The sequence below is a fragment of the Muntiacus reevesi genome, chromosome 15, assembly GCF_963930625.1.
Source record: "Muntiacus reevesi chromosome 15, mMunRee1.1, whole genome shotgun sequence".
Classification (NCBI taxonomy): Eukaryota; Metazoa; Chordata; class Mammalia; order Artiodactyla; family Cervidae; genus Muntiacus; species Muntiacus reevesi.
This window is the reverse complement of record NC_089263.1, coordinates 55,161,890-55,302,683: the sequence shown is the minus strand read 5'-3', so window position 1 is coordinate 55,302,683 and position 140,794 is coordinate 55,161,890. Positions and strand designations below refer to the sequence as shown.

Here is a 140,794-nt window from a genome sequence, read left to right as displayed (position 1 = left end):
CAGTAGAGTCTCAAGAAGAAATCGATCCATGAACGAAATGTCCATTTACCTGCAGCAGTCACTACAGTTCTGAATGCACATGAACCCAGACACAAACAAGACCTACTTAACACAGTTTCTGGTTTGTTGCTAAGAAACCACAACTGCCTGGTATGCGTGTGACCACTCTGGTCTTGTGTCAACTCATTATGCCCACATAATTAGAGTGAACTTAGCAATGGAGAATGGAACGTGGGATTGTGTTTTTCTTCACCCCTACAGTTAGTCTATTATTGTACAGAGGCCTAAAGAATATTTTCCAGAACCAGGTGAAAGAACAGAGATGACAAGGAAGACTTGAGATCGTGTGAAGGGAAGGAGGAAGGAAATATGATTCTTCACCTGACAATCCACAAAGGCCTACCAGCCGTGTGGTACCCTTTCATTATCTATCTTTTTTCCTCTTTCAAGTACTGTGCTGCACACTGGCCAAGCATGGATACCTAGGCCTGGACACCATGGTGCAAGTGAACCAGAAGAGCGAGGAGCAATATTCCCACAGTGATGATCCAAGTGAGCTATCAGGGAAGCCCACAGTGATTATCGTCACCCCCTAAACCACTCCCCGAGTAGGAGAACAAAGACTGGTGTAAACATCGCTGCATCTTCTCCCCTGGGAGTGAGAGGGTCAAGGGAGCCCTGCCCCCACCAGCCAGCCTGTCCCAGATGGCTGAGCATCCTTCAGCCTGTAGATCGCTGCAGTTTCCCAGAATTCCACCGTCACGCCAGAACCCAGAAGCACATGACATGGTTTCTTTCTGGGCTTCGGGAGGAGGTTCCATAAATCACTTCTCTCAGGATAGCAGTCTCAAGATAATTCAAAATTATTCCTCCAGTCCCTTGGCTGGCTTTCAATTTCCTTACCCCACTTTACTGCACAGTCAATTTTTTAAGATCTGAGCGATGACACCTGGGAGACGGATAAGTTAGCAAACAGCTATTCAGTGTGGTGAGCAATGTGATCAAGGTAAACACACAGGGCTGCAGACCCCAAATAAGGAAACTATGCCTCAATGGGACAGGTATGTGTATCAGAGAAGAGGCCCCTGAACAGGTGACACTGGAGAACCCACAACTGTGGCTTCTCTACTTGAGGGCAGACTCTTGACCTCAGTCATTTTTGCATCTATCTTGTGCCTAGCACAGAACCTCACATTTGGTGGGTATGCCATAAACATGGACTTGTACTGTTAAGTTACTTAGAAATCTCAGATGACCCCTGGCCATCTCAGCCATTGGTCACATCTTTCTCTAGCTTGCTCATTCCTTGAGCCCTAGGGTAATTTCATTTATGTTTGCATAACTTTGATTGGAAGTTTTATAAAAAATGAACTCAAAGTCAGCTTCCAGGTTCGTACCATGTCTTAGAAGAGGATCTCTCCCACTGAGGGTCTAAGCAGAGTCTGGCAGACCAGGCCCATGCTAGCCATCAAAGTCTGAGGCTCCTCAGAGCAGGCCCTCCTATTCAGCACCGGCCAAGGATCCAGGCAAGTCAGGGGCAGATGGCAGGGCTGGCACCCACCGTCTCTGTTGTCCAACAACAGGGCTCTTCACCCTGCTGTGTGGGCACGTGCGTGTGCTAAGTCACCCAAGTCGTGTCTGACTCTTTGCGCCCCTATGGACGGTAGCCTGCCAGGCTCCTCTGTGCATGGGATTCTCCAGGCAAGAATCCTGGAGTAGGTTTCCACGCCCTCCTCCAGGGGATCTTCCTTACAAAGGGATCGGACCAGCATCTTTTATGGCTCCAGGATTGGCAGGTGGGTTCTTTACCACTAGCGCCACCTGTGTGGGCATACATGCTCTCATAGGTTTTGGTTGGGGGCAGTAGTTTTTCAGAAAAGTAAAACAAGTATCAGTTAAACTCATTTTCAGAAAGTGGAAAAAAAAAAAAAAAAAAAACACATCTAGTTCATATGTTAGCTATAGTTTGAATGACAGCCTTTTAAAAAACATACCCAATTCTAGAGGAAAAACTTAGACAAGGACTGTGCTTAAAAGCCACTTGTCATCACTGTTATTCACTAACTTCTGTTGCTGTATTACATGCATTATTCCAAGTCCTGTCCGTGGGGGGGAAACTGTGTACCTTGGATTTTAATCTTCCCTAATCACGGCTTTCATGGTGTCACTTTTCTCTTCAAGAACTTGAACTAATGCCCAAGTCCCACTGAAGCCAGTCCAAAGTCTCAGCCCCCATATTCTCTATTGTGAAGTCCTTCCATACTTCAGCCCCTGCTCTCACCAGGCTGACTGCCTCTGCTTGTGCTGGAAACCACCCTCCCCCTCTTGCCTTCCTACACTTATTTATACTGTTCCCCCACCATGAAGACTCTCTGCCTTTTCTCCAGTAATGGTAATCCACCTTGTCCTTCAAAGGTCAGTTTATGCCTGCTTTCTTTCTAGAATGATCCCAGATAATTAAAAAAACAACAAAACAAAATATTAATTTTTTTGACTGTCTGGAGTCTTAGTTGTGGCACAGGGGATCTTTCGTTACCACACACAGACTCTCTAGGTGTGGCTTGCAGAATCTTAGTTCCCTGTTGTTGCCCAGTTGGATCCAACTCTTTGGGACCCCATAGACAGCAGCACACCAGGCCTCCCTCTCCCTCACCATCCCCTGGAGTTTGCCCAAGTTCATGTTCGTTGCATCAGGGATGCTGTCCAGCCATCTCATCCTCGGATGCCCTCATCTCCTTAGTTCCCTGACTAGGGATGAAATCCATGTCCCCGCCCCCCACCATTGCAAGGCAGACTCTTAACCACTGGACCACGAGAGAAGTCCCAAACCCAGATATTCTCAGCTCTTCTCTCCTCCTCAATCTGGATACTCCCCTCATTTATGCACATGGTTCTGTCAGTTTTCTACACTTCCATGTATTTTGTGTTTCTGTTTCAGAGATAGATGGCAACATAGTCTGATTGGAAGCTCATTGGATTTGAAATTGAACCTCAGTTGTGTCACCTATTAGCTGTGTGGCCTTGGGCAACTTACTAACCCTCTCTGGGCCTAGTCTCCCCATCTGCTAAAAAAGGACAATAATAACTGCTTTGCAAGATTGTGGTGATTTTAAGAGGAAATGGGCAGAAACGTATCTGGCACACAGGAAGCTTCATAATGATGGCTACTGTTGGCATCATTGATCTTCAAGGCCTCCTTCTTCTGGCCTAGCTTTCTCAGAGGGTGTGAATAAAGAGAGCTGGATGTCTGTGGCAGGGCAGGAAGGCAGTGACTTCTTCCTGATGCCAGTCTTGCCTGAACATGCAAACCCTCCTACCTACTCCTCCCCTCCCTCCCTCCACACACAAAATGCCACTCCCCATTGTTGGCCTGTGAGATAAACTGTGCCTGTTGATCCAGGAGTGCTTGGTCCTCTTTTGTTCCTTGATCTGGGCATTTCAACATAAATATGTCCTCTTCAAGCTGCTCTACCCTGTGGGACCAGCTCTAATCCACCTCCTCCCTCATCTCTTCAATCAAAAGTTGCCAGGAATGCCCCTGGATCCTCATCTTGCTTTGTGTGTCTTTGGCTCATTGCCCTGCAGGATCAAATGAGTTAATCTATGAGAAGCCCTTGAAATAGTTCCTGGTGCAAAACGAGCTCTAAGGAAATCTTGGCAATTCTTACTATTACGCTGGTCTTCCATCACCGACTCTGCTGAATACAGTCAGTCCTTCTGTCCATGAGCCTCTCCAGACTCAGGCTCTGTCCATGGAGACTGATGCCCAAGGATGCAGGACTTGGACCCTTGACTCTAGCTTCCCTATGGGCTCAGCTAATGCGGAACCCTGAGGAGGAGGAGGGGGAAGGGAGGGGAGTGTTGTCAGGGAATTGTTTTTTCCCAGTGCCTTCCCAGAGGCTACAAAATGCTCCTCTCCATCATCCCCCGACCAAATACTCTGATGTTACTAGTCCCAAAGTACTGCATGGTTCCTTATTAAATTCTTCTGAAATTACCCAAATTAACTATGTCATTTGTTCCTTGACAGTCCCCTGTTTGAGACCCTGGTGGCTCAGACAGTAAAGAATCTGCCTGCAATGTGGGAGACCCAATGTGGTTCAATCCCTGTGTTGGGAATCTGCCTGCAATGTGGGAGACCCAGTGTGGTTCAATCCCTGCGTTGGGAAGATCCCCTGGAGGAGGGCATGGCAACCCACTCCAGGATTCTTGTCTGGAGAATCCCAGGGACAGAGGAGCCTGGTGGGCTTACAGTCCTTCAGGTCGCAGAGTCGGACACGACTGAGCGACTAAGCACGCTTTCTAAATCTTGCATACCTTACACTGTTTGGTTTAGTAGAATAACACAGGCTGGGCAGGCTCCCTGAGGTTCTTCTGAATTTTGTTTTAAAAGATGATTTGAAGAAAAAAATACATATGTATATATATACACAAAATCATTATGAGGATAAGCTTAAGAATTGATACTCATTTTAAAGACTTAACCTTGAGACTCCCTGAAAGTATGTCAGGAACCCATGGGATTTGGAGTTCCCTTGAGAATGTGGCGCTTTTGAGGATGGTTGAGGAGATGCTGAGGAGACACCCAGAGAAGACCATGCCTGGGGCACGGGTACCCGTGGCAGAGTCCTTGGGAAGGGGTATCTTCTGTCCCCTCCTCAGAGCCACAGTGCCCCTCAGAGACCAGAGGTGCCACCCTGGCCAACTGCACCGGCAGAGGAAGCTGTGATCAACACCAGGGGTCTCTGGACAGCGGAGCCAGGGTGTGTCGGAGGGAGCCCCACGGTAGGCAGTCAGCCTGCCCTAGACCTCGACAAAGGCAATGCCAGGCCAGACTCGACTTATTTTTTAATAAATAAAGAAACAAAAGCTTCCTTGATAGCTCAGCTGGTAAAGAATCCGCCTGAAGTGCAGTTCAATTCCTGAGCCGGGAAGATCCGCTGGAGAAGAGATAGACTACCCACTCCAGTATTCTTGGGCTTCCCTGGTGGCTCAGCTGGTAAAAAAAAAAATCCGAGTGCAATGTGGGAAACCTGGGTTTGATCCCTGGGTTGGGAAGATCCCCTGGAGAAGGGGATGGCTACCCACTCTAGTATCCTGGCCTGGAGAATTCCATGGACTGTAGGGTCACAAAGAGGTTGACACGACTGAGCAACTTTCACTTTCAAAGAAACAAAACGTTTCTTGAACCTCATTGTCATATTACTGTTTAGTCACTAAGTCGTCTGACTCTTTTGCAACTCCATGGACTGCAGCCTGCCAGACTCCTCTGTCCATGAGATTTTCCAGGCAAGAATACTGGAGTGGGTTGCCATTTCCTCCTCCAGGAGATCTTCCCAGCCCAGGGATTGAATCCTCATCTCCTGCATTGGCAGGCAGATTCTTTACCACTGAGTCATCTGGGAAGCCCTGTTATAGGAGAGACTAATTGTCACCCCTCTTATCTTGTAGGAGAGGCTTGTGACCAGGGCCACCCAGAAGAAAGACTTTAATTCCTAGAATCCTTTGTTGATAGGTGTGAGCAGAATTTCCACGTTCTGCCCTTAAGGAAAGGGGCATGATGGTAGGAGGTTGTTCTCACTCAGCTCTGTGCAGCCTCGGGGACTTTGACTTTAGATATTGCCTTCATCTGCAGGATCTGAGTTGGCACTGGAAGGCACTGAGTCTGCCTTCCAGTGGCTGCCAGGGACTTGGGATGGGGTATGAAGGTCTCTGGAAAGAGATAGCAGATGAGAATTTATTGGGGTAATGGATCTGTAGTGCATCTTCATTATAGTGGGAGTTACATGAACCTATACATGTGTCAAAATTCATAGAACTATACACTAAAAGAGGAGAAAAGTCAATTTTTCCACATAACCTAAAGAATAAAATTAATGCACACATGTACATATGTATATGTGTATGGTGGTTTAGTTGTTAAGTCATGTCCAGCTGTTTCGGATCCCATGGTCTAGCCCACCAAGCTCCTATGTCCGTGGGATTTCCCAGGCAAGAATATTAAAGTGGGTTGCTATTTCCTTCTCTAGGGTGTCTTCCTGATCCAGGGATCAAACCCTGGTCTCCTGCATTGCAGACTGATTCTTTACTGATTGAGCCACCAGGGACTATACATGTGTGTATATACACACATCTAATGTTTGGTTGTGTGCCTGAAAAGGTATCCAAGAACAGGTCTACTCTATTTGTGATCCATAGACCAGTCACCCACAATTCCTATTAGAAGCCATGGTGAGATAGGACCTCATGATAGAGGATAATTCAACTACTTTGCTAAGTACACGTTTTAGGCTGTTGCTGAGTTTTCTTTTTCACAAGAAGACTTTCCCGGTGGAGTTAATAGCGTGTTGATTTACGTTATGGTGCAAACTCCTTTTGTGGAAGCCGGTGGGCCTTTTGAGCATAACTGCTGTGGAAATTGTAGCTATAATAATATTCATGTTATTTACATAAGAATGTTACAACAATGGTCACTGAAGGCAGAGACCACGACATTGATCTCTGGTGATTAGCACCAGGCATGGGACCTGGCTGGCAGACAGTCAAATCAGGTTTGTTAGAGGAGATGAGGACTTGTGCTAACAGTTCATCCACTCATTCAACTGAGGGGCCAACAAATAAAGTCTAATGCAAGGCATATTGAAATGCCTTCTGAATAGCAGCCCAAGAAGAGAGTCCTGCACAAGGATTAAAAGGGGTGACAACCTGTTGGAATGTGTCTCTCCCTGATGCCCAAGATTTTGCCTTTTTTTCATGTATACCCCCAGAACGAGTCCTTCTCTCCCAGTCTCTAAAGTCTGCTGCCCTGCCGTTTTTTAGATAATTTATTTTTAAAAATAATTTGTTTATTTTATTTTTTGATTGCACTGGGTCTTCGTTGTGGTGCACGGGCTTCTTTTTGTGGTGGCTTCTCTTGTTGCAGAGCATGGGCCCTAGGCACGTGGGCTTCAGAAGTTGTGGTGTACGAGTTTAGTCACTCCATGGCATGTGGAATCTTCCTGGACCAGGAATTGAACTCACTCACTCGATTGATGAACTGAGTCCCCTGCATTAGCAGGCTGATTCTTATCCACTGTCCGCCCAGGGCTTCCCAGGTGGTACCAGTGGTAAAGAACCTGCCTGCCAATGCAGGAGACATAAGAGACACGGACTCGATCCCTGGGTTGGGAAGACCCCCCGGAGAGGGGCATGGCAACCCATTCCAGTATTCTTGCCTGGAAAATCCCATGGACAGAGGAGCCTGGCAGACTACAGTCCATGGGGCTGCAAAGAATCAGAAATGGCTAAAGCCACTTAGCATGTACCACCAGGGAAGTCCTGTCACATATTTTAATCCGGAGCCCCTTGTCCTGCTTAAGAAAAGCCACACAAGAGGATTCCCTGATGGTCCAATGGTTAGGACTCTCCGCTTCCACTGCAGGGGGCATAGGTTTATCCCTGGTTGGGGAATTCAGATTCTGTAAGCTTTGTGGCACAGCCAAAAAAAAAAAGTCACACAAGATCTGGTCCATGGAAAGGCAAAGAGGTGAAACAGAGGGAAATACTTGAGACTAAAATTGAGAATCACTCTGTCCCCCCTGCACTGTCCATAACAGAGTGATCTCAGGCAGGCGTCCCTGTCTATGGGCTTCTGACTCCCCAGCTGACCAGTGGATGGGCTGGGCTCTCAGACCCTTTCACCTTCACCCTTCCAACTGCAACATTCACAGAGTCACTGAGGCTGAAGTCATCACTCATCAGCTGGACCCTTTTTGTCCTTCTTTTTCTGCCCAAGATCTGCATCTCTGGGTATGTTGGTCCTTTGCTAAAGGCCAGCGATCTTTACCATGGAGAAAAGCATGGTTCCCTCCTGACAGCAAGTCCAGAAGTTGAATGCCTGGCCCCAAGCTTCCGACCCTTCTTGAGTTCTCTGGGTGCCCCTGGCACAGTTCACAGCACCCCAGCAAAGAAGTCCACCATCTCTGCCATCACAGACCTTCTGGCGGATTGTAGCGGCCTCTATTATTTCAATGTATAATTTATATGTCCCATTTCCACTGCCAAGGACAGCCTACGAAGCACACTTGATCCCACACAGGAAACTGGGAACTCTGCCCTCTGAGATACGTGTGTTCTCCACCCACGACCACGCGCAACTTTCCCAAGTCTTTCACTTTACTGGGGCGCCTCACTAGGCCAGGAACAGTGAGACCTGGGAGTAATAGGACAATAGCCACAATTTCAAGGCTGATCTTAGAGACGGGGGCATGGGTGACATCAAACGCATATGATGTGTTTGTAGCAGCCGCAGGACTGTACCCAGCAGGCTGGGATTCACAGCTGCACACAGTCAGATCTTAGTAGACAAGCAGCGTGGCCAACCTGGCATCAGGTCTCTAATCAGAAGCCTGGGTTCCAATTTTGATGCTGCTGGCTACGCAGGAGGCCTCAGAAACATCATGCCAAGTCTCTGGACTTGAGCCTCCTCATGTTTAAAATATAAATGCACTAACTCCTGCCCTCCCAGCCCTGCCAGGTTGCAGCAAGAATCAAGAGGAATAATATCTGATTTGCTTTGTTGGAGACAGTGAAAAACATGTAAACCTAGACAAATAGGTAAGGTTTTTAAAACTTCTATAGCAAAACTGCTAAATTTTTGATATAGTAACCACATATGTTGCCGTTTAAAACAAGGGAGATGTTATGTAAATTGCACAGTTATCTCTGCCAACACATACGTATCAACTTGCTTAAATAAAAAGATCTTCTGTGCTTTAAGAAAGAAAAAAAAAGGAGAGAGGAATAATACACATAGACGTTCTTTGTAAAGCACTGTACTCTGGACCTCCCTGGTGGTTCAGACTGTAAAGAATCTGCCTGCAATGCAGGAGACCCGGGTTTTGATCCCTGGGTCAGGAAGATTGCCTGGAGGAGGGCACAGCAACCCACTCTGATATTCTTGCCTGGAAAATCCCATGGACAGAGGAACTTGGTGGACTGCAGTCCATGGGGTCACAAAGAGTCGGACATGACTGAATGACTAAGCTACTCAAAGTGCGGTCCACGGTCTGGCAGCGTCAGCACCAAGTGGGAGCTTGTTAGAAATGCAGGTTCCCAGCTCGCTCTCTGGGCTTCCCTGGTGGCTCAGCTGGTAAAGAATCTGCCTGCAATGTGTGACCCCTGGGTTCTATCCCTGGGTTGGGAAGATCGTCTGGAGAAGGGAATGGCTACCCACTCCAGTATTCTGGCCTGAGCAACTTTCACTTTCACAGGTCCCTATCCAGGCCTGCTGAATTGGAATCTTTTATCCACTACCCCCACGAGGTGATCTTTGTGAGAAGCTCTGTGATAAGCAAACCTAAGTGTGGTGTGAGGGCAGGAACATGCAGGGTGGAGCCTCCTACCTCTCTTAAGTTCAAGTTCAGTTCTCCCACTGCCTGCCTTAGTGGCCTTGGGAAAGCTTTTAGAGGCTTGTTTCCTCAACTAGAAAACAGTATCTTGTTACTTTCTCTTTCCTGGTGGGGTGAAAAGAAAGGAAGGGGTGCCCAGAGCGGGAGCTGGGAACCTGCATTTCTAACAAGCTCCCACGTAGTACTGATGCTGCCAGACCACGGACCACACTTTGAGTAGCCAGAGGATGTGTCTGAGCTTAATCACTCAGTCATGTCTGACTCTTTGTGACCCCATGGACTGCAGTCCGCCAAGCTCCTCTGTCCATGGGATTTTCCAGGCAAGAATATCAGGGTGGGTTGCTGTGCCCTCCTCCAGGCAATCTTCCTGACCCAGGAATCAATAGCCAGATATAGTCAGATGAGAAGTGGAGAAATAGGGAAGATAAAATGATGAAGAAGAGCAGGAAACAGGCCAGTGCTTCCTTCTGCCTGCCCTGTGTCCCCTCCATCCCTCTCTTCCCCAGCCTCCAAAACCTATTGACCAAAGGCAGCTGAAGAGTGAGCAGCTCCTCTTCTGTTGGCAGAGAGCCCAAGTGACAACCAACGCAGATGGAAAGAGAAGGCGTGAAATTGGGGGCTCTGAGGGTCCCTGGTTCTTCCAGGAGAGCTGGTGGGTTGTTCCCAGAGCCTGTTCCCAGACCACAGAGCATCCCAGGGATGGTACCCGGAGAGCTAAAACTGAGGTCAACAAGGGGATGGGAAGAACCACAGAGCAGCCTCATCCTCTGGGTTGCAGGTTGTCTTGGAGACCTTGCCTGCACATGTAATGAGTGACATTACACTGGATTTTCTGTTAAGCAAGCTTCTGGATATAACCTGAAGGTGAGGGGACTTGACCTGTGTTCATAATTTTCCAGTGATGCTGGGAAATAGACTGCATCACACTCTACAAAATTCCATTCAAGTAATTACCCAGGAAGAGGTATTATAATTGCACAGATAGAAGTGCTCTGTTCTGTGGGTTCAAAAATACTGGCTTTACAGGGCTGTGGTGAGCATTAAATGAGATAACGTGTGGACTGCTCTTGGCGTACGGCTTTTGATTAATCTTTTCCCTTCAATCTTACAGATGAATTGAAAGCTTTGGTCTGACCCAGAGGTCTCGTCCTTGGCCTCAGCCCTGGCAGCTGCATCCTAATGAATCTGCTAATCGACGTTTCTAATTCATGGTGATGGAGCCCCCAGCCCTGATCCTAAAAGCCCTGGCTCATGGCTGATAGATTATATTTGTTTGTTTGTTTTTCTGAAAAAGCTCTTCTATTTTTTTTTCAAGTACCACAGGCAGCCTGGCCCTCTGTACTTTCTGCAGCTAAAAATGATCTCCTGAGGAAATCAAGTTAAAGAAATGCTTGCAGACAATAGTTTTAAATGCTCCTGGGTGCACATTTAAAACCCAGAGAATTTACAAGCCAACGTGTGGGATAAATAGTACAGACTGAGGACTGACCAGGTGTGACAGATAGATTTACTGGCCCCAGATCTTCACCCCTCCCTATATCTACACGCCTACCATGGCCTCATTTTGGGCAGGGTAATTCTACACTCTCGGATTTTCAGCTTGATTGTGTTTCTTGCTTTGGCCAATGGAATGGAAGAGAAGTGACAGCCTGCTGATTCCAAGCCGAGGCCTTAAGAAGCTTTGTAGGCTTCTGCTGTCACCATAGAAAGAACTTCCCCTAGGCAGCTGCTTCCCCATCAAGCTGGGCTCCAGGATGAACCCACTTGGATCAGAGCTACCCCAACTGCCCACAGACCATCAGGGAAAGTCAAAGCTGCTGCAATTGTCACAGCTTGAAGCAGTTATCTGGTCAACCCCAGCCTAGAATAACAGTACTGCCCCAGCCTTTGTGCAGAGCCAAGGGGGGAAAAAATTGATTGTTGTTTTAAGCCAATATGTTTGGCGATAGTTTATTTTTTTCCCAATTATTTTTATTAGTTGGAGGCTAACTACTTAACAATATTGTAGTGGTTTTTGCCATACATTGACATGAATCAGCCATGGATTTACATGTGTTCCCCATCCTGAACCCCCCTCCCACCTCCCTCCCCATCCCATCCCTCTGGGTCATCCCAGTGCAACAGCCCCGAGCATTTGTCTCATGCATCCAACCTGGTGTATAGAACAGACTTTTGGACTCTAGGGGGGAAGGTGAGGGTGGGATGATCTGAGAGAACAGCATCGAAACATGTACATTATCAAGTGTGAAACAGATCACCAGCCCAGGTTGGATGGGGATAGTTTATTATGCGGCATTCTTGTGACCATAGCAAACCTATACACCATGTGATGAAGCCAGGAAAATAAAGTGGGATGAAAAGAAATACAGAGGGATAAAAAGAGAGCAGGAAAGAGGGGAAAGTTGAGTGTTCCTTACACTGTGTTAGCTCATTCTGAAGATGGAGCTGGCCTCCTGGGTGTCCTCAGCTCCAAGCACACATAGTGATAATGCACTTTGGTGCCACAGCACCCGGTTGTACTAGATGTTCATAATCCTGGGAACCTAAGACAAGCCCGGAAGAAGTGGAGTTCACAGGAGGGCAGGGAAGCAACTGCAGAGCTAGGAACACCCAGGACCTAGGACCAACAAGGCCCGTATTTGCATTCAAGATGAGAGAAGATGGGGAATCAGAAGTTACATCTTGTTGAGACTCAAGCACAACTTTGGAAGGCAGGACAGTCAGAGGGTTAGCCTTGGGCTGAGGCAGGTGAGGGAGACCCAGACTGAGCTTGTTTCCTGTGTCGGGGGTGGGGTGGGCAAGGACAAGGCAGATGCCTGGCTTTAGGAGGCAGGATCCTGAGGGTTGGAAGGAGTCTAATGGGTAGACAGGGTGTATTAATCAGGGTTCCAGAGTACCAGAACCAGCTGGGTAGATAGATAGACAGATACAGACACAGAGTGGTGGTGGTGGTTTAGTCATTAAGTTTTTTCTAACTCTGTGACCCCATGGACTTCTCTGTCCATGGGATTTCCCAGGCAAGAACACTGGAGTGGGTTGCCATTTCCTTCTCCAGGGGATCTTCTCAACTCAGGGATTGAACCTGCATCTCCTCCTGCACTGGCAGACGTATTCCTCACCGCTGAGCCATCTGGGAAGGCCAGTATAAATATAGTAGTCCCTATTATTCCATAGGATATACTTATACTACACAATTTCTAGCTGTTTATCTGCCATGATCTTAGTTTTTTGAATGCTGAGTTTTAAGTCAGCCTTTTCACTCTCCTCTTTCACTTTCATCAAGAGGCTCTTTAGTTCCTCTTTGCTGTCAGCCATTGTCTTATCTTATTCAGTTGCTTAGTCATGTCTGACTCTTTGCAACCCACACGAAGCCTCTCTGCCCTTCACCATCTCGTGGAGCTTGTTCAAACTCATGTCCATTGAGTTGGTGATGCCATCCAACCATCTCATCCTCTGTCATCCCCTTCTCCTCCTGCCTTCAATCTTTCCCAGCATCTGGGTCTTTCCAAATGAGTCAGTTCTTCACATCAGGTGGCCAAAGTACTAGAACTTCAGTTTCAGCAACAGTCCTTCCAACGAAGATTCAGGAAGAATTGACTGGTATGATCTCTTTGCCGTCCAAGGGATTCTCAAGAGTCTTCTACAACACCACAGTTCAAAACCATCAATTCTTTGGCACTCAGCCTTCTTTATGGTCCAACTCTCACATCCATACATGACTACTGGAAAAACCATAGCTTTGACTAGATAGACCTTTGTTGGCAAAGTAACGTCTTTTCTTTTTAATACACTGTCTGTTTGTCATAGCTTTTCTTCCAAGAAGGTGGTGTCATCTGCATATCTGAGGTTGTTGATATTTCTCCCAGCAATCTTGATTTCTACTTGTGCTTCATCCAGTCTGGCATTTCACTTGATGTACTCTGCATAGAAGTTAAACAAGCAGGGTGACAATATACAACCTTGATGCACTCCTTTCCTGATTTGGAACCAGTCTGTTGGCCCATGTCTGGTTCTAACTGCTGCTTCTTGATCTGCATACAGATTTCTCAGGAGGCAGGTCAGGTGGTCTGGTATTCCCATCTCTTTCAGAAATTTCCAGTTTGTTGTGATCCACACAGTCAAGGGCTTTGGTGCAGTCAATGAAGAAGAAGTAGATGTTTTTCTGGAATTCTCTTGCTTTTTCTATGATCCAATGGATGTTGGCAATTTGACCTGTGGTTCCTCTTTCTTTTCTAAATCCAACTTGTACATCTGGAAGTTCTCAGTTCACATATTGAGGGGAGAGTTCCCCCCAAAATATATCCCACAGAATAGAGTCCCTTCATACATGAGCATGTGTAAAGTGTCTCATCCTGATACCATCTCATGCCTGTCAGAATGTCTGTTACTAAAAAGACAAGACGGACTTCCCTGGTGTTCCAGTGGTTAGGACTCTGTGCTCCCAGTGCAGGGGCATGGGTTCAGTCCCTGGTTGGGTAACTGGCATCCTACATGCATGTGGCATGGCCAAAAAACAAACAAACAAATGACAAGAAATAACAAATTTTGGCAAGGATGCAGAGAAGGATCCCATATGCACTGCTGATGAGAATATAAATTGGTGTAGTCATTCTGGAAAAGTGTGAAAATTCCTCAAAAATTCAGAGTAGAACCATATGATCTAGCTATCTCACTTCTGGGTATTCATCCAAACACAAAAACTCTAATTTGAAGTAATACATGCACCCCTATGTTCACTGCAGCATGATTTACAATAGCAAAGATATGGAAGTAACCTAAGTGTCCATTAAGGGATGAATGGTTGAAGAGACACGTGTGTGTTCATGTGTGTTCAGTCGCTCAGTCGTGTCCAACTCTTTGTGACCCCCAGGACTGTAGCCCACCAGGCTTCTCTGTCTATAGGATTTCCCAGGCAAGAATACTGGAGTGGGTTGCCCCTTTCTCCTCCAGGGGATCTTCCTGATTGAAACTGTGTCTCCTGCATCTCCATTGGCAGGCAGGTTCTTTACCACTAATGCCACCTGGGAAGCCAAAGAAGACATGGTGTCTATATATACAATAGAATACTGCTCAGGTACAAAAAGATGAAGTCTTGCCATTTGCAACAATTTGGATGGATCTTGAGGGTCTTATGCTAAGTGAAATAAATCAAACTGAGAAAGAGTAATACCATATGATTTTACTCATGTGAATGATAAAAAAGTCAACCAACCAACCAAACAACCAAGTGAAAAAACCAAATCAAAGAAAAACAGATCCATATGTCCAGAGACCAAATAGCGGTTCTCAGAAGGGAGGGAGGGGAGGGTGAAATTGGGATCAACTGTACAGTGATGGATGGAAACTGAGTTTTTGTGGTGAGCATGCTGTAAGACATATAGAAGTAGAAATACAATATTGTTCTCATGAAACATATAATGTTAAAACCAGTATCACTTTGGTAAAATAAAATAAAAAAGCATCTCACCCTAAGGAGTGGCTTCTGTTTTATTTTGTACAACAGAGTACAGTGGAACTCCTTCGGTCAAAGCTAGTTCTCGATGTGTATAAAGATCATCTGGCAGAACTGGTAGAAAGGAGTTTCATAATTTTTTCCAGAGAGCATGGAAGTGCTGGACATCAGGTAATAAGACTTTTAAAGCATCATGGTAAGTTGTTTTGTAGTGAGATTACAAACACTTGAAGAAGAACGGTTCCAATATTGTGCAAACAAGGACTTGTGGCTTGGGATTAATTTTCCAGCAACAGCATCTTTAATAGATTGAAAAAGTGGGAAAAGGGGGCATCACTGAATATTCAGGATCACCTCCATGGTTTTGCACCTGCTCCTCAGGGACAGGCTCTTGACTGAGGCTCTGTTAATATCTCTTTGAGGATAAACAATGTTTGACATGTAGGAAATGTAAATAAATATTTGCTGAGTGAATAAATAAACCCCACCTTGATAGAGACTACATTAGCTTTACTTTGAAGCCATGAGAGTTTGTCCCATAGACCGACAGGCACTCTGACTCATACTCTAGGATGGCAAGAAACAGACCAAGGCAACTCTAAAGCACGCTAGTTCCCTCCTGTGCAAAAGAGATGGAGGTGCATCATCCCAGGGGGAACACGGACCTGGCCCCGCTGAGCATCAGGGGGCAAGACTAACTCTGGGGGAGGAAAGCTCTTCTCCAGAGGCCTGCAGCCCAGGTCTGGTGACCTGCAGGCTGGATCTGCCCAAGGCTGGGATGACCAGGATGTGGTTGTTGTTCTGGAGGCTGATGCTGGCTCAATGGAAGACTCTCCAGAGACTTCACTTGTCTTCAAAATTCAGAAGATCTGGCCTTCTTGGAGCCCCATCCCACAGGGCAGCAGCTCGAATCTGACCCTCCCTTAGCACAGAATGGCAGCTTTCTGGGCGGCCCTGTCTGCTCCAGCCTCTGTTGTCATTTATCACAGCATTTGGACTGCAGTTTTTCTTGCATTAAAACACTGTTTCAGGCTTCCTCGCTGGCTCAGCGGTGGAGAACCCACCTGCCAATGCAGGAGACATGGGTTCGATCCCTGGCCTGGAAAGATTCCACATGCCTCGGAGCAACTAAGCCCGTGTGACCCAACTACTGAGCCCAAGCTCTTGAGGCCGGGGACTTAAGCTTGCACACCCCAGAGCCCGTGTCCCCAGTGGGAGAGGCCTCCTCACTGAGAAACTCAAGCACCGAAATGAAGAGTAGTCCCCCTCTCTCCAAAACTAGAGAAAAGCCCTCACGGCAACAAAGAACCAGCACAGCCAAAAATAAATAAACAAATAAATAAAATTATATTAAAAAAGACACTGCTTCTCAGTACAGAGAAAGGATTTATACTGTGAATTCGAGGAAGATTCCCAGTTGTTTAAAACGCAAAGACCTGGGGGAGGAATGGGTCCCTGATTTGTCTCCCTCACTGCAGGCCTCCCCTCCCCCATGTCCCACAGTTTTCTTTGTCTATTGAGAGAGATCGGGGCAGGGTGATGGGTCCCTTCTCCCAAGCAGGAGGAGACCAGACCCAGCCCACCTTTCAGTTCCCAGTCTCCTGGGAGAAGAGAGGTGGAAATTCTTACAAGAGAATAAATCAAACAGGCAAAGACCTGAGGATGTCAAGAAGCCAGTACCCAAGCCCAGCCTATCTGAGACCCCATTCTTCCTACAAATGCATCCCAATTGCTGCCAAGGACCCAGACCTGCACCCTCCAGGAAGTGTTAGCCAACTGCCCTGGGATGCTTTTGCAGTTTCAGGATCTTGAATGGATCCTCCCAGGCTCTGAAATGAACACCAATGTTTGATTACACATAACCTTTAAAAAGTGTACTAGAATCACATGCTCAGTTGCTAAGTCATGTCCGATTCTTTGCGACCCCATGAAGTGTAGCCTGCCAGGCTCCTCTGTCCATGGGATTTCCCAGCCAAGAATACTGGAGTGGGTTGTCATTTTCTCCTCCAGGGGATCTTCCCAATCCTGGGATCTAGCCCTAGTCTTCCATACTTAAGCCCCTCTGATCGTTTCCTGTCTAACTCAGAGCAGGAGTCAAAGTCTTTTCAAATGCCCACAAGGTGCTGGGCCACCTCCACACACAGACACGCAGCCTCCCCCACCCCACGCTCCCGCCACCACTCTGACCTCATCAACGTCCTCACTCACTCCCCTCACCATACTCGCTTCCCTGCTATTCTTCAAACACCTCCTACCCCAGGACCTTTGCACTTACTGTTCTCTCTCTGAGAGAGATGAGAGCACATTTTTTTTTGTTCATGCTTTTCCCCCAAGTTCTATAGCAATACTTGACGCATACGAATGGTCAATCGTTATTTGCTGAATGACTAAACAAATGAGAGAATGATTGAGTAGCAGTTAGAAACCAGCACCTGGAGGGATGTGGTAGGATTTTAGGTAGCTTAGGACCTAGGGAAGCATAGATAAAAAGGTCTAGGAGCATCTTAGAGCTTGAAAGCTGGATGCAGCTAGACTTCAGTGGGGTCTAAAGTTGTGAACACAGAGGGGCCTCTCTCCATCCTCATTCCGGCTTCTTTCTGTACATTTGCCCTGTTTCTCCTTATCAAGGGACCAGCTTTCTCTCCTACTCAGTCCACATGGAGATGGCAAAGAAGAACCGAGGAAGCAGCTACCCTACAACTTTCATGTCCTTTATTATACACCTAGTTACTCAATTAGTGTCTCTGGGTCACTTTCTTTGCAAATTTCCAGGGTAAGATCCCTGGTTGGTCCAGATTTGCCAAGTGCCCAGCCCTGATCCAATCAATGTGATCTGGGAAGTGAGGTCATGTTCACGAACATGCATCCCAGGAGCCCACCCTGTGAATGAGAAAGAAGCAACATTTAATGCAGTGACCGACAGTCAGGGAGACATCCAAGAAAAGAAGGCACTGGAAAACCTCTTGCATAGAGAGATCTCTCCTTGCCGAATACAAAAGTTTGCTCCAAGAAAGGAAACTAACCTTGCAGCTTTTCCAGTTTATGATTCAGGACAAGTTTGATCCAGCCCACGAAATGAATCTCCATCTCAAGTTGGATGCTGAATGTGCGGTTCCCCGCTCACCGGCAGCTATGCTTCGGTTTAGGGTGCTGCCACAAGAGGGCGCACAAAGCAGGGAATCTAATTCTCCCCAAGGCTGGTCCTCGGAACTCCACGGCCGCAGACCCAAACGGGTTAGCTGTAGTCAGTCCGCAAGGCTGGCAGAGACTCGGAATTCTTGGCCTGGTGCCCGGCGCTGCCACGTGTCCTGAAGCATGACACCTCCCAGGCAAATTTAGTCACTTTATTATGACTTGGAGGATTGGCTCAACCTCAATGGAATTTGCAGAAGAGCTGTGGCAGGCGGCCTCAGCTGGAGGCAGCCCTAAGGACTGTATATCGTTGTCATTAGTCGCTCAGTCGTGTCGGACTCTTTGTGACCCCGTGGACTGTAGCCCACCAGGCTCCGCTGTCTACCTAATTCTCCAGGCAAGAATACTGGAGTGGGTTGCCATTCCCTTCTCCAAAGGAACTTCCTGACCCAGGGATCGAGCTCACATTTCCAGCACTGCTAAGCAGATTGTTTTACTGCCGAGCCACGAAGGAAGCCAAGACCAGGCTGGCAAAGTGGCAAAGTTCTGAACCTGAAATCATCGACAGAGGTTAGTGAGAGGAAAAGAGGAGGCTTTCATTTTTACCACCTTGCATATTTAATGATGTTTAAAAGTTCAATGAACATGGACTGCTCTTATAATTCACTTGTTACTATACATCTTTCTTTTCACATGGGGCTATTCTGAATAAAGTTGTTTTGGCCTCTGTGTACCAGTCCAGAAGTGTGACATATATCTTCATTTCTCTTGAGCAAAAGCCTGGGAGAGGAATTAATGGATCACACTGAATCTATAGGTCCATTTGTAGAGGATCGACAGCTTAAAATCCAGTCTTCCAACCCATGAATATGGTTTACCTTTCCATTTTTCAGGTTCCCTTTCATTTCTCTCAGCAATGTTTTCCAGTTTCACTGTACACATCATGCATATATTTTGATAATGTATTCCTAAGTATTTTATGGTTTTGATGATATTGCATGTGTCATTTGGAAGATGCTTTGGTGCCATGTCACTTTTACTTTAGGTGGCAGTACTTATAAATACAATTGATTTTTGCAATATTTTAAGTTCACTTGGTCCTAGCAGTTTTTTGCGGATTCCTTAGGACTCGCTACATAAACGATCATATTGTACGTGAAAACGTTTTTTACTTTTTCCTTTCCCATCTTCATGCCTTACTTCCTCCTCCCCCTCCCCCTTTTCTTCACTCCACTGGTTAGGATGTCCAGGGAATTACCAAACAGAGGTGGTGAGAGTGGGCATCCTGCCTCCTCCCAACAGAAAGGGGAATGCACCCAATATAGCAGGATTAAGAATGACGGGTTTGTTGCTGATTTTTTTCCATAGAAAATATTTGTAAGATTGTAAAAGTTTCTTTTTATTTCTAAATTGTTTAGAATTTTTAATCAAAGCATCTACTAGATAAGAATATGATTATTTTTTCCTCTATTTCTGTACATGTGGGAAGTTACTTAACTCATTTTCAAATATTGGGCTAGTCTTATTTGCCAGGTTAAATTTCACTACTTCATGACAATGTCTCTTTTATATATTGGTAGATTTAATTTGCTAATGTTTTGTTCAAGTTACTTGCATCTAAGTTTTAAGGGATATTGGCCTATAGTTTTCTTTTTCTGCAATGCTTTTGTTAAATTTTGATAATGAGGTTATATTGACTTCATAAAGTGAGCTATGGAAAATTTCTCTTTTCCATTTTCTAAAAAAGTTTGTATAAACTTGATAGTTTTCTCTCTTTAAATATCTGATAGACTTCATCAGTGAAGCTATCTGGGCTTGGAATTTTTTCTGGGAATAATTTAAATTACATATTAAATTCATTCAGTATAGAGAGAGTTTCCCCCTACCCCTGTAGCTCAAACGGTAAAGAATCTGCCTGCAATGCAGGAGACCAGGGTTCAATCCCCGGGTCAGGAAAATCCTCTGGAGAAGTGAATGGCAAGCCACTCCAGTATTCTTGCCTGGAGAATCCCATGGACAGAGGAAGCTGGCGGGCTTGTCTTTGGGGTTGCAAAGAGTCGGACACAACTGAGCGACTAACACACACACTCACACACAGAGTCTTCCAGGTTTTCTATCTCTTCTTAAGTCAGTTTGTTAATTTCCCAAGGAACGTGTCCATTTATTTATATTATCAAATGTACAGACATAAAGTTGGTTATAGTTCCTTCTTATCCTTTCACTGTGATAGCTATCCTTTCATTCTTTATGATGGTAGTTTTTGTTTTCTCTCATTTTTTTCTTGATCAAAGAAGACTCTGGATCAATTTTTTTTTTAATGTTTTACTATAAAAAGGTTGGGTTTGTGCATTTTTTCCCCTATTGTTTGCTTCTGTTTCATTAGTTTCTGTTATATGTCTTTCCTTCTACTTACTTTAGGTTTAATTTGCTCCTCTTAATTTGGAAACTTAGATAATTTATTTTAAATCTTTTTTCTAATATGAACATTTTAAACTGTACAAAAAATATTTCTATGTACTAATTAATTGCATCCCACAAATTTTAATGTTTTATCTAATCAACTAAAAATATTTTCTAATTTCATTTGTGACTTTTTAATCTGCCCTGTGAATTACTTAGAATTATGCTGTTCTCTTCCATATATTTGAGATATTTCTAAGTATCTTATTGTTACTGAGTACTAACAACACTTTTGTGGTCAGATAATGTGCTCTGTAGGTTTCACAGTCTTTTGAAATTTACTGATTTGCTTTATGGCCCAGCATATGGTCTATCTTATATAATTTTAAACTTTAAGGTTTCCTTATAAAATTGGCTTTAAATAGAATATTTTTCATCTTTATAATCACAAGATGAAATCTCTTGCCAAAGTATACCATCAAAATTGGTATTATAACTCAAACGGCACATATACCATATTCTTATGCATAAGTTAAATGTCAAATATGCACAAATTATTAAGTGAATGCCTGAAATATTAATATCATTGGTTTCATTAACTTTATTCCATTTTAAAATAGTTATAAGCATTCCAGGTTTTTTAACCGTCTTAAATGTTAGTTTTTAACTGGGATGGTACTGCCACCTAGGGGACATCTTGGGAAATTGTTGGCATGTTTTTTGTGTGTAGCTAGACGGGTCCAGCAGCAGCAGCGATGGGTCCCTAAGAGTCTGAAACGACTGAGCGACTTCACTTTCACTTTTCACTTTGATGCATTGGAGAAGGAAATGGCAACCCACTCCAGTGTTCTTGCCCGGAGAATCCCAGAGACGGGGAGCCTGGTGGGTGGCCGTCTGTGGGGTCGCACAGAGTCGGACACGACTGAAGTGACTTGGCAGCAGCAGCAGCAGATGGCGTTACCTATCCATTTCAAGACAGTAGAGATCATTACAAAGTATTTTTTTAAGTGTTTACAAAAGATACATAGCGCTGGATTAATGCTTCCTTTTGAAAATCATTTATTTATTTTTTGTTCTGGTTGCACTGCATCTTCACTGCTCCATGGACTTTCTCTAGTGCAGCAAGTGGGGGCTGCTCTTCATTACACTGTGCAGGCTTCTTCGAGTGGCTTCTCTAGTTGCAGAGCATGGACTTTAGGTGCGCGGGCTTCAGTACTTGCAGCTCACGGGCTCAGTAGCTGTGGCTCAAGCGTTCTAGAATGTGGGCTCGGTAACCGTGGTGCACAGGCTTAGTTGTTCCGTGACACGTGGCATTTCCCCAGACCAAGGATTGAACTTGTGTCTCCTGCATTGGTGGGTGGATTCTTATCCACTGTACCACCAGGGAAGTCCTCTCACCTGTTTTAATCCAGAGCCCCCTGTCCTGCTTAAGAAAAGTCACACAAAAGGATTCCCTTGTGGTCCGATGGTTTGGACTCTGCCTTCCACTGCAGAGGGCGTGAGTTCAATCCCTGGTCTGGGGATTCAGATTCTGTAAGCCTTGTGGCACAGCCAAAAAAAAAAAGGTCACACAAGATCTGGCCTATGAAAAGGCAAAGAGGTGAAACGCAGGGAAAATTTTGAGACTAAAATTGAGACACCATTTCCCTGGCCCCCCTGGCACTGTCCACAACAAGCAGAGTGACCTCAGGCAGGCGCCCCTGTCTATGGGCTTCTGTCTCCCCAGCTGACCAGTGGATGGGCTGGGCTCTCAGAGTTTCTCACCCTCACCCCTCCAACCACAGCATTCAGAGAGTCACTGAGGCTGAAGTCATCACTCACCAGTTGGACCCTTTTTGTCCTTCTTTTCCTGCCCAAGATCTGCATCTCTGGGTATGTTGGTCCTTTGCTAAAGGCCAGCAAGCTTTGATCATAGAGAAAAGCATGGTTCATCCTCCTGACAGCAAATCCAGAAGTTGAATGCCTGGCTCCAACTTTGCCTCCCTTTGTGAGTTCTCTGGGTGCCCTCAGCACAGTTGGTAAGAAATAAGGGTCCTTCTTAAGCAAGAAGTGGTTGGGGTCCAAAATGGTTGCATGGTTACCAGGAGAGACCTTGAGATCACAAGGTAGGAGCTGGCGCTAGCAGATACCATTTTGAGAATGGCTGGTAGTGTCCTTGAGTTTGACATACTTCAGAAAATTCAAGTTCTCAGTGATGCAGGAATGTGACTGAAACCACATCCACAGTCACATACACATGACCTTGCTATCTAGTGAAGGAATCTTGTCTTGCATTGATGTCATGGGAAGGGGGAAGGCATGTATCCTTATCTTCAAAATGAACATTCTAAACAACCTGGGAAATGGATTCTTTTTGTTATGGTACTTAAAGCAGACACACCACAGGTATTTGACAGGTCATAAGACAAGTCATTCTAGCTATCATAATGTTCAAGCCAAATCACATATAAGCCAAAATGATTTCCCCATACCACAATATGTGAAAATGTCTACTGTCAACATCAACAGTTATAAGTTGATAGCATGTACTTTTGACACGCTATGATGAGAATGGCAATTTACCTCTGTGACCTTCCTCCACGAGACTTCTATCTAATCATGGGGGGAAATTTCAGACAAATCCCAGTGAGGGAACATTCTCCAAAATACCTGACCAGTACTGCTCAAAACCATTAAGGTCAACAAAAGCAAGGAAAGCATGAGAAACTGTCACAGCAGAGAAATACCTAAGTAGGCATGAAGACTAAGTGTCATGTGATATCCCGAACTGGATCCTGGAACAGAAGGATGTTAGGTTAAAAATAAGAAAATCTGAATAAAGTATGATTTTGGTAATAACATGCCAACATTGGTTCATTCATTGTAACATGTGTATCCTACTAATATATTAATAATAGGGGGAACTGGTTGCAGGATATATATGAACTCTCTGCACTATCTTTGCAATTTTTTCTTTGAAAATAAAATTTATTTTAAAATATGTAGTCCTTAGAGTGGTAAAGAACCCGCCTGCCAGTGCGGAGAAGTAAGAGACGTGAGTGTGATTCCTCGGTGGGGAAGATCCCCTGGAGGAGGGTACAGCAACCCACTCCAGTATTCTTGCCTGGAGAATCCCATGGACAGAGGAACCCCACAGGTTATAGTCCTTAGGGTCGCAAAGAGTTGGACACAATCGAATCAACTTAGCATGCACTCACGCATACAAAGACAACGACAAAATTTTACCCAGCAATATGGAAAAACAGTAAGTAGAAAGACATCATTTTCCTGGATAAAAAAATTGCTTTCATAAAAATATTTCTCCCTGAATATTTATTTTTAAAATCAGCTCAATTTCCATCAAAATAGCAAAAAAATTTCTGAAATTGAAAAAGATATTTGTAAATTTCATCTGAAGAACTAATTAGTAGGAAGAATCAGAAGTGTTTTAAACCTAAGTGAAAATGGTCACAGATATGAAATCAAATATTATATTTATAAGCATTAAAACGGTGTTATATTGTTGCCAGAAGAGATCCTCATTAGGACAGAATAGAATATTCCAAAACAGGTACACTGGTTTATACACAAGTATATGTATTGTGAATATAAGGTTAAAATTTTAAATCAAAGAGGAAATGGAAGATGATTTAACAAATGATGTTGGAATATAATAAATGATGTTTATATCTGAGCTCATCAGCTAAGACATACATATATACGTAAAACTCCCTATATGTACAAACTAAATTCCAGATGAATTAAAAAGTGAAGCCACAGAAGAACCCCCACTCCCACTCCCTCAAAATACAGTGATGATGTATCTGACAGCTAGCAGGAACAACTATTTTTTTAGATGTACAAAGAAAAAAATAATAAATTAAAGTATTGGCATATTCACATAAATATTAAAAACTTTTCTGTGTTTAAAAAAGTCCCCCTACCCCCTTGAAAAAAAAAAAGACAATGATGAAATGGAAACAAAACTTTGCAACATCTATAAGAAAGAATTAAGATATTTAAATATAAATAAATTCCTATATCTGTAATGAAAAAATGTAACATGTCCATGGAAGAAACACCCAAGAATACCAGACCTTATTCACAAATAAGACAGTATAAGCCTAGTAGTTTAGCCTGGGGTTTCCCTGATGGTTTAATGGTTAAGAATCCTCCTGCCAATGCAGGGGACATGGGTTTGATCCCTGATCCTGGAAGATCCCACATGCCACAGAGCAACTAAGCCCATGGGCCACAAGGACTGAGCCCACACGCCCTAGAGCCTGTGCTCTGCAACGAGAGAGGCCCTTGCAGTGAGAAGCCTGTCCCCTGCAACTAGAGAAAGCCCTCAGGCAGCAAGGAAGACCAGCGCAGCCAAAAATAAACTAATTGATTAATTTTTAAAAATAATTTAGCCTGATCAGCAGTAAAAAATAAATTTAAATTAAAATGTTGTCATTTTTCTTTTCTTTTTTTTTTTCAGTGTTACAGCTCTATTTTATTTAGATGATAGCAGGAAAATCCATCTTCGAGGTGTGAGGGCACTTCGATCCAAAGACAGGAAGAGAAGAGCGCCCCATCGTGCAGGAAAGAGAGAGAAAGAGCGTATGCACACGTAGGAGAGAGAGAGAAAGAGCATACTGGGAGAGAGGGAGAGGGAGAGAGAGAGAGGGAGCGAGCCCTTACGCACGCGTGGGAGACAGAGAGGGAGGGTGGGGGGGGAGAGAGAGAGAGAGAGAGAGAGAGAGCGCGAACCCTTTGGCTCCTCTTTTTATATGTCTTTTTCTTCCCCGGGCCTGTCCTATGCAAATTGGGCTTAAGCAGGAGCGCTGTTCTACCTGAAGTCCTCACTCTGGTCCTCGACCTTCCTTTGACCTTCCTCTGTTCTATTTTCACGGGCTTTTCCCTTCCTTGTCTTTTAGCCACAGCCATTTTGGACTCCTTTTCCCTCTTCTAACTACCTAACATTCCCCCCTCAAGAGATGGGAGGCCCAATTCTTTGGAAATAGGGGCATCGAGGTCTCTCTGGCTACTTCCTGCTGAACTGGGACGGCGAGGGGTATTGGGCCTCCCCCTCTTGCTAGTCTCAGGCCTCGGAGTCCTTATAGCGGAGTTCATCTAAGGGTGAGTGATATTCTCCGTGGTTGGCTGTAGTTTTCTATCTTTGCTGAACTGGCACTGTATGTTGTAGCTTGACAGGTGTATTGAGTGTCCTCTTCTGTTTTCTTCCACAGCTTGACTCGTGAGTAGTGAATCCAGGAGTCATGTCCTGGCACCTTGACTACTGGTGGCAGAGGCTTAGCCTCTATGATCTCAAAATGGGAGACTACTGCATATCCGGCTCTTCTTTTTCCATCCAAGACAAAGCTGCTTCCGTCAGTGTACCAGATTTCCTCAGGATTGGTCAGAGGATCTTCTGACAATCCCTCTCAGGGTTTTGTCCAGTGGTCCAAGATTCTTAGACAGGAGTGAAAGGGGAGAGAGCCCTCGGGGGTAGGCAGGAGGGTGGCTGGGTTAAGAACCTCACAAGGGGATATAGTGAGGCCTGGATTTTCCATCAGTATTACTTGATATCTGAGGATTCTCAGATTTTTTTTTAATCTTTCATCAGAAAAGTTTTTTTTTTAAATGACAAAGCTAATTGTTGGTTAGAAGTAGAGAAAAATAGATCCCCTCCCATACTTAGAGGGAGTATAAACTGAAGCAATACTTTTGGAATGTAACCTAACAAGAAAGTATCAAGTGCCACAAGAAATGTATAGTTTCTGACCAAGACAATATTTGAGCACCATGACATAAGCACTTCAGGATAAGCTACAGAGCAAAAATTTAAACCCTTAACGATGGTGTGGGGCAGGGCTGATGCATCGAACTATAGTTTACCCCCAGGACAGAATGTCTGATGACAAGTGAAAAATCACACTGAAATTATTAAAAAAAAAAAAAAAGTCAAATGCGAAGGGACAGAAAACACATCAGGGGCTTGGGGTCAGGGAGAAGTCAATTGCAAATGACCATGAGAGAACTGGGGACAAGGGGGTTTGGTGATGAAAACGTTCTGTATCTGAGCTCGTGGTTGCACAACTGTATAGGTTTGTCCAAACTCATAGAAATATTGAGTCTGGGGGTTTCCCTGGCAGTCTAGTGGTTAAGACTCCGCCCTTCCACTGCAGGAGTCTCAGGGTCCATCCTTGGTCAGGGATCTTAATCCTGGCATGTCTCATGCAACATATTGCCCCCCCCCCAAATTGAGTTTTACTCCATGTAAATTATACCTCAATAAATATAACTTTAAAAAAATCCACTTGAAGAATATCAAACAACTTGTGTCCCTCAGACGTATCTTTTTGTGACCCCACAGGCTGTAGCCCACCAGGCTCCTCTGTCCATGGGGATTTTCCAGGCAAGGATACTGGAGTGGGTTACTATGCCCTCCTCCAAGGGATCTTCCCAACCCAGGCATGGAACTCAGGTCTCCGGCATTGCAGGCGGATTCTTTACCCTCTGAACTACCAGGGAAGTCCATGAACACTTGAGTGGGTAGCCTATCGCTTCTCCAGGAGATCTTCCCCATCCAGGAATCAAACCGAGGTCTCATGCATTGCTGGCGGATTCTTTACTAGCTGAGCTACCAGGGAAGTCCATTAAACAGCTTGGGAAATATAAACGGTAGATTTAATAAGTAATTTGCAAAGTAGCATGCAAGTGTGATTGGAACTTGGAAGTGAGGTTACACGTTCTGAGAGTGATGGAGATTGGGGTGGTCTTGGCGAGACAGACTGGAAGGAAATGCACTAAGATCTACCAGTATCTCCGTCTGGAAGTGAAATTAAATTTTTCTCTTTGCGTTCTGTGTGGGGGTTTTTTTGTTGTTTGTTTGTTTGTTTGTTTGCCGCGAATAACGCTTCTGTCAGGGGGCAAAATGTTACACTTGGAACCCCGGTCCACTTGCAACGTCTTTCGGGTGCTTGAAGGTTCTTTTCCCTTTGGTGGAGCCACCAAATAAGAGAGAAACCCATTCGGGCGGGGGGCAGGGGGCAACCGCCGGTGGGTAGAAGAGAGCCGGAGAGCGGCGGGTGAAGAGAAGGACCAGTGGGCTGAAGGCGGGGGGCGGGCGAGTAAGACTCGGGCGTAGGGATGGGAAGCGGGTGGGGGCGGGCGAGCTGGCTAGCAGAATGTGTTATCCTGCGTCTAATTGGGGCAGAGATGCTGCGAGGGGCCGGCCGCGTCCCTATTGGTTCTTGGGACAATCACAGCACCTCCTTGAGCTTAATCATTTCCTGAGCTCAGCTGCAGCGAAGAGGGCGTCACCATGATAAGTGAGTTTCTCCTTCCCAGCCGGCGGGCGTCCTGGGCAGGGGGCGGCCCTCCCAGACCCCAACCCACCAAGGGCCAGAGGACTCGCTTCTTTCTCTCAATACTTCAACCAACTCTCTCTCTCTCCTCTCTCTCTCAAGAACGAGCGGCGGCCGCTGCGATCGGAGGAGGTGACTTGCCTGCATCCCTGCATCCCCGAATCGCCAGGCCTTCACCTGGTCCCGGTCCGGGGATGGATGGGAGGCCTTAGAGAGGGGGCGCCCCCTCCTCTCCTGGAGCCGCTGGGGTGATTCTTAGGGACCAAGAGCGGTACACCCTAGGAAGAGGACCCCACGATCCCCCACGTAGCTGCTCCTCTAGTCCTTATATGTAAAGAGTTTGTAGAGAAGATTTCATTTGGAAGGGTATTTGCTGCTAAAAACAGCAGTGGTTTATTGGTTTATTTCACCCCCACACTGACACATACACACACACACACACACACACCCTGAAGCCCTCACTCACACACACACACACACAAACACACACACACACACACCTGAAGCCCAGGGAGGGGTGGTGACACACACACACGATGAGTGGACACACACACACACACACACACACCTGAAGCCCAGAGAGGGTGGACACACACACACACACACCTGAAGCCCAGGGAGGGTGGACACACACACACACACACACACACACACACACCTGAAGCCCAGGGAGGGTGGACACACACACACACACACACACACACACACACACACCTGAAGCCCAGGGAGGGTGGACACACACACACACACACACCCCCCTGAAGCCCAGGGAGGGTGGACACACACACACACACACACACACACACACCCCTGAAGCCCAGGGAGGGTGGACACACACACACACACACACACACACACACACACACACACACACACACACACACACACCCCTGAAGCCCAGGGAGGGTGGACACACACACACACACACACACCCCTGAAGCCCAGGGAGGGTGCGCGCGCGCACACACACACACACACACACACACACACACACCCCTGAAGCCCAGGGAGGGTGGACACACACACACACACACACACACACACACACACACACACACCCCTGAAGCCCAGGGAGGGTGCGCGCGCACACACACACACACACACACACACCCCTGAAGCCCAGGGAGGGTGCGCGCACACACACACACACACACACACACACACACCTGAAGCCCAGGGAGGGTGGACACACACACACACACACCCAGGGAGGGGTGGTGACTCCTCGTTGTCACACGGCAAGTTAGAGATTCAGATAGGTGCCTCCCCTAAACAACTGTCCCTAACTGGCTCCACAACTCCCTTCCCACACGTTTTTCTGTACCTTCGGACCCTTCTCCAAGCGGCTGTCTCCCGTCTTCGAGCAGACAGCCCCCAGAAACTGCCAAGGACTCCTAAGGAGGAGTCCACTCCCCTGAGCCCATGCCCCCGACCCCAAAGCTCCTCTCTCCCTGCAGCCCTGGCCGTGGCGGCTGTTCCCGCGGTGCTGGGCGCCGTGGGCTTCACCGGGGCTGGAATCGCCGCCTCCTCCGTCGCGGCCAAGATGATGTCAGCGGCCGCCGTGGCCAATGGGGGCGGAGTTGCCGCCGGCAGCCTGGTGGCCACTCTCCAGTCCGTGGGTAAGGGTCCGGGCCGGACGCGGGGCGCGGGGAACAGAGGGGAGGAGGGTCCGACCAGCCCTAGAGTCGGCCCCGAGGCTAAGCCTGAGGCAGGGCTGGTCCCTCCCCTCCAGTTTCGCGGTCCTCAATGTCCCTGGTTCTTCGTCTCTCCCTCACTGTTCTCCCTGAGTCCTGGGTGAGCCTTGCAGGCAGGATGGAGTGGAGGGCTGAGGGGGTCCTGGAAAAGAGAAGAAGGGAAGGAGCCCAGGGTTTGTGAGAGCTGGGCTCTGGGTCTTTGTTGTTGAGTCGCTCAGTCGTGTCTGACTCTTTTCAGACCCCATGGACTCTAGCCCACCAGGCTCCTCTGTCCATGGGATCTTTCAGGCAAGAATACCAGAGTGGGTTGCCATCTCCTCCAGTGGATCTTCCCACCAAGAATCGAACCCGCATCTCCTGCCTTGGCAGGTTCTTTGCCACGGAGCCTGACACCTGACCCCTGAGTGGCCTAGGCAGGTCCCCTCCCCTCTCAGTAGGACCTGTCGCTCTTGGGGTCTGTGGCTGACTCTCTCTCTTCATCCCCTTCTCTGGCTCTTTCAGCGGCCTCTAGCTCCCTCTGCCCAAAGCAGAGCCCTGGGGGATTCAGGACCTAGAGGAGGCATCCACGTGGGATCTCTGGGCCTCAGGCCTTCTGAGGGGGTCCCAGTCACTCACCACTGGACCCTTCCTGCGCTCACCCTCTGTCTCTCCCACAGGGGCAGCTGGACTCTCCACATCATCCAACATCCTTCTGGGCTCTGTTGGATCAGTTTTTGGGGCTCTGCTTGGAGGGGCAAAAAGGGCACCTCCTTCCCCTCCTCCAGGTGGATCCAGAGCTGAAGGGGAGCAGCCAGGAGAAAATGTACCCCAAGTCGAGCCTCCAAAACCCCTGCTCAGGCCAGAGAAGCATGAGAAATAAAGATCATCTGCAGATGTACCTCCCTGTCTTTGCTCCTTGGAGCCCTGGGGGGTTGTGAGCTGTGAACCGGAAGTTTCGATTTCTCCCCATTCTCCCAACCTGATGGGCTTCCCAGGTGACTCAGTGGTAAAGAATCCACCTGCCAATGCAGGAGATGTGAGTGCAGTCCCTGGGTCAGGAAGACCCCCTGGAGAAAGGAGATGGCAACCCACTCCAGTATTCTTGCCTGGGAAACCCCATGAACAGAGGAACCTGGTCGGCTACAGTCCATGGGGTTGCAGAGTCAGACATGACTTAGCAACTGAACCACTACACTCCCAACCTGTCTTCTGGTGGGGGGCAGAGGGGGGTGGCTGACTGATCAAGCACAGTATCACTTGGCAGGAGGCTCTCACTGGCCCCCATCTTACAGAGCATGGGCTGTATAACCCAGGGCCATTCATGGGCCATCAGCAGGTCTCAGTTTACCACTCGCTCAATAATGCTGAGTGCTTACTTACTCAGTCATGTCCAACTCTTCACAACTGCCTGGACTATAGCCCACCAGGCCCATCTGTCTATGGGATTTCCCAAGCAAGAATATTGGAGTGGGTTGCCATTTCCTCCTCCAGGGGATCTTCCTGACCCAGGGATCAAACCCACGTCTCCTGTGTCTCCTGAATTGGTAGGTGGATTCTTTACCACTGAGCCATCTAGGAGGCCACACTCAATGATGGGATTGACAGAGGTTCCTAGGGAGGCAGAGATGAGGGGTATCCAGGATGCATGTGGAGCCACTGACCCCAGATCCCTCTGCCCTTGCTCATTAATGGACACCAGACATCCACAGGTGGTCAGGACGCCGGCCTTTCTCAGAATGCTGTGGGGAGGCTGGCAAGCAGACCACCAGGACAAGGACAGTATATGTGCCAAGTGTTACAGCGGGCACCTCGAGAGGAAGAGATGGGGTCAGGAGTGGTCCCTACGCTTTGTGTCTGGAAAATTGGAAGGGAACTGGCATTTACCAGTTCCTCCCCTGGCAACAAGAGTTCTTGGTCTCCTCTGAGACTCCATTCCCATCCAGAGTGAGCTCTCACTTCCTTCCAGAGAGGCCTCATTCTCTGGAGTCTTTTTAAAGGAGGAGATCATCGGTTCTAAAACTGCTGCTCCTGACCCTGTGAAGAAGGAGGGGCTGCTTAGGACACAGGAAGCTAGAGAGAGTGTTACTCCCCCCGACAATAAGAAAGAGCCTGAAAACCTGCAAAAGCATAACTTTCCTTGAACCCCTGAAAGAGCTGAAGAGGCAGGGCCACCAGATGGGCCTGAATTCTCGGGGAGATCAGGTTCCTCCAAGGAGAGCCCTGGAGACCACCCTGGGCAGAGCACAGGAGGGAGCTGGGGCCAGTGCAGGGGGGTGCAAGTTCAGCTGGAAGCCTTAGCTATCCTCAAGGGCAAGGGTAGGCTACCATGAGTGCAGGGGGCCCTGGGGAGTTCCAGTCCCAAGGATGGATGCTTCAGGCCAACCTGAAGGTTCTTCTCCCAGCGACCCACTGGGCACTCCCAAGAAAGACGAGGCAGGAGAAAACCCAGGGAAAATGTCCCTCATTGAGGCAAGACTGGCAGAGGGGAGCTGCAGCCCCACCCCCTAGGGAACAAAAGCCTTATTCTGCTAGGGCAAGGAGAGTAAACGGTAGTCCGCAGAGCACAGGTGAAGATCATTGTAGACGAGAAAGAAAAAGAAAAAAACACCTTTCCCCCTGAAGTTGGGGTGCTAACCTTTCTGGACTCGGATGGTAAGGCTCTGCCCACCACTGGGGCAGCAGGGGGAGGGGAAGGGTATCCAAAAACCAGCACCCCCAAGTCCAGGTCCACAGCGGCTGCAAAGACTGAGACCCCCCCTGGGGCCACAGAGAACCCCTCGGCCCTGACCACCAGGCTAGCAAAGGACAAGCAACACCGCGGGAAGGCCAGGGAACCCAGATGTAAAGCTGCTGGATCACAGACGGCAGCCATAGGAACAACACTCCAAACCCCCAGCTGAACTCCTGATCAGATCGACCTCCCGCGCGCAGGGCACGCGTGCCCGGTTGTGCCAGACTGTGCCGGGGTCTGCCCGGCACAGGGGGCGAATCCGTGTCTTCTGCATTGGCAGGCGGATTCTTTATCACTGAGCCACCTGGGAAGCCCACTCCTCGCCCCGCCCCCTTGCCGGCCGGGCACCTCGTGCAGCCCAGCATAAATCCCGTTCACCTCTGTTTCCACTGGGCTAGAGCAACAGATCCTGTGGGAGCTTTGCCCAGGTCTCCCCAACACTGGCTCCCAGTGCCTGCCCGCTGCTCCCCCATGCCAGGCCCTGCCCCTGGGGGTGACAAGGCAGGCTGGAGGTGTCAGGTGTTTGTCTCCCCCCACCCCCAGAATAGCCCCCAGCCAGGAACGGGTTTTAGTTTGGGGGGATAACTCCCCACCTCTAGAGGTCACATACCAGCACATACCAGCTAAACATCTTCAAGAGTTAAACAATCTTGGTTATTCTTTAGCTGTACTATTAACACTAACAAATACTTGTAGCTAGACTTGCCCTTCACAAAGTTAAACAAAGCTAATTACTCTCTGACTTCATACAGGTTGTATTCTGCACCTGGCATTCTTCTCTCCCACAGTCTTGCAGCATCTGCATTTCAAGGGGAAAAAAAAAAAGGGTCAGGAGACGATAAGTTTAGGAACACCAGACCCAGTTCCTCAATTGCCTAAATGCTGTGGCTATTTCCAAACCTTGCAAAAGGAAAAAGAATGATGATAGAAAACCTCTCCCTATTCCCAGCGAGGGGGCGCACAGTCCTTGAGGCCCTAGCCAACTGTGTTTCCCTTTTGCTCCTCAAAAATAAATAAATAAATAAAGCTGCTCTTTTCTTTTTCCTCCAAACTCTATCTCCATATTTCCATTCCGCATCGGTAGACAGGGAGCCACTCTGCACAAAACCACGGGTCAGGCCCTTGAGGGCGATCACGCAAGCCAGCGGACAGTCCCTAATTCTGTAGTTTGTCAGGGAAAGCCTGGCACAATTTCAGTTTCCCTTTCCTTTTCGGTTTCCTTTTCTGCTGGAAGATCCCTGTTTCCAAAGTCACTCAAGAGAGTCTGGCGGAGGCTGGCTGGACAAGGGTTGTAATCATTTAAGTGTATCCCTCCCCAACCTCAGGTCTCTTCATCAATTTGAAATTATTTGAGTCATTATGAAAGCTATTTTATCTCCCTGAACACAAGCTGATTGCTTGAGCAGGCAGCTGGGACAGAGCTGATGGGCAGCGAGCCAGGTAAAGGCTCCAGATCTCCTGGAAATAACGCACCAAGAAAGTGTGAGTTATGGGAAGAAGCCCGTCTTCAATAGCAGCCGGAGTCAGGGACTTGGGGTCATGTCTTACAGATTCTTTGAACAACGTCTGTAAAAACAGGGGCGGAAGTGTGACCTTTCTTGGAATAGTGTGTGGATTTTATGTGATGCTTCACGCGCAATGTCTTAACCAGAGTAAATATATTTTTATTGTTGTTTACTTTTTTTATAATTATTGACATTTTTATTCTTAAAACATCAAAAATACTATCAAATAACTTTTTTCTTTTTTTCCCATTTATTTTTATTAGTTGGAGGCTAATTACTTTACAATACTGTAGTGGTTTTTACCATACATTGACATGAATCAGCCATGGGTTTACATGTGTTCCCCATCCTGATCCCCCCTCCCACCTCCCTCCCCATCCCATCCCTCTGGGTCTTCCCAGTGCACCAGCCCTGAGCACTTGTCTCATGCATCCCACCTGGGCTGGTGATCTGTTTCACCCTTGATAGTATACTTGTTTCAATGCTATTCTCTCAGAACATCCCACCCTCGCCTTCTCCCACAGAGTCCCAAAATCTGTTCTGTACATCTGTGTCTCTTTTTCTGTTTTGCATATAGGGTTATCGTTACCATCTTTTGAAATTCCATATATATGCGTTAAAATACTGTATTGGTCTTTATCTTTCTGGCTTACTTCACTCTGTATAATGGGCTCCAGTTTCATCCATCTCATTAGAACTGATTCAAATGAATTCTTTTTAATGGCTGAGTAATATTCCATTGTGTATATGTACCACAGCTTCCTTATGCTGCTGCTGTTGTCCCAGTGCTTTTAGAATTGCTCTGGGGGTAAGAGACACCGAATTTGATCTCTGAGTCAGAAGATCCCCTGGAGGAGGAAATAGCAACCCACCCCAGTATTCTTGCCTGGAGAATCCCATGATCAGAGGAGCCTGGCAAGCTACAGTTCATTAGGGTCACAGAGAGTCAGATACGACTTAGCATGCATGCGTGAACATGGGGGTGGTTAGGGTGCTCCAGGGGTGTCTCGGAAGTTGCTGTGGGGACTCAGGAGGACAGAGGGTGGGGCTCCAAGGAAACAGAAGCCCTTTCCTCCCTCCCCCAGTGCAGATTCTATGGACGTCTTGGCACTCCAGTCCATATCCTCCCTGGGCCTGCTACCGTCCCCCCACCTCCCTTTTCCACAGTCTCAGACCAGCCATGGGGCCCCTTTGGTCCCTCGATTCTCTCAGGGGGAGGGTGAGCCAGTGGTGAAGCTGTGATTCTGTCAAAGAACGAGTGCCCCAGGGCTGGGGGCAAAGAGGAAAGAGGGCCAGAGATGCCAGGGTTGGGGGAGGGATTTACATCCTCTTCCCTTTCATGTCAGATTTCCCACGTGTCCCGGTGGTAAAGAATCTGTCTGCAATGCAGGAGACATAAGAGACACAGGTTTGATCCCTGGGTTGGGAAGATCCCCTGGAGGAGGGCATGGCAACCCACTCCAGTATTCTTGCCTGGAGAATCCCATGGACAGAGGAGCCTGTCGGGCTGCAGTCCACGGGGTGCAAAGAGTTGGGCGACTGAGCACAAACCCTTTCATGTCTGAGCCTCCACAGATGTCACATCATTGCAATAACAACAGAAATGAAGTTTCTTTCCTCTTCTGAGAACACGGGAAGTAAGGGGAACAGGGAGCAGGCTAGAGGAGAAACATAAACAGGTCTGAAAGCGTTAATCAGCCCCACTTTTAACAGTTACTAATCTGTAGTGTCTGACTCAATTTGTCCTTCAGAAAGCTAACCTATCACCCCGACACTATGTAAACCCAGGGTCCCCAAATCTCTGGGATCTAATGCCTGATGATCTGAGGTGGAGCTGATGTAACAATAATAGAAATAAAGTACACAATAAATGTAGTGCACTTGAATCATCCCCAAACTATCACCCACCCCATCGGCCCATGGAAAGATTGTCCTCCATGTAAACCGTCCCTGGTGCCATAAAGGTTGGGGACAGTTGATGTAAGTTAGATCCTGCACTTGGTATTTGCTCTCTTTGCACTTTCTTATAGCAAATCACCCCTTATAGCTGTTTGCATTTCAGAAAAAAGGTCACAGGTCAATAACCCAGAGATAAATGGATCTAATTACTGGGCTGCCTGACACCAGCTGTAACTGTTTTGAAATAGTTCAGGAAGAACAATGCAAGACATTCATTACTTTGAGCCAATCGTTTACCCTAAAACCACAAGACCCAGGCTACATCAGTTCGGTTCAGTTCAGTCGCTCAGTTGTGTCCAGCTCTTTGCAACTCCATGGACTGCAGCACGCCAGGCCTCCCTGTCCATCACCAACTCCCGGAGTTTATTCACACTCATGGCCATTGAGTCGGTGATGTCATCCAACCATCTCATCCTCTGTCGTCCCCTTCTCCAGCCTTCAATCTTTCCCAGCATCAGTGTCTTTTCAAATGAGTCAGTTCTTCGCATGAGGTGGCCAAAGTATTGGAGTTTCAGCTTCAGCATCAGTCCTTCCAATGAATATTCAAGGTTCGTTTCCTTTAGGATGGACTGGTTGGATCTCCTTGCAGTCCAAGGGACTCTCAAGAGTCTTCTCCAACACCACAGCTCAAAAGCATCAATTCTTCGGCGCTCAGCTTTCTTTATACATAACTTCTTTAAATTTAAATTCTACATAACTTCTTTAAGTTCCCCTAGGAGGAGGACACAGTTCTTGAGGCGATAGCCTGCTGTGTTCTCCCCTTGCCTGGTAGAGGAATAAAGCCATCTTTCAATTTCCTCCAAACTCTATCTCCATTTTTTTTTTTAATTGGGATATAACTGATTAACAATGTTGTGATGGTTTCAGGTGAGCAGGGAAAGGACTCAGCCGTGTATCCATTCTCCCCCAAACCCCCCTCCCATCCAGGCTTCCAGATAACCTTGAGCAGCGTTCCATGTGCTATACAGAAGGTCTTTGTTGGTTATCCATTTTAAATATAGCAGTGTGTACATGTCCATCCCAAGCTCCCTAACTATCCTTTTCCCTCAACCTTTCCTGCTGGCAACCATGTTTGTTCTCTGAGTCTCTTTGTGTTTTGTAAATAAATTCATTTGTATATTTTCTTTACAGTTTGCACATATAAGGGATGTCACATGATATTTCTCCTTCTCCATCTGATTTCACTTCAGTATGACAATCTGTAGGTCCATCCATGTTGCTGAAAGTGACATCATTTCATAATTTTTAATGGCTGAGTATATATGTACCACATCTTCTTTATCCAGTCCTCTGTCAATGGACACTTAGGTTGCGTCCATGTCTTGGCTTTTAAACAGTGCTGCAACGAACACTGAGGTCAATGTGTCCTTTTGGATCACGTTTTTCTGTCTATTCCGCATCAGTGGACAAGGAGTCAGGAATTTGGCAACACCATGACAAGCTTTGCCACAGGAGTTGCTCTCGTCAACTTGGAGACCATATGAGGTCTGGATGAAACTTTCAACAGGCATCTCCTTCCAGATACCAGAACATGAGCAGTTTCTTTTCTCGGGCTGGTCAGATTCTCAAGAAGAATCTTCCTCCCTCAGTTTTGGATGTTGTAGGATAGCTACAGCATTCTCAGTTCCTGTCAACGAGGAAGACTAAGAGTCTCAGCCCTTGTATGGAGACTCTCTCATTCTAGTTTGAAGTTCCCGGTGCCTCCTGGCCCAAGGGCCCCCACCTCACCAAAACTAAACTTCCAGGAGTCTGCCAGAGGGGACTCCCTGGGGGCCTGCCTGCTTCCTAAATAGACTTCCAGCCAGCCCTCTTGCTGCCAGTCCGTCTTATTGTCTACCTGCAGTAGCACACACCACTTTGATGTCCAAGGCTCTGGGGGTCCTAAGGACAAAGTTGCTTCTTTTCCCCTTTATCTACTGCCACCTTAAGATTCAACTTTCTTGGGACTGCCAAGTGGAGTCCCATGTTCGTGTGACTTCTACCTTCTAAATTATGTTACTGTCATCTTCTGTCCCAGTCTCTTTGTCGATATGGGTTTAAGCCTTTCTTTAGTCCTTTCCTGTTGTTTTAGTGGGATTTTGAGAAGGAACAGAAAAAAGTAATTATCTTTATTGGATTGATTTCTCTATTACTTGTAATCAAAAGATTTCCCTGTGTTCATGAGAATATATGTTTGCTTATTGTAAAAGAAGCCCTCTTGACTTAAACAAGAGAGGTTTCTTTCTCTATTACTCAGTCATATAAGAGTCTCAGCTGGACTGGTGGTTCAGCTCAGGGAGGCCCAGGCTCCTGCAGTCTTGTTGCTCTGCCTTCCTTAAAATACTGCTGTCACCTGCAGGGTGGAGGATGGTCACCCCCCTGACCACAGCAGAGCCCGCGGGAAGAGGCCAAGGGGCAAGGCGGAGCCCCCCACTCCCCTTAAGGGCATGCCCAGAAAGCTGCATACATTTCCACTCACTTCCCACTGGCCAGACCCAGTCCTGTGAGCACTTCACTGCAAGAGGACTGAGAATGCAGTCCTTGCCTGGGAATCATATACCAGCCAAAGATCAGGGCTCTGATTTTTGCCAGAAGGAAAGAGTAGTCCTCTGCCATGTTGATGAAGACAGGAAGCCATCCTAGCTAGATTCCCACAGTGGGAATTTGCCCTGCCTCCTCATGCCCTCCTGAAACTGCACAACTCAGACGGGACTCAAATCCAGCCAAAACCCAGGTTGGGACTTGAATCCACTGTCTTTTAATTAAGATCACACACCTGGTCTCAGGACTTAAGGAAGCTCGGGTTTAGCACAGAAGGAATTCAGCAAGAGGCAAAGTGATAGGTAACAATGGATTTATTTAGAGAGATACACGTTCTATAGACAGAATACGAGCTCTCTCAGAAGGCAAGAGGCTGTGAAATATTGGGTGGTTAAATTATTTTTTAATTTTACTTATTTGTGACTGTGCTGGGTCTTCAATGCTGTTCTGGGGCTTTCTCTAGTTGCTGTGAGCAGGAGCTACTCTGCTTGGTGGGAACTGAGATCCTGTCGGGTTGCTGATGGCTCCTAGGAGAGAGTGTTCAGGGGTGCCGGGCTTGTGATAGGGTCACAGCCATATTGAAAACCCTTCAGCATTTCTCCAAAACCCTCCAGATGGAATTCAAGCTCCCCTTCCCCAATATGCCTACTATGGCCTGAATGTTTGTATCCCCCTGAGAAATGGAGCATTTCCTGCCATATCAATAAACAAGGATGTCACAGTCACCAGCGATTCCAGTCCTCCAGGGCAGCTAGGAAGGAGAAGGACGCCTGCTCCATCTGGCAGCATTAGGCTGCAGCCCCTCCCTACAGTGAGCACTGAGGAACTCAGGATGTGAAAAGCACAGGATACTGGCCCCAGATAGCTCAGATGCATATGAAAGAAATGATTTCAGTGAGCCCAGACTCTAGCATCTTCCCATACCTTGAAAAGCCCCATGCACAGAAAAGCACTAAATTTCTTAACCTGAGATATCTAGTTTCCTTTCATTCACAACAATACTTTTGATGTTCAGACTACCTGCCCTCTGATACAAACTTCTATGAGCTGACTCCTCCCCTCACCTTCTCGGGGCAGTTCTCTCAGGGTTACTTGAGATGCTGGGCTTGAAGTCCTAAAAATTCCCACCAAATAAAACCCAACTCTCAACTTTTAGGTTGTGACTTTTTTAAGCTGGCAGTGTTCTTATAAAAGAGGTCATAGAGCACTCTTCTGCCCCTGCCATCATGTGAGGACCCAGGGAAAAGTCAGTCACCTGGGAACCTAAATCTGCTGTAGCCTAGATCTCTGATTTCCCAGCCTCTAGTACTATGAGAAATAAAACTTCTGTTGTTTATAAGCTGCCCACTTTATAGTATTTTTGTTACAGCAGCCTGAAAGGACTCAGACGGTACTGTCCTGTGCCTTCTTTCTGGGCATGCCCAGAGCCCTGGGCTGGCCTCTGGTGTCATCAGAAGCCAACATCAATGGAGGTCCATCCACCCAGCCAACTAGGAGTGCTGCCTCGCGAAGGTCAAATTCCCTAGCACCAAGCCCAGTGCCTCTCCTACAGCACGTGCTCAAAGCTTTTGTGGAAAGGAGGACTGAATCAACCCCTAAGTGAATTTTCTGGTGTTTTGGGATGGAACCCATCCTGATGATAAGGAGTTTCTAAAAGGCCTTACCCTGGGGTGAGGAGGATAATTAGGGACCAAGGCCCTGAAGTGGAAAGATCAGTGCAGCTGTGCTAAGTCACTTCCATTGTAAATGACTCTTTGTAACCCTATGGACTGTAGCCTGACAGGCTTCTCTGTCCATGGAATTTCCCAGCAAGAATACTGGAGTGGGTTGCCATTTCCTCCTCCAGGGGAATCTTCCCAACCCAGGGTTTGAACCCGCATCTCTTATATCTCCTGCATTGCCAGGTGAGTTCTTTGCTGCTAGCGCCATGAGTTGGGAAATCAGGCCTCCCTGACAAACTAGGTTTCCTTTCTAAGTATTGGGGGGAAAAAGCCAAGGCATTGGACTTTGACTTCGGAAGGAAGCAGTGACATCCTGAGACCCTTCCTTTTGAGCCTGAGGCTGGCCACTTAGGAAACAGCCATGGGTAGGGTGCCTGCAAATGAAGCTCCAGAGAGGAAGCTCCCTTCCATTCCATTCCTGACTTTGCATAGGCACTGTGCCCAACACTCACCCTAGCTGAGACCTTTGAGTTTATTCAAATGATCACCCTATATAGAGAAGCGTAAATGCAGACCCAGAGTGGAGGTGACTCCCCTGGGGTCACACACAGCCCTAAGCCAGGCAGGGGGAGCCTCCAGTCTTCACATTTAGACTCAGTCCAGCTCTGGGCACCCCAACACCATGTCACTCTAAGAGTGGTGAGCCTTCCCCCCACCTGACTTCAGGCCAACAAGAAGGAAGGGACCCAGAGGCGTGGCAAAACTCGCTTTTTTTTTTTTTCACAACTCGTTTTTATTTCTCATTTTCCTCTGGGGGTGCAGTGTTTGGCACTTTTCACCCCAAGACTGGATCCCTCACTGCATCAGGCTGGCAGGCAGGGCCCCACCTGGTCCTCTTCTCTGCCGAGGGAGCAACAGGGAACTGTTACAGGCCCACCAGTTTGGACACGAGGGTGGACCCAGCGAAGCCCAGCAGGAGTTTGGATGACATGCAGAGTCCACTTGCTCCTGGGGGAGAAGCAGAGGGTGAGTAGAGTGGGGTGGGCAGGCTAGGGGGCGTCAGGCCCAGAGATCCCACCCAGAACCTTCTTCTGCTTCCCCAGTCCCCAGGGATCTCTGTTTGTGGGAGTGCTGCTGCAGGCAGGTACGCAAAGGCATGAACTCCGGTGATGAAATCAAGAGCCGGGAGCTGCCTCCCTCTCCAGGGAAGAAAGCTGAACCCCAGGTGGGACAGAGATGCCCCAGCTAACCCAGAAAATCTGCTTTGGGCAGAGTCAGCCTGATCCCAGCACAGCTACAGGCCAGAGCATCTTCCCTCCTTCCTATATCTGCTTCAGAGAAACCCAGAGAGAGAGTGGGGGGGACCACGGAGGCAATACCAGGGGACAGGCAGACTGGGGCTCACTGGGGCTGAGGTCAGGGCCAGAGGCGCTGAGGCTCTGTCCTTCCCCCTCAGCCCTACGAACAAGCCCCGCCGGGGACACTTACCCACAGACTGGAGGGTGGCCACCAGGCTGCCGGCGGCCACTCCGCCCCCATTGGCAATGGCAGATACTGACATCATCTTGGCTGCTAGGGAGGAGGCGGTGATTCCTGCGCTGGTGAAGCCCACCGCGCCCAGTACCGCGGGAATAGCCGCCACGGTGGAAGCTGTACCGGGAGAGGACCTAGGGTGAGGGGGATGGATGTCCCCCTCCAAACACACTCATGGCATCAAGCTTGGGGGCTTTGGGAGGTCTGCAGAAGGTTAAGTCTGGGCTTGGGAGAGACTCCAGCATGGCCAGCAGTCAGGAGTCCAGGGAAGCCCCAGCTGATGGGGAAAGCGGAGGGAAGGGCTGTGGGGTCACCGGGGGACATGGTGCTGGCTCTGAGCAGGACCTTCCTTGGGAAAGGCCTCAGTTTCTGCCTTAGTAAGATGCTGGAACTGGGGAGGGGGAGGGGGACATTTGCAAGCTTCCTTTGCTGAGGAAATGTTTAAGCACATTTTACCGAGGGCCCAGCATAAAGCAAGGAACACATCCTGAGCCCCACTTGAATCCCAGCTCTGGGCCTCCACAGCATCACTGCAGAGCCCTTGGAAGCCAGAGCCATTGGGCTTCTCCTCAGTGCATCTCACGTGTCCAAACCATGCACACGTGTCGTCTACATAATCCTCACGGTACCCCTGAAAGAGCAGTCTTGGCCTGTTTTTCACAAGGAAAGCTGAGCTCAGAGGATTTCAAAGCCACATCCAAGGTCACACGGTGAAGGGTCTGCAAGAAACCTGGGCCCCTGTTGGGGCTGCCTCCACACGAGTTTCCAAAGAAACTCCTCATTTCTCATCCCATCGCCTCCTCCCCCACCATGGACAGGAGGCCGGGGGCAGGCTGGGGCAGGTACAGGGCCAGTTGATCCCCAAGTCCCAGGGCTTGGGGACAGACAAGGGCGAGTTTGGCCCAGCAGAGACTCACCTCCGCCCACCACAGCTACAGCAGCCTTGGCTGGAAACCAAAAGAACATTCTGTGAGTGGACCTACACTGGCCACCACCCCTCCACTCCCGGAGCCCACGGTCAACCTATAGGGAGGGGGCTGCCCCAGCCTGGGAGACACAGGAAGGAAGGAGCCTGCCTGCTTCACCCAGAGAAGTGGGATTTCCTAAGAAGGGGCTCTCTGGGCCCTGACGTTAGTTCATCTGAAAAAGGGTCAGTATTTTATGAGTATGGAGTGAAAATGTTAGTCACTCAATTGTGTCCGACTCTTTGCAACCCCATGGACTGTAGCCTGCCAAGCTCCTCTGGCCATGGAAATCTCCAGGCAAGAATAATGGAGTTGGTAGCCATTCCCTACTCCAGGGGATTTTCTGATGCAGGAATTGAACCCAGTTCTCCTGCATTGCAAGCAGATTCGTTACCAACTGAACCACCAGGGAAGTCTGTGAGTGTGGAAGTCAGAGGTATTATATGACCTTCTCCTATCTATCATCCAGAGAAATTTCTTCAGACAGCAGTAGATCCTCACACAGAGAGACATGTTTAATTTTGCAGGACTTCACTAGAATCTGGGCAAACATTGTTGAATGCTTGAGTGCTACTTGAGAACAGTGCTGGAACGCCTTGAATGCTCCTGATTCTTCAAGACCACACCTGTTGCCTCCTCCTCTGAAAGGCTGCCCCAGTCTCTCTCAATCAGAACCATCCTTGCTTCCCTGTGGCTGGAGCCATTCACAGCACAGGACCATGGTTCCCTGAAACTGAGAGTTCCTGGAACTCCCTGGCAGAGGTCTTAGTCTGTGGCAGCCATAGAAGCCAAGACTGCAATCTTTGGGGCCAGTGGGGACCAAGAGTTCTAAAAACAGCAAGGTGTGTGGGAGTGGGCTCAGCCAGCCTCCCAAGAAGAGAGTTTTGGGACTGCAGTTAAGGAAGTAAAGAGGGTATGAAAATCAAGCCCTAAGTGACCAGTAGGGCTTCCCTGGTGACTCAGTGGTAAGGAATCTGCCTGCCAATGCAGGAGATGTGGGTTTGATCCCTGGGTTGGGAAGATACCCTGGAGAAGGAAATGGCAACCCACTGCCATATTCTTGCCTGGAAAATCCCATGGACAAAGGAGCTTGGTGGGCTCCAGGCCATGGGGTTGCAAAAGAGTCGGATGTGATTGAGCAATTAAACAACAACGAAGTGACCAGTGAGCCACCTGGCTGGGGTGGCTGGAGGGAGACTCAAGAATCAAGAGCCGATTAGAGTGTTTGAGGCTCAGTGTTACTGTTTGGGAGGAGAGAGCATGACAAGCTGGCCGGCAGCCTGGTGTGCCTGGGCCCCGAAGCACAGACAGTCCAGGGGAGAGGGTGCTGTGTCTCTGATGGCCTGTCTGCTGGGCTCACCCATTGGTCACCCTTGGGGAGAGGGGCCTGGCCCTTCTGGGCTTTTCAGAACCTACCCTGCCCCGAGGCTTCCTCCCAGGCCTGGGTCCCTGCATTTCTGTTCTACTTCCTGTCCCAGGCTCAGATGCAGCCGTTCACCCCACCTCCCAGCCCAGGGCCCTCGGACAACGGTTCCTTCACTTGTAAATAAGAGGCCATACCATCTTCCTCTGGGATTGTTATGAGAATTAAATGAATTGACAAATGTCAAGTGCTAAGCTTAGGATATCACACAGCATTTGGTAAAATGTAGCTGTTCTGATTATTTTGTCTTATGAATTGCTTCTCATTCGCTGAGTTCTCTTATTTCTGATCATGAAGAAGGATTACCAGTTGTGGCCAAGGTCCTAACTTTCTTGTCCCACTTCCGTGCTGAGTGGAAGTCCAAGGAGTGGTATGTATCACCCAGGGTTAGTTACCTCCTATTGGCAAAGTGCTCAGGGCCACAGCAGGGGATCCGAGCAGGAAGGAGCCTTTCAGCGTCCCCACCAGGGATCCTAGGGTAGACGTGGCCCCCGCCAGGGCAGCACTGGATGGCATAGTGAGCCCTGAGAAAGAACAGAGGGTTAATGCACAGGAGTCAGAGGTCAGAGGTCAGGCAGTCCTGTCCCACCCCCACTTCCATCTTGTACTATTTGCATTGGCAGAGGTGGAGCGACCCCTGGGGGTCCAACCCAGGGCACAGAAAGGTGAATGATGGTGGCTGCCCTTGGGAGCACTTTATGTAGCAATTGGAAGCAAGGGATACAGGCTCACCTATCAACCCTGATGGATCTCAAAAACAAAGTTCTCAGGGCGGGGTGGGGGCAATAGCAATAAAATGAGATATTTCACACACTCTTCTATACATAAATTAAAATGCATGCTAACAAAAAAGACAACACCTATTTTGCAAAAATGTAGATGAAAAACAGATGCACGTTCAACATATTAGAAAGGTTGATTTGGGGAGAGGGAATTGCAGGCAAAAGGCAAGATATAAAGTGAGACGAATTAAATAAAGTAAAAGATGGGGCTTGCAAGAAGGAAATGGACCTGAATTGAAGAATTGTATTCAAAATTCAGAATTGTGCTCTGGATTTGAAATCTAGCAGGACAAACTTACAAAAGGCTGGCTGGTCACTTGGGCAAAAACATAAAGGGGTTGAATTCTAGGGGTGTATCCCTGGGGAAATGAGAGCCAGAGAATGGGTCCCAGCCACAGGGTCCCTTAGTCCAGACGGGAGAGGCAAGGGACCCAGATCCCCTGTACAACCTCTCCACTTCCCGCATGTCCCCCATGTCAGAGTCCTGCCTCCCTCTGACCCTTCTCAGAGAGGAAGCCAGGGCATATACCCAAGGGGAAGGACAGGGGAGGGAGACGGGCTGAGGGTGATGCCACTCTCCCCACCCAAGCCTCCTAGGGCAGGACCCTGTGCGCTGCCTGGAGCCCCCACACCCGGCCCCCCACCAGTCCCTACCAGGAACACTCACCCAGGGAAGGAAGTCCTGCCAAGATGCTGCTGGAGGCCGCCTCACCCACTTTGGCCAGGCTCCCTGCAGACAGTATCTTAGAAGCCAGCTTAGAGGCTAAGAGGGCAGCCTTGGTGAATTCCATGGGACCAAAACTGACCAGCACCAAACCTGCCGAAAGAGTGGAGCCTGGGTGGGGGATAGGGACACCAGAACTAGGGACAGACCCACCGCCCTGAAAAATCTCAAGGGGCTCCAGCGGGTAGAGAGGCTGCTCTGAGCTTGTGGAGAACGCAGGCTTGGGAAGGGCCCAAAGATACGGTGTTGGGGTGACAGAGTGAGGGGAAGGCAGGTGGGGAAGGGGGAAGGAGATTTTACTTCCTGAGGTGGTCTGCTTCCCTCCTCCCAAAACTCACGTTTCTAGAACGCCCTTAAATCTCCATGGAGCCGTTTAAAAGGTGCCAGAATTAGGAAATCAGAACCAATCACGTTTTTAAGGCATGTGCCACGGGTCAAGTTGGTCGGGTTCTTGTTCTCATGCCCTCTCCTCACTAACTCAACGAGAAGAATGAGATTATCATCCCCATTTTATGATGAAGAAACCCCGGCACAGGGCTGGTAAGTGACTCATCCAAGGTCACAGAGCTTTGCTTGGCAAAGTGCCCGGCAACTGATACAGCTCTGCTGCCGCTAAGTTGCTTCAGTCGTGTCCGACTCTGTGCGACCCCATAGACGGCAGCCCACCAGGCTCCCCTGGCCCTGGGATTCTCCAGGCAAGAACACTGGAGTGGGTTGCCATTTCCTCCTCCAAAGCGTGAAAGTGAGGTCGCTCAGCCGTGTTTGGCTCTTTGCGACACCATGGACTGCAGCCTACCAGGCTCCTCCGTCCGTGGGATTTTCCAGGCACGAGTACTGGAGTGGGTTGCCATTGCCTCCTCCAGATACAGGTCTAGGGGCTTCCAAAGCATGGGCTTGGAATGGCTCTGATTTGCTTCCTCCTATTGTTTGTCTCTTCACCTGCCCATCTCGCCCCCACCCGGTCTCAAGACTTGAGGGTCTCTCGGGCACGGACGAGGCTCACTGCTCCCAGAGTCTCAGAGCCCAGGGATGCGTGGAGGTTTAAGTCCCTTCCCTCTGGAGACCCAGCTTCTCTGACTGCAGCCGCCCAGATGAGACACATGAGACAGTTCTCCCAGTGGATCCACAGGGGTCCCCCTACTGTCGCCGAGCCCGCCAGCTCCCCGAGGGCGGGGGCCACAGGAGGCAGCAGCCCCTGCCCACCCCCACCCCCACCCCCCGTCTTACCCGGCGGAGCAGACTTTCTGAAGACGTGAACCTGCCCTGGTTATCTCGAGCGTGGCTGTGCTCAGGGAAGATCTGAAGCAGGCTGTTCACAGCAGCTTCGCAGAGGGAGGAACAGCTCCCTTAACAACAGCCAATGAGATAGCTTTCATTTTCTCGGGATAACGAAAGTCACGCCCAGTTTTCTCCTCTCTTGGTAAGCCCATAGAACCCACTGGATGCTTCCCGGACACCCCTCCCCCATGTCCTCTGCTTTAGCTCTTCTCCGAAGTTCGTTCGGAGATAATAGTAGCTGATGCTAATTTCCTGAATTTTTCAAACGCTAAAACCACCACCAAATGGAAGAAATTAACCACTGGATGATCCTGAGCTCGTAGCCCCTAGACTTACTGGTGCCTAAGGGTTGATCCCCGTCAGTGAATCAGAGAATTGTGCAGGAGCTGATCATATACCCTGGCCACCCCTCCCTCACCTGGCCTTTAAAAATACTTTACTGAACCATTCAGGGAGTTTAGGTTTCGGGGGCACAAGCCACTCACTCTCCTTGTGCTGCCCTGCCATATACCTTTCTCTGCTTCAAACTCCAAAGTTTGGGTTTGTTTGGCCTCTCTCTGCCTGGGGAGCCTGAACTTGCTTTTCAGAACACCTTCCCCACAGGACCAACTGTTATTACAGAGATCAACTTTCTAACCACTTCCTGCTCTCAAGGTCTTACCAAGTGCCATTTAACTTCTCTGCTGCCTTTACTGCAAATTGTTAAAAGAGTTGCAGACGATTGCTCTCCTCTTTTTCACCTTACTCTTAAAATTTAAATATATAATATGTAATATTATAGAACATGAAATATTTTCAGGCATCCAGAAAAGCTATAGATAATAAAAACAAACACTTCTTCAGCCCTCCCTGAGCTCAGGACTTCCAATGTTACAGATACCATTTACGTGACCTGAGAACCCCTTCTCATGTTCCTCCTTTCTCTGCCTTCTCACAGATAGTCACCCTTGAGAATTTAGGGTTGATTAGTCCCAGGCAAGGGACTTCCCAGGTGGCACAAGTGATAAAGAATTCGACTGCCAATGCAAGAGATGCAAGACACACAGGTTTCATTCCTGGGTTGCGAAGATCCCCTGGAGGAGGAAATGGCAACCTGCTCTAGCCTGGAAGATTCCATGAACAGAGGAGCCTGGGGGGCTACAGTCCATGGGGTCAAAGAGTCGGACACTGAGCACACACGCATGGATTCCCAGGTATGGATTTATCTTTTTAACACATATAAATATTAAATGTGTACTTTTCTTGGAATTGATTGAGCATTCATTGCTGTTTCAACTGGGGTTCAGAGACAGGGAACGTGTCAATCACGTGCCAAGAAACTTGACCTTGTAACCTCTGCTGGAACACTATGCTAAGAAACCAGAAAACTAGTTTTCAAAGAAGTAGAATAATGAGTTAGGGAGTTGAGATTGGAGAGGAAAGGGAGGAGAGAGAGAGAACTAGAGAGGCTTGGTGGACAGTGTTTTCCCCCAAGCCCCAAGGGTGACAGGAGAGCAAGTGGTTCCCCGGCTGGACCTCAGGGGGACTCCCTTGGAAAGCTTGACGAGAATCCCTTGGAATTTGAGGGAAGCAACAACACGTGTCTCTCTTGGGTCTACAAAGGCTAAAGGCAGGAAACTGATGCGCAGGCCTTCCTGAGAATGGAAGGGGACTACTCTGAAGGTGGGTAGGTGGGGGGGAGCTGCCCCCTTAGAGCTCCTTATAATTTCCGGTGGACCAAACGTGGAACCAGGCAGGCAGAGCTGGAAGAGAACTGTCATCAGCACTGCCCAGAGGTGGAGGGGAACCCAGGATGGGTGCACTGCTGGAGGAAAGTGGTGGAGAACAGAGGCGGAGCTATCCAGTCCGGGGAAGCTTTCCCTTGTCAAGGACCTTGTGGGTAAGGGAACCCAGCTGACAGCAGGGTCCAAGAGCCTACAAAGAGCTGGGAGTTTGAAAGTCTCCCACCAGAGGGTGCCAAAGACAGACCGACACAGCATCAGCAGAGTGCTCCTGCAAAGGGACACTTATTCTGGGCCCAGCACTGTGATCGCAGGGATTAAGCATTTTAATCCTCCCAACCACCCCATGAAGAGACACAGCTGCTGCTGCTGCTGCTAAGTCGCGTCAGTCGTGTCCGACTCTGTGCGACCCCATAGACGGCAGCCCACCAGGCTCCCCCGTCCCTGGGATTCTCCAGGCAAGAACACTGGAGTGGGTTGCCATTTCCTTCTCCAATGCATGAAAGTGAAAAGTGAAAGTGAAGTCGCTCAGTCGTGTCCGACTCTCAGCCACCCCACAGACTGCAGCCTACCAGGCTCCCCCGTCCCTGGGACTCTCCAGGCAGGAGTACTGGAGTGGGGTGCCATGGCCTTCTCCATGAAGAGATACTGCTGTCCCCATTTCACAGACGAGCTGATGAGTCTGTACCGACTTTGCATGGGGCCCTCTCACTTTGTTCCTTACCTGAGTTCTCTGGACCCTTTTGCGTTCCCCGCCTCCTGCCCCAGCTGCATCCATTTCTTCCCAGGTCTCCACACCTGGGTGAGCACCCGCTTGGCTGAGTCTTCTGAAGACGGCTCGTGCCCCATCGCCTCTCCAAGCCTCCGTGTGACCCTCAGGAACATGGTTTCCTCAAACAGCTGAACTCCATCAGTCCAGGCTCTCCTCCACTGCCCGCTCGCTGTGGACGATCAGCCCTGGAGGGATCCAACAGTCCCAGGTCTCAAAGGTCCTTACACTGCCCACCCCAGGGGCTCCAAGAAGAACCAAAAAAAGGCTTAGGCGTGCTCCAGGCCCCCATCAAAACTCCACAAGGACGGAGGTCTCTGTCTCGTTAAGCATGTATCACAGCACTCAGCACCAGTGGGCACTCGGCACATATTGGTTGAAGGAATTCCTTTTAAAGCATCTTTTCCAATGAATCCCAAGCCCTCCCATAGACAGACTGGATATGGGTACTAAGGGCTGATAGTCACAGAATTGTTAGCCCAAAGGGGCAGGGCCAGCAGCTCTCTCAGAAATGGGGGTCCCTGTCTCCCACTGTTTTCAGCTTTCAAGTGTCCGTTGAGATTCTTCCAAAGTAGGAAAGTGTTTTATTATTTTTTAAGATCCAGCTACACAAGTATTAGTAAAATAGATAAAGGCTAAATATTATATGGTATATGATTATCATGGAGTGCCAAGCAGTAGCTAAAAATAATAGGAAAGACCTGTAGAACAGGAAAAGGCCAGCTACACAACAATATGTGTGAGTCAAAACAAAACTCTATCAATAAAAAAGCATATAAGAGGATTACATTAAATGTTTTCTCTGATGTTGTCTATCTCTATAGCTCTATCTCACGTCCATCTACTTATCTATCTATCCTCCATCAAGAGAAGTTGCTTTATATTTACTTTAAAAAAAATTTTTTTTGGCCACACCTTGCTGCAAGCAGGATCTGTTCCCTAACCAGGGAATGAACCTGCTCCCTCTGCAGTGGAACAGGGAGAATTAACCCCTGGAACACCAGGGAAGTCCCAGAAGTCACTTTAAAAGGACATTGAAGGTACTTATCAATTGCAGCAGCACTTATTTCTGGAAACAAGAGTCAGGAGCAGCAATAATTCGAGAGGATGGTTGTCAGATCCAAATAAACTTTAGCCTAGTCTGCAGTCATTTAGAGTATTAAGAGCAGAATGCATTTATTAATGAATAATATTTCTCAGGTGTGAAGTTATTATTAGAAGGAACATATTACTAGGTGAATTTTTACTAGGTAATTTTTAATAGACCTTATTTCCTAGAGGAGTTTTAGGTTCTGAACAAAACTGAGGTTCCTAACAGAGGTTTCTCCTATATCCCCTGCCCCCGGCCACCTGCACAGCCTCCCCTGTTATCAACATCCTGCAACTTTGATAATTCACTTGTAGCAAAATGTCAGTTTTCATTAGCAAGTAATGCAACCCCATTTTGTAAAATTAGAAGTAAAAAGACAAGGGGGTGTTGGGAGGCACTGGGACGTTGAGATCGACACATACACACTATTAATGTTACAGGGAAGAATAAAATCTTGTATCTGCTTCTTTAACTTCTGCTTCCCATTGCTTCTGTTCACTGAAAGGATAGTGTCCATACTTCATGTTCTGCCTCGGGGAACCCTGCTCTTCTGCCTGAACGTGAAACCTAAGTGCCTTTGGTCTGGAAGACAACATGACCCTGTCCACCTGTGAATGAATAGCTGCAAGAAAGAAGAAATTAACATGTCCCCTCCCTAAAGCTGATCATTCCAGGAGATATTTGCAAGATTAATAGCCTTTCTATTTTACACCCTCACCTTGCCCCCCTCCTCTATGTTCTGTAAAAGAAACTGGCATCCAGACCCATTTGATGATTATTTTGAGACATTAGTCTGCCATTTTCTCGGTCTGTTAGCTTTCAGAATAAAGTTGTATTCCTTGCCTCCACACCTCATCTCCAATTTATTGACCTGTCCTGGGTAAGCAAAGCAAGCTCGGACTAGGTAACACTGATACTATGTATAAAATAGATAACTAATGGAAACCGACTGTATAGCACAGCGAACTCTACTTAATGCTCTGTGGTGACCTAAACGGGAAGGAAGTCCGAAAGGAAGGAGATTTATATATATTTATCGCTGAAACTATCGCCGACTCAATGGACATGAGTTTGAGCAGGCTCCCGGAATTGGTGATGGACGGGGAAGCCTGGCGTGCTGCAGTTGATGGGGTTGCAAAGAGTTGGACATGACTGAGCCACTGAACTGAGAAACTAACTCAACATTATAAAACAACCACACTCCAATTAAGATTGATTAAAAATAAACATAAACATAGAAAGGCAGATTTCTGCTGATGGCCTACCTTCCAATCCATAATGCTCTTCCCTATTCACTGAAGAGGAAGGGAGTATTTAAAAAGACAGAGAAAGACACAGCAAGCCTGGTTAGGAGGTGATCCAGCTTTCCCACAAGGACCAGCCCTTTAACAGAGGACAAACCTCGTCTTGTCTGTAGGGCATAGTCACTGTCCTTGGCCACACAAGTGTCCTGTGTCCCTGTTCTCTTTGAAACAAGAACTTACTTCTCTTTCAGGTACTGGAGTCCCTGCCCTGACCCTGGACTTGTCAGAGGCCTGAGCACTCCTGCCAGCCTCCAAACGTGATCCCAGAATGAGTGAAACCAATCATCATCATATCCCATCCTTTGGGCTAAAGTAACTGGTTTAGGAATAAAGAGATGACTCTGTTTAGGATACTTACAGGAACATTTACCGGAGATACTTGGGAAGGAAATCTTACTTATCAGCAGAAGGTTCATGAAAAAATACCTTTTAGGGGGAAGACCAGAATAAAGAAGCAGATACCCTCCAGAGCATGCAAACAGGCCTCTACTAAACCAGGAGTATGGCCGCCAAAGGATGGAGCTGATACCCCAGAAAGCAGATGTGACCCAGCAGGACTCCATGGGGCCTCCCTGGGACAGACCCCACCCCTGTAGTTTTTACTGTAGCTCCTCTCCGACTGCTTCCCTGGCGGCTCAGTGGTGAATAATCCACCTCCCAATGCAGGAGATGCTGGTTCGACCCCTGAGTCAAGAAGATCCCCTGAAGAAGGAAGTGGCAACCCCCTCCAGTATTCTTGCCTGGGAAATCCCATGGACAGAGGAGTCTGGCAGGCTACAGTCCATCCAAAGAATTGGACATGGTTTAGCGACCAAATAACAACAAATTTCTTCTCTGAAGTACACAATAGTATCTCATGCATATTTCCTGAGGTTTTCAGCTGCTAAAATCCACCACCAAATGGAAGAGATTAATTACTTGATGGCCATGAGCATGTAGCCCATAGACCTACTGGCACCTAAAGATTGATAATGTTAACTGGCCTATTACCTCTCCATAAACCAATCAGAGAACTGTACAAGAGCTAATCACATGCTTAGGGATGCCTTCCCTCACTTGGCTTTTAAAACTGCTTTGCTGAAACCCTATGGGGAGTTTGGGGTTTTGGGGGGCATGAGCCACCCATTCCCCTTGCATGGCCCTGCCATAATCCCCAAACTCCGTTTTGGCTTGTTTAAGCTCATTGTGCCTTGGGCACACAATCTTGCATTGGGTAACACAGAGAGGAGGGATAGGAAAAAACAGCCGCTTGGATTCAGTGTTGATCTGCTAAATCACACTTTGCCTAAAGTCAAATGACCTTTTTATTATTCAGTTCAACAAGCCAGTAAAGTCTCTTGAACTCTGAGCCAGTTATAACCAAGATTCTATTACTTATAACTACATAAGCCTTAAATAAACTAACTCCTACTCCAAACAGTCTTCCTAGATAACTACAATTCCAATTAATGTCTGCCTTCTCTGTCCTCCATGTGATAAAGCTTGAATCTCTCAATGGATTACACACATTGTTTCATGTTATCGGTTAGTTATTGGTGGGTAACAAATGCCCCCACCCTCAAATATTTATTTAGCTCATGATTCACTGAGCTGAATAGTAGATTAGGCATGTGGTTTTCCTGGTCTCAACTGGGCTCCCTCCTATACCTGCAGTCAGCAGTGGGCTGGCTTTGTGCATCTTAGCTGGACTCATTCCTTGTCTGGAAAAAAAAGGGCTGACTCCTCCATTAGGTCTCTGTGTTGGCTTTCCTCCAGGCCAGCCCAGGTTCAGGGAGGGATAATAAATTCCAGCTCTCAGTGAGATGAGCTATACTGAATTCCACACTGAAAGGGCACTGAACCATGGTCATTTCTGTCATTGACCACAGGTCCCTTAATGCCATTATATCTGTGCTTTCCTCAGACTGCCCACCAACACTGCACTTGTATGGAGTCTAAGCTCACATTATTTGCCACATGATGGGTCAATAAATTGAGAGACAGGTTGTTGGGGCAATGAAAAGAGACTTTATTCAGAACCAACAGACTGAGAAGATGGCAGTCAAGTGTCCCCCAAAAATCATCTTCCCCGAGTTAGAATTCAGGCTTCTTTTATTCTAAAAGGAGAGGTGATGTGGCTATAGTTGCAATCTTCTTGGTGCCTTTGTTCTTGGTACTATTCCCATAGGTCTGGTTACAATATTCCTATAAACCTCCAACGAAATGAATGTTATTCTCTGTTCTGCAGCTTTTAAAAGAAGTGTTCTACCATTAAGAGTCAGAGCCTGGAGAGTGGGCTGTCCTGTGTATTTCAGGCTACAGGAAACATTCTTTTACAAAGGTGCAAGTCGGCATGACTAAGCAAAGGCAACAGAGTACAGAAGTTAGAGCTAAAGAAACAGACCCAATGTGGAGTCAAGTTTGTTCAATGCTACACACACTGCGCAGAGAGGGATCCCGCAAATCTACTGCAGCGATAGGATACTGGGATGGAGCCCTTGAGGCCAGCTAGAAGCTGCAGGAGTGAGCTGAGGCAGCATCGTAAGGAGACAGCCAGGTGGAGAAGGAGCAGGAGGGAAGACAGGTGTGAAGGCCAGAGTGGGGACTTGGGCTGGAGTCCTGGAGCCAAGAGGTTGGGATCAGAGACTCATGTTTACGTGGAAGCAGGTCTTCCAGAACCTATTGTCGGTTATCCACATGGGCAGGGAGGTTGCAGGTGCCAAGTTAACACACACGGAGCCTGGCACTGGATCCAGGGCCAGGCACCCAGTGGGTCTTAGGAAGTGAGTGTTCTGCACTGACCAGCCTCTTGGGAGGCCCATGGTGGGGAGACCTGTCTGTCCTTGCAGGTTCTGGGCGGTTTCACTTGGGGCCAGTGAATTGAGCTCTAGACAACAGAGACAGCTCCCCGGAGAAATGCAGATTCTCTTCCCACCTGAAGCGCTCCAAAGGCCGCCAGGCCAGGCAGACAGTGTTATTGATGAGTCATGAAACAGCCAGACCCAGAGTCTTAGGTGGGGAGGGGAGAGGATCAGTACTACCTGAGGATAAAGGGCTTGGTAACTGAGGGTCAGTGGCTCAAACTGACCCCAGGGCCAAGCCGTGAGCTCCTCGGGCTGAGGTCTTTGAAGACATGTGGCCCAAGTTCCCATCTGAAGAGCAACAAACTGAGGCTCAAAGAGGAGACAATCTTCGCAGGGTCAAAACTGAGTGGCAGGACTGGGACCAGGCGCGGCTTCCTGTTCTGGATTGGTGCTCATTCTTACGGAGTTTCTGCCTCACACCCAACGCCTAAGGGCTCGGCAGGTGCCCTGCACCCTGCCTGGTGAACAAGAACACAGCACGGACTCTTATTGAAGGTCACTACATCTCATCTTTATTCCTTATGATTCTTTGAAGAATTTGGGGAGGCAGGGGACTTGTCATTTGGGAGACTGACATCCTGATGCCCTGGAGGGTCACCTCCAGAATGGGAGCACCTTTCCGTTTCAGTACTGGGTCCTCCTGGAGGAGCTGGAGGAATTCCACAGCAAGGCCCCCAGAAGTGCCCCAGCAGATCCCAGGAGGATGTTGGATGGAGTGGAGAGTCCAGTTGCCCCTGGGGGAGAGGAGAAGGTTAGAGCGCAAGAGGACAGGCGGGCCCAGCAGCCCCTGGCAAGACTGTGGGTGTCAGAGACCCCAGGACTGACTGGAGGCCCTAGACCCCGACATCCCACCCCTGTTTCCTCCTCTACTTCTGAGACCCCGGGATATCTGTTAGGGGAGGGGCTGCTGCACATGACCGCCCAAAGAGGAGACATGAACTCTGATGGTCAGTCCATCAGCGACAGGACAGACCCTCTGAGAAATGACAAGCTGCCCCTCCCTCCACTGCACTCGGCTGGGCCTAGGGAGGAGTGGGCACCTAACCAGGTTTTGTAGGGTTGATGAGGAATGCAGGCCTCCTGAGAGACACACCCCTCGTCCCGCCAGCCCACACCCAACCGAAAGAGAGAACAGTGGCCAGGTCACAAAGGACCAGGGGGACACTGAGGACCACGAAGCTGGAAGAAGCCTGTTTGCTTCTTTAGCATCTGGATCAATCTTAGGCTGATTTGTTACCCCTCCCCCACTTCCTCCTGGGGAGACACTTACCCTTGGACTGGAGATTGGAGACCAGGCTGCCAGAGGGAACTCTGCCCCCATTGGCTCTGGCAGTTGATGACATCATATTGGCCGCGAAGGAGGAGCGGGAGATTCCTGTTTTGGTGAAGCCCATGGTGTCCAGCAACTCAGGCACAGCCCTCACGGCCATGACTGTAAGGGCAGAGACATTCAGGGCTAGCTGCGGTGGGCAGGCTCCCCAGACCTCCCTGACACCTTCCTGGGGGGTTGAGGTGAGGGGTTCTCTTCACTCTCCTCAGACCACAGGGCCAGAGGCCAGGGAAGGCTGTAGGTATAGACAAAACTGGATGGACGCCCACCCTGACATCCCATCCTCCTCCAAGAACCTGGAACCCAGGCCTGCTCGTGACTCTGCTTGCCTGTGACCCTGGAAGCTTCAGCAGTCCTCCCTGGGTTTTAGTTCGCCCTTTATGAAATAAAGTTGAAACAAGCAGGGGTCTTCAAATGCCCCCTTTTGGTGGGAAACTGGTGTCTTTCATGCAAGCTCAGGCCCACAGTATGAGGACAGAACTGCTCTTCTGAAAAGGTGCCGGGTGGAAGCTTCTGACCTCTGCCCTGAGGCCAACGGTGAGCATCCCCCCAGGGTCCTTACAGCTCCAGACGGTGCAGGCATAGAAACTTCTGCAACCAGGAACCTTCTGTGTCTGCACCATCCACACAGTGGACACATGTGGCCACTGAGCACTTGAGACTGTGGCTGGTGTGACAGAAATGTTTCATTTTCTTTAATTTTGGCCACCATGTGGGAGGACCCTGGATGACTAGAGGGTTGTAGGCAGAGCAGTTCTGAGGAATCCACACAACTCAGCTCACACATTCCTTACAGTCATTTGGAAGGGCCCCTGGCACTGCTTTCTGGGGAGCAGTCATGGGTTCAGACAGATCTACCAACTTGCCTGGATCCCACAGTTTGCACTTGGGAGAAGCTGAGATTGGAAGTGGGTGTTATGAATGGGTTTCCTTCAGTTCCTTCTTAGCTAGGCCCTTGTTATCCCAAGAATTCTACCTCTGTTCCCTGTCCACCCCACCCCTACCCACCCAGGTCTTGGGGCTGAAGGCAATCTTGGACTTGGTCAAGGATGGGTGCTCCCAGGAGCCCAGGGACAGGGGCAGATGGGGCCTTGAGCTTCTTCCCAAAGAGACTCACCTCCTCCAACCACAGCAGCCGCAGTCATGCCTGGAGACAGAAAGAACCCCTGAGTGCCCAGCACTGGCCTTCCCCTGGGTCTCTGCTGCTGTCCCAGCGGGAAGGGTTCCCTGGAGTTGAGATCACAGGAGACAGCAGCCCTGGGTGGCTCTCTCTCCTTTTACAGAGAAGTCTGATTTTCCAGGAATCAGAGGAGGATGGACAAGAGTCCAGAGCTCTGTGATGCTCCAGATAGGGAGAGGAATCTGCCTTGAAAAGGTTTCATGCTGCTCTTTGAACTTAACACATTTTGGTATCATTTTTTAAAAAAAAATCAAGAAAAGAATGCTACATTTTTGCAATGGAACAAATTTGACTGTTCTGTCTGTTCATCTTCCAGACACCCTATGCCCATCCCAGGCTACAGCTGGAGTGGAAGCCCCCCATCCTCCAGGGCTCAGCCTACCTGTGACTTTCTGCAAGAAGCACCCCTTATTCCCCCATTAAAAGGTACCATGCTTCCTCTGCATGTTCTGCCTTGTGGCTGGAGCCCCTGACCACACTTGACAGGGCACGCCTGGACCACACTGAGTTAGTTACTCAGAGTGCTTGGGTCTGGCAGAGACTAGGGATTTTGGACAGCTGGGATAGTTCCAGAGATTTCAGGATCTGCGAGAGTGAGCTCAGATAGCTCCCCATGAAAAAGAGTCTTGGTCCCAGGCAAGGGAGAGAAGTTGCAAAAGCAGTCTCCATCCCTCAGTCATTTCTGGAAGGTTGTAGCTCCTAGCTCACCAGCATCTCTCTCCATCAGGACCCCTGACCTGTCTTGAGGGTTTCCATTTCTGCACAGACAATGTTTTCAACAAACCGATCTTACAGTTCTCACCTCCTCACTTCCAGGGATCTTGACTCCTATGCCACGCACACCCAAGGTCATACCCGAGGCCAGGGGTTCCCAACCCTGATACTCGTCCTTGGCCGGTTAGGAGCCCAGTCACGCAGCAGGGGCTGAGTGGCAGGTGAGCCACCAAAGCTTCATCTGTATTTACAGCCGCTCCCCCTCACTAGTTTTAACGCATGAGCTCTACCTCCTGTCAGATCAGCGGCAGCATTAGATTCTCACAGGAGCTCGAACCCTACCGTGAACTGTGCTTGTGATGGATTGATGTTGCCTACTCCTTATGAGAGTCTAATGCCTGATGCTCTGACTTGCAGCTGAGGTGGTGATGGTAGGACTGGGGAGAGGCTGCAAATACAGATGATCACTAACAGAAAGGTTTGACTGTACAGGGACCATAATAAATGAATAGCTTGCAGATTCATATCAAAACCCTACTAATGAGTGGCAAGTGACAATTAAGCTGCATCTGGTGGCAGGCTCTAAGTCAGAATCCGACGCTTATTTTAGTCCCCACATGTCCCACTCACTATTTTATTTACCACTTCCGTCCTTGCCTCTTTCCTGCACTGTGCACTTGTCTTAGTCACAGTTTTGGTAAGCCCACAAGCTAACCCTTGACAAAATAAGTAAAAAAATAAAATAAAATAAAAAGCAAACATTGCTGAAGGGTTTCTTTGAAAATGGAGAAAGACCCAATGATGAGACTGAAAGAGACTCTAAGATGGCCAGTGAAGAGAAAGCTACATTTAAAAGAAAATACCAAGAGTGCTATTTAAAGTACAAGCTCATTGCAGCAGGTGATTCACATTCTCCAAGCCTGCTTTGTATAATATGTGGCAAACAGCTACTCAATGAAGTTTTGAAACCTTTAAAACTGCTTTGCCACATGGAGACCAAGCACCTTGCATTAAAAGACAAGCCTTTGGTGATTTTCAAAATAAAAAATAAATGTGAACATGAAGAACAGAAGCAATTATCGAATGCCTTCACTTTATCAAATGTATGTGCACTGAGAACATCATTCTTAGTGGTTAACCACATTGCTAAGTCTAAGACACTGTTTACTGTTGGTGAAGAGCTGATCCTGCCTATTGCTCAGGTCATTTGTCATGAACTTTTAGGAGATTCTGAAGTTCAAAATCTGGCATGTGTTCCTCTTTCTACTAGCACCATAACTAGATGAACTGATGAAACAGCAGACATATTGAGGCCAATTGTTAGAAAGGATTAATTGTGGTATGCAATCCAGGTTGGTGAATCTACCAATGTTGACCACAAGGCAACTTTACTTGTTTTTGTGCAATATATTTTTCAGGAGGATGTGCACAAGGATGTGTTATGTGCACTTTTCTTGCCAACCAACACTACAGTCGCAAAACTATTCAAGTCTCTGAATGACCAATATCAGGAAACCTGAACTGATCATTTTGTGTTGGTACGTGCATGGATGGAGTGGCTGCCATGACTGGATGGTATTCTGGTTTTCACTATACTGGTCCAAGTGGTCACCTCTGAATGTGAGTCTACACACTGTCATCCATGGACAAATGCTGGCCAGCTGAAAAATGTCACCTGAACTTAACGTTTTGCAGAAAGTGATGAAAATTATCAACCACATTAAAGTACGTGCTCTTAACTCACGTCTGTTCATGCAGCTCTGTGAGGAAATGGATGCAGAGCACAAACGTCTTCTCTTATACACAGAAATGACACAGCTCTCTAAAGGTAGATCACTGGCCAGCAGTTTTCAGTTGTGAGAGCTGCTTCCAGAGATTTCTTTTAGAAAAACAGTCACCACTGGCAGCATATTTCATATTTCAGAAAGTGTCAAAAAACATCCTTACTTGTGTGACATAGTCAACTTGCTCAATGAATTCAGTCTGACACTTCAGGGGAGAATGACAACTGTTCAAGTCACCAGGTAAAGTGGTTGTATTTAGAGCCAAACTGGAATTATGCAGGCGATGAATGAACACTGGGAATTTTGACATGTTTCAAATATTAGCAGAGATTTGGAAAGAGACTCAATCAGGGTCATCTTTCTCCCAACTGGTGCATGATCCACTTATTTCAGCTTTCAAAAGAGTTTGAGCTTTACTTCTCAACTGCAAAAGATCCCTGAACTGGGAAGGAATGGATCCCTGACCCATTTGTAAATAAGCCAGGTAAATCGACTTTGTGCCTGCTAGAAGAGGATCAACTTCTTGAGATCACAAATAACAGTGGCCTTGAAAGTATGTGTGAGATGACTTCAAATCTCCATATAGTCTAGATTAAAATCAAGGCAGAATAGCTTGAGATTGCCACAAAAGCACTGAAAAGCCTGCTTCTGTTTCTCACATCCTGTCTTTGTGAAGCAGGGTTTTCCGCAGTAACAGTAACCAAAGGGAGCTGACAGGGGAGACTAGACATAAGTAAGACACTTCGGGTGTCATCGTCTCCTGTCACCCTCAGATAGGACCATCTAGCTGCAGGAAAACATGCTCAGGGCTCCCACTGATTCTGCATTATGGTGAGTTGTATAATTATTTCACCATATATCACAATCCAATAATAATATAAATAAAGTGCACGATAAATACAATGCGCTTAAATGATCCCCAAACCATCCTCCCCTTCCCTGTCCGTGAAAAAAGTACCTTCCCTGAAATGGGTTCTAGCACCAAAAAGGTTGGGGATTAGTGCCCTAGCCCATGCTCACCTCTATGGGAACAACTACCCATGTGTGCTAGTTCAATCTCAGTTAATTCCAATGAAATAAAACTCAAAACTCAGTTCCTGAATTGCATGGACCACTTCTCAAGTGCTCAATAGTTGCATCTGGCTAGTGGTGGTCCACCATACTGGATCACACAGAGAACTCGCTTACCATCACAGAAAGCGTTACAGGAGATTGCTGCCCTAGACCAGGTCACCAGCGAAAAATCCCTCTATGATCAATGACCAGCGCTCCCGTGGAGACTCTCACCTCCTCCTTTTACAGATTCTGACTCTAACACAGTCTTCAACATTTCATCAAACACAATGAGAGTTTTCAATCTCTGTCTAGGCACACCTCGGCCATACTGTCGATCGGGTTACAGATCACCAAAGTAAAGGAAATATCATGTGAACTTTTTGGTTTTCATTGCATATAAAAGTTATGTCTATATATAAGCTTTATTTATGTATAATTAGACTATACCCTAGTCTGCCAAGGGTGTAATAGCCTTGTGTCTAAAAAGACAATGTGCACATCTTAATTTAAAAATACTTCATTGCTAAAAATGTGAACCTCCACCTGCCAACTCTAAGTTGCTACAAATCTTCAACTTATAACAGCGCATGCCCATGTTAGTTTCCTGAGGCTGCAGTAAGGAATGACCACGAACTGTGCTAATTCTCTCCTGTTTTCTCCCAGTCAGAGATCCAGGATCAAGGCGTAGACAGAGCCAGGGTTTCTCTGAAGGCTCTAGGGGAGGATCCTTCCTTATCTCTCTAGCATCGTTGTCTAGCTGTTGGTGACCATCTCTGGCTTGTGGCTGCATCTCTCCAATCTGCTTCTGGCTCTACCACTGCCATCCTAGCCACCATCACCTCTTGCTGTCCAAGACCAGGAATGGGGACAGTACAGAGGATGTTGGCTGCTGGGTGCAGGGAAGAAGAATGAAGGTGTTAAACCCCCTCCTTGCCCCCTGTGGCCCATGTTAAAGTCCACCTGTTCCATGAGCATGAGGGGGTCCCTGCATGACCAGGCTTCTGCTTCTATCCTAGGACATCAATAGAAGCCACCTCCCTGCCTCCTGATATTCAGCCTTTTGCCTGCCAAATCCAGGCACCTTTTTAAGGACTCTGCCATCCAACACATCTTCCAGAACCTGCCCTGAGCACACGTTCCCAGTCTTCCTCGGCCACCTTCACCTACAGACTCTCAAGGGTGAATTAGTTGTGCTCCTGCTGCCACAGAATTCCCCACAAGGCAGTATGGTTCTCTGAAATCTCTGCTGGATTTTGAGCTCTTTCAGGTCAAGGGCCAAGCCTCATTCACTGCTGCCTTTTCCTGTGCCAGGCACAGGCTTGGGATCAAGGAGGGTCCGAAGGAGGAGCCTTTCAGAGAAAGAAGTACTAATCCAAAGTGCACCTTTGGGTATCCTAAGTCATGCTATGGTCTGAATGTTTGTGTCCCCAGTAAATGATATATTGGAACCTAATGCCCAATATGATGATGTTAGGAGGTGGCCCTATGGGAGCTGATTAAGACTTGCAGGCAGAGCCCTCCTGGTTGAGATCAATTTCCTTATAAAAGAGATCCAAGAGAGTTCCTCTTTTCCTCCCAACACGGGAGGTTAATGCGAAAAGATGGTTGTTCTAGGACGTGAGCTTATCACACACAGAGTCCACTGGTGCCTAAATCATGATTCCCCAGACTCTAGAACTGTGGAAAATAAGTTTCTGTTCTTTTTTAAAGCCATCCAATTTACAGCATTTTCTTATAGCAGCCCTAATTCACTAATATAGGGCACAATCAACAGAGTGAAAAGGCAACCTACAGAATGGTAGAAAATATTGGCAAAACATGTATCTGTTTAGAGGTTCATATTCAGGATATAGTATAAACAATTCCTCCAACAACAGAAAACTTGATTTAAAATAATTTGATTTAAAAACGGGCAAATGTGCAGCACAACTGGAGGAAGCCCACAGGTAGCAATGAAGACGCAGCACAGCCAAAAAAATAAAGAAAAATATGGGCAAAGAATCAGAACAGACATTTCCCTAAAGACAGACAAATGGCCAACAAGAATAGAAAAATATACTTAATATCGGTAACCATTAGGAAATTCAAAGCAAAACTGCAACGAGACATCAGTCCACACCCATCAGGAAAGCCACTATATTAAAAAAAAACAGAAACGGAAAATAACAAGTGTTGATTAGGATGTGGAGAAACTGGAGCACTTGTGCACTGTTGGCAGGAATGTAAAATGGTGCAGCAAACATGGAAAACAGTGTGACAGTTCCTGAAAAAATTAAAAATAGAAAACCATATAACCCAGCAATCCCATTTCTGGATGTAGATCCAAAGAAATTGAAAACAGAGTCTTGAAGAGATATTTGCACCCCACGATCATAGCAGCAGTGATCACAGTTGCCAAGAGGAAGAAGCAAACTAAGTGTCGATCAGTGAGTGAATGGATCTTTACCACTTGGTATAGACACCCGAGAAGATATCATTCAACTTTAAATAGGAACTTCTGACGTATGAGGAACCTTGGAACCTTATGCTAACTAAAATAAACATGTCAGAAAATAACAGATGCTGTATGATTCCACTCACATAGAAATTAGATTAGATTAGTTGCGCAAAGAGACAGACGGAACTGTGGTTGCCAGGAAGTGGCAGGAGGAAAACAGTAGTTAATGTTTAATTGAGTTTCAGTGTGAGGAGATGGAAAGAGTTCTGAAGATCGGAGGCACAGTAACACGAATATGGTTAACACTGTTCAAGAGCCGACTCACTGGAAAAGACCCTGATGCTGTGAAAGATTGAGGGCAGGAGGAGAAGGGGGTGACAGAGGATGAGATGGCTGGATGGCATCACCAACCCAATGGACATGAGTTTGAGCAAACTCCGGGAGATAGTAAAGGACAGTGAAGCCTTGCATGCTGCAGTCCATGGGATTGCAGAGTCAGACACGACTTAGTGACTGAACAACAAAAAACAACAATTCAGTGTATGCTAACAAACGGTTGTGTTAGTCACTCAGTCCAGTTCACTCTTTCTGACTGCATGAATCGTAGCCCGACAGGCTCCTCTGCCCATGGAATTCTCCAGGCAGGAATACTGGAGTGGGCAGCCACTTCCTTCTTCAGGGGATCTTCCCAACCCATGGATCGAACCCAGGTCTCCCACATTGCAGACAGATTATTTGACATATGAGCCACCAGGGAAGCCCAGTTGTTTTGGTAAATTTCATGCTATGTGTATTCTGAAACGACTTTAAAAAAGACTCTGTGACTTTTGCTGCTGTGGCCCTAGGCTGGCCCCACATTAGAGGTGACGCTGCTCTCGGAGGGTGTGTTCTGGGAGGACATTAGTGACCAGGCCCTGGGGCATCAAGGGAGGAGCGCAAATGGGGAAATGAAACTTACCTGCCTTGGTTGCCGTGGGGTAACAGGGCAGGCACGGGCAGTGAACTTCAGCCGGGAAAGCGTCATGCCCGAGCCTGCGCCAGGTGGCTGTCAGGCATCTAACCTGAGCAGCACCTCTGCCCCATCTATTGGAGGTGACCTGCTTCTGAGAGGCCCGTAAGAGTGACCTCATCCTACCCTTATGCTTACAAACAAACCTATGAAGGCCCAGAGAGGGCAAGTGACTGGCCCTGGGTCACTCAGCAAGACAGAGGCAGAGTTAAATCCTGAAGTATAGTTCCTCTGATTCTAGAGCATCATTTATTCATCTCCTGTATACACTGTAGCTTTTTTCTGACAGTGTGTTGGAGAGATTCCATCAGGAAGACTGTCCTAACACTGACAATTTAGCAGGTTGAGCTGAGAAATGGTTGTGGGATGAGGATCCGTATGTAGACTGGTGCTCGGAGACCCGTTACCTGCATAATGGTAGAAATTGCTGTCTTCCGACTGGGGTGGATCTCTAGGGTAGGAGCCAAAGCCATCTGCACCCTGATGTGGCCTCTGTGGTGGCTTCCAAAGAGAAGAGCCATCAGAGGCCTGATTGCTTGCCTGGGAAGGTTCTTCTTCCTCTGGAAGAAAGAAATAATGGGGGAGCACACAGCGGGGCAGGCAGCTGTGGGACCAGACCCCACACAGCACCCTCCACCCTTTCCTGAAGTTCCCAGGATCTCTGATGCAGGGAGGGGACCTCAGAGGAAGCTGAGGTGTCAAGGGTGCTTGGAGGTGAACCAGGGAGAAGACAGAGAGAGGGAGGCCCAGCACAGTGGAGAGCTGGGGTCCTGACTGCACAGAGCAGGAGGCTGAGGACCAGGGGGAAGAGACTTGATGGGCCCAGAGCACCTGGTGGCAGCACCAGGCCAGAACCCAGATCCCCTCTGCCCACGTCCAGGAACCCCAAGCTCTGGGCCACCCCACCCTCGGGAGCTTTCCCAAGGGCACTCACCTTCCGACAGCAATTCTCGCAGGAGGTGGCCCAATGCACCGCCTTCCCAGCTCTCTATGGCTTTAGCTGACATCCTGGAGGCAGTGTGGGAACACTAGTTGTGGAGCCAAGGACACCGCTGTCTTTCTGAGAAACAGAGTGTGGAGTTAAAACTGCTCTGCCTGATTCAGGGCTTCCCTGATAGCTCAGTTGGTAAAGAATCTGCCTGCAACGCAGGAGACCTGGGTTCCATTCCTAGGTTAGGAAGATCCCCTGGAGAAGAGAAAGGTTAGCCACTCCAGATTGTTGGCCTGGAGAATTCCATGGACTGTATAGTCCATGGGAAGAATCACAAAGAATCAGACATGACTGAATGACTTTCAGGGGGACATCTGTCTGCCGTTTCAGCCCTGCCCTCTGTCCCACTGAAGCCTGAGTCACTTCTAGCCCACCCCCTAATCTGCTCAGACCACAGTTTTGAAGTTAATAATGACTTTGCTTGGCTCCCTGATCTCCAGAGTCCTGGCCACCTCTAATACCCCATCTCTGTCCCCTGCTCACTGCCCACCTGGTTGAAGTCTCAGGGCTTCACAGTAACCCAGGTCATGACAAGACCAGAGGTTCGCAACATCTTATAGTAAAGGTGGGCTCAAGCCCCCTCCCCGCACTCCGCTCTGGTCACAGGGACAGCAGTCTTGATGGAAGTGGAGAGGGAGGCTGAGAGTGGAGGCGCTTTGCTCCCTCCCCTCCCCATCTCCCAGGCCCCCACTTACCCTGCTTAGTAATTGTTGGGGATCGAAGCGTAGTGTGTGAAGCCCTGCACATAGTGAGGCTGTTGAGAACTCCAGCCGGCTAAATAGTCCCTCCCTGGGTGACGTCTGACCCCAAGAGTCCAAGGAGGAGGTGAGTCACCCTCATCCCAGACTTGGTGCCAGGGAGACCTCACCTTTGCGTGCTAATGGGAGGACGAGGGCGGGCCTTTTGCAGGAGCATGGCTTTCCCTCTCAGGTTCCCCTTCTTGGAATCTTTATAAAACTCACCTGCAATTCTTGTCAACTTTCTTTTCCCTGCCCTCCACGATGTGCAGGTTTACAGTACAAAACATTTTCCCTTGGCTGACAATTGGCACAGAGCTGTAATCTCATATCTGTAATAACTGATGCGGGTTGATGGTCAAGAGCACCATCTCTGACCAGTGCCTGGGGAGGAATCCTTAGTTGCAACTAAGAGAGTGAATTCTCGTTGATGTGCCTTAGTTTGCTGACACAGTGGCATTCACAGAATTGTGGTATTACTACATTTACTTCTTTTTGTCCCTTGAAGTATTAGTTGCTCTGTCATGCCGACTCTGTGATCCCAGACTGTAGCCCGCCAGGCTCCTCAGTCCTTGGGGATTCTCCAGGTAAGATTACTGGAGTGGGTTGCCATGCCCTCCTCCAACGGATCTTCCCGACCCAGGGATTGAACCCAGGTCTCCTGCATTACAGGCATATTCTTTACCACCTGAGGCACCAGGGAAGCCCTTCTGTCCCTTATCCCTGATAGAATAAATCTTATGAATAGCATACATTTGTCTGTCTTCTCCTGAGTCTAGAGCTCAATAAATGTTTTGAAAGGTAGAACAAAGAAGAAGAGGAAAGTGAGAATGTCAGTGTGAAGCTGGGTCAGGGAACAAGGGGCAGAAAATGGGGGAAAGTGCAGAATCAGTGTTGGAAGAGGCCTCTGCTTGGGACAGGCTTGAGTGTCCTGGGAATGGAGGCCTTGTCCCTCCTGCAAGGTGAGGACAGGAGGGACCAGGGCCAGGGCCCTGTCTTTCCCCCACCCCCACCTCTGCTTAAGCTTTGGGACAACAAAGCCAAACATTTCAGCGAAAGCTGCTCCAGTTTCGGTAAGCCACTGCGGGACGCTGCCCATGGGGCCAAGAGCAGAGAGGCTGCAGGAGCCTCTCCTTGGCATCACTTGGTATTGACTCTACTTTCCTGGCAGAACTCAGGACACAAGGAACATCCCCCACCTGGAGAAGCAGGCTGATTGGTTTCTCTGAAATTCCTGTCACTAGAAGATAGCTAGACAGACAGCCTATGAAACAGAAAAGACTGATATCATCCGACCACCGGTCACATTAAAAACACCATCCATCCCTGCCTCTTTGACCTAATGGCTGTGGTGGTCACTCTGGGTCACGGTCTGGGACCCGGTTCCATCTGGGACGCCGGAGGAGCTTGAGAACTGCCTGGGTTCTGGATGCCTGGCTCCTTCATGATGATACCTGGACAAGGCTTGGGGCCCAGGCCCTGAGGGCACCGCCAGCTGAGATCTGCCTCCTCAGCCAGGTCTGGGCACTGGGAGGACCCCGATTGGGTGCATGACCTGGGCAGGGTAACCCACCCCCTCATGAACCCTCTCCTCTTAGGCAGGGCCTGAGCCTTGGAGGGCAAAAGTTGCACCTTGAAACCTTGCCCTGCCTGCTTCCTTGGCAGGACAGAGAATAATCTTTGTTTGGTGGAGATTTAAAGGAGCACAGTGCCCTGACTGGGACCTGACCTCCAGAACAAGGGATCTGACGTCAGGAAGGTTACAGTAACTAACCACGCCCCTCCCTCATTTTTCCTAGGAAAGGGCTTTACTGAAAGCTTCCAGATTTCTGGATTTTTAAGCCATGAGCCACCTGTCTCCTTCCTGGCCCTGCAAAAAACAGTCCTCTGCACCAAACTGATGTTTTGATATTGTTTGGCCCCACTGTTTGTTGGGCACACAGACATACATTCAGTTCATGACCTCTTCCTTGGGTTCTACAATTTGCCAAAAGGCTTACAGAACTTAGGAAAGCACTTTCCTTACTATTACTGATACACTGCAAAGAGTATTAAAAGATGCAAGTCAACAGTTAGATGGAAAGATACCTACGATGAGGTTGGAGCACAAGAGTTGTGGTCCCTTGGGCACAGGAGTTGTGGTTCTTGGTCCACAGGAGTTGTGGAGTCTGGGGTGCATCACCCTCCCAGAGTGCCAATGTGTTATTGTTTACCAATTGGCAAGTTCTCAGAGCTCCATATTTTAGGAATGTTTATGCAGGATCCATCGTGTAGGTGTGATGGAATATTAGCTTCATCTTTATCCCTCTCTTAGCCATGCAGGATTGGAGGATGGGGTTGATAATTACTTGGTCTTTCTGGTGACCAGCCCCCATCCAGGAGCCCAGCTAGAATCACCCCCACTAGAACAAAGGATGTTTTTGTCACTCACTCGGGAAACTCCAAGGAATATAGGAATTCTGTGTAAGATGTACCTATCACTAGGAAAGTACAAGGTTTTAGGGGTTCTGTGTTAGGGATTAGGGTCAAAGACCAATATATATATATATATACTTTTTTTTCCTTTTTATTTCACATCATCATAATATTCCATATTATTTCAAATCACATTCTGCTAAAAGAAAATGCCAAAATTATTTCTCTTTAAGAAAGAATATCAAATTAATTATTTTAGTAATCAGAATTAGATGCAGGTTAAATATTTTGTGATAAGAATATATGAGTGATGTAGTTTCTTTACTTGTTAAGCATTGAAATAATGATGGATTTAAAGGAAGTTGCCAAATTCATGCAGACATTCTGGGGATCCTTCACTCAATTAACTCCATTGCTTATATATTATGTAATGATAGTATAAGCTAAAAGCTAGGGAACTGACATTGGTAGAAAGTGTGTTTATAATGCTATGTCATTTTACTACATGTGTAACCACTATTGCCTCAAGCTACAGAACTATTTCATCACCACAAAGATCTCCCTTTAGTGACCCACACACTGAACCTCTAACTATCTCTCTGGCCCAACTTTCCTTATCCCTTGAAACCACTAATCTGTTTTATATCTCTATGATTACGTCATTTTAAGAATGTTAAATGATGTTTTGTGATGGGCTTTTTTAATTCAACATAATGCAGTTTAGATCCACTGAAGTTGTGTGTATCAATAATTCGTTCCTTTCTATTGTTGAGTAGTATTCCATGATATAGATCCATAGGGTTTTTTCCCCCAGTTTTATTGAGACATAATTGATATATACCACTGTGTAAGTTATACTGTGCAATGTGATTTAGTACATGTATATATTGCGAAAAGATTACTGTACACTGCCATTTGTTTAGCCATTCACCTATCTTGGTTGTTGCCGGTTTTCAGCTACTAAAAGTAAATCTGCTATGAACTACCAACAAATGGCACCTGACCAGGTCAGTACTCTTTGCAACTTTTGGTACCAGGTACAACTACAAAAGTGGAGGTGAAGAGCCTGTTCTCAGCTAGGGTCAACTGCTTACTCATTCATTCATTCAACAAGTATCTATGACTCACAAAGTCAGTCAGGCACTGATCAGGCATTTTGGGGGGATGCCAAGATAAATCTGATGGGATTTCCTGAGGAGTTTGCAGTCTAGGAGGAAGACAAGAAAAATAAATCTCTTTCTCTAATACACAGTTGCAAGTGCTATTCAGCACAGCAAAAGCTCTGGGAATCCTGAAGAAGCAGATGTTGAGATAAATTCTTAGCCTGAATTATACTTTATTCAACTGTGGTTACATGTTTGAAACAACATTCTGCAAGGAAATGATTTCAAATTTCAAGCCAATTCAATCTCAATGCTTTCATACTTTGAACTACGTATTGAGCTAAGGGTCACAAAGCTGATTTTGAGACAACTTCCTTGCCAGGTCTAAGATTCTCCAGGCAACCTACTTTGAAGAGTGAGGAAATTTGGCAGCTGTTGTTTTCTTCTCAGTTTGAAACCAACTCAGAAAGAATCCCATTTCAACATTGTATCCATAATAATCAGGAAAGTTTTATTATGAAAAAATTATGCATAAATAAAAACAACACTTAGTCTGATATCAGAATTTCCACCTCATGTGTCATTCATAACTTCTCCCATTTCCCCAGCTTAGATCCGATTCAGGCTCCCACATGGAGAGGTTTCAGAAGGGGAAGGGAGATAGAATCTGCTCCTCACCTCTCCGCTACTTCTTCCCCAGATGACTGCTTTTGGCAACATCAGGGTCAACTGAATGGAGCCATGAGAGATAAAGGTGCAAAAAGCTATTTTACTTTAGGTGGTACAGTATGCAGATGTCCCTTGATTGTCCAATAGACCTGTCTCTGTCATGGAAGACATCCAAACAAAAGCTGCCCTTTTTTCTCTGAAGATATTTTTTTGATGGTTAATTTTATGCATCAGTTTGGCTGGGCCACCATGCCCAGATATTTTGTCACACATTATTCTATACAGTTTTGCGAAGGTTTTTTTTAGATGAGATTAACATTTAATATCTAGACAGCATATTAAAATGCAGAGACATCGGTTTGCTGATAAAGGGCTGAATAATCAAAGTGATGGTTTTTCCAGTAGTCATGGATGGATGTGAGAGTTGGACCATAAAGCAAGCTGAGCTCTGAAGAATTGATGCCTCCAAACTGTGGTGCTAGAGAAGACTCTAGAGAGTACCTTGGACAGCAAGGAGATCAAAACAGTCGCTCTTAAAGGAAATCAATCTCGAATATTCATTGGAAGGATTGATGCTGAAGCTCCAATACTTTGGCCACCTGAGCTCATTGGAAAAGACCCTGAAGTTGGGAAAGATAGAGGGCAGGAGGAGAAGAGGACAACAGAGGATGAGCTGGTTGGATGTCATCACTGACTCAATGGACATGAGTTTGAGCAAACTCTGGGAGATAGTGAAGGACAGGGAAACCTGGCGTGCTGCAGTCCATGGGGTCACAAAGGGTTGGACACAACTTAGTGACTGAACACCACCACCAAACATCTGAGAAATATTTTTATTATTATTACTGTTAAAATTTTGGGGTGTGTGTTGGGAGCTGTTATGGGAGGTCCCGCCCGTGACGAGGTCATGAAAAAAATACCGGGCAGGCAAGGCCGTCCGGGACCCCATCCATAATGAGGTAACGAGGAAAATACCTGACAGGCAAGGCCGTCTAGGATAAGGGACCCTCCAGGTTGGCCTCAGCCTCTACCCCACCCTGTATCTTCCCCCCTTTTCTGCTGTTATTCTTGTTTGCCCTGCTGCGGATTCTTGTGTTGCCTGCCGAGAGTTCTCCTGCTCCTCTTTCACTGAATGAGGACCAACTTAAAAGCTAATTAATAAATCTCCTGGACGCTGGTACCCTATGAAGGGGCCAGGGATGAAGGAAATGCTTCAATTCAAACCCTTTTGCTGGCATTCTGGCTTGTTTGATAAATGTATGCTGTCATTGCACGAAATGCTCATGATTGTTCTAAACATCCTAAGCACAGTACGGTAACAAAAGAAACTATTAAGCATAGGCCCCTTCGCGGGGTGAGAAAAGCTCCACAAATATTATAGCCACATATACGCCTAATAGAAAATAGTTTAGATAGAGATTAGCTGGTGACTTCTTGCAGGTAATTAACTTTTGGACTAAGAGCCTGTTTTGTGCCATATCTGCTGTTTTTGCAATCCTTTGCATTTCCGTTCTGTAAAAATGTAATCCTATCTAGTTCCCTTGGAGATGACAGCTAATAGAAAGAAAATAGATTAACCACAAAAAAGACAGGGTCGGTTACTGAAGTTGCTTCAAGTTGCACCAGGTGCAAACCATAAACTGTCAACAGGCCTGAAAGCCAAAAGGTATTATACATAGAGATTAACCATTAAAAAGGCCCTAATGGGCACAGAGCCCTTTGGGGGGTGAGGAAGCCCTATTAGAAAATACAAAAAATATTGTTTTAAAAGTGGTTATTAGATCAACGTTTGATTGATGTTAATGTGCTGAGGTTGTGCAGTGGACACTATTGTTAATATAGCTAAAGATATAGTAAAATAAGAGTTTAGCCCTAGTGTAAAAACAATAAGATAATTGTTAATTTTAACCAAGAGCGCTAAACAGGGGCTGCCTCACCAGAGCCACAGAGTCTTTGTGTGTTAAACTTTTTAGATAAATTTAGCTGAGAATTTCTGCAAAAAGACTGACTTTTATGTTAACAGCATTGTATTTCTATTATGTTACAACTTGCTGTACCATGAGACTGCCACTTTTCTGTTTTCTGCTAACCTCAAGGCCAGAAGATAATGTACAAAAAAATCTATGGGAAAAGACTCTCATAAACAAAAAATATACAGAGCACACCTGGTTTCGTGAAGGACAAGCTGATGAAATGTTAAACTAAGTCTGTATGCTTATCTGCCCCTTAGAAATGTACCGACTTAGAGTATAAAGGCTACGGTGGAAAATAAAGCAACGGCCAGACTCTGCTGCATATTCCTGGTCTGGTCTCTTTCTTTCTCTCTCTCTCTCTCTCCCTAGCAGACTTGGCCTTATCAAAGCCGGTCCTACGTGTCTCTCTCTCGCCGACGCCGTTCATCTTGAGGGTTCCCCTGGATCCTGCTGGGGCTGGACCCCGGCAGGTGTGCTGGGTCTTCATCACAGTGCACAGGCTTGGTTGTTGCTCCACGGCATGTGGGATATTAGTTCCCCAACCAGGGATTGAACTCACATCCTTTGCATTGGAAAAGATTCTTAACTACTGGACCACCAGGGAAGTCCCAGATGAGATTAACATTTAAATCCGTGGACTTTGAGCAAAGTAGATTCCCTTCCACTGTGTGGGTGGGCCCCATCCAAGCAGTTGAAGGCCTTAACAGAACAAAAACTGACTTTCCCTGAGCAAGCAGGGATTCTTCAAGCTAACTGCTTTAGGATGCTTTCCCTGAGTCTTCAGCCTGCAGGACTACCTCAGCAGATCTTGGATTCACTGTTTCCACAATCACTCTGACTTAATTCCTTAAAACAAACCTCTCTCTAATAGCATCGAAACATATGTGAAACAGATCATCAGTCCAGGTTCGATGCATGAGACAGGGTGCTCAGGGCTGGTGCACTGGGATGACCCTGAGGGATGGGATGGGGAGGGAGGGGAGAGGGGGATTCGGGATGGGGAACACATGTATACCCATGGCTGATTCATGTCAGTGTTTGGCAAAAACCACTACAATATTGTAAAGTAATTAGCCTCCAATTAAAATAAATACATTTTTAAAAATGAAAAAAAAACTACTTATTCCTGCTTTTCTAAACAATTTCTTAAAAGATTAAACCTTTTATTGAAAAGGACAATATTGTCTGTTCCCATCATGAAGAAAAATAATTAATACTGGTTTGTTTTATGCTGAGAAATAAATATTTACTATGCTACTTTCCTTTCTAAAACTGTCCACACGACCTTCAACCATTGTAAAATCAAAACATCTTATTAAATAAAACTTTAAACATATATAAAATAATATAGGAGGGAATAAAATTTGATTGGCTTTAAAAAAACAAACAAACCCCTCTCTATATATGGTATTCTGTTGATTCTGTTTCTCCGGAGAAAGTGAAAAATGAAAGTGTTAGTCGCTCGTTCATGTCTGACTCTTTGCAACCCCATGGGCTTTAGCTCATCAGGCTCCTCTGTCCTGGACCTGTCCTCCTCTGTCCATCAGGCAAGAACACTGGAGCGGGTTGCCATTTCCTTCTTTACAGCATCTTCACAACCCAGGGATCAAATCCAGGTCTCCAGCATGGTAGGGAGATTCTTTACCATCTGAGCCACCAGGGGGAACCCTGACTAATACAGATGCTTTGTTAGTTTTTGGAGGCCTCCACTGAGAATCTCTATGTATCTTTCGGACCCCATAAGACAGCCCCCAAGTCCCACCTCTGGGACCTACTTGTAGCCTCTTTCTGGTGAGGTCCCTTTTCCCACCAACCGGCCAAGGTTTGTCAAGGTTCTGTCACGACAGCCCTGCAACCCTCCCGAGGTGTGTAGCTGGCCCAGAGGAGGCAGGAAACTGTCCTACTGTGGAAGGACAGGCAGCCTTCCTCCTCACTCTGCCGTCAGGGACAGCTCCAGTCTCTTGTCATCACATCCCCCTCAGGCACCACTTGGACACAGACTCTAGGGGATACACTGGCAAGCGCCCGCGAGAAATGAGTTAAGCTGTGTCCCATGGTGGCGCTGTGGTGGGGGGGAGGCTCACTTGACCCGAGCTTGGTGAAATCCTTCGTTGAACCTTTAGGACTTCCCAAGGCGACCAGAGATAGACAGTCTATGGGAAAAGTTTCCCAAATGGTCCGGGGATCCCCACATAGAAAAAATGATTACCTACTGTGGAGCTGATTTCTCTGCATAAAACAAAAGACCCAGTTTAGCTTGATGACAGGAAGCAGGCCCACCTTCCCCAACCATCAGTGAGCAATAGGCGGAGGCATGAAAACCTGAGGAGAACAGAACCGCCAATACAGACTGGATGAGTTGTAAAATGTTAGTCGGTCAGTCCTGTCCGACTCTGCGACCCTACGGACTGCAGCTCGCCAGGCTCCTGTCCATGGAATTCTCCGGGCAAGAATACTATAATGGTTGAGTGGTCAGTTAAAGGCTAAAACGTTTGCGAGGTTCCAGGCGCACAGCCGTACGTAACACAGTGCGCTGAAACTAAAGCAAGACAAGAAAACTTACATTCCCGTCCGGAGCTAGCACCGAAGTCCCCAGGAGGAAGCAGGGCAGACGTCACCTGTTGCGCTAGCTCCCTAAGCCCTGGAGGAGGAGGACCTGCAGGCGCCTACAGTCAGCCGTGCCGCAGCGAATCAAGTGCGGTGTCTAGAGTGGGGGCGGGACTTCCTTCGCTGCCTGCGTGCAAGCCCCGCCCCGGAACTGCGGCGGACGCTGCCGCGGCACGCCGGTGCTGCGTGTTTGCAGGCGTTTGGTGGGCGTCTGAGGGGGCCGCGGCAGGGTAGCCTCACGGTGAGTGCCGGGGCCGGAGCGGGCCTGGGGGCGGGCTCTCACCGCGGGCTCCTCCAGGCCCTCGGGTCCTCGCGACCAGAGACGGGTGGCCGCCGGCCCTGTCAAGTGCCCTGGCCGACCCTGCGCTGGGGGCCTCCTCTAGGGCCTCGGAACCAGCCGAGCCGACGTCAGGGCTCGGCTGGTTCGGCTTCTCCGCTTGGTGCGCCTGTTGGAGCCTGAGACGAGGCGCCGGCGGCGGGCCAGGCCCCAGAAGGAGGGACCCCGCCGCTTACCCCACGTGTCACACTCCGCGTCCTCGCCCCGCTAGTGCCTGCCCCTCACGCCTCCCGCGGGTTGTTGAGGGGTGTCTGTGACCGCGGCGTCGCGGATGCGGGGCGGGGGTGGACCTTCACTGCGCGCTGGCGTGCTTTGCCCACCGGGCGCGATGCTAAGTGGTTCTGAACGTGCGTCACCTTTTCGTCTTTGCGTGCCAATCCAAGGAGCCGCAGCTCCCCATCATCCCCATTTTCCAGACGAGGAACTGAGGCTCGTGGTGATTAATAACGGCCAGCCCAGACCCAGAGCTGACCAGTGGCGCGTCAAGATTTGAACCTAGGTCTCGCTTTGTTTTCCACGGAAGCTATGATTTTTCTCTGCCTTTCTGAAAAAGGGAGAACGTGGATCAAGTTCCTGTCAAACGAGTTGTGCATCAATGATTTTTAAATTACTTAAAATGTAATGATTAAAGCTGGTTGGGTTTTAAGTCACTTGGCAACAGCCAGAGTGGTGACGCAGGCATTTGACCTCTTGGGGTAAGATTTGAGCGGGAAGAAAGCTTTGTGCTTTCAGTAGAGCCGGCCCCCTCACGCATCCTCCAGCGACCCCCTCCTAGATTCTTATTCTGGCTTCAGAATGGCTTGGGCATGGTAGGCTTCACCCTCCACGCTTTAGGTGTTTACTTGTTGCATAGAACATTTTGTGATTTAGCAGATAAATCCCTCCCACCTTTTTAAAATATGATAACTCTGAGGTTCAGAGAGGGTTGAGCAGGACCTGCCAAGGGCACCCAGGCAGTAGGTATTGGGTCTGAAATCCAAACCATATTTAGCTCGTCTGTCTTTGCTACGCCTCCTGTGTCCTCTCTATTGTAGGCCTAGCTGCATGCTCTTGGGTACATTTCTTCCCTTCTGTGAGCTTCTCCAGCTGGCAGCATCGACGTTAGAGCCATTTTTGTGTCCTTACTTTTTTGTAAGACCTGATAGCTGCTTAGGAAATGTTTGTTGCCTCAGAATCCTTTGCTTCTCAGTTGCCAATCTAATGGAACATTTCTTTCCTTTTCAGCAACCATGAAGTTGAAAGAGAAAAAATCAAGCCCGAAGCCAATAAACTCTGGCAGATTTCAGAAGAAGGGGATCAAAGTTGTGGGACAATGGAAGGAGGTGAAGATAGACCCAAATATGTTTGCGGATGGACAGATGGATGACTTGGTGTGCTTTGAGGAACTGACAGATTATCGGTTGGTCTCCCCTGCCAAGAGTTCCTCCAGCCTCTTCTTGAAGGAAGAGCCAAAGAAGAGAAAGGCACAGGCTGTTTCAGAAGGAGAGGAGGAAGGAGAGCCTAGCTCCTCAAAGAAAAAGATGAAGTTGAAGAAGAGTAAAGATGTGGAAACTGAAGGAATCAGTGCCCAGAAAGCGTTTGAGGTCAAAGATACTGAGCCAGTGCCCCAGGGAGAGGGCACAATTTGTCCTGATCCAGAGGTAGGGGAGATGGCATCAAAAAGCCCGGCCCAGACTGTACCAAAAAAGAGGAAAAAGAAAGGGAAAAAAAAGTCAGCACCTTCCCAGGGTACTTCTCCAAAGGTGCCCAAAAAAGCAAAGACGTGGATGCCTGAAACACATGATCACAAAGCAGATGTATCGGCTTGGAAGGATCTGTTTGTACCCAAGCCGGTTCTCCGAGCTCTCAGCTTTCTAGGCTTCTCTGCCCCCACACCAATCCAAGCGCTGACCTTGGCACCCGCCATTCGTGACAAACTGGACGTCCTTGGGGCTGCTGAGACAGGTGAGGGCCTTCTTATATGGCCAGGGCGAGAATGCTGTGGAACTTTGGCGACTAATAGGCTGGATGGTTGGGAGCCTGGGGAATGTTGGGAGCATGACCACAAAAGCACTGTTGCATGAAGACTTTAAGAAGTCAGCTAGCTCTTTGTTTTTTTTGTTTTTTTTTGTTTTTTTTTTTGCCTTTTTTTTTAAATTTATTTTTCAGTGGGTTTTGTCATACATTGATGTGAATCAGCCATAGAGTTACACGAATTCCCCATCCCGGTCTCCCATCCCACCTCCCTCTCCACCCGATTCCTCTGGATCTTCCCAGCCCAACAGGCCCGAGCACTTGACTCATGCCTCCCACCTGGGCTGGTGGTCTGTTTCACCACAGATAATATACATGCTGTTCTTTCGAAACATCCCACCCTCCCCTTCTCCCACAGAGTTCAAAAGTCTGTTCTGTACTTCTGCGTCTCTTCTTCTGCCCTGCATATAGGGCCATTGTTACCATCTTTCTAAATTCCGTATATATGTGTTAGTATACTGTAATGTTCTTTATCTTTCTGGCTCACCTCACTCTGTATAATGGGCTCCAGTTTCATCCATCTCATTAGAACTGATTCAAATGAATTCTTTTTAACGGCTGAGTAATATTCCATGGTGTATATGTACCACAGCTTCCTTATCCATTCATCTGCTGATGGGCATCTAGATTGCTTCCATGTCCTGGCTATTATAAACAGTGCTGCAATGAACATTGGGGTGCACGTGTCTCTTTCAGATCTGGATTCTTCAGTGTGTATGCCCAGAAGTGGTATTGCTGGGTCATATGGTAGTTCTATTTCCAGTTTTTTAAGAAATCTCCACACTGTTTTCCATAGTGGCTGTACTAGTTTGCATTCCCACCAACAGTGTAAGAGGGTTCCCTTTTCTCCACACCCTCTCCAGCATGTATTGCTTGTAGACTTTTGGATAGCAGCCATCCTGACTGGCGTGTAATGGTACCTCATTGTGGTTTTGATTTGCATTTCTCTGATAATGAGTGATATGGAGCATCTTTTCATGTGTTTGTTAGCCATCTGTATGTCTTCTTTGTAGCTCTTTGTTTTGAAATAGGTCACTTCCTGATTGGTACCGTATGCAGGTCACTTTATTTCTCTCAGCCGTGTAGACTGTATTATCAAATGGAGATAGGTAAATTCAGTACCTACATCTTTTGCTGTGTGCTGTACTTAGTTGTTCAGTTCTGTCCGACTCTTTGCAATCCCATGGACTGTAACCCTCTAGGCTCCTCTGTCCATGGGATTCTTCAGACAAGAATACTAGAGCACGTAGCCCTTCCCTTCTCCAGGGAATCTTCCCAACCCAGGGATTGAACCTGGATCTCCTGTATTGCAGGTGAATTCTTTACCACTGAGCCACAAGGGAAGCCCTTTTTGCTATGTGAGTTAAGTGTAAATGCTTACTAAATTTATACATTTACATAATAGTAAACTGCTAACAAAAAACAATAGTAAACTAAAATTTATGCAGTACACTGTAAGTAATCTGTGAAAGTCACTCAGTCATGTCCTACTCTTTGCAACCCCATGGACTATATACAGTCCATGGAATTCTCCAGGCCACAATACTGGAGTGGGTAGCCTTTCCCTTCTCCAAGGGATCTTCCCAACCCAGGTCTCCCTCATTGTAGGCGGATTCTTTACCAGCTGAGCCACCAGGGAAGCCCAAGTGATCTGTAAATGGTAGTTTTTTTCAATTCTTGAGCCTTTTCTGCATGACTTGGGGGTAAAGTGGGACTAAGATCAGCCCTCTGGAGAGGTAGATCTTCATTAGTATAAAGAAGTGTCTAATTCTCAAGAGTTGTCCACAGATAAAAAGGGCTGCATTGGGAGTTGGTGGGTTTATTGGCATTGGAAGGTTTTGAGTGTGTGATAACCATTGGGTAGATTTGTAGGCAAATTTGGGCAGGAGGTGACTGTTGGAACTAGGCATTGTTTAAAGATCCCTCATACCCTGGGCCATCTACGGCTTTGTGAAGCAATGATTGGTTGACACGCCGAGAAACTAAACTGCTGATGGGGGTAAGGAGCAAACAGACCTGAAACTGTTAGTCCAACTTGACCAACAGTAACCATTAGAAATACATATGTTGTGCAAGCCACATGTGTAATTTAAAATTCCCTAGGAGCCATATTAAAAAAGGTTTTTTAAAAAAGTGAAGATTAAATTTAACAATATATTTAACCATTACATTTCAGAATTAATGTAAAATTATTAATTAGATATTTTATATTCTAATTTTTATACTATTTTCAAAATCTGATGTGGATTTTGAACTTGCCACCCATCTCAGTTTAGAGCAGTCGCATTTTAAGTGCTTGATAGCTGTATGTGGCTCAGTTCAGTTCAGTCGCTCAGGCTTGTCCAACTCTTTGCGACCCCATGAATCGCAGCACGCCAAGCCTCCCTGTCCATCACCAACTCCCGGAGTTTACTCAAACTCATGTCTGTTGAATCAGTGATGCCAGCCAGTCATCTCATTCTTTGTCGTCCCCTTCTCCTTCTGCCCCCAATCCCTCCCAGCATCAGGGTCTTTTCCTACGAGTCAACTCTTTGCATGAGGTGGCCAAAGTATTGGAGTTTCAGCTTCAGCATCAGTCCTTTCAATGAACACCCAGGACTGATCACCTTTAGGATGGACTAGCTGGATCTCCTTGCAGTCCAAGGGACTCTCAAGAGTCTTCTCCAACACCACAGTTCAAAAGCATCAATTCTTCTGCACTCAGCTTTCTTTACAGTCCCACTCTCACATCCATACATGACCTCTGGAAAAACTATAGCCTTGACTAGACAAACTTTGTTGGCAAAGTAATGTTTCTGCTTTTTAATATGTTATCTAGGTTGTTCATAACTTTCCTTCCAAGGAGTAAGCATCTTTTAATTTCATGGCTGCAGTCACCATGTGTAGTGATTTTGGAACCCCAAAAAATAAAGTCTGACACTGTTTCCTCTGTTTCCCCATCTGTTTCCCATGAGGTGATGGGACTGGATCCCATGATCTTAGTTTTCTGAATGTTGAGCTTTAAGCCAACTTTTTCACTCTCCTCTTTCATTTTCATCAAGAGGCTTTTTAGTTCCTCTTCACTTTCTGCCATAAGGGTGGTGTTGTCTGCATATCTGAGGTTATTGATATTTCTCCCGGCAATCTTGATTCCAGCTTGTGCTTCATCCAGCCCAGCGTTTCTCATGGTGTACTCTGCATAGAAGTTAAATAAGCAGGGTGACAATATACAGCCTTGATGTATTCCTTTTCCTATTTGGAACCAGTCTGTTGTTCCATGTCCAGTTCTAACTGTTGCTTCCTGACCTGCACATAGGTTTCTCAAGAGGCAGGTCAGGTGTCTGATATGCCCGTCTCTTTCAGAATTTTCCACAGTTTATTGTGATCCACATAGTCAAAGGCTTTGGCATAGTCAGTAAAACAGAAATAGATGTTTTTCTGGAACTCTATTGCTTTTTCGATGATCCAGCGAATGTGGGCAATTTGATCTCTGGTTCCTTTGCCTTTTCTAAAACCAGCTTGAACATCTGGAAGTTCATGGTTCACGTATTGCTAAAGCCTGGCTTGGAGAATTTTGAGCATTACTTTACTAGCGTGTGAGATGAGTGCAATTGTATGTGGCTAGTGGCTACTATATTTTATGGCATAGAACTGTAACCAAAGTGGGGTGGCTGCTCGCTCCTCAAAAGCCAGTGAAGAGGCCAAGTTTGTGGAAAGAAAAGTTTGCTTTATTTTGGATACCAGCAATGGGGAGCAGGGGAAGACTTCTGTCCAAAGACTGGCTCTCCCCCTGCCACCCCATGACAACCAGTGGGCAAGAACTTTTATAGACAGAGGGAGGGGACTTCATGCAGACACAGCACAGTCAGCTCGGACAGACATCTTGAACTTGGTCGTGGTAGTCTGACCAGCTTCATTTTGACTAAGTACAGTTAATTTCACAGGAGTTTGAGTAAACTCTGGGAGTTGGTGATGGACAGGGAGGCCTGGCATGCTGCGATTCATGGGGTCGCAAGGAGTCGGACACGACTGAGCGACTGAACTGAACTGAACTGACTGAATTTCAGCTCCAAGGTCTGTTTGTTTCCATTTTCTTGAGGCCAGTTCTCAGAAATGTGGCAGCTTATGGACTTCCTGGTGGCTCAGTGTGTAAAGAATCCATCTGCCAATGGAGGAGATGCGGGTATGATCCCTAGTTTGGGAAGATACCCTGGAAAAGAAATAGCAATCTACTTCCAATATTTTTGCTTGGGAAATCCCATGGACTGAGGAGCCTATGAGGCTGCAGTTCAAGGGGTCACAGAAGTAGGTCACTTAGTGACTTAAGAACAATGTCATGGCTACAGTCTGGTCATCATGCAGTTAACTTCTTTCATGGAGTGGGAGTTCTGTATCTATAAGATACACAGCTCACAGCATGTGGCTCAGAACCTTATCTGTAGCCCTTGAGAAGGAATTAAAGGTCCCTATGTTTATTGACTAAACTATTAATATAATTTAGTCTTGTGGACTGCTTTCCTTTTTTTCTGCATTTTCTCACTTCTCTCATTAAACTTATTGTTTGGCTAAAGTTTTTCCACAGACAAAAAGCAGGCAGAGGATATGGTGGGGGAGGACTGTTGGGTCCTTCTCTGTTTCAGAACTAGACCATCTAGACACTTTGCACCTTAGATTTCTGGAAGAGTGGTCAGGAAACTTGAGGTGAGGTCCTGTGTAAAAGTCAGAAAGATGGAAGAGGGAGGAAGCCCCAGGAAGGGGGAATGAAGGTAATAGCGTTAAAACATTTCTTTAAAATACATCGTGCAGTGTGTTACATGCATTATACTGATGAAAGTTCTCACAGCCACTCTGAGATAGATGCCATTATTATTCCCATGTTACTGAAGAGAAAACAGCCTCACTGAGGATAGACAGTGTCCCTAAAACTGCCCCACTGAAAGCGGTAGTGCTCGGATTCTAGACCAGATCTATGTGCTGTTCAGCTCTGCTGCAGGACTTGGGTGTGTGCAGAGAGGCCTGGGGAGGCAGAGGCCGGGTGTGAGCCACTGTGGCTAGAGACTGGCGTTTGGGTTTATACCGCACGCAGATCCTCAGGCTGTTTCTCTCAAGTGCTGTGGATCCACAGGTCGAAGTCTCAGAGACAGACTGCTGCTAATGCAAGTAATGAACTTATCCATCACCCCCAAAAGATGTTTAGGCCCGTTAATAATCCCGCCTTCCCTGGTCACCTCCTTGTCCATCACCAGATAACCTCTAATAGTCTTTTTATCACTATAGATTAGTTTGCATTTTCCAGAATTTTAAAATGGATCCTACAAATATGTATTTTGGGGAGGGAGACTCTCTGTGCTTTAACCTGGCATACTTTGCAATTCAACCATGTTATTGCAAATACTAGCGGTTCATTTCTTTCTATTAATAAGTGGCATTCCTCTGAATGGATATAGTGCAGTTTGTTTATCTGTGTTGATGGGTGGTTCTGGTCTTTCTAGTTTTTGGCATTTACAAGTAAAACTACCATAAGTATTGGCATATCAGTCTTTGTGTAACTGTATGCTTTGTTTCGTTGGCTGAATACCTAGATGTGGAATGGCTAGGTCTCAGGGTAAATGTAACTTTTTAGGAGTTTTCCAAAGTGATTGTACCATTTTACATAATCACCAACTTATGAGTTCGAATTGGTCCATGACCTTGCCGGTCCTTAGAGTGGTCAGTCTTTAATTTAATTTAGATTTAAAAATTTCTAATGTTTCCTTGTGGTTTTAGTTGGTATTTCTGAAGTGACTAGTTAAGCAGCATCTTGTCGTGTGCTTAATTGTCATCCATGTCATCATCTTTGGTGACACCTGTTCTTTTGCCCTGTGTTTTAATTGGGTTGTGGTTTTATTATTGAATTCATTATATATTCTAGATACATCTCCTTTATCAGATAGATGATGTGCATTTTTCTCCCCCAGTTTGTGCCTTATCTTCTAGTTCCCTTCTGAAGAACAGGAGTTATTATTTTGGTGAAGTTTAAATGATCTTTTACAGATCTGCTTTCCCGAGAATCCTTTGCCTAACACAAGATCACAAAGATTTTCTCCTACATTTTCTTGTGGTGGTGTTATTAGTTTAGTTTTAGGTTCTGTGTTTCGGTCTGATCCTTCCTGGGTTAACTTTTGTGGTGAGAGATATGGATCAAAGATTTGGTTTTGTTTTGCATATGGATATCTAATTACTCCAGCATTCTTTGTTGAAAAACTACTCTTTCCCCACTAAATTGCCTTCACATCTTTGAAAATCGGTGATGATATAGGTGTGGGTTTGTTTTTGGAGTCTTCTCTTTTCCACTGACCATTTGTCTATCTTTACTGTTTTCCCAGCACCTCTCGGTGTTGGCTAGAGTAGCTTTAGTGTAAGTCTTACAGTCAGGTAGTGTAAGTCCTCCAACTTTGTTCTTTTTAAACGTTGTTTTGGCTATTCTGGTGACTGCAGCCATGAAATTAAGCGGCGCTTGCTCCTTAGAAGGAAACTATGACCAACCTAGACAGCATATTAAAAAACAGAGACATTACTTTGCCAACAAAGGTCCATCTAGTCAAAGCTATGGTTTTTCCAGTAGTCATGTATGGATGTGAGAGTTGGACTATAAAGAAAACTGAGCGCTAAAGAATTGATGGTTTTGAACTGTGGTGTTGCAGAAGACTCTTGAGAGTCCCTTGGGCTGCAAGGAGATCAAACCAGTGAATCCTCAAGGAAATCAGTCCTGAATATTCATTGGAAAGACTAATGCTAAAGCTGAAGCTTCAATACTTTGGCTACCTGATGTGAAGAACTGACTCAGTGGAAAAGACCCTGATGCTGGGAAAGACTGAAGGCAGGAAGAGAAAGGGATTGACAGAGGGTGAGATGGTTGGATGGTATCACTGACTCAATGGACATGAGTTTGAGTAAGCTCCTGAAGTTGGTGGTGGACAGGGAAGCCTATCGTGCTGCAGTCCGTGGAGTCGCAAAGAGTCAGACATGACTGAGCGACTGAACTGAACTGAGGCCCTTTGCATTTCAATATGAGTTTTAAAGTCAGCTTTTCAGTTTCTTCAAAAAAGCCAGCTAGTATTCTGATTAGGATTGCGTTGGTTATAGAGCCAACTGAGGATGTGACATTTAGACAGTCTAGAGTCTTCCAGTCCGTGAATGCGGTATAACTGCATTTTTTTAGGTCTTTGCTTTCTCTTAGTGGTGTTTGTAGCTTTCAGTGTATATACTTCTACTAGCTTTATCCTTAACTGTTTCAGAGTTTAGATGCTTTCGTAAATAGTAATTTAAAATTTCCTATTTCTGTTGCTGATAAATAGAAGTATGGGTTTGTTTATGTTGATCTTGTATCCTGCAACTTGGTACGATTAACTGGCTTCCTGAAGATTACATAGGATTTTCTACAAAGGTGATTATGTCATCTGGTCTGGATGCCTTTTGTTTACTTTTTTCTTATCACACTGGCTAAAACTCCATTGCTTTGTCCCTGATTTGGGGGAAAATGTTCAGTATTGCTTTGTCCCTGATTTGGGGGAAAATGTTCAGTGTTTCATCATTAAATATGATGTTAGTAGGTTTATCATATTTAGCTTCTATCAGGTTGAGAAAGTTCTCATCTGTTACTAGTTTGCAGAAAGATTCTTATCAGGAATGGTGGTGGTTTTTTTTTTAAATGCCTTTTCTGCATATATGGGATGCATGCTTTTTTCATTTTCAATTTGTTGATGATGATAAACTGAATTTAGTTGCAGTATATTATTCCGTTTATACCTTGTTGGATTTGATTTGCTAAAATTTTGTTAATGATTTTTAAATTTCTATTTCTATTTATAGTTTTTTTGTAATGTCTTTGGTTTTGAAATCAGAGTAATACTGGGCTCAGAGTGACTTGAAGTACTCTCTTCAGTTTTCTGAAGGAGTGTGTGGTAGAGTTGGCACTTTTCTGCCTGAAATATGCGATAGAGTCATCTCAGAAAACGGGCAGCTCTGAGGAGCAAGGTGCTAGGAGCAAGGACTCAGCTCGTTTTACTCTGAAAAACCATCTGTGAGTTTTTGATGCCTGGGATAAAAGCTTCATAAAGAGATCACTTATTTGCTTCTACTTGGGGCATTATAGTTTTGGAACCACTTTAAATTCTCAGCCTGAGGTTTTTTGTCTCGTTTTGTTTTTTGACCACATAGATGGGCTCCATATATGCTCAGAGGCTAGTTTGAAAATGTTCAAGCATAGACAAAAGCTTTAAAGTTTCTTAGAAAACTAAGAAAACTTTCTTTCACTTACCTCCTTCCTCACCAAAGAAACATTTTGGGAACGTATTACACAGATTTCCATTTTTTACCCTTCAATTTTATGTTCCTCCAGAACAGCAACAAAACACAGGTACCCATAACTCGCGTGTCTCTTTAGGTTTCATTGTTTGGACACTTGTCTTTAGTTACTGTTGACCTCAGCTCTGAGTGCCGTCTGTCAGACTTTCCCTCAGATTCCTAATTGCATGGCTGTCCTCTGGTTGCAGTGCGGTTGGCATACCTGTGTGGGGTGGAAGGAGCTTTGCATTGGTCAGGGTGGCGCTTGGCTATTTCAGGCCCCTTATTCCGAGTAAAGAATAGAACCCAGGCAAGAGAATGTACCTCTGTTGATTCACACTGTTTTTGTTTGTTTTTTGTTCTGCTTTTCAGGAAGTGGGAAAACTCTTGCCTTTGCCATTCCACTGATTCACACAGTGCTGCAGTGGCAGGTGAAGAAGAAGCCTGCCCCAGCTCCAAGGAGCACAGGAGCGCCGCCTGGGGAGACCGGTAGTGAGCCTGGAGCTGAGAATGGATCCCCAGGCAGGGCTGGCGCTTTGCCTGATGAGATTGGAATTGAGGGGGAAGCACTTTCCAGTGAGGTTGGAGCGAAGACTGGAACACTACCCAGCCAGGCAGGAACCAAGACTGGAGCTGCCCCCTCAGAACAGGGGCTGCTCTCCTGTGACGACGATGTTGATGCTGGTGAAGGACCTTCTTCCCTGATCAGGGAGAAGCCCATCCCCGAACAGGAAGAAAACCAGGTGGAAAAGCACGATGAAGAGCAGACTGGAAAGTTAAAACAAGAATTGGGTGGCAGCATTGCACCGCCGAAGCGTCCTCTGCTTGGACTGGTTCTGACTCCCACTCGAGAGCTCGCCGTTCAGGTCAAACAACACGTCGATGCTGTGGCCAAGTTTACAAGTGAGGTTTAATTCCATTGAATAAATGTTCCCTGAAAGGATCCCAGTTGCGGAGGTGGCAGAGGTGAATGAGCTATACCTCCTGCCCTCTAGAAGGAATTTGATTTGCCAGAGAATTAAGCCTGACAGAAAACTGTTTGAGTGACACATTCTTAATTCTCCCAAGGATAACACATAGCTAACGCTGTTCTGGCTGCATAAGCAATTAGTTAACTCACTGAATACAGTGGATACGTGGGACAGGGTTTGGCAAACCGCTATTTAGGGGGTGGTTTGTTTATTTTTCTTTTCTGGTACATAAAGTACTGCCACACCTACGTATTTACACATTGTCTGTGGCCACGTTTGCACCACCATGAAGAGTGGAATAGAGGTGGTAGTTGGGACAGAGACCGTTTAGCCCACACGCAGGGCCACAGCTGTTGACTCTTCAGAAAGTGTGCTGACTTCTGCCTTAGGGCATTAGCACTTAATTTTCTCAGGGAATTCCTTGGGAAAGGCTGCATAGTGGGGGCTTCCATTTTAGAGTAAAAGGAACGGTTCTTTACCGAGCTGTTACTGTGTATATGAGGCACCTGACTAAGCACTTTGCCTGCATGAGCCTTTTTGTTCCTCCCACACTGGATACCTTGAGAAGTCCTCCTGTAGAGAGGAGAAGAGAGCACTAGCATTAGAGGAGATTCAGATGGATCCGGATTGAGGGGAACGGGCAGGAATTCCCCAGGAGAAGTGTCACAGCTGCTGGTTCCGTCTTTCCCAGCGCTGCAGTGTGCCATTGGTCTGTTTCTCCAGAACCTCAGATGTCACCATGCCTGGGTTCAAATGCAGCCGTACGGTTGTGGGTCAGGGGAAAGAGTAGGGGAAAATGAGGTTAGGGAAGTAGGCTGGGCCTAGATCATAGCAGACCGGGTAAGCCCTGCAGTAACGGCATCAGCAGCCCAGGCCAGCTCTTAGCACTCCCCTGGAGAAGGGAGCTGTGCCACTGACTGGCAGCCTTTGCTAATCTGGGGGCACCTGTGTCCACGGTGGAAGAAATAAGCCATCAGACTAACACTGCCCCTCGTGTTGTGTGAACCACAGGCATTAAAACCGCTATTCTGGTTGGTGGAATGTCTACGCAGAAACAGCAGAGGATGCTGAACCGCCAGCCTGAGATTGTCATCGCCACTCCAGGCCGGCTGTGGGAGCTAGTTAAAGAAAAACACCCCCATTTGAGCAACCTCCGGCAGCTCAGGTGAGAGTTCCCTCCTTTCCCCCACCCCCTGTTCTGCAGTGGGCCTGAGGTGACCTGGCACAGCGCCTCCTTCCTGCCACAGGGTGCCGTCGTGGGTACTAGCCAGACTTGGCCTTGAGAAGACCAGGCATGGTTGAGGGCCCTGGTGGAGGTGGTGAAAGTGGTGTTTGTCTTGGGGGGTGGGGGGTCCTGGTAGCGTATACTGTGGTGACTCCTTCCCTGCTCCTAGCCGAGTGATGACGGGGCTGTCTGGATCCGCAGGTGCCTGGTGATCGATGAGGCTGACCGGATGGTTGAGAAAGGCCACTTTGCTGAGCTCTCACAGCTGCTGGAGGTGCTCAGTGATTCCCAGTACAGCCCAAAGAGGCAGACCCTTGTTTTCTCCGCCACACTGACCCTGGTACATCAGGCTCCTGCCCGCATCCTTCACAAGAAGCACGCTAAGAAAATCGACAAAACTGCCAAACTTGACCTCCTCGTGCAGAAGATTGGCATGAGGGGTAAGCCCAAGGTCATTGACCTCACAAGAAAGGAGGCCACGGTAGAGACGCTGACAGAGACCAAGATCCATTGTGAGACTGATGAGAAAGACTTGTATCTGTACTACTTCCTGATGCAGTATCCAGGCCGCACCTTAGTGTTCGCCAACAGTATCTCCTGCATCAAGCGCCTCTCCGGGCTCCTCAAAGTCCTGGACATCATGCCGCTGACCCTGCATGCCTGCATGCACCAGAAGCAGAGGCTCAGAAACCTGGAGCAGTTTGCCCATCTGGAGGAGTAAGTCAGGCCTGTCCACAGATTGACCATTGGGTCCAGGTTGCCAGGAGGGCGGGAAGCTACCTTCTCTCTTGGGAGCCTTATTAGGAGAAGGTAGTCGCCCCACCCTTTTTTCTTTTAATTCTGCACAGCATGAGGCAGGTTCGCTCTCATCTAGTACATTTATTTTTAAGACATACCTCAGGTGCTTTTGACTCTTCTCAAACTCCGAATACATTAGGAAACATCATCCAGTACATAGTATTGAGTGCTTGTTTTGAACCTGCTGCTGTTCTAGGGCCTGGTAATAGAATAGTGAGTCATGCAAAGTCCCTGCTCTCAGGGAGTTTACGTCCATGTGGAGGGAAAAGTAAGTATATAGTTTGTCAAGTGGTGCTCGGTGCTAAGAAGTCGAGTTATATAGGGAGTTGTGCAGACTGTGGGTGTGTGGTCTGGGAGGCTTTTCTCATAAGGTAAGATGGCAGCAGAGCATGGAAGGAAGGAAGGAAATGTGACTCTGAGGAAAACCTTTCTGGCCTGAAGTGCACTAAGCAAAGACTTGGAGGCAAGAGCAGATCTGGCATGTTTGAGCAAAAGCAAGGCTGTCTACCTCTGTGACAGAGGGAATTAAGTGGGAGGGTGATAGGAGATGAGGTCACTGACCTAGGGTATGACCCTGTTTAATTCACTTAAATTGGTCTGTGTTATTGCGGAGTGTGGCTTTATTGATTGTGGCCAGTGAAACCCAGGTTTGAATCCTGGCTCCACAGTCGAATAGCCATGTATGTATCTTGGGAGGTTAGTATCTCTGAGCCTCAGTTTCTTCATCTCTCAAAAGGAGATATGTACATAATAGTGTTATTTTGTAGAATGTTAGTAAGGGTTGTAGTGTTTAGAGTACTCGATTGTGGTAAGGAGTTGATTAATGATAGCTGTTAGTTATTAATGAGCTTTCTCTCTCTACCACAGTTGTGTGCTCCTGGCGACAGATGTGGCAGCTCGGGGCCTGGATATTCCAAAAGTCCAGCATGTCATCCATTACCAGGTAGGGACATCAGGGAACTTGTGGGCACCTTCCAGCATTGAGCAGAGAATTTTTAAAGCAAAGGTTGAGGGAGAGAGCAAGGAGGAGATTGTTGGTCCCAAGGCTTCATTCAACAGAGAATACCACTGGCGTCTAGTGACCAGCTAGCTGCTTCCACTTACTATGGTGAGATTTATTCTCCAAAACCTCCTTACATTGTTTGATGTCAGATAGCCCCTCTCTTTTTGACTTGGGCAGGCTACGTAATACTGGCAGGTTAGAGTCTAAGTTTCTTCCATGAAATGGGCATAGTAAAGTTTAGCATGTAAAATGATTACCCTGCTATAGAGAAAAGAGTGTGGTGGTTAAGTCCTGCAAGGTGAAATAGGTTATTATGTGTGAGGAGTTTAGAAAGGCAGGTGGCAATTCCTAAATGTTAGCTGCTGTTGATGCGGATGTTAATGTTAGTGCGTGAACTTAGGAAAAATTAGCAGAGAATGGGGTTTAGAATCATGGCCTCTAGAACCTCACTTCCAGCATTTGAATGCTGATTGGCTGCTTCTTAGTGGGTTAGCTTTTGGCATGTTACTGAGTTTCTTTGGTTTCAATGTCATTGTAAACTGGGAGTGGGGATGCTGCTACCTCCTCCATGGGGTTATTCTGATTAAATGAACTAATGCTGATGGATCACCTAGCACAGTGTAAGTACTCAGTAACTGGGGTAATCATTTCTCCTTTTAAATCCTTCTTGCTTTCTTTTTTTTCCTTTAAATCTTTCATGCTTTTAACAGTCTTTGAGGGTGCCAGTTCAGTTGAGCAAATCTTTATTCTTCCTCTTTTTGGGAAAGAGTCTGGGTCAGTCTGTGGGAAATATCCAGATGAACAAAATACGTTCCCAGCCCCTAAGAAATATCAAATCCACTAGAGGAGGTGAGATGCCTGCAGCCATAATTTAAGGCAGAAGATACTGGAAAGTGGCAAAATAAAGTTGGACAAAGAGATAACTTCTGGTGTGGGAGGTTAGGTTGGAAAGTGCTTACTAAAAGATGCTTGGCATTCAGGGATGGAGAGGATTCAGGCAGGTAGAGGTAGGGAAGGAAGGAGGAGAACATGTGGTAGTGGGCTGTTGCTGGGAAGTGAGAAGAGGGGGTGTGTGCTGAAAGAGGAAGGATGCATCACTTCTGGCACCATCATGAACCATGGGTAGCGACGCTTAGAGCACTAACTTAAATTTGCTGGTTCCGGTCCATTTTAGCTCACTGATTCCTAAAATGTCGACGTTCACTCTTGCCGTCTCCTATTTGCCACTTCCATTTGCCTTGATGCATGGGCCTAACATTCCACATTCCTATGTAATGTTGTTCTTTACAGCATCGGACTTTACTTCCATCACCAGTCACATCCACACCTAGGTGGTGTTTTTGCTTTATCTCAGCGTCTTCCTTGTTTCTGGAGCTATTTCTCCACTTTTTCCCATTAGCATATTAGGCACTTAACCAACGTGGGGAGTTCATCTTTCAGTGTCATATCTTTTTGCCTTTTCATACTGTTAATGGGATTCTCAAGGCAAGAATGCTTATGTGGTTTGCCATTCCATTCTCCAGTGGATCATGTTTTGTCAGAACCCTCCACCATGACCCATCTGTCTTAGGTGGCCCTACAGGGCATAGCTCATAGTTTCATTGAGTTACACAAGGCTGTGATCATGTGATCAGTTTGGTTAGTTTTCTGTGATTGTGGTTTTCATTCTCTTCCCTCTGATGGATAAGGATAAAAGGCTTGTGGAAGCTTCCTGATGGGAGGGACTGACTATGGGTAATCTGGGTCTTGCTCTGAAGGGTAGGGCCATGCTCAGGAAGTCTTTAATCCAATTTTCTGTTGATGGGTGGGGCTGTGTTCTCTCCTCGTGGTTTGGCCTGAGGCCAAATATGGTAGGGATAATGGAGACCTCCTTCAAAAGGACTTAAGCCAGCATGCTGCGGCTCCCAGGACTGTTGCAGTCAGTGCCTCTGACCCCATGGCAGGCCACTGCTGACCCACGCCTCCACCCGAGGCTCCTGGACACTCACAGGCAAGTCTGGCTCAGTCTCTTGTGGGGTCACTTCTCCTTTCTCCTGGGTCCTGGTGCACACAAGGTTTTGTTTGTGCCCTCTGAGAGTGTGTTTCCCCAGTCCTGTGGAAGTTCTGTAATCAAATCCCACTGACCTTCAAAGTCAAATTCCCTGGGGGTTTTCAGTCCTTTTGCCAGATCCCCAGGTTGGGAAATCTGTTGTGGGCCCTAAAACTTTTGCAACAGTGCAAGAACTTCCTTGGTGTAATTGTTCTCCAGTCTGCGGGTCATCTGCTCCGTGGCTCTATGGTAGGGCTAATGGTGACCTCCTCCAAGAGGACTTAGGCCACACGCCGCACCTCCCAGGTCTGCTGCAGCCAGAGCCCCTGTGCCCGTGGCAGACCAGTGCCGACCCATGCCTCTGCAGGAGACACTCAAATCCTCAAAGGCAGGTCTGGCTCAGTCTCTGTGGGTCTGGGTCCTGGTGTGCACACGGTTTTGTTTGAGCCCTCTCAGCATCTCTGGCGGGCATGGGATTTGATTCTAAACATAGTTTTGCCCCTCCTACCATTTTGTTGGGGCTTCTCCTTTGCCCTTGGATTTGGGATATCTTTTTTCATTGGGATCCAGCATTCTCCTGTTGATGGTTTTTCAGTGGTTAGTTACAGTTCTGGAGTTCTCGCAGGAGAAGATGAGTACACATCCTTCTACTCCACCATCCACTAGGTCTGCTTAGAGCAGTGCTTTGGGAAAGACACTGAGCATTACCTGGGCTCAGTGGAGAAGACTGTTCTTGATTAGTGGTGTGTGCCACGGCGCGGGGAGGGAGGGATCGTCAGCTCCATGCCACGTTAGCTGTGGATGACATACCCACTTTTCCATGGTCATGAGAACCTGAACCAGGGCAGGGGGCAGAGCCTGCACAGTGAACGGGCTAAACCTGGGGACAGTTTGGGTGTGGGCTCTAGGGAGAAGGGCTTAATCTCTCCACAGGGCTGGCAAGGTTTCTAGCTGCCTGGCTGGGAGGGAGGAGGGTCCTGCTTTGGGTTGTTCGCCTTGAGGGGATGAGCGGTGTTTGGGGACAGCCACGTGTTGACCTCCCAGTTCCTTCTTTGGTAGGTCCCTCGCACCTCAGAGATTTATGTCCACCGAAGCGGTCGGACTGCCCGTGCCACCAATGAAGGCCTCAGCCTGATGTTGGTTGGGCCTGAGGATGTGATCAACTTTAAGAAGATTTACAAGACCCTCAAGAAAGATGAGGACATCCCACTGTTCCCTGTGCAGACAAAGTACATGGATGCAGTCAAGGTAAAAAGGAAAGCTAGAGGCCCAGTGCTGACGAGGGGAGGGCTTGTGCTGTTCCCTCACTTTGCCGTGGGATTCTTGCAGTACCGCTCTTGGAAACTAATTCATAGTTTTGTGTAAAAAAGAAAAGGAGGGCGCCGTTCCTCTGAGAAAGGAGGAAAGGGCAAATGGCCAAAGAGTGAGGATTTCCTTCATGAACCCTTGCTTTACTGTGGCCCCTGCAACTTCCACCATCAGCCCCACCAACACCACTGGCCAGGGCAGTGAGCACGGCTGTCTGGACATCTCGTTGGACAGATGGATGGTTGTAGGGAAGTGGGGTCAGTGTGTCTTGCTGAGGCAGAAACTAAAGGTCTGTCACATCCCTGAAGCAGATGCCTATAATTCCTACCTTTGGGGTTTTACTTAACTCAGTAAACATTCACTTGAGTGAGTGCTGCTTACTCTGGGCTGTAGCGCGTCAGGCACCAAAGCGGCGTGGCCTCTTTTCCATAGGAGTCCACTGGCTCGTGGGGCAGGTTGCAGTTCAGGTACAGATGGAGCACCGTGGGCGGGTGGGCATATAGTGACACAGGCAGGGGATTTAGTTTCCTCCAAGCCTGCTGCAGGCAGAGATGTGAGGAGGTGAAGAAGGGATGTAATTCCAGGAATTGGGGGAGCAAAAGGCAAGGAATGGCTCCAGAATGTCAGCTGTATGGGAAAATGTGGGAGATGAGACAGACAGGTAGAGACTGCAGAGAGGCTTAGGAGCCACCAGGCTTCGCGTGGCTCTTTCCCCACCTCACAAGATCTTTCCCATTTTTTTTTTTTTTTTTTTGCTGTTTCCTGTCACTGCGGTCTGAACCCAGTATGCATAAGAAGGAGAATCGAAGTGTTTTGGGAGGAGGATGACAGAGGGGGAAGGCAGTCCTGTGACAGTTCTGTGTTAATCCCTGTGGAGTGAGAGCTGGGCCCTAACTCGGCTGTTGGGGTGTTTTCAGGTCTCAGCTCGGCTGTGAAGGTCAGCCATGGTGTCTGGGGAACACGTTTCCCCTTTGAACACATGTAGATTGGGAGTCTGACCAAGGTGGGCTGCCAGGAAGAGGGGCTGTTCAAGTTGGCTTGGAAGGCCGGCCTTTGAGGTTCGTGTGTACATGCTCACCAGTAGTGATTACTTTAACCAGGAACCAAAGCAAATGCTTTTTGTTGGGAGCTGAGGTGCCTCTCTCTCAGCACTAAAGTAAAGAGCTTTTTTAAAAACACAGTTTAAATGAGCCTTTTTTCCCCAGAGGCCTGAACCCTCTGTCAGGTGAATACTTTCTCTGCCTTGTCCCTAGGAGCGAATCCGTTTAGCTCGACAGATTGAAAAAGCGGAGTATCGGAACTTCCAGGCTTGTCTGCACAACTCTTGGATTGAGCAGGCAGCGGCTGCCCTTGAGATTGAGCTGGAAGAAGAAATGTATAAGGGTAAGGCGCCAGATGGACTCGAGGAAGGGTTCATTCAGCTTTTAGCTTTGGATTTTCCCTTCAACTTCTGTCTGTTGGAGCCTCCCCCACCACCATGGGTCCCCTCAAAGCCAGCAGGATGCCGCCTCCTCCTCTGTGAGAAGCCCGAATCTCTGATGAGCCTAAAGCCCTCAGCCTTTGACAGGTCATCTGTCTGGAGGCTGTAGTTCCATCCCTCGTGTGGAGAGATGGTGAAGGCCAGGGCAGGCTCTGAGGCCAGACTGCAGGTGTTTGCTGCCTGTTCTCTTAACTAGCTATGTGACCAGGTCAGATTACTCAACTCTGTTGTACCTGTGCTGTCCTCATTTGTAAAACCAGGGCATAAAGTACCTGCCTCATGGGGTTGTAAAGATGGCTTGAGTTAATGAGTCTGAAGTGCTTGTGACAGTGCCTGGTAAACTGAAAGTACTCGCTATGTTTCAAGTTACTTATTGTCACCTGTCTTCCAAGGTGACAAAGCACTTCTGTCATTATCTCATTTGATCTTCTCCAGTCTCATGATGTAAACCAATAAACCAAGCAGGAATTGTTGCTTCATTTGGGAACTGGTTGTGCAGGGAAGCGGCTCCAGGAAGCTGAGCTCTGAGCCTGGGCCGGAGACTTAAGGATTCAGGGCTGAGTCTGTGTGATCCTTGCTCTGGGAAAGCATCAGACTCTAAGAGGTGATAGAACCACATCTAGAACTGACACCAGAATGAGGTCCAGTACTCTTTCCACCCCACAGATGGGCAACTCAGCTGAGGCGTTCGCACCTCGGTGCCAAAGCCAACAAATTCAGAGGCAGACTCACTGCTTGCTGCTCAGCATGGAAGCCAGGAGCCAAATCACGAGGCTTGATAACAGTGAGCTCCTCCTGGGAGCTCAGGCTTTGGCTTGGGCTGTGATGCCAAGACCCTGGATTCACTTCCTGAGGACCGGCTGGCATGAGACTCTCTGGCCATGGCCACCTCTGCAGGTTCAGTCACAGTCCTGTTGGGGACATGCCGGGAGCTGGGCTTTGTAGGTGGGTTTCATTGTTGCCTGAGGCGTGTGTAACTGTCCAGTCACCAAATGGCAGGCAGCAGGTGAGCAGGTCGTAGGAAGAAAAGTGATGTTCAGGTCAGGAGACTGGGGTACTAATCTCAGTTTGAAAGCTAGCTCTGTGACCTTCAGCAAGTGACCTGAGTTTCCTCAACTGTAAAATAAAGATAATTGCTAGGGCCTTTGATGTTTAAAAGACAGGGTGGCCCTGAGTGGTTCTAAACTATGTCAGAAGTTAGCCAACACTGGCCTCTGTGGAGAACCTAGGAGCCCTGTCTCCCCAAGAGTTCCAAAACATTTTTTCATCACAGGTATTATGCATCAAGGGAAACAAAATGCTCCTACAAGTCATAGTAAATGCGATATATTTTGAATTGTGTTTTAAGGAGGAAAAGTTGACGAGCAGGAAGAGCGTCGGAGACAAAAGCAGATAAAGATACTGAAGAAGGAGCTGCGCCATTTACTATCACAGCCGCTGTTTAAAGATGACCTGAAAACCAAGTATCCGACTCAGTCGGGCAAGCTGCCGGTGCTCATGTCGGCCCCAAGAAAGGGCGAGTCCGCGCTGAGCTGCCTTTCCAAACAGAAGAAGAAGAAGAAGAAAAAGCAGCAGCCCAAGGAGCAGCCGCAGGGGCAGCCACAGCCGAGCACAAGCGCCGGCTAACCGCCCCCAGGTCAGTCAGCTGGCGACCACGCCGTGTCTGTGTTCTCCGTTGTATGGAAACCTTCCCGCCTTGGATCTCACCCCACTGTGGTTCCAAAAATCTCCCTCTCTCCCACACCACCCCTCACAGCAGGGCAGACCTCATGCAGATTTGTGTTGTTTCAGAGTAAGAATTCTGTGTGCCAGCTTATATTTTTCTGCATTTCAGTGCTTACAGGCTTCTTGTATGCATAACTTGATTTTCTCAATTAAAAACAATGGTTAGAACCATCGCGTCACCTTGAGTTTCTACCGGGGTGAGGGGGGCGGTCGCCGTCCGGTCCTTGGGCTGCAGCCTGCTCACAGTGTGGACGGAGCAGAGGCGGCGAGTGGCGCCAGTCACGATGAGGTCGTTTCTGCCTGGGTCCCCAGCGTGTGTTCCTGCTTTTCTCCATAGCAGAATCCTAGCACCTCCTTCGCTCTTTCTGCCTCACAGCTGTCTTGTCTGAGCCTCCGTGGTAGGTGGGCAGGGAAGAGATTGTTCCTAGAGAACACAGCTTCCGTAACCTCACAGAGCCCCTCGTGGGGAAGCCAGGAGCAGCATGCAGAGTCTGACAGTGAGGCGTGCGGGCTCTGGCTCTGGCCATCCTCTCCAGCCTGGTCTCTCGGCTTCCCTCCTCTGTGGGACAGAATGGTTGCTGCCCGCACTCTCACACCCCCACTCCTTGGCCCGAGCCTTTGTCCCAGCGTTCCCCGCGGCCTGTTTGCCTTCTCCCAGCCCTGAGCAGTGCTGGCCCCTGAGCCCAGAGCCGAGGTGTTCCTCCCGTGGACCCCACGGCACTGGCATCTGGTATCTTGTGAGCTCCCTGAGAGCGGAAGCTGCTTTGTTACCCCTTGCAGCCCTTGAGCTTAGACCGGGCCTGGTGTGAATGAGCGCTGAGGGAACACGTGAGCTCCCGGCACCACCGCAGCTTCCGCCGGTCAGCCTGGGCAAGTAGCCACAGGCGGGGGAAGCACGCATTTCTGCACAGCTAAGTCTGGGCTTCAAAACCTGTTCCCTCGGCCTTGTGGTTGGCAGCTCTATCCCCACGGCCCCTGTAGGTAACTGCAACAGGGTGCTGGCTTGAACTCAGATTCAGGTATCACTGGGTGTTGCTTCAGTACTTTTTATCTGCTTTAATTATCATTTAGTTTCTGTCAAGGCCCTGAGACATAAGTCTTAGTACCCTTTGTTGTAGTTGAGAAAGCTCATGCTGAGTGGTTAAGACTTGCTCAGAGCTAGGATTAGAACCCTGGGCATTTCCTTGTAGGTCCAAGGCAAGTTTAGAAAACTGCTTTGGTGGTTAATTTTTTTTTTTTGTATGCTTTTTTTTTTTTTAAGTGTTTTGTTTGTGTTTGGCTGTGCTGGGTTTGTTGCTGTGCACGGGCCTTCTCTAGTTTGCATGAGCAGGGGCGCCTCTCTAGTCGCCGTGCACAGGCTTCTCGTCCTGGTTTCTTCTCTTGTTCTCTTGTTGAGGAGCCCGGCTCTAGGCTGAGGGGCTTTAGTAGCTGCGGTTCCCAGGCCCTAGAGCACAGGCTGGTTGTGGGGCCTGGGCTTAGTTGCCCCGCAGCATGTGGGGCACTGATTTTCCTGGACCGGCAATGGGACCCATGTCTCCTGCATTGCAAGCAGATTCTTCACCATTGAGCCACCAGGAATCCCCTGCTTTAAAGGATGTCTCCCCAGCATCACCAGTGACGTGGAGGAGAATGCCGAAGAACACAGTTCTCATCTGTGAAGTCGGCTTCTGAGTGACAGCTGTCAGGGGACGGCAGGGGCTCTCCCATTTTCCGGATGACAGTGGTGGACGTACAAGCAGACTCAAGGTCCCTCAGCAGCACCTGAGCCTTGAGAGGCCTGAGGACACTCGTCACAGGCCAGACAGACCCACTGGTGTCCTCTGACATCCTGTCCTTGCCCCCTAACAGCAGATTCTTTTGTGGTGGGTGACACGTTAAAGAGCTGGGTTTTAAAAGATAGGGCCAGCCTCCAAGGCAGTCAAGGCAGTTCTGCTCTCTGACCCAATGAGGCGAAGCTCTGGCGAGGCCTGTGGTTCCTTTAGCACTTCAGCCCATCCCAGGGGCAGAACTTCCTGAGTGGCTGGACCTCTCACTCAATGAAGACACTCCTGCCGCTGCTGATCCACTTACACAGACAAGCCCCGTGGGACGGCAGTGTTGATCTTTGGTGCAGGCCAGGACCAAAAGTTGTTATGGAAACCGTTGTAATACTAGGAAAACGTTTCTAACCAATTGCCCGAGGAAGCTGTAGGGCCTGGCCTACCTCCCACAGAGCCAGGGGTCCCCGGGGACCCACTCACGGAGCCACAGCCTGTGCCCCTGCCTCTGCCTCTGCTCAGCATGGCAGTGCGTTTGGTCCTTCGGCTTCTTCCCCCTGCCTGGGAAAGCGCAGAGCCACCGCCGAGGTGGCTCTTCCCCATCTTGGGGTGTTCTGCCACATCCCATTGGGAAGGGTCTATGGGGGAAGCATCCCACTTGTAGGATACTCACTACACATCAGGTCGCGTGATTATTTTCACACATAATCTTGTTGCACTTGAACCAATAATTATGTGTTGGTAAAAGTGAAGTCGTTGAGTCGTGTCTGACTCTTTGCAACCCCATGGACTATAGGCCACCAGGCTCCTCCGTCCATGGGATTTCCCAGGCAAGAACAGTGGAATGGGTTGCCATTTCCTTCTCCAGGAGATCTTCCCGACAAAGGGATTGAACCCGGGTCTCCCACATTGTAAGCAGGCGCTTTACCGTCTGAGCCACCTGGGAAGATGTGTTGGTAATTGTCTCCATTTCACTAGTGTGGGAACTGGAACTCGGGGAGTGAAGTGACTTGGCTAAGGTCATATAACTAGTTAGTGACAAAGTCAAGATTTTGAACCCAGGCAATCTGGCTCCAGAGCCACTTTGCTTAAAGTAGGAACCAAAAGCGAGGACAGTTCTGTTGCTAAATAGTCACACTGATTTATAAAGTTCCCTTCGGAAGGAAAGTAACACATACGAAGTTGTAAAGACAAACTCTCAAAGCAACTTTCCTTCCAGCTTTTGGTCTGCAAAGAGAAGGCATCACGGGGTGGGTGCATCACCCAGGAATTGGGATTGCTGACGTGACTGGCTGCTATAGATGAGCAGGGTAATGTCTGTGGATGACTGGATTTATTAACTCTGTGTTACTTAGAGTTCCTCTGAATTCTGCCACTCCTCTCCTCCACAGTGCTTTCCCTTCAGAAGCAAGATCTGAGGGTGGATGTGAGGGGAAGAGAGTGGTGCTTTGGGTTTGGCCAGCGGTTTTGTGAAAAATGGGAGAGCAGAGGGCAAGGTCATGAAAACAGCCTGCCTCTCTCGGGTGTTCTGATTCTAAACTGACAGCATCTCTCCTGGGAAGAGGGTCCCCCCGACATGAGCACTGGCAGGGCTATTAGGCCTGGAAAGGCAGCACAGACACGCCCCGGAGGGAATTTCTCCAGCCTTCTGCCGAAGAGAAAGCTTTGCTTTTGTGAATGCTGCACAAACTACAAATGCAGTTAGGGAGCAGCCACTGCTGATTGTACTGTGCCTGACAGCCCAGCCCGAGGCCCAGGACGCCTCTCACAATGGCTCAGAGCAGCCGAGATTCAGTTTGGAAACAGGGATCATGACATTCACAAACCATGTTAATGTGTTACCCCACTCTGACTGTACTTGGCACAGTGTGCTCCTCCCCAGGCCAAGGTGGGAGGGGCAGGGAGGGAGGACCGCTGAACCAATTCAGAGATCAGGGTCAGGTTTACATGCCTGTGAAGAAGGGACAGTCACTCAGCTTGAGCCCGTGGGTCCACATTCCAGCCCAGGGCAGTATGGGAACCTGGCCCCCTGCCCGGGATTAAAAGCACCCTGACATCAGTCTTCACAAAGGCAGAAAATGGACACAAATGTGCCCTTTGTATAAGGGACTGGGAGCAGTCTGGCTGTCAGCAGACACTGCAGTCTGACACTGAAGCACCAGTAGATTCGAATAAATCCCTGCAGATTGGAACCTTTGAAGGCCTTCGATTAAGGAAGGCAGTTCCACACCCCTGCATTCTCCCTTGTTCCAGAGGGGAGGACAGCTTGCTGGCAGTGCCGCAGCCCAGCCAGGGCTCCTTGAGATCCTGAGGCAGCAAGGTGAGCGGGTTATTAAGGGCCATGTCCAGACTGATGAATGAGGAGGCTGGCAGGAGCCAGGGCTCTTGGCTACCCGGCAGCTTCCACAGTGGTGGTCTCCCCCACTACCACCTGCTCATACCCTGTCTTTCCCATCTAACCTCTAGCCAGCCCATAAGAGGGAAGGGAGAAAGAAGCCAAAGACAGCCTCAAAACACTCGTCTGCTCTGCGCAGCTGGAGTCTGGTTGCACGTGCTGGTCAGTATCTCCACCTGGCTGCATCGCTAGATCCTACTTCCAGGGTGTGTTAGGGATGACGAGACAGCTTCTTGGTCGTCCCGGACCCTCGTCTTTCTCAGTGTCTGTCCGGGTGGGGCTGGCAGCAGAACCCCGCAGCACTGCCCCCCAGAAAGCAGGCAGTCCTGGCCCTGAGGGAGGTAAGGGGCCCGACAACTGGGCTTCATGCTGACGGCTACAGGCCCCTTTCTAGACTTTGGCATTAAAGTCTTGTTCCTCAAGTTTGGGGTGAGAAAACATCCCATCGTGAGTGTTTGGAAGTACACTGGAGATCTTCAAGTTGGCCTCAGTTCATCTTCCCAAGTCCAGTCCAGCAGCTGACTGGACTTGATTTTTTATAGAACTCACAAGATCTTGAGCTTTTCCTCCCCTGCAGAGAGGCACTGCACCCAGTAAAAATAAACCAAAGGGTATTTTTTTACCCAACAACGGAATGTCAACACTGGCAAGAACCTCCTCCAGATGAAGAATTGGACCCAGAGAGGGGTAGTGACCTATGCAATGTCTCGGAACTGGGGGTAGAGCCAGAGGCTCTGGCATCCTTGCCCAGAGTTATAAAACATTGGATCCTCCATGAAAATAAATATTAAAAATATTATCACCAAGTTACCAACAGTCCATAGTGAGCAGGCCTTATTCCCAGTGCCTCTGCCCCAAAGGCAGCAACGTTCTCTAACTATAGTCTAAATCGCTTAAAAAATTGAAAAGCCATAATGTTCCATTCAGAATGCAGTCCCGTTAGGTGACAGGCTCCACTGCATGGCCTAAAATTAATCAATGTTTATCGGCTGCATAGAGGATGTTATAGTGGGATGTTTTATAGAGCAGGTACACGGAGGGGGTGGCAGCCTCGGGGAAGACGTGGTGGTTCAGGGCCGTGTCCATCTCGTCCACGTACTCCACCTGCAGGGCGATGTTCAAGGCCTGGGACAGGGCCGTGATCTGGATGTGGTCACACTCCATGGCCATGGGCTCCACTTCCTGCAAAAGCCACAAGGAGAAAACAACCCAGTTGGGGATGCAGGCCCAGCAGAGGACGGGTGAGAGGTCCCACCCTGGCTTTTTGCCCAGTTGCAGAGCTCAAAACCTCTGCAACTGAGCAATGGTCTCCACAACACACCTTGAGGCAGATGTCGACATATGCATTTTCTAGAGAAGGAAACGCAGGCTCAGTGAGGAAGGAACAGATAGAAATCACCAGAAGTAAAAGGCTTGAATTTAAATCTTTTTGATTCTGGTCTCCTCGTTGTATGTCAGAGGAGCACACTACTTTGAAGAATCTGGCGGGGAGAGCAGGAGTTTTTCAGCTTGGGCTTTATAATGCATAAGGAACCTCAGAGCAGAAGGGGACTCATCATAACGGGATTTCAAGCTTAGGTGCTTAGAGAGGGCCGGGCGAGCAAGTGAGCAAATCAGTGGAGACAGGCAGAGATGGTGATAAGCTGGCTAGCGAGTCCCAGTAACTCAGGCAGCTGCCACTTAGCTCTTGCTGATGGTTGCCGGGCAAAATAAGGTCTGGGGAACTGGATCTTCTGATTTTTCCAGAGAAATCCAGACATCCATATAAAGACTGCCCAATGTTTAAATGTTGGCAGTCCTTTCAGGTAAACACCACACATCATAAAACATGTCCTGGAGCAAAGATGACTCTGGGGTTGCTACTCTGTCATTTTGTAAACAGTAGTCCAGTCCAAAGGCCCTTTGATGAGACAATCTGAGGCTCAGAGAAGGAAAGCGACTTGCCCAAAGCCACACAGCTCAGGCAGCTCAAGGAGGATCTGTTCAGTTGGCTAATCTAATCTAATGCTCTGAATTGCAATGTAGACGTGACACCCCAGCACCTGGTTAGGGAATGTCAGTGTTCAGGTCTCCTAAGGAGAGAGGGCTGAGAGCAGAGCCCAGGGCTGGAGGCCACATCCCAAGCCAGGGCCCCGAGGACCTACATGAGTGCAGAAGTCTTTGATGTCCATCTCCTCGTCGATGAAATGTCGGAAGAAGTCTGCACGGTTCCTGATGAAGGCGGAGGTCAGCAGGCGCAGGAACTGCACGATTCGGTCCGAGAAGCTCTGGTCGTTGAACACCTTCAGCAGGCTGGACACGGAGCCGTCCTTCTCCACCAGCTCTACCACGCTGTAAAACTGCACCCCCCGGGCCCTCAGCGGGGGGCCAGGCAGGCCCCGCCCCTCCCTCCACGAACCTCCCTCCTTGAAATCCTCAAGTTGAGGCCCCAGAATCAAACCATCAGAGATCCCGCCAGAGCTAAGTGACAGGGTTAGAGACACTCTGTAGTGAGTCCCTTGGCCCAGAGTTTCCCTCCTCACTGCTGTGACTGCGATTCTTACATACAGATTCAGAAGTGAGAGTCCTCCATCCCCACACCGCCCTCACTAGTGGGGTCAGGGGGCTGAGGTGGGGAAGAACGCTGGGTAGCCTGACAGCTACCGTTCCAAAGGAGGTGCCTCCTCCCAGAGGAAGGACAGGGCCCTGGGCTGCCTGTCCCCTCGATGTCCCCACAAGCAGGAAGCAACCCTCAGTCCCTGGTCTGCTCTGCCAGCGAGGAAGGCCGGGCCCTTCAGCCGTCATGCCCGGGGTTAACTCACAGCGTTGAAGAAGTTTCGGAATTTGTGCTCCTCAAAGCCAGCTGCCAGGAGGTCGTTGGGGGTCTGCAGTACACGCTCTTTGAACCTGAAGGGGAAGGCCGGTGCTTTCAGGGAGAGGCAGGGGGTCGTCGCTGTGACCGTCAGCTGTCGTCTCACTCCCCCCTCCGCCCCCACACACCTGAGAGTCACCGGAGGTGGGTCATACACCCATTTCGCAGATGAGGAAATTGAGGTACCACCCATTCCAAAATAGATTGATTCTATCTTTCAAAGGTCTCTTGACTGTCCCATGGCTCCTGGGGCATCAATACCATCTCTGGCCTGGCCGTGCCCAGCCTTCCCTCCCTCCTAGTCCCCACTCCACAGGGACCATAAGAGTGACCTGCCGCAGCCTTCTGCCTCAGGTCACAGCTTCTCAGCACCGGGGTCCCGGAAAGGCCCCTGCCGAGCTCACCAGCCGCATCTCCAGTCCAGTCCACAGCCTCCCCCATGCCCTACAGCCACTCCCCATTCGCATCTTCACCCCTTAACATCCACTGTCCCCTCGGCCAGGCGTGCTCTTCTCAGAGATGGGCTGAATGTAAAAAACATTGTTTTTTAAAAAAACAAGAGTATCATCTATGCTCATGAGGTTATCATTGTCTGTTGTGTGTGGACAGTGGAAATATGATCTGGACTATAGTGTATGGTGCGTATCTCTTCCCAACTCCCTGTTCAGTGAACCCATGATGGTAGCTTGAAAAAAAAAAAAGAAAAACCAAATCATGACAAGAGGATTTAGACCACAGAAATCAACTGACACCACAGATCAGGCCTCCCAGCCAAACGGCCATTAAACCTTTGCCAGCACTGACCTCCCTGCAAGATCTGATCCGGGGAGCCCTCCCTCTTGTCACTATCCCCACTGCAGGCCGCCTACTGGCACAGCCCCGTCTGGGGCCTGTCCTGACCCCTGGGGACAGCGAGGAGCTGCCCCAGGACACGGGGTTCACAGTCTGAGGGACTGGAACACAGGAGGGACGCCTGCCACACAAGAAGGGCCCTAGTGGAGAGGCTGGGGGGCCAGCTGGTTCAGGCCTAACTGCAGGCTCCCCTTCTGTGCAGGGTGGGTGATGGGGACAGGTCTCCACGGCAGGCTGTGAAGGCCTCTCTGGCCACTGTCCCCGTGAGGCCGACGTGCACAGCTCGGCTCCCGGCTCTCCTGCCCGCACACCCTCCCATCCCCGGCCACGTGCCCATCGCATCCCCACGCTCATTCCTCACCAGTGCCTGCGGGCCTCATAGTGCCAGCCCTGGTTGTCACAGAGACACCTGGGCCCAGTCTAGTGGGGGACAAACACTCAGGGCAGGACTCCCGCCCCAACGAGGTGAGGGAGGGGAAGGTGGATAGCATAAGGACTTGGAGCGCGGGACCCCTCTTGACTGCACACTTGCCTTGTGCAAGTCATGTAAACTGTCCGAGACTCAGTTTACTCATCTGTAAAATGGGCTGACACCAGCCTGGTACTTCCCACTGGACCCCACCTGGATGGCTCCCAGGCATTTCGGACTTGGCAACGTGGAGCTCCCGATCTCCCTTGGCATCCCTGTGCAGCAAGGGCTTCTCAGTCCTGGTAACTCGGGTCAAACGCCCAGCACTCAGCCTCGACTCTCCGCTCACACGCCCCACTCCAGCCACGAGTGGGTCCTATGATGCCACCTCCACCCGCTCAGGCCACCTCTCCTCTGGGCGCTCCGAGATCACATGCCCTGCTGCTCTCAGACGCCATCATTTGTGCGTGTGCCTGGTTTTTCCTGCACACAGCAGCCTGCTCGGCAGGCCCTTTGCGCTGCCAAACCCTCGTGGCTCTGTCTCGTTCAGGCCAACATTCGAGGTCCATTCGAGGGCCCGTGAGGCCCTGCCCCACCTGTCCTCGCTATGTCTCCAACCCCTACTTAACACTGCAGCCCCCAGCCCTGCGCAACCTGGCTGCCTTTCCTGCTTGGCATTTTTTCCCACAATGCTTCCTGCCATCTGACACATCAAGTACTGTCCTTATCCACTGTCCCTCTTTCCCAGTTAGGATGCAAGCACGACGGGCAGAGCGCTTTGTCTCCCCTGTTTGCTGCTGCATCCCCGGGGCCCACGACACAGTCGGCATGTGGCACCCACTTGGGTGATGGCTGCAGGGAGCAAGGGTGCCCCAGAAGGAGGGTAGAGTAGAAACCCGGCTCAGCAGAGGAGTTCAGGCACCAGGGTCCACGGGTCAACCCTGTGCTCTGGGACCCGCGGCCACTCTGCACTCTTCCCTGGTGTGTGTGCAGGAGGGTGACGAGGAAACCCGAGATCTTCATTGATCCTCGAAGGGCTGCCAGACCTCCAAGTTTAAGGAAGCGGGTCTCAGCATCTTGCTACTACTCCTTGCTACCCAGCAGCGGCGGCGGCTTCTCCGGGAGTTTGAGAGAAATGCAGAGGCCCCAGCCCCGGCCCTGGCCCTACAGAACTGGAATCTGCATCTGAAGAAGATCCCAGGGGGTCTGCACAAATGATGACGTCTGAGAAGCCCCAAATTAAGCCGAACCCTGGGGGTTGAAGGGAGGATCGTGTCCCAGCCGCAGGATAGAGGGACCTGGGACGGCATCAACTCCAGATCCAAGCTGACTGGGTAGATGCCTGGGTTACACACACTCACTTCCGAGGTCAACTGAAGCAATCCAGAACAACGGGCAATGCATCTTTGTTTTCTTCTTGGAATGAAGCTTCAAGAACGCACCCAAGGCAAAACTCACCTCACCCAGGCATACTCAGATCAGAGTTGAAAGTGCCCACTAGGTCATTTGGCCCACCCCCAGCTGGCCCCTTGGCTGCCCTCCCTCCCACCACGAGGGCCGCTGGGCATCCCCTTAATATCAATGCTGCCACTCACTCCCTGGGCTAAGCAGGCAGCGCTGAGGCCAAACCCTCGCGGAGGTTCAGGGCCGATGGACACAGCAGAAAACACAGCCCGCCCAGCAGCCCTCACGTGGCACTCACTTGAGGATCTCCCTGCTCTTGCCCAGCAGAGACTCCAGGTAGGAGTAGCCCAAGGCCCGGTAGAAGCAGTTCCCGTCCCCCTTGGTCTTGCGGATGGCGGTGAACCTTTTGCTGAGCTCCTGTGGAGGACAGAGGAATGTGGGCATCTGTACCAACAGCAGCCCCATCGAGACTGTCAGAGGTGGGGTCCCGCCTGCCCCAGGCAGGATGCTCCCTCGTCTCAGCCTGGAGGCCCTCCACAGTGTCCCAACCCTCATCCCACAAAATAAGTATATGCCGAGTGTGACCTGCGTGAGGCACTGGATGGGGAGCTGAGCCCCGCTCCGAGGAGCCTACAGGCCAGGGCGCTGATGGACATTCGGATGACTGTCACAGGAGGACAGGGGATGAACCCGGGTGCCATGGAGCAGTGGCATCTGCACCAGACTTCAGCAGTCCAGGAAGGCTTCCTGGAGGAATGGCACCGAGAGAAGCGGTACGCCTGGTGAGGGCAGCGAGGGTGCATGCGGCTGTGAGATGGGCCAGGAGGCTGCAGAGGCAGTAGGAAAGGCCTCCCCGGACATCGCCAGGCAGTCTGGCCAGCCTTCCAATCGTTTCTTAAGAGGTGTGGCATCCCCATGGCACCCCCTCCAGTTCTGCCCCCAGCTGTCAGCTTCCGCCCTGGCTGCCTCCCGGGCCTGCCTACGGTCAGGATTCTGACGGCCCAGTGTGGTTTCCAAGGCGTCAGGGAGCCCCTGCTCCCACCAGGCTGGAGCTGAAGGCCCCCCAGAGGTAGGCCATAGGGAGGGGTGTGCTCCCTGGAAAGCCAGCTCATCTCCAACAGATGAGATGTGCGGCCCAGCTCTCACTCCTGCCCCAGGAAGGGCTCCCGGCGGCCACAGGAGCCAGTCCTGCCCAAGTGCAGGCGGCCAGAGGGCAGCGGGGGTCACCCAGGTTCCTCCTAGTCCTGTGATCGTTCCTGCAGCCTTCAGCCATCTCCCCTCTGTCAGAGTCTGGCCAGGGTGGGCCTTCTCACCAGAGAGGGGTCACAGAGTGATTACAAATACTACTTTTATGAGCTCAGGCTGCCCGGCCCGAATGCCAGCTCCTCCATGCATGCGCGGTAAAATCATGGGCCAGCCATTTAATTTCTGTAACTCGGTTCTCTCAGCTTTGAAATGTGGGTAATAAAAGTCCCGATCTTGCGATGTTGTAATGAGGTCCAAAACTTCTGGCTTTTTTTTTTTTTTTTTTTTTTGCAACTAAAGGATTTCTCACTAAGGTAAATAGGTCCAACATTGCAATATTCTGGGAGCCCTTTGTCCAGGAACCTGGTCCAAATGCAAAGCCTTTTTACCTTCAAAGTGTTACCTCTGTCTCTGCTCCCAAATCCAGCCCATTTCATCTAGGCTCCCCTCCTCCTGACCCTCTGCCTTACCTGGATTTTCCTCTGGTAGATCCTGTTTTCAGGATGATCCCGAAGAATTGATAGAATGTCACATTTTTCTGATATTAGGTTGAAAGATGTTTCACTCTGAAAGACAGAAAAAGGAGCACAGCTGTGACCATTTCAAAAGCAGCTGCAGGACTTTCTCCAGTAGAAAGCTGACGACCTGCTGCTTGCAGGACATAGCAAATGTTACTTTCCCTGGACAGAGCACCTGTGCATATGTGACTGGCAGCCCAGACGCCAGGGTCCCTGGCGGAGTCAGGGTCAGCCCCACCGCGAGAGGGGTATCATCTTGTAAGTTCTTTTGTTTTAAATATTTTGGAAATATTTATTTAGTTGGCTGTGCTGGGTCTTAGTTGCAACATGCAGACTCTCCTTTGTGGCATGTGGGATCTAGCTCCCTGACCCGGGATCGAACCTGGAGCCCTGACATTGGCAGTGCAGAGTCTTAGCCCCTGGACCACCAGGGAAATGCTTCATCTTGTAATTTCTGAGCTGACTCATTTTACAGACTGTAATACATCAGTGCACAAAAATAAGTGCAAAATGGTTTAAAGACTTAAATGTAACAACTGAAACCATTAAACTTCTAGAGGAGAACATAGGCAGTATGCTGTTTGACATTGGTCTTAGTAGTATTTTTTTTGGATCTGTCTCCTCAGGCAAGGAAAACACAAACAGAAACAAACAAATGGAACTACATCAAAACAAGAAGCTTTTCATCCAGGAATCTATTTCCTGTCTGTGTAAATTTGCCCCTTCTGAACATTTCATACAAATGGAATCATATGATTGGTCTTTTATGACTGATTTCTTTCACTTAACAATGTATTTAAGATGCATCCATGTTGTAGCACATGTCAGTACTTTTTTCCTTCTTGTTGTCAGATAATATTCTACTGTATGAGTATACCATATTTTGTTCCATTTGTCAGTTGATGGATTTGGGGGTTGTTTCTGCTTCGGAGCTATTAAGAATAAAGTTACTATGAATATTCCTGTTTAGAAAAAAAGCTTTTGCACAGCAAAGAAACTTTCAACAAAATGAAAAGGCCACTTACTGAAGGGAAGAAGATATTTGCAAATGATATATCTGAATAAGGAGTTAATATCCAAAATATATAAAGAATTCATACAACTCAACATCAAAGACACAAACAACCCAATTAAAAAATGGGCAGAGGAGCTGCACAGACATTTTCCCAAAGAAGACATATGGATGGCCAACAGGTCCATGAGAAGATTTTCAACACCGTTAGCCATCAGGGAATCAAAACCACAATGAGATATCACCTCACCTCTGTTAGAATGACTGTTATCAAAAAGACAACAAATGACAAGGTTGGTGGTTCCCTTGTGGCTCAGCTGGTAAAGAATCTGCTGCAATGCAGGAGACCTGGGTTTGATCCCTGGGTTGAGAAGATCCCCTAAAGAAGGGAATGGCTACCCACTCCAGTATTCTGGCCTGGAGAATTCCATGGACTGTATAGTCCATGGGGTCACAAAGAGTTGGACATAACTGAGCGACTTTCACTTTCTAACAAGGTTGGTCAGGATGTGGGGAAAAGGGAACCCTGGTGCACTGCTGATGGAAATAGAAATGGTATCGTCATTGAGGAAAACTGTGGAGATTCCACAAACAAATTAAAATAGAACTACCATGTTATTCCACTTCTGGGTATGTATCCAAAGAAAACAAAAGCACTCATTCAATCACTACATTCATTGAAGCACTGTTTACAATAGCCAAGATATGGAAGCTACCTAAGTGCCCATCAATAGATGAATGGATAAAGATGTGGCATGTAATATGCACTGGAAAATTATTCAGTCATAAGAATGAAATATTGCCCTTTGTACTAACATGGATGGACCTAGAGATTATCATACTGAGGAAGTTAAAATACTGAAAGACAAATGTTACATGATCGTGGAATCTAAAGAAATGAACAAACATAATAAAACAGAAACGTTCACAGATACAGAGAACGAACAGGTGGTTGCCAGAGGGGAGGGGTTGGGGGGAGGAGAGAAACAGGTGAGCGAGATGAAGAGGTAAAAGACAGAAGAGACGAGTCACGGTGTGAAGTATACAGTGAGGGGAGTATACGCAGTAATTATGTAGTATCTTTGGTGACAATAACTAAACTTACCACGGTGATCATCTTGAAGTATAGAGAACTAGTGAATCACTATGTGGGGTAACAGGAACTAACATTGAGCTGTAGGTCAATCATACTTCAAAAACAAACTCAGAGAAACAGAAATCAGATTTGTGGTTACCCGAGGCAGGGGTGGGGTCACAGGGAACCGGAGGAAGGTGGTCAAAAGGTTCCAGTTACAAACTTCCAGTTGTAAGATAACTATGTACTAGGGACGTAATGTACAACATGATAAATGTAATTAACAGTTGTATATGAACGTTGTTAGGTGAGTATAATGGCACCCCACTCCAGTACTCTTGCTGGGAGAATTCCATGGAAAGAGGAGCCTACAGTCCACGGGGTCGCAAAGAGTCAGACATGGACTGAGCGACTAACACAGGGAGTAAGTCCTAAGCGTTCTCATCAGAGGAAAAATCTTTTCTAGTTTTTAAAGTTTGTGTCTTTCCAGAGATGAGGGATGCTCACTAAACTTGCAATCATTTCATGATGTACGTAAATCAAATCTCTGTGCTGTATGCCTTAAACTTACGCAGTGCTGGATGTCAATAACACTGGAAGAAAAAAGAACACAGTAGCTCAAGTCTACTGAGCCTCATACTGTAAGGAGGCTCCATGATCCCTTTGTCTTCTCCTAACCTTCCTTTCTCACTCATTCATTCCTTCTTCTATTCATCCAACACCCAACCAGTCTGCACCAAGCACTGCGTTGTTCGGTCGCTCAGTGGTGTTGGAGCCGGAAACACAGAGGTTAGACCATCTAGCACCACCTACTGGTGAAAGTTCATATCGCAGCCCAGCTCTGAGTGGAGGTCAATTTCCCCCCCAGAGAGAAATCAAGGCCTCTAGAGGGTGGAGAAGTCACTAAGGGCAGAAGGAAGACCCAGGGCCAGGGGGAGGGCAGGACACATCTGTTCTAACAGCTAATCTCCCACAGGCTTGTCTCTGCCTCATGTTTTTCCTGCTCAGACGAGGGTTCAGGTCAGTGGGAGCTGCACCCCTGTCTCCAACCCCGCACCCCCGCCTCCCCAGGAAAGGCTCTGACTTCATCAGGAAAATAATGCTAAAATATAATGTGAAAGCCACTTGTAGTTTGTAGTTAAAATAAGCAGCCTTGATGAGAACCTACTGTATGGCTCTACTCAATGCTCTGTGGTGGCCTTAAAGGGAAGGAAATATTTTTTTAAAGGGAATATATGTATACTCATGAAACAGAAGTGGATGTTTTTTCTGGAATTCCCTTGCTTTCTCCATGGTCCAGTGAATGTTGAAAATTTGATCTCTGGTTCCTCTGCCTTTTGTAAACCCAGCTTGTACATCTGGAAGCTCTCGGTTCATGTACCGCTGAAGCCTCCTAGCTTGAAGGATTTTGAGCATAACCTTTAGCATGTGAAATGAGCACAGCTTGTATAGTAGCTTGGACATTCTTTGGCACTGCCAAAGAATAAGTCCCATTATTTACCTACCTACCTCAGTAAAAAAAAAAAAAAAAAAAAAAGGCTTGTTTTTACACACAGCTGACTTAAAATGATGGCTTGGGTGTTTTTAAATGATGGATGATGACAAAGAAGCACAGCTGGACTGAACACCACTGGCACTTGGACTGCCCCCAAATAAAACCCAACAAATGGTGAGGGAAGAGGCACAAACCCAGTTCTATTTGATGAGCAATTTCTGAGACGATGTCACTGGCAGAGTGGAAAGCAGTATAAAGAATGAATCCGAAATATGGAGCAACAGGTACTGGGTTGGCCAAAAACTTCGTTCGGGTTCTTATACCATCGTATGGAAACACCTGAATGAACTTTTTGGCCAACCAGTATTTCAGGTGGTAGGAAAATGCCAGTCAAAACGAGAAAGTGAAAAGTGGGTGTGGAAGGGGGGACAGGCCTCATACCAGGGAAGCCTACCTAGATTTTCCACTTGCCACAGTTGTATCATTTTTGCAAAGTTAAATAACAAATTTACTTAGGCTATTTAAAATAGTCAACTTAAAAGGAAAACATTAAACAGCAGTTTGGGGGTGGGGAGGGGCTCACACTCGGGGTTCGAGAGACCCACCGTCAGCACCAGGTATTTTGTCAACTCTCCCCCTTTATCCCTCACCCCTGTTCCCATCCTGCCATCCCCCACCCTTTATAGGTATTCCCTATGATATGTCTTTCAATATGTATGTCTTTTTAAAATTGTGGTAAAACATACATATCACAAAATATGCCACTATAACCATTTTTGAACGTGCAATTCAATGGTATTACATCTTCTCAAAGCGAAACTCTACCCAGGTGATGCTAGTGGTAAAAAATTCGCCTGCCAGTGCAGGAGACACAAGAGACTTGGGTTCGGTCCCTGGGTAGGGGAAAATCCCTTGAAGGAGGAAATGGCACTCCAGTATTCTTGCCTAGAAAATCCCATGGACAGAGGATCCTGGAGGGCTACAGTCCACGGGGTCACAAAGAGTCAGACAAGACTGAGCACGTGCACATAAACCGTAGCTCCCCTCTCCTCCCCCAACTCACCCCCAGCCCCGGCCACCACCATTCTGCGTTTTCTCTATTAATGTGTCTATCCTAGGACCTCACCTAAGTGGAATGTATGTCTTTTAAAAAATACCAAGTTGTTTTATGTATGCATGCGTTTTAAATGTGCAGACAAATTATTCTATAGATATCGTGGCCCTTTCTCTTCACTCAATACTATTTAAGATCCACCCTTTTGGACAAATGGCGCTCAGGTAGGTTGCCCTGCCCAGCCGTGGAGCCTTGAGTTGGCTCCAGCGCCCCCTCGTGGCCGCAGGTGTGTTTACAGGGCCACTGGGAGGGGTGAGGGAGTTCCCACTTTGGCACTTGCGGAGTCTCCGCCTGGCACGTCCAGAGTGACTCAAGTCAGCCCAGATGGCCCCCGCCCCACTTCCCATAAGCGTGGCCCTGGTCACATGGCTGGAAGAACAGCCTCAGCTCATTGGCCCATAAACCAGGTACAATACTCTGGGTTTGACCCTGGCTGACTGTAATTGGTGGTTTTTTAAATCATGGCCAAAAATGTCCAGGGTGTTATGGGACAGGGACAGACCTCACCTGACAATGTTGTGTCAGACCTCATCAGGTCACTTAAAAGGATTTTAGCCTTTAGCTGCTGGTGTGCAAACAGGTGCTAATGAATTAACCATGAGGTCAGGCAGACAGCACCTCTACCCTGGAACAGTTTTGAGCTGCCGAGTGGAAGAATATATTTCAAAGTGGAGAAGGATGTTTCTCTAATCACTGGCTGCTCCCCAGAGACCCCGGGAACTAACCAGATGCACTAGAACGGGGGCTTGGTGTTCAGACCAGATCTGAGTCCTTGTGGGGGTCCTCTCACCTCCTTCCTTCAGAGACTACAGAACCAGCACGTCACCACCTACTGGGGTCCTGCTGACCCTGCCCTTTATCCCCACCCCGCGTCCAGACACCACCCACCTCCAAATGGAGGGAAGGCAAGTTCCCCCCACTTCCCTTGCTTTTCTCGCCAAAGCCTCTATGTATCTAGAACCTGTCCACATAGCCCCAAGAGTTCCTCAACCAGCCTGAGCCCAGCAAAAAACCAGGTTGACCCCAGCCCTCCACCTCTACCCCCATCCATGGATCCTGCCCCATGAGGGCAGCATTTGAAGCCCCAAAGGCTTCCAGTAAAAATGTGACCCACCAGGGCAGAGGGAGGACCCATTGCCAGGGTGATGTCAGATCTCACCCCCACAGCTGCTGCCTGCCCCCTCCTGGCCAGGGGAACCCCATGCGCCCAGCACTGTGCGAGCACCTCCAGGGACCCCCCCAGGAGATAACGGGGTGACAAGGGGCTGCGGGGCAGGAAGGGGCCAGGCTGAAAGGACTGGGCTCTGGCAGCTCGGTCCCGCAGACCTTAAGGCTCTGAGCCACAACCCGACGTGTGACCCACGCCCAAAGCCTGCCCCTCCGGTGAGCTCTCCATGGGCCCCTCCTGGGACAGGTACAGCTCGGGGTTGGAAGCCAGCCCCGGTGCACGAAGTACCCGCTGGTTGATGCGTTTCCTTTGCTGGGAGGTCACTGTATGCCAGGTGCTGGGGATAATCTCACTTAAGCCTCACGGTAGCTCTATTTTACACGTGGAAACCGAAGCCCAGAGACGTCAAGCTGTTGGCCCCAAGTCACAGAGTGAAGCGATCCAGGAAGAAACTGGTCCCCCAGCATATTAAAGGTATTCCACAGACCGGGTGCCTTTCTGGCCCTCTCCCCCTCCACGAGGACAGCCCACCTGGCCCTCAGGGGTGCTCTGTTGTCACTTCCTGATGGCTCCCCAATAGCCAGGCCCCAGGCTCACGCCTCTGCCTCCACCGCTCCCCCACGATGCACCCCGCGGCGCCTCTGTGGGCGGCCCAGGCTCTGAGGTGCGGGGGCGCCTCTCCTGGGTCCACGCTGAGGCCTGGTGGGCAAGGCCAGCCCTTGGCCTGCCCGACCTCCGTCTGAGGCTGCCCTGCTGGCGGGGCTGAGCCCGGGCCGTGAGTCAGCCTTGTTAACCAGGCCCAGCCTCCCAGAAGCCACACCTCAGTGCGTGGTCTAACCTCAAGCTACCACCTCCTCCACGGCAGGGGCCAGAGCCTGCAGCCTCCCCACCAGCCATGCGGGGCCCAGAATGCAGTCCACCGCCCCTCTCAAAAGGTCTCCGACATTTCTAGAGGCTCCCCGTAGCTCCAGACCTGGCCTTGCCTGCCTAGCGCTGGGGTCTCCACAGCGGGCCGTTTGCAGGGGCTGGAAGGAAATGCCTTTTTATCTGATTTTTATTGGAGTATAGTTGCTTTATAATGTTGTGTTAGTTTCTGCTGCACAACAAAGTGAATCAGCCATATGTATACATAGATCCCCTCCCTCCTACACCCCACCCCGTCCTCCACCCCCTCCAGTCATCGCAGAGCACCGAGTAGAGCTCCCTGTGCTAAAGAGAGGTTTTCCACTAGCTATCGGTTCTACATATGGAAGTGTATATATGTCGATTCTATTCTCCCAATTTGCTCCATCCTCCCATGCCCCCACCACCCCCCGTCCACATGTTCATTTTCTATGTCTGTGTTTCTATCCCTGTCCTGCAAATAGTTCATCAGTACCATTTTTCTAGATTCAAATATATGCGTTAATTTAGCTTGTTTTCCTCTTTCTAACTTACTTCACTCTGTATGACAGACCCTAGGTCTATTCACATCACTGCAAATGACCCAATTTCATTCTTTTTTATGGCTGAGTAATATTCCAGGGAATGCCACTTTAAATATCTACTGTAGGGTATAATGTACGATGTTCCAACATATGGAATAATCAAACACTTTTACTGATGAGTGATCAAAAACATTTGGAGGCCAAAGATTTAGGGGTGTGCTAGTCCTAGTGCTGTGAAGTGGCTTCCTACTGCTGCTGTAACCAATTAGCATAAACATAGCGATTTAAAACCACAGGATTTATTATCTTACATTTCTGGAGACTCAGGGGAGAACCCACTTCCTTACCTTTGTCAGTTTCTAGAAGCTGCCTGCATTTCTTGGCTTATGATCCCTTCCGCCCACTGTCACGTCTCCTCACTCTGAGCTTCTTGCCTCTTGTAAGGATCCTTTTGATCACATCATTGGACCTACCTGGGTAACCCAGGGTGCTCTCCTCATCTCAGGACCCTTAATTTACCATACCTGCAAAACCCTTGCTGCATGTGAGGTACCCTATTCATGGGTTCTGGGATGAGGATGCTATTACTGATAGTCTCTGGGACGCTGTTACTCAGTCTACCACTCACATGCCCCATCTCTGCTGTTCAGTGCAGGGAATAAGGAAGACCCTACACCCGAGTCCCTACTGCCTCAGGTCACAGTTATCGGCTGGCCTTGCAGACAGCCTGGATTCAGATGCTGGTCCTTTCTCATCTGACACCTGAACTCTTAGCATCCTCCTAACGGACCCTCAGATCTTCATCTCCTGCCCTGACCTCTCCCTAGAGATCCAACCTCAAACACCACCAGCCACCAGGATGTCTGACCATGATCCCTGAATTACTGCACCCCTAACTGTCTTCTCTCTCCACCCCTGCATCCCCTACAGGTGTCACCAGATCCTCAAAAGCCCCTCTATCTGGATAGAACTCACACCAAAAATGTGGGAGGACTCTTCCCCTCCTCTTCCTGCTTCAGGTCTGCTCCTGTGTCTGGCCAGAGCTGCCACCGTCTGCCCCCAGGGAGGTGGCACCAGCGTCTGCCCAACAGACCTCCTGGGTCCCACTCCCACTCCCATCCCCACCGTCATCCACAGCATCCAGCACAGGCTCCCACCAAGCGAACCAGATGAGGGCGTGCCCTTCCCCCGTTCCCTCCAGTGGCTTCCTTCACTTGGGAAAAGACTCAACCTTTGGATGACAACTGTCGTCTGGCCTTGCTCCCCTCACTCTCCTGAACTCCAGCCCCAGAGACCCTCCTTATGTCCCTCCAACAAGAGGCACCCACTTCTAACTCAGGGCCTTTGCACATGCTATTCCTAGGCATGGACAGATTCTCTGCCTCTTTACATGTGTAATCACCTTCCTTGACCATCTTGTCTAAAGTTGCCCCTCCCCACAACCTCTACTGCCTTAACTTGTTTTCTGTCTTCAGCAGGTTCTCTAACACATGTGTTCACTTGTTGACTTGCTTTCTATCTCCCTCCACAAGAATGTCAACTTCATGAGAGTATGGACTTTGCTTGCCTATCATCACCAGATTCCCCAGTGCCTGCCACATAGTAATACTCCCAAAATGCAGAATGAGTGAATGAGTGAAAAGATGGATAAGCTAGCCTCTGACTCCAGTCTGACCACTTCCGGCCCTCTGTCCACTCCACTGCCAGAGAGACCATCCAAATCAACCATCTCTTATTTGTCAAAAATACATTATGGTCCCCCCACCACCACATTTGCAGAATAAAACCCAAACCCCATGGTGTAGCATGCGAAGCCCTTTACAGTACATTCTGACCCCCCTAGTTTTTCTAGATTCATCTCTCCTCCCTCCATACAGACCGCTCGCCATTCCCAGAATATCCCACTCTTAACCATGTTTCCAGGCCTGTAAGCACATATTTCTAGGCCTGTCCCACCCTGACAGGAATACACAATTCCCCAAATGCTTCCTGAAAACTCCTACACATCCTTCAATACCCCATTCAAAAGACCCCTTTGTGAAGCCTTCCTTGACACTCACTGCTCCCTCAGAGTGCATGGGTTCCCACTGTGCTCTCCAAGCCCTTAGGCTTCTTAGGTCATGACTGGTAGTTCAGGAATTGCTTGTGTCCAGTTCTGTCTTGTCTTAGGCACTGAGTTCCTGAAAGAGGGCAGGCCCTTGTCTTTCCCATCAATGCCCAGCCAAGCATGGGGCTGGACTAGGGATCCTACTGGGGGCTTGTTTGAAAAACCAAAGAAGAAAGCACAGAAGGGCCCTGTGGGTTTGCTAGTCACATCTGACCCTCACTCTTCCCTGAACTTTGTTAAATGCCCTTTGAGTGAGCATGAGACCCCTCACTACCTACAACCTCCATCAGTGGCAGCCCCCAAGCCTTGTCCTCACCCAGACCACTGCCTTCCCAAGGGCTTCTATGTCTTCTACCTGGGACCTGTCCCTAGCTCAGTGACTTTGAAATGGATACAGAAAGAAAACACTATATGTTCCAAAGGCATTCTCCTCTGCCCACCACACACACACTCACCATCATCCACACCACACAGACTCAAAAACATCACCAGTGGGCCCACCACAGTGCCTGGCAAACAGTAGGTGCTCATTAAATGCTGAATGAACAGACAAGAACACACCCTGCACTGCCTCTGCCCCCATCCCCTCCCCATGATTCCCAGACAGACGTCTTGTTTGGTGAGTTAACCACTTCATTCCTCTGCAAGGCACCTACGCCGCCCATCACAGGGCGAGGGCTGGTGCTGACTCTACCTGCCCTCTAACTTCTGTTCTCCTGAGTCCAGGGCAGACGGGAGGATGGAGTCAGAGGCCTCACTGTGCACCACGAAGGCCAGAAGATCAGGCCCCAGCACCACCGCCCCACCATGCTCTCAGCTACCCAGTGGTGACTGGAAGGCAAGCCAGCCTCGGCTCCAGGGTGGCTAAACCCATTATTACCACAGCTCTGGCCACTCCCTTGTGGGCGATGCAGAAACACCTCACCTCGGTGCCCTTCCAAAGAGCAGCAGAGCCAGGTAAACCCTCAGGCCCTGCCTGGAAACAGGAAGTGGGTGTTTCCAGGTGCTCCAGAAGCCCTCAGCCACACCCAACTGGTTTGTCCAGGACAGGCTGGCTCAGATGACCGGGCCACCCACGCCACACTCGGAACGTGTCAGACCATGACCAGGCTTTGACCCGTGCCCCAAGCCAGTGGCGGCCTGCAGCGGTCAGTGACCCATTTCCTTACTCAGACCTAGGAGGGAGGAGGCTGAGCACTAAGAACAGGCCGCTGTGCACACCCATTTTCAGGATTCTGTTGTCAGAGGGAAAGCCATGGCCAATTATCTGAACCAAGCACTCCATGCGCATCACTTCATGTGATCCTCACAGCGGCCCATTATACAGATGTGCAAATAGTGATGGGGAGGGGAAGCGACCACCAACGCCTCCTGGGTTTCCAGGGGGTGGAGGTGACATCACACCTCGGGGCTGTGACCACAGCCAAGCCACCAGTCCTGGTACTCTCCAGGCTCCCTGGAGCAGGGGGGTCAGAGTTGATCAGTTTCAGGCATTCATCACACCTAGTCCTCGGCAGATTGCCTGTGCCCCTGTCTCCCCTCACCCCCAAGATGGACTGTTGTAATAATACAAAGGAATAATTCCTGGTGGTTCAGATGGTAAAGAATCTGCCTGCAATGCTGGAGACCCAGATTCGATCCTTGGGTAGGGAAGATCCCCTGGAGAAGGGAATGGCAACCCGCTCCAGTATTCTTGCCCAGAGAATTCCATGAACAGAGAAGCTTGGCGTGCTGCAGTCCATGGGGTTGCAAACAGTTGGACACGACTGAGCAACTAACACACACATACAGTAATACAAAGAGCACTGGACTGGGAATCCAAGTCCACCATAATCAGTCCCAGTCCTTCCCTGTCTGGGCCTCAGGGTCCCCGGCTGCCCAAGCCCTGAGTTTGGCCTGGCTCAGAAGGTCTCCGGGGCCCTTTCTGACCCCTAATTCACGTGCCTCACAACTTGAGACAGTCTCTCCACGTGGGTCCTAACTGCAAAGACCTTCTGATGACAAGCAGGATGGAGAGGATGTCGGGCCCCCCGTGGCAACCCCAGATCCACTCGTGGGGCTTGGGAGTGCGGAGGTCTCAAATGGCTGAGCCCTCGGGTGGGTGCGGCCATGAGCTGCGAACTAGGGGGGCTACTTAACGAAAAGGAGGCGACCCTTAGCCCTGGAGCCTCCCTGTCCCCGCCGTCGGAGCGGCACATGGGACACCAGGGACGAACGCGCCGGGGGCGGGGATCCTGGGGGCCGGGTTGGGTCCCCATCGCTGGCCGTCCACGGGAGCCTTCTAAGAAAGGACCGGGACCCCCCAGTATTCCTGTGCTCGCGCCCGACCCCCCGTCCCGCGAGTGCACATGCGCCCCGGGGGCGACCCCGCCTACCGCGCCCCCTTCCCACCCCTCCTTTCCCGCTTCCCCCCAGACCACTGACCATAGTGACCGGAGCCGTCGGGCCAGGTCCCGCCCCAGCAAGGAGCGATCCGGTGCGGGAGGGCGCCGCGGGAGCCACTGGCTGGCTCCGCCGTTGGGTCGGGCGGCGGGGGCCTCGAGGGCGTGGGGACGAGCGGAGAATACACCCGACCGCTCCGCAAACCAGAGGTTAGACCTCCACTGTGTCCCAGCAAGACACACGCCTCGCGATTGACGTCTGAAGCGAGCAATCAGAAGCTGGGCCACAGGACGTCACAGAAAGGGGGTGGGACTTCACGCGCCTTCAGCCTATGCTTCAGGGCCCATTTGACAGGGTACCGCCTCCTTTTAAAGACACAGAAACCTCTTAACTAGCAAAGGAGTTAGCCCAACCCAGAAAGACAAGTCTTCGTTTGTGAAGGCTGAAGGACTTTTGACCAAAACTGCAAATTGAAGTCTTCTGAAAGATTGACTGTGCTATTGAAGTGGCTAAGTCACTTCAGACGTGTCCGACTCTTTGCGACCCTATGGACTGTAGCCCGCCAGGTTCCTCTGTCCATGGGATTCTCCAGGCAAGAATACTGGAGTGGGTTGCCATTCCCTTCTCCAGGGGATCTTCCTGACCCAGGGATCGAACCCAGGTCTCCTGCATTGGCAGTCAGATTCTTTGTTGGCCCTCGTTAATTCATAATAAGGTCATATAAGTATAGTTTGCTCAAGATCAGAGGACAGGTTCTTAGCGAACATGTTTTCAATAATATTAAGTTACCTGCCTGCACGTGTAGCTTCTAAATAATATTTTACCCACTTCCAACTCATGAATCAGTAGGTTGCCAGGCCACCCAATTAATGTTTGTTGAATGACTGAATTTCTACGATCGTTGATTCTGTGCCTCTGGAATTGTATGGCTATATATGAGGCACAGACCATGAACCAGGCTTGGTTGACTCACCCTGTATACAAGCTCATTATTGCTGAACATCAAACAAACGAATATGTATCATTCAGAGATTCATTCACTAGTCCCTGACTGCTGGAAGACAGTGCTTGGGGGGTGGGGTGGGGCGGGGAAGGGGCTCCAATGAATTGTATGTGCCACTTCTATAGCTATTAATACTTCCTGGATTGTGTATTAATGCCCCCACCCAACTCTTACACATCTGCCCTTGGTAACAGGCTAGGCTCTCAAGTAGATAACATCTATATCTTCCAAGTGTGTATCACTTACTTGGTGGGGAGTTTGGGATCAACCCAGACTCAAGGAGAAATAACGACAAAAGCTAATTTTTATTGAGCACTCAGTAAAGCGTCTGCTTAAAATGCAGGAGACCCAGGTTCAATCCCTGGGTCGGAAAGATCTCCTGGAGAAGGAAATGGCAACCCACTCCAGTATTCTTGCCTGGAGAATCCCATGGACAGTCCATGGGGTCGCAAAAAGTCGGACATGACTGAGCGACTTCATTTCACTACTATGTATCCAGCACCATCCTAAACTCTCAACCTATATTATCTTAATTTTCTCACAACTAGTCTATGGCGGTAGGTTCTATTATCCCTGTTTTACAGATGAGGAAACTGAGGCATAGAGAAATTAAGCTACTTGCCCAAATTTACCCAACACAAGGTAGGATTCAATCCCGGGCAGCCTGACTCCAGAGCTGGGTTTGAATTTTTTCTGAGGAGCAATGCGCGTGCTTGCAGGGCCTGTGTACCCCCCCATGCCTTTTCTTGGATGTAGAGAGTTTCTGCTCTGTTTTTTTGTTGTTTTTTTTTTTAACAGCTGAAGAAGCCAGAGGTGACAGGCTCAGTGCAAGGCTGATCATCTAGGAAGATGCTCAGCTGGGATGAAGCCCAGATTCTGACTCCATATCCAGTGCTCAGTGGAGTCTGTGTTAGGCCGGCTTCACTTGGTGGAGGAATGATTGAGCCAGGTGCGGCTCCTGGGGGTGTGGCAGGAGACTGCTGAGAGGAGCAGGGAAGGGTCTGTGAGGGCACTGCCTGGGGCCTGGTCTCAGGCTTAACGCTTGTCAAGCCCACATCAGAGTCATTTGGGGCTTCCAGAAGGCGGGTTTCTAGGAGCCCTCATGCTGGATCATAGTAAGCCCTGAGCCCTTGGCCCATCTCCTTCTTTCCCCAGACCACAGCAGCTCCAAACCAAGCTGGCCCTGGCCTATGGAAGGAGCACAGGCAGCCCTGGGCCCAGGCTGGCTCTAGACCCTGCCGCTCACGGCTGTGTAGCCTCAGGTGACTTCCAGGGCCTCTCTAGGCCACTGACTCCTCACTCAGGGAAGGAGGTGAACAACTTAGGCCATTAAAAATAGATGAAAAAATATTTTTAATAGTGAAGCTTTTAAACAAAAATACAATCTTACCCAGAATCTCAGTACTATGTGTAATGGAAAGTTTCCTCAACTGGGTCTTGAATGAGCAGAGAAAGCATAATCTCTTTAGTCTGTAAGTAATCAGACTTCTCTTTTAAGAGTCCTTTGGACAGCAAGGAGATCAAACCAGTTGATCCTAAAGGAAACCAACCCTGAATATTCTTTGGAAGGACTGATGCTGAAACTGAAGCTCCAATACTTTGGCCACCTGATGCAAAGAGCTGACTCATTAAAAAAGACCCTGATGCTGGGAAAGATTGAAGGCAGGAGGAGAAGAGGATGACAGACGGAGATGGTTGGATGGCATCACCAACTCAATGGACATGAGTTTGAGTAAACTCCGGGAGTTGGTGATGGACAGGGAGGCCTGTCATGCTGCAGTCCATGGAGTCACAAAGAGTTGGATATGACTTAGCGACAGAACAACAATAAAATCTGGTTAGAAGCAGGAAAAAAAAAAATCTTCCAAATAGTTCAGCCATTTTCTTTCTTTCTTTCTTTTTTTTTTTTTTTTTAAATATCTACTTACTTATTCTTTGATTTCATTGCAGGATCTTTAGTTGAGGCATGCCAACTCTTCGACTGGGGATTAAATCTGAGCTCCCTGCATTGAGAGTAGAGTCTCAACTACTGAACCACCAGGGAAGTCCCTGGCCAGTTTTCAGTCTGGGCTTGAATTGAAAATGTAAACGGTCCTTCTAGAGGCTGCCCTGTGTTCTTTCTGGAATGAACCTGCTCCACTTCTGCCTTATCTCCTCTCTCCCTCACTTCCCCACTTCCTCAATACATGAGCTTAAGAGGCAGGCTTCAAGTATCCAGAACCCTCCCCGTTTCCCCCACCTTTAAGCCTCTGCTCCTCCTGGAATGTCCTTTTCACAGACTCCATCTGTCACAGTCCCCCATCCCTACCCCGTCCTTCAAATTCGGGCTCCTTCTCCGTGAAGTCTTCCCAGATTTCCAGGCTGGTCATGAATTCCTCTGAATTTTCACCACAGCATCTCTGTCCTGCTATGTCCTTATCCTTTCCAATTGTGAATTGGAGGGAACGGTAGGACATGGTAATTACAAGTGTGAGCAATGGCATCAAGTATATTTGTGTATGACTGCCACAGCATCACTCTTTGTGGAAAGCATGCCTCTCTGTTTCCTCATCTATAAAGTGAGGGTGTCCATACCCATCTCAAAGGGCAGTCGGGAGGACTAAATGAGATGATCATGAAAAGTACTTGACACTGCACTTGGTATCCAGTAAGTGCCCCATATGCATGGCTTTGCCTGGTGCTTACTGGGGCCTGAGTCTTGTTCATCTTTGCCTAAAGGGGACAGGTAGGGATCTGCATGTAGTTTACTGGGGCCTGAGTCTTGTTCATCTTTGCCTAAAGGGGACAGGTAGGGATCTGCATGTAGTAGGAAGGAGCCCCAAGAAGGTTTGTGTCTTTGCCAGAAAGAGGGGTCGTCTGCCCTCTGCCAAGTCGCTCTCCCGAGACTCTGCTGGAGTGTTCTCAGGCAGCCCCTGTCGCAGGAGCTGCTTTTGTGCAGACCCACGTTCTGGTGCGTGTTGTTGTGCTGTTTCATGCACTTGCCCTTCTCTGCTCTGTGAGCTGCAGGCAGGGTGCTCTGCAGGAAGACCAGGACGTCCAGGTTTCCTTGCAGGAAGTCAGCTCCATCCTCCTGGCTGCTCCCTGCCCCCCACCCCTCGCTTGAGAGCCTGCAACTTTGAGCTGGAAAATCTGAGATACAAACATGCATGCTGTTTCGCCGCTGGGGAGGATCGGAAAGAATCGATCTCCCATCCCCTCACCCACCCTCGGGGAACAGAGCTGTGGGCCAGCCCTGGGGTCAGTGGGCTTCCCTTGCCCCCACTCTGAGAGGTGAGGCTGAGAAAAAGGCCTTTCTTGTTAAGAAAATCTCTTTCCAGAAAGAACAATGGGACTTGAGGGAGTTAGGGTATGGGCAGTAGTGCCTGGTTGAATAGAGAGTACTTTCTGGAATTGGGAAAGTGGTGGAATGTCCCAGAACAAGGGGAAGCCAAGCATCCTCCCTCGGAGGAAAGTCCTATGTGCCTGGGGGACGCTGGACCCTGGCCTGGCTGGCCAAGGCTCCTTTTGTCCCTCTCTTCAAGACACCTTGTATGTTTGGGCAAAGACTGACCACCGAACTAAAGACCACTCACTCAACTTTCAGCAACGATTCCTTGTGCATCTACTGTGTGCCGGCACTGACCGTGCACATTGCACAGTCGCTGGCCTCACCCGGCTCCCTCTCTGGGGATGGTGGGGGGTGATTTCCAGCTCTCAGCCCTGAATCTGTTGCCCTAACTACGCAATGTCTACAGGGCTGGGGGAGGACGGGAGGGAGCCCCTCAGAAGACAGATTTCAGTTTCCACCAGCCCTGGAGATGGGACACTCAGTTAATTTTAGGAGGGAAAAAACAAACAAACAAAAAAAATGTGGTGTTTCTTGTACCCGCTAGGCTGCTCGGGCTTTTTAAATGAAAGGCAAGGAAATCTGTTAGAGAAATAACTTTATAAGGCTCAGTTATACAACATAACAGCTCACTTTTCAGTTTAAACATCACCCACAGTCTTAGGAGGCTAGTAGATAGGCAAGTTTTCCAACCAACTGCTCATTTGTGGGTTCCTCCCAGGCCTGGGTTTTGAAAGCTAGTGTTTCTTCAGTTTGGATGGCAAAGGCTCTTATCTCAGACAGCCTTATGAGCTGAGCAGGGAACACGCCCAGTTTCCATAGGAGAAGAAAGGAGTGGGTGTGACTGGCAGAAAGGCCACTGTGGGGTGGGGAGGTGGCAGGAGCTGCCTGTCCCGCCGCATCCTCACATCCCTGGGGCAGAGAGCCTGGCTCCTGAAGGAGGCTGGAATGTGACCTGGCTGTGAGATCTGGGGCAGGTACAGGCCTTCTGTGATGGGCAGCCTCTAAGGGCCCCCGACAGCCCCACCTCCTGTGTTCGTGCCCTTGTGTAATTTCCTCCCTGGAAGGATGGGCTGGACCTAGTGACTTGCTTGTGACAGGGTTCAAGAGCAATGGAGTGTCATTTCTGAGACTAGGTTACCCAAAGACCATAGCTTCTGTCTGGCTCACTCTCTCTTCTCTCTCACTTGCCATGTTATAAACTGCCCTATGGGGAGGCCCATGGGGCAAGGAACTGAGAGAGACCTTCAGCAAACAACCAATGAAAAACTGAAGGCCTCAGTTCAACAGGCTATGAGGAACTTCATCTGCCAACAGCCACGTGAGTGAGCTTGGAAGCTGATTCTCCTCCGGTTGAGCCTTCAGATGAAACCACAGCCCTGGTTGACACCTTATTGAAGCCTTGTGGAGAGATGCTGAGCCAGAGGACCCAGCTAAGCCATACCCAGATCCCCAACCCACAGGAATAATGTGGAAGTAAACATCCAAAAAGAAAAGCTATGACCAACCTAGACAGCATATTAAAAAGCAGAGATATTACTTTGCCAACAAAGGCCCATCTAGTCAAAGTTGTGGTTTTTCCAGTAGTCATGTATGGATGTGAGAGTTGGACTATAAAGAAAGCTGAGTGCTAAAGAATTGATGGTTTTGAACTGTGGTGCTGGAGAAGACTCGTGAGAGTCCCTTGGACTGCAAGGAAATCAAACCAGTCAATCCTAAAGGAAATCAGTCCTGAATATTCATTGGAAGGATTGATGCCAAAACTGAAACTCCAAAGCTATGGCCACCTGATATGAAAAACTGACTCACTGGAGAAGACCCTGATGCTGCGAAAGATTGAAGGCGGGAGGAAAAGGGGATGACCGAGGATGAGATGGTTGGATGGCATCACCGACTCAGTGGACATGAGTTTGAGTAAGCTCCAGGAGTTGGTGATGGACAGGGAGGCCTAGCATGCTGCAGTCCATGGGGTCACAGAGAGTCAGACATGACTGAGCGACTGAACTGAACTGATGCAAGTGCAGGGAAGCAAGAGGACAGGGTGCTGCAGGAACAGTAACTGTGGCCCTGGCCTGGTCTGGGAGAGGGAAGGTTTCTCAGAGGAGGTGAATTTTGACTGAGATCCGAAGGGTGAGTTGGAGGAGGGTTCATTTATCCTTCTATTCCCCGTCTCCTTGTTCGTCTGTTTGTCAGCACTTCGTGGTTTCCTATCCTAGTATTTATCACAGTTCATCACTGCTCACGTGTCTCTGCCTCGAGGAAGCTCCGAGAGGGTGGGGACCGGGTCACATAGTACACCCAGTATGTGGCACAGGGCCTGGCACATAGTAGGTGCTCCAGAAAGCGGCACTGAATGAATGAGCAGGCACAAGCGAAGACCAAGGGACGAAGCCTTAGCGGCAGAGGGAACAGCGTGGGTGCCCATCTGGGAGGGAGCCCGTCAGGCTGGAGTGAAGACAGTGGTGCAGGCCCGCTTGGAGAAGGAGGTCAGGACCAGATCATTTAGGCCTTGAGGCCTCAGGAAGGGGTTTGTCTTAAGGGCAATAGGGAGCCATGGAAGGGACAGGAGGGAGGGTGGGCCCAATCAGACATGTTCCCTAGAGAGACTGGTCTGGCTGCTATGAGGTGAATGGGGTTCAAGAGGGCAGGGATGGAACAGAAGACTTGAAGGTCAGAGACAAGAGGGCCAGAGAAGAGTGGACCATATACAGGGACAGAAGTTGACACGGACAGGACCCGCGGGGACTAGACATGGGGTGGCAGGAGAGAGAAGGTCCAGGGTGATGCCATGCCAGTGCAGCCTGCATTAGACTGAGCAGAGCTCAGTGCCTGAGTGAATCCCCAGGACATGAAAAACAGAGACGTTCAGGCCTCTGTGACCCTGGAAACTCTCTAGGTCCTCGGAGAGCAAAGCTCAGAAGAGCCTGGCCTCGGAGGGGCTGGTAAAAGCTTCTTGAAACTCGAGCCTGTGTTTACAGACGATGGAAGTTGTGTGGGGAGAGTGCCGGCTTCCCCGGTCCAGGTCTCAGGGGTCCCTGAGTTCTGCCAGGCAGAGGTTGAAGAGCGGATAAGCACGGAGCAGCTTCCTGGATCATCCGCTTTCCTCAAAGATTTTGACAGGAAAGAAAACATGATGTTTGGGGGGTGGGGTGGGTATAAAACAAAGCATTATGAAGTAGAAAGCAAATTTACTCACACAAAAATTTCAGATGAAAATGCAAAAGTGTGAAGATATTTGGTTTCCCTCAGGTCCAAATACCAGACCCCTGAAAGTCTGAGTAAACTCTTCTCCACCACTGGAGATATTTGGGCAGGAAGCAGGGGAAGTTCTTGACTTTGAGCATGAAAGATGCTCTACCTTTGATGGCAGCCAGACTTCGGCTCTGTCACCTGATTGCTGTGTGGCCTTGAGTGAGTTACTGTACTTCTCTGAGCCCACATATCAGTTTCAGTTGCCCTCGAAAGACCTGTCACTCCCCAACTTCAGGCAGTTGTTCCTCTCAGACTGGCTTTCCAGCTCTCCCAATTCTCTCCTTTCTGCCGCTTGCTGAAGGAGGATTAAAATTTGTTCATTTCCTAAGTGGCAGCATTTTGCCTAGAATACTTTCTTAAATGAGATCACAGGAAGCAGAAAAAGGAAGTGAATCATTGTAGAAATAAATAACTGTAGGTATACCTACTCTCCCCACCATATCTTATGCAGGCATTGATAGTAAAATCGAAACTGTATAAAGGTCTTAGATTAACTCTTTGTTTAGATCAACTTTTTGAAATCTTTTAAAATGATGTGCTACACTATTTGGTATGAAAGAAAGTTCCCAATAGATATCATGAGATCTTATTTTTAATCAGAACTTCCCATAAATGAGCAAGAAGACATAGACATTTTACTGAAGAGAGTGTAAGTTGGAAAATAAGTATACAAATAGATATTTCACAGCATTAACCAGTGGGATATGCAAATTAAAATCACAGTGAGATACCATGATGTGCCTATTAATTAGAACAACATTAAAAAGAATGATTCCACCAAATATGAAGATATAGAGAAATGGGGCCACTCACTGCTGCCGGGAATGTAAAATGGTACAGCCACCCTGGAAAAGAGTACTATGGTCTCTTACAAAACTAAAATTGTGTTTACAGTTTTAGTTGTAAAATTGTATAGCCACTGTACTCTTGAACATTACATCAGAGAAATGAAAAGCTTTTGTTCATACCAACGTTAAAGTGAAAGTGAAAGTCACTCAGTCGTGTCTGACTCTTTGTGACCCCATGGACTATACATGTTAAAAAGCAGAGACATTACTTTGCCAACAAAGGTTCATCTAGTCAAAGCTATGGTTTTTCCAGTAGTCATGTATGGAGGTGAGAACTGGACTATAAAGAAAGCTGAGCGCCAAAGAATTGATGCTCTTGAACTGTGGTGTCGGAGGAGACTCTTGAGAGTCCCTTGGACTGCAAGGAGATCTAACCAGTTCATCCTAAAGGAAATCAGTCCTGAATATTCAGGAAGGATTGATGCTGAAGCTGAAACTCCAATACTTTGGCCACCTGATGCGAAGTACTGACTCATTTGAAAAGACCCTGATGCTGGGAAAGATTGAAAGCAGGAGGAGAAGGGGATGACAGCGGATGAGATGGTTGGATGGCATCGCTGACTCAATGGACATGAGTTTGAGTAAACTCCGGAAGTTGATGATGGACAGGGAGGCCTGGCATGCTGCAGTCCATGGGGTCACAAAGAGTTGGACACGACTGAGCGACTGAACTGAACTGAACTGGACTACACAGTCCATGGAATTCTCCAGGCCAGAATACTAGAGAGGGTAGTCTTTCTCTCCACCAAGGGATCTTCCCAACCCAGGGATCAAACCTAGGTCTCCTGCATTGCAGGCAGATTCTTTACCAGCTGAGCCACAAGGGAAGCCCACAACAGGTGAATGGTTCAACAAATTGCAGTACATCTGTATCATGTAATATTACTCAGCAGTACAAAGGAACAAACCATTGACGCACAAAACAACTCACTTGACTCTCAAGGGAATTGTGTGAAAACAAAAATTATGAGTGAAAAAAAGTCAATATCAAACAGGTTATATGTTGTAAATTTTCACCTGTATAACACTCTTGAAATGGCAAAATTAAAGATAAAAAACACGGCAGTGGTTGCTAGGTGTTGTGGGACTGAGTGGGGTGGGGAAGAGCTTATGATTATGGCTATAAAAGGGTAGCTGGAAGAATTCTTTTAGTGGGGTTGTTCTGTATCCTGACTGTGGTGATGGCCACAAGAATCTACAGGTGTGATAAACTGCATGCAACTAATTACATGCACATATAATACAATGAAGGCCTGCAAAACTGGGTAAAATTTGAACAAGTTCAATGGGCTGTCTCAGTGACTGTTTCCTGGTTGTTACATTGTGCTCCAGTTATGTAAGTTCAGTTCAATCGCTCAGTCGTGTCCGACTCTTTGCGACCCCATGAATCGCAGCACGCCAGGCCTCCCTGTCCATCACCACCTCCTGGAGTCCACCCAAACTCATGTCCACTGAGTCGGTGATGCCATCCAACCATCTCATCCTCTGTCGTTCCCTTCTGCTCCTGCCCTCAATCTTTCCCAGCATCAGGGTCTTTTCAAATGAGTCAGCTCTTTGCATCAGGTGGCCAAAGTATTGCAGTTTCAGCTTCAGCATCAGTCCTTCCAATGAACACCCAGGACTGATCTCCTTTAGGATGGACTGGTTGTATCTCCTTGCAGTCCAAGGGACTCTCAAGAGTCTTCTCCAGTTATGTAAGACAGTTACCATTGGGGGAAGCTGAATGAATGGTATGCAAATATTTCTGTATTATTTCTTACAACTAAATGTTGTAAGAAATGTCTATTATGCCTCAAAAGGGCTTTTAAAACAAATCTTTTAAAAGAACTTCCCATCCCATAGAGCTGGTGATAATCTATCCAGTCGTTGTGAATAAACTATTAACAGGCAAATACATACACACACACACACACACACACACACACACACACACACACAAGGGCCATCATGTTTTTTTATTCCCTTTCCATTTCATCCATCCCAACTCCATATGTTAAAGGCCAGTGAGGGCTGAAAGGGCTCTGTGGGCCTGTGTGGCTTCACTCACTCCAGAGTGAGTCTCTGCTGGCTCCAAAGAGGTACACACTGTCACTGTCTTGAGTGTGGGTACTGGCTGTCCTGAGGCCCCCTCCTCCGTCATCCCTTGGAACAGCCCACGGTGATGGGCTACAGCATGCTTACAATCTACAATATTGTGGAGAGAGGAGAGAGGGAGAGTTCCCCTGAGAATTCCCTTCTAGGACTCATGAATCCTTGCCTGCTTTAGCAAGTCTCACCCTGGGCCACTGGTGTGGAGACAGCTCATCCTGGATGGTGGCATGGGCCCAGGTATCCATCAGCCCCCATGCGTGGGACATGGATGACCCTGATGGCCAAGTGGTAGCCAAGATCCCTCTGCCCTCTAAATATCCCTCACTCTGGGCTCCTACACAGGCCTTAAACTTCTTTTCTTTTAGAGATTCACTCTTTTGCTTAAGACTTTCTTTCTTTTGTTCATTCATTCACTCAGCGGGTATAAGAATGCATTCATTCAAAACTTATTTCCTGACACCTATTCTGTGCTAGGCTTCACACTGGGTGCTAGAATATGTGGTTAAGACACGGCTTTTCTTTCTGAGAACGTCTCCTTCCGGTGGGGAGGATATAAATTCAAACAATTAAATGATACCTTTAAGGAGGTTAAGTGCGCTTGAGAGCCTTCTACAAGGGGATGGCAACCCAGAGGCGGGCTGTGGGGCAGGGGCAGCTGGGGAGGCTTCGTGGAGGAGGTGAGGCTGGAAGTGGATGGAGGGGAGGGGCAGGGAAAGGGAGTCAGGGCAGAAGGAACCCCCCTCGAAGCATCGAACCGGCTCGCTCAGTGGGAGCCTGGGTGGTTGATTGGTTGGCGAGAGACAAGGCTCCTCCCAGTTCCCAGAGGCCCCTCCCAGATCCCAGCGGAACCAGGAAGAGTCTAACTTCACCCGAGGGAAATGCAACCTTGCCTCAGAGCAAATTAGACCAGCGCTTGGCCATGCAGGTGGATCCTGAGAGGATCTTGTTAAAATGCAGATTCTCTGCCGTTCTCACAAGCTCCCAGGAGATTCCAGGATGCAGGTCCCCGGACCACACTTTGAGTAGTAGAGATCTATACTAGCACACCCCCTTGATTCCACCCGGGAACTTCATTTCACCCAGATCTGAACTTGAGCCATTGGCTCCTGCCCTCCAGCTCATGATTCACACCTTCGTAAGGTAACACCCATCCGTCCCACCAACTCTGGAAAGAGACAGATGTGGGGCCTGCCCCCTGGGCTGTGTGACCTCAGGCAAGCCTTCAACCTCTCTGAGCCTCCATTTCCTCATCTGCACAATAGGATAGCATTTTCACAGGGTGGGTATGAAGGCCGCATGAGCAATGATGAGCTTAGCAAAGTGGATGGCACACAGCAGCGACCAGTACATGCTACTGCTTGTACTTGTTCTTTTTGCTGGCAATGTTGCCAGTTATATTGTTCCGTCTGGAGCCCAGTGGACTTGAGTTAATATCCCAGCTCAACCGCTGAGCGGCTGTGTAACCTTGGACAAGCCACATAACTTCACTGAGCCGCGGCTGCCGCTTCTGTAGAATAGAGTTGGAAAACTGCCGCTTTCTAGCTCATGGGTTGTGGGGAGGACCCCGTGGTCTGCAAGCAGCACCTTGGTCCCACACCAGGAAGTTCTCACCACGTGGAGAGCCAGCAGGAAGCCTAGGTCTCTAGATTTACTCACACATCCCTGCTTGTCCAACATGGAACACCTGCTCTGTGCCAAGTCCCAACTAGGCACAGGGATTTAGGGGTGAGGGAGATGCCACTCTGGGCCTCACATCTCCCCTTGCACAGGGCTGGAGAGCAGCTTGGGGACTCGGGGCTGGGCATCCTGGCAGCTGGCAGCCAGGACAAGCGAGCTTTGGCACCAAAGGGCATAGAAACGGGCAGCATCCTCTGAAGATGCCTAGTAAGAAACAGGGACGTGCTGGTACCAGATGGGCTTGGGTCTGAAGACATTTGAGATTTTTTTAAAAATTTTATTGGAGTATAGTTGCTTTACAATGCTATGTTGGCTTCTACTGTATAGCAAAGTGAATCAGCTGTACATATACATATAGCCGCTCTTTTTTTGATTTCCTTCCCGTTTAGGTCGCCACCAAGCTCTGAGTAGAGTTCCCTGTGCTATACAGTAGGTTCTGAAGACATTTTAGATGTTCCCGTAGTCTGGCCAGCACTTATAGCCTTGAGTACAAGCCTTGAAGTAGCCTGGCCATTCCTGAGCCAAGACAGGGCTGAGCAGAGCCTGAGTCCCCAGGGGGATGAGCTGGGAGTGAAGGCAGAAGTGCCCAGAGCCTTTTCAGCTGGGGCCATGGCGAAGAAGCCTCTTCCACAATTGTCCTGTTACCCCGTCTGGTCAACTTCCTTACCTGAAGAATGGAACTCAGATTGGGACACCAGATTTTTAAGGTTAGATAGAGACCATTCAGAGAATGGAGCCATATTCCAGAAAGCAGAATTGCTGAACTTGGAGAAAGCAGTATGCAGGGGCCAAGAACCCTGTCTTCAGAGACTTGATGAGAGTCCTGTGGTTGAAGCACCTGACAGTCTACTTTGTTCTTAGAGATGCCAAAGGTTAGGATCAGTGAATGTCAAGAAGAGTTGGTTTCCAATTAATTTAATCCATTTTTGAATAAAGTCCCCCTCCCAATTATAAAAGTTAACCATGTTTATTGCAGAAATTTTGGAAAATATACAAAAGTATAAAGCAAAAAAAGAAAAATTAGAATCTTCCCATCCAGGGTTGACCATTTTTAACATGGCAGGACAGAGTTTCTAACTCCTTTTCGACAGTTCAGCGGTCCTCAGGGACCCAACTCCTGCCCAGCAGGTGGACTGGTTCCCCACATGCTGGTGATTCTTGGATTAGAGACAGCATGGAATTCACTTAAATTTTTTGACTTAGAATTGCTGAGCCAAAGGCCATAAACATTTTGTAAGCGTTTTAAGACCCCTTTTCAGATCGCTTTCCAGAGAGTTTATACAAACAGCATTGCAGTGTTGGACAGTCTACCTTACATGCATTACTATACTAGCTGATATTTTTTTGATGAGCAGACGTTATAAGGTGTGGACGTCCCTGGTGGTCCAGTGGTTAAGAACCCACCTGCCAATGTAGGGGACACAGGTTAGATCCCTGGCCCGGGAAGATTCCACGTGCCACAGAGCAACTAAGCCCGTGTGCCACAGCTCCTGAAACTGCATGCCCGAGAGCCTGTGCTTCTCCAGAAAGGAAGCCACCACATTAACAAGCCCTCACAGGAAAACTAGAGAGTAGCCCCTACTGCCACTAGAGAAAGCCTGGAGCAGCAATGAAGACCCCGTGCAGCCAAAAATAAATAAATCTTTACTTAACCACATCCACAAAGACCCTTTGAAAAAAGAAGTTATAATATGCAATTTTATTTTTAGTGAAGTGAAATATCTCTCATGTTTGTAAGCCATTTTTATTTTGTGATGTATTTTTTGTCTATTTGGGGAACAATTGATGTCATTCTTTTTACTTGAGTTCTTTAAATATCAAAAACATTGATCCTTTTTCAAATTTCTCAGCATTTCCTTGACGAATACCCCCACCCCCTCCCCCATTTTTTTTTTCTTAGTCATTTTGCTGTGTCCTAAGGTAGATGCAGCTTTCATTTTTATGTGGTTCAACTATTTTCAGGTATCACTTCTGATTGCTTTGATGCTTCCGGAATTCTTCTGGACTAAAGGTAGATGTGGAGCAGTTTCTTCTTTTTGACGTTGATGTACTCAGTGTTCCTCACCCTGTGATTGGAGACCAGTCTGCACCGGAACCATCTGGGATGATTGTTATAAAAACAGGTTTTGGGGGCATCATGCCAGAATCCATAATTTCTGAGAATAAGCCCTGTTTAGCAAGTATCATAGGTGGTTTTAATGAGTATTGACATTGGAAAACCACGTCTCAAAGGAATTGGAATATACTATAATATCTGGTGGGAAAAAAGACATAACTTGATCTTTCTGCCAAATAGCCAATTTTCTCAGCTGCAGCCATTAGCTAATAGTCCACCTCTTCCTGAATGGTCTGCAGAAAGAATGCTCTCACACTTAAAGAAAATTAAAGCCGGAATTTGATATCAGGTACAAAGAGCTCTCAGTCTTGGAAAATGTCCAAGCCCTCGGGCTCCTGGTGTCTTGGGGTCTCAGGTTCTGGATGTGAAGTCAGATGAAATGACATTTCATAAGGTACCTGAAACCACTGCTTTTTTCCTCCAAATGCTCTTGAAGACCTTTCTCCAGCTAATTTGGAATCCAGGAAGAAAGTGCTTTGAAGGTTCAGGGCCACGGCTGAGAGAGCTTTCTCAAAAGAGAGCCTTTTTTTTTTTTTTTTTTTTTGACAAAAAAGCCCAGCAAGGATAAACTCCCACACACTAGTACATGCCAGCAGCCTAGGAGGCTTAAATGCAGGGCCCAGTCGTCAATTTCATGACCAAGCTCCGCCCAGGGGAGGCTGGGAGCTTCTAGAAGACTCGGATGCCTGCTGCAAACTTCTAGTAGTGACCAAGTCACTGTTACACCAGGCCTCTGTTCTGATGGCCCTCCTTCCCAAAAATCTGAACTTGACTTATGAACACATGCATAACGTGTGCACAGCAAGCCGATGGCAGGGCACAGAAGGCCAACAGCTCTTCACAGAGCCCCAGTGGGCAAACCAGAGGACTGTGCCCTGGGCCCCTAACAGGGTGTTATGTCCAACACGTCCGGGGAGGTCATATGGGGTGGGGATGGCCCTCCCATAATGCCAGGACCCCATCATGCTTGCCCCACTGTATAGATGGGAACTGGAGTCCAGGCGAGGGGCTTGGTGTCCCACATGGAGCAGAGCCCAGCTTAGGCATCTGGGATTTGTCATTCCTCCGAAGCAGCAGTTCCCAAAATGTGGTCCTCAGACCAGCAGCATCAACATCACCGGGGAGCTTGTCATAGAGTGCAGACTCCAAGGCCTGGCCACTCCAGGCCTGCTGGGTCAGAAGCTCTGGGTATGGATCCACACTCGATCCTAAAAAACCTTCCTGTGCTGATTTAAGAATCCCTGGCCTAACATGCGCCCACATGACGTGGGATCCCATTACATGGGATCTCCCACAGCACAGGGAGATTACTGAGATGCTTCACATCTCTTTGGAAAGCGGATGTTGTGGGGAGAGAAAGAAAGCAGAGGAGAGGGGATCATAGTCCCTGTGATGGACGGAGTGTTCCTGTCCCCCCGCATTCCTGTGTTGAAATCCTCAACCCTGTACAATGGTGTTAGGAGGTGGGGCCTCAGGGAGGTGATTAGTTGAGGGTGGAGCCCTCATGGATGGGATTAGTGCCTTTATAAAGGGACCTCGAGGGGCTCCATCCCTCCTTCCACCACCTGAACCAGGAAGTGGGCTCTCACCAGACCAAATCTGCCAGTGCCTTCATCGTTGACTTCCAGCCTCTAGAATCATGAGAAAAACATCTGCTGTTTAAGCCACCCAGCACATAATATTTTTAAAAAGACTTATTTATTTATGGCTGTGCGGGGTCCTCGTTGCTGCTTTCTCTAGTTGCAGCCTTATTTCATAGGCTTTCTCTAGTTGCGGTGAGAGAGGGCTGCTCTCTAGTTGCAGTGTGTGGGCTTCTCATTGCAGCGGTTTCTCTGGTTGGGAGCCTGGGCTCTAGGTGCACAGGCTTCAGTAGCTGTGACTCATGGGTTCTAGAGCGCAGTCTCAGTAGGTGTGGCTCACAGGCTCAGTTGCCCTGCGGCATGTAGGATCTTCTGGGAGCAGGGATTGAACTGGTGTCCCTTGCATTGGAAGGTGGATTCTTAACCCCTGGATCATCACGAAAGCTCTAGCATATGGTATTTTATTGTGGCAGCCAGAATGGACAAAACACTCCCATGTACATCCTCCAGACCAGAGTCCAAACCTCACAGCCCGGACTTTGGGACTCCATGTGGCTCCTCAGCCCACCCACCGTCTCAGACTGCCAGTCAGATTTTTCGTGTTGCAGCCAAATAGGAAGCCCCCGTGCCTTTCCTTCACTTCCTCCAGCCCTCCCCTCACCTCTGTCTTCTGAAATCTGACTCAAGCTCTACCTGGGATGTTCTCTTGGCTCCAAAGGTCCAAGAGTCAGAAACTCAAAATGATGCTTTCTCTGCAGCACCCTCACCCTTTTGGTGTAAACTGCTCTTAAGACCTGACCTGACATCACCTCCTTTCTTATATTCAGCTTCCCTAATTAATTCAGTGGCCAGGTCCTACTCAGGGCCCCACCCCACCCTTCCTCCCTCCGAACCTCCCATCATCTCTCCCAACAGTACCTGGAGAACATCAGTCCTGTGTTGCTTATTGAAGGAATTGCATCATCTCTTCTGAAGCTCCCCCAGGAAAAGTAACTTGCTGACAGGCCACCGTTTGCCGCAGATCAGCTGCTCTGAACTTTCAACATTTACCTGAGTCAGTCAACATCAGCAGATCCCCAGGGGCTGCGGTGGTCACTAGGATGATCTTATTCCTGTGGCTCAATGACACCAAGCCAGTGCATCCAGGCATACCAGGTCTTTCCAACCTTGACCTGAGAACGTCAGACTGGAGCGGGGACTCCCTTAGACAACCTTGAATTCAATCTCACAGGTGGGAAAACCAGCCCCGAGAAGGGCTTTGCCTTGCCCCGGTCTCCCTGAGAGTAGCAGTCATGCCAGGAAGCTCTGGGACCCTTCGATGGGCAGTAGGTACTGGCTTGGTATCCAGCTTTTGGGAGCCAGTGATGAGATGTCTCCCTACAAACTGAGTACCCCCTACCGTGCTTCAGGTCAGGTCAGCTCCCACATGTCCTATGGCTCTGGGCAGCTCCTGTGACTCCTGTGTTCCCAATAATCAAGCATTTATCCAAAGCTCCTTGGTCTCAGACGGATCCACTCACGACAGTGAGAAATGCATTCCTCACTTCCGGTACAGGTCTCCAGCCCGATACCTCCCACCTGGCTGCTGCCTCCAACTCGGGACCTTCCTCCCCCGACTCCCTTGCTTGTCCATGGTCCCGGGCAGGCCTCATTTTGATCGCTGTGCTGTGCTGAGTCACTCAGTCATGTCCGACCCCTTGGACTACAGCCCCTCCAGGTTCCTCCGTCCATGGGGCTTCTCCAGGCAAGAATACCAGAGTGGGTTGCCATGCCCTCATCTTAAAGATCTTCCCCAACCCAGGGATCGAACCCAGGTCTCCCACATTGCAGACGGATTCTTGACCATCTTCCCCACCAGGGAAGCCCAAGAATACTGGAGTGGGTAGCCTGTCCCTTCTCCAGGGGATCTTCCCGACCTGCATTGCAGGCGGATTCTTTACCAGCTGAGCTTCCAGGGAAGCCACACCTTGATCCCTATCAGTCCCCAAATGTGGGGAACAGCGCCCCCTCAGCCCCCCTGGCCTCAGGATCCAATCCTGCTCTCTCACTGCCCCGCCACGGCCGGCTGGCTCCCCCACCCCCACCCCCGCTGAGCCGGGAGCTCTGGTGGGTGAAGAAAAGAGGCCAAGCAGGTAAGGCTTTGGTCATGATGCTGGCAGCCTGGAGGCCCCGGGCTGCCTCAGCATAGGCTGAAGCACTCTGAGGTCTGGGTGCTGGCGAAGAGGCTCCTGGGGGTGGAGTCTTCACTCACTGAATGTTTCCGGAAGGGTCTGAGGTAGCTTCTGCGGCCCTGGGCCTTGGGATTATTTGCCGTCCAGCACACGATGGGTTCTGTGAGCAGTGAGACGAATCTCACCGTCTCCATTTTGTCCAACATGAATTCCTGGAAGGAAAAAGAAATCTCTGGTGCCTGACTGGGCACTGGGCCCTGGACGCCGCTTCCCGGACACCAAACCGCCCTCAAAGGTTGACCTGCACGTCCTCTCACAAGGGCCCCGGCAAGGATGTGGTATCAACGCCAATTGGCAAGGAGCAAACTGGGGTTCAGAGAGGCCAGGTGACTTTTCTGAAACGACACAGCTCAGCAGTGGCAGAGGTGGATGGCTCAGAGTCCAGGTCCTCGTGTGGCTTCCTGAATGGGGTTGCCTGCCTCTTCTCACCACTTCCTCCAAGAAGCCCACCCTGACTGCCCACAGCCTCTCTCTCTCTGAGGGGCACTCATTTCTTAAGGGCCGGGTGACCTTTATTTCCCCCACCTCTAACTCTTTCCTGGGCATAAGAGTGTGACTGTAAGTCTTGACTGATTGATTATTGAGGTAGATCCTTGGGACCCGTTGACATCACTGGGTAATTTCCTCCTTTTTCTTGGGAAGAAGATGAAATTAATACACTGCAAGTGTAAGGGCAAATGTGCCCTTTCTCAAATGTTCATTCATGTCCAGCATGAAGGAGCTACACCCCAGGGGATGCCAAATATGTGGCGTTCAGTGTGAGCTGTGCCACGGAGCAGGGTGGCCCTGATACTACCCATGACATTCTTGTGAGAAGCTCTTTTCAATTAAGATGCAGCCTCACTCATTGTGCACCATCACTGCTGGACAACATAGGCATGGAACCTGGGACTTGGGACAACAACATGGGACTTGCCCGCCACCCGCCGCCCACCAGTCCTGATAAATCCCATGGACAGAAGATCTTGGTGGGCTACAGCCCATTGAGTTGCAGAGTCGGACACAACTGAAGCAACTTAGCAGGCAGTGACAGGTCGCAGAGGCACTAACAATCCTGAATTCAAACTACTCCACTGAACCTGCCATGAATGAGGAAAGCAAGTTACTGCTTAGGATAAAGCCAGCGCTGAAGGGGAAATCGGGGAGGGTGGAAAGTTCGGTCCTTTAAGTGCCACTGAGCCTTGATCACACTGAGTCTGAAACCCACCCAGATATTGAAATTACACATACAACACAAGACATGCTGTTACAAGAGTCAAATAACCTCAAAAAAAAAAAAAATAATAAGGGAAGAACAAAGCTAGAAGGCTCACTTCCCAATTATAAAAAACTTACTACAAAGCTGCAGTGATCCAGACGGTCCAGTATTGGCTAAGGACAGACGTGAGGACCAATGGAATAAGATTAAGAGTCCAGAAATAAACTTTTCACATTTGCAGCCAGTTGATTTTTGACAAGGAGGAGGAGACAATTCAATGAGGAAAGAGTAGTCCTTTCAGCAAATGGTAACAGGACAACTGAATATTCTCATGCAAAATAATGAATTTGGACCCCTATCTGATACCATATACAAAAATTAACTAAAATTACATCACAAACCTAAAACTATAAATATCTTACAAGAAAACTTAGATACAAATCTTCATGACCTTGGATTAGGTAATAGTTTCTTAGATATGATAAGTAAAGCACAAGTAACTAAAATAAAAATACATACATTGGATTTCATCAAAATTGAAATCTTTGTGGTTTAAAGGACATCATCAAAGTGAATAGACGACCAGTAGAATGAGAGAAAATATTTTCAAATAATACATTTGATAAGGAACTTATATTCAGAGTATGTAAAGAATATTTACAACTCAACAATAAAAAGACAAATAATCCAGTTTAAAAAATGGGCAAAGGGTCTGAGTAGACATTTCTCCAAAGAAGATATGCAAATGGACAATAAACACATGTGTGTTCCACATTATTCATCATCAGAGAGATGAAAATCAAAATCACAATGAGATACCACTTTATATGCACTAGGATGGCTAAATTATCAAAGACAGACCATCAAGTGTTAACAAGGATATGAAGAAACTGGACCCCTCATACTTTGATCACAGGATTGTAAAATTACAGAGCCACTTTGGAAAACAGTTTGGCAGTTCCTCAAAATGTTAAACAGAGTTACCACGTGAATCAGAAATTCCACTCCTAAGCATTTACCCAAGATAATTGGAAAAGCTATGTCCACACAAGTCCGTGGCCATGGGGACTTTCTTGGTGTTTCAGTGGCTAAGACTCGTGCTCCCAAGGCAGGGGGCCCAGGTTTGATCCCTGGTCAGGGAACTAGATCCTGCATGCCGCAACTATACAAGATCACACATGTTGCAGTGAAGATCAAAAAATCCCCTGTGCTACAACTAAGACTCAGTGCAGCCAAATAAATAAATATTTTTAAAAGAACACAGGCAATAGAGGCATTAATTATAGGGCTTCCCTGGTGGCTCAAACGGTAATTATTTATAATAGCCGCCAAATGAAAACAACCCGAATGTCCATCAGTTGACTACTGGATAAACAAAAGTGGTCTATCCATACAATGGAATATTATTCAGTCATAAAAGGGAATGATTTATGCTACCATGTGGATGAAACTTGAAGACATTATGCAAAGTGAAAGAAAGCAGATACAAAATGTATTATTTTGGGGGAGTGGTAAAAGGATTCAGGAATGAGATACTACGAATGATGGTGCAGTTCTGACTGTACTGAAAACAGTAAAGTGAGCACTCTGAATGGGTAAATCTTAGGGCACTGGAAGTATATGTCATTGAAGATATTATTAAAACTAAAACAAGGTATGCTGTCATTGGTGGAAGCCAATCTGATGTCCTGACCTCCACTGTTGCAGCATCAGCATTATGACTGATGAGGGTGGGGACCCCCAGTGAGAAGGCAAAGCTCAGCGGACTTGAGAGGAGCCTGAAATTTCAGATGAGGACCCTGCACTGAGGCTGCCTCGGTCACTGAAATGTCCCTCCCTGTGTAAACATATGGCCACATCTGTGAGCATCTTAGTGTGTTGGTTTGCAGGTGTGTCCGTGTATGTTTCATGTGTATTGCAGGGTGTCCTGTGAGACCATATGACTGTCTGTATGGGTGCGTACCCCATGTGTGTTTGTGTGTGTGTGTGTGATATAACAAAGTGGGACTACACATTAAGCCCAGGCAGGGCAGGAGTTGCTTGATAACTCTCTGACCCAGCACCAATAGGTGCTCATTACAAGTTTGTTGAGAGGCTAAAAAAGAACCCAGGACCCCGCCGCACACATGCAGACACCATGCAGCCAGAGAGGGAAGGGCCAACTGGGCAGCTCACCACGGACACACCGGGAGCCGAGGTCCAGGACAGGCTCAGGTCAGAGCCTGCCTGGGGGGCGCAAGTCCTCACCTGGATCAGGTCGAGCTTGGAGAAGAGGCCCAGGCCCCTGGGCACAGCCTGGGCAGAGGAGCAGCACTGCTGGGCCATGTCGTTGATGGCTGCTTGCACGTAGTTGAGCAGCTCATTCTGCAAGAAGGGGAGCAGGCTGGGGGCCCCCTCTTAGAATCCCCTGCCCCCTCTCCCCACCTTGCTCAGGCCAGAGAGGCATCCTGGAGCCAGAAACCACCTTCTCATCTCGGCCTGTGCTCCACACCCAAAGGGGCTGGGATGAGTCCCTCCACTCCCCGGAGTCAGAACATCCTCCCCTGCAAAGAGGGACACAGGACGGATGGCTTTCCAGAGGGTCCTCCTGGCTGGGGAAACCTGAGGTTCACACCCAACAGAGGGGTTTGGTGGGGGGCACCTGGAGGAACCCAGGGCTCCTTACTCGGGGCAGCTCTAGAGTCCCGCACTTCAGGTCTTCAGAGTGGTGATCAGCCATGGCTTCCTTGCTTCCCACCTTAAAGAGAAAGACCCAGAACAGGCTCTGTAAACAGCGGCTGATCCAGCTCCCCCTCAGGGCTCCTTGACTGGGAGTAGAAGCCCATGGACTCCAATGCTCATGTCTTCCAAACTAGTCTCCCACGGGGCCTGAGAAG

The 140,794-nt window shown here is 48.4% G+C and overlaps 6 protein-coding genes across 9 annotated transcripts in view; 2 read left to right on the top strand and 4 right to left on the bottom strand.

Annotated features, from left to right (window-relative positions):
* Positions 1–27,608: 27,608 nt before the first annotated feature.
* IFI27L2 (interferon alpha inducible protein 27 like 2) lies at positions 27,609–30,278 on the top strand. 2 transcript variants are annotated; one of them, XM_065906478.1, is made up of 5 exons: positions 27,609–27,671; positions 27,810–27,839; positions 29,165–29,326; positions 29,640–29,814; positions 30,058–30,278. In XM_065906478.1, exons 1-4 carry the CDS (start codon positions 27,665–27,667, stop codon positions 29,789–29,791), a joined length of 351 nt encoding a protein of 116 aa, XP_065762550.1. In that variant the 5' UTR covers positions 27,609–27,664; the 3' UTR covers positions 29,792–29,814; positions 30,058–30,278. The 2 variants fall into 2 exon arrangements, with proteins under 2 accessions (XP_065762550.1, XP_065762549.1); XM_065906477.1 differs by lacking the exon at positions 29,640–29,814.
* A 10,246-nt stretch (positions 30,279–40,524) lies between these two features.
* On the bottom strand, positions 40,525–46,536 carry LOC136147243 (interferon alpha-inducible protein 27, mitochondrial-like). 2 transcript variants are annotated; one of them, XM_065906549.1, is made up of 6 exons: positions 46,411–46,536; positions 45,127–45,276; positions 44,073–44,201; positions 42,207–42,236; positions 41,245–41,406; positions 40,525–40,764 (listed from the first exon to the last, which is right to left on the bottom strand). In XM_065906549.1, the coding sequence occupies exons 2-6, from the start codon at positions 45,248–45,250 to the stop codon at positions 40,682–40,684; spliced, it is 528 nt and encodes a 175-aa protein (XP_065762621.1). In that variant the 5' UTR covers positions 45,251–45,276; positions 46,411–46,536; the 3' UTR covers positions 40,525–40,681. The 2 variants fall into 2 exon arrangements, with proteins under 2 accessions (XP_065762621.1, XP_065762622.1); XM_065906550.1 differs by lacking the exon at positions 42,207–42,236.
* An 8,138-nt stretch (positions 46,537–54,674) lies between these two features.
* Positions 54,675–74,290, bottom strand: LOC136146869 (interferon alpha-inducible protein 27-like protein 2A). Of its 2 annotated transcripts, XM_065905882.1 has the most exons (6): positions 74,150–74,290; positions 64,633–64,758; positions 64,106–64,258; positions 56,636–56,665; positions 55,459–55,620; positions 54,675–54,922 (listed from the first exon to the last, which is right to left on the bottom strand). In XM_065905882.1, the coding sequence occupies exons 2-6, from the start codon at positions 64,703–64,705 to the stop codon at positions 54,813–54,815; spliced, it is 528 nt and encodes a 175-aa protein (XP_065761954.1). In that variant the 5' UTR covers positions 64,706–64,758; positions 74,150–74,290; the 3' UTR covers positions 54,675–54,812. The 2 variants fall into 2 exon arrangements, with proteins under 2 accessions (XP_065761954.1, XP_065761956.1); XM_065905884.1 differs by lacking the exon at positions 56,636–56,665.
* A 35-nt stretch (positions 74,291–74,325) lies between these two features.
* Positions 74,326–95,557, top strand: DDX24 (DEAD-box helicase 24). Its single transcript, XM_065905880.1, has 9 exons — positions 74,326–74,434; positions 75,755–76,474; positions 85,220–85,750; positions 86,830–86,983; positions 87,245–87,760; positions 88,709–88,784; positions 91,933–92,121; positions 93,435–93,564; positions 95,010–95,557. The coding sequence occupies exons 2-9, from the start codon at positions 75,760–75,762 to the stop codon at positions 95,285–95,287; spliced, it is 2,589 nt and encodes an 862-aa protein (XP_065761952.1). The 5' UTR covers positions 74,326–74,434; positions 75,755–75,759; the 3' UTR covers positions 95,288–95,557.
* Positions 95,558–95,675: 118 nt separating this feature from the next.
* Positions 95,676–118,815, bottom strand: OTUB2 (OTU deubiquitinase, ubiquitin aldehyde binding 2). Its single transcript, XM_065905881.1, has 6 exons — positions 118,640–118,815; positions 106,770–106,865; positions 105,353–105,471; positions 102,340–102,424; positions 101,683–101,877; positions 95,676–100,720 (listed from the first exon to the last, which is right to left on the bottom strand). Exons 1-6 carry the CDS (start codon positions 118,640–118,642, stop codon positions 100,514–100,516), a joined length of 705 nt encoding a protein of 234 aa, XP_065761953.1. The 5' UTR covers positions 118,643–118,815; the 3' UTR covers positions 95,676–100,513.
* A 17,853-nt stretch (positions 118,816–136,668) lies between these two features.
* The window catches only part of CCDC197 (coiled-coil domain containing 197), an 11,753-nt gene continuing 7,627 nt past the window's right edge, over positions 136,669–140,794 (bottom strand). The window contains exons 6-8 of the mRNA XM_065906075.1: positions 140,584–140,655; positions 140,166–140,282; positions 136,669–136,872 (exon numbers count right to left, since the gene is read on the bottom strand). Coding sequence (XP_065762147.1) covers positions 136,669–136,872; positions 140,166–140,282; positions 140,584–140,655 — 393 coding nt within the window. The remainder of the gene's footprint in view (positions 136,873–140,165; positions 140,283–140,583; positions 140,656–140,794) is intronic.

Excerpts from the sequence above, each read along its gene's own strand:
- IFI27L2 (XM_065906477.1), top strand. Across the intron at positions 27,840-29,164 it reads GGCCGCTGCGATCGGAGGAG|CCCTGGCCGTGGCGGCTGTT; the intron begins GTGACTTGCCTG and ends CTCTCCCTGCAG. Across the intron at positions 29,327-30,057 it reads GGCCACTCTCCAGTCCGTGG|GGGCAGCTGGACTCTCCACA; the intron begins GTAAGGGTCCGG and ends TCTCTCCCACAG.
- LOC136147243 (XM_065906549.1), bottom strand. The coding sequence starts at position 45,250 with ATGGAATTCACCAAGGCTGCCCTCTTAGCCTCTAAGCTGGCTTCTAAG. Across the intron at positions 42,237-44,072 it reads GAGCACTTTGCCAATAGGAG|CCAAGGCTGCTGTAGCTGTG; the intron begins GTAACTAACCCT and ends TTTGGTTTCCAG. Across the intron at positions 40,765-41,244 it reads GGCCACCCTCCAGTCTGTGG|GAGCAAGTGGACTCTGCATG; the intron begins GTAAGTGTCCCC and ends CTTCTCCCCCAG.
- LOC136146869 (XM_065905882.1), bottom strand. The coding sequence starts at position 64,705 with ATGTCAGCTAAAGCCATAGAGAGCTGGGAAGGCGGTGCATTGGGCCAC. Across the intron at positions 56,666-64,105 it reads CAATTTCTACCATTATGCAG|GCATGACTGCGGCTGCTGTG; the intron begins GTAACGGGTCTC and ends TTCTGTCTCCAG. Across the intron at positions 55,621-56,635 it reads GGCTGCTGTGGTTGGAGGAG|TCATGGCCGTGAGGGCTGTG; the intron begins GTGAGTCTCTTT and ends CTGCCCTTACAG.
- DDX24 (XM_065905880.1), top strand. The coding sequence starts at position 75,760 with ATGAAGTTGAAAGAGAAAAAATCAAGCCCGAAGCCAATAAACTCTGGC. Across the intron at positions 87,761-88,708 it reads CAGTTTGCCCATCTGGAGGA|TTGTGTGCTCCTGGCGACAG; the intron begins GTAAGTCAGGCC and ends TCTCTACCACAG. Across the intron at positions 88,785-91,932 it reads AGCATGTCATCCATTACCAG|GTCCCTCGCACCTCAGAGAT; the intron begins GTAGGGACATCA and ends CTTCTTTGGTAG.
- OTUB2 (XM_065905881.1), bottom strand. Across the intron at positions 105,472-106,769 it reads TCTACCAGAGGAAAATCCAG|GAGCTCAGCAAAAGGTTCAC; the intron begins GTAAGGCAGAGG and ends TGTCCTCCACAG. Across the intron at positions 101,878-102,339 it reads TCCGAAACTTCTTCAACGCT|TTTTACAGCGTGGTAGAGCT; the intron begins GTGAGTTAACCC and ends CGGGGGGTGCAG.